Source organism: Cotesia glomerata, linkage group LG6 (genome assembly GCF_020080835.1).
Source record: "Cotesia glomerata isolate CgM1 linkage group LG6, MPM_Cglom_v2.3, whole genome shotgun sequence".
In the NCBI taxonomy this organism is placed as follows: Eukaryota; Metazoa; Arthropoda; class Insecta; order Hymenoptera; family Braconidae; genus Cotesia; species Cotesia glomerata.
Genome location: NC_058163.1, coordinates 18,413,346 through 18,519,659, shown reverse-complemented (window position 1 = coordinate 18,519,659; position 106,314 = coordinate 18,413,346). Strand labels below are relative to the sequence as shown.

The 106,314-nt window shown below is 29.2% G+C and overlaps 3 protein-coding genes and 2 long non-coding RNA genes across 19 annotated transcripts; 3 read left to right on the top strand and 2 right to left on the bottom strand.

The window, feature by feature from the left end:
• The first annotated feature begins 10,759 nt into the window (after positions 1-10,759).
• Positions 10,760-14,161, top strand: LOC123266670 (motile sperm domain-containing protein 2-like). 5 transcript variants are annotated; one of them, XM_044731034.1, is made up of 9 exons: positions 10,760-10,778; positions 11,196-11,308; positions 11,599-11,748; positions 11,842-12,019; positions 12,098-12,540; positions 12,619-12,725; positions 12,794-12,994; positions 13,354-13,476; positions 13,545-14,161. In XM_044731034.1, exons 2-9 carry the CDS (start codon positions 11,245-11,247, stop codon positions 13,725-13,727), a joined length of 1,449 nt encoding a protein of 482 aa, XP_044586969.1. In that variant the 5' UTR covers positions 10,760-10,778; positions 11,196-11,244; the 3' UTR covers positions 13,728-14,161. The 5 variants fall into 5 exon arrangements, with proteins under 5 accessions (XP_044586969.1, XP_044586968.1, XP_044586967.1 ...); XM_044731033.1 differs by lacking the exon at positions 10,760-10,778 and adding an exon at positions 10,797-10,945; XM_044731032.1 differs by lacking the exon at positions 10,760-10,778 and adding an exon at positions 10,800-10,977.
• Positions 14,162-15,194: 1,033 nt separating this feature from the next.
• Positions 15,195-21,053, top strand: LOC123266668 (transcriptional repressor CTCF-like). Of its 9 annotated transcripts, XM_044731021.1 has the most exons (11): positions 15,196-15,642; positions 15,709-15,842; positions 15,976-16,046; positions 16,705-16,871; positions 16,967-17,701; positions 17,817-18,104; positions 18,504-19,055; positions 19,177-19,340; positions 19,431-19,634; positions 19,774-20,067; positions 20,114-21,053. In XM_044731021.1, exons 4-10 carry the CDS (start codon positions 16,742-16,744, stop codon positions 19,840-19,842), a joined length of 2,142 nt encoding a protein of 713 aa, XP_044586956.1. In that variant the 5' UTR covers positions 15,196-15,642; positions 15,709-15,842; positions 15,976-16,046; positions 16,705-16,741; the 3' UTR covers positions 19,843-20,067; positions 20,114-21,053. The 9 variants fall into 9 exon arrangements, with proteins under 9 accessions (XP_044586963.1, XP_044586956.1, XP_044586962.1 ...); XM_044731027.1 differs by lacking the exon at positions 15,976-16,046 and having other exon boundaries at positions 19,201-19,340; XM_044731020.1 differs by lacking the exon at positions 15,976-16,046.
• A 5,362-nt stretch (positions 21,054-26,415) lies between these two features.
• On the top strand, positions 26,416-104,401 carry LOC123266666. Of its 2 annotated transcripts, XM_044731013.1 has the most exons (21): positions 26,416-26,551; positions 26,928-26,956; positions 27,045-27,362; positions 42,151-42,891; positions 44,863-45,060; positions 65,021-65,257; positions 66,226-67,057; positions 68,069-68,158; positions 68,839-68,962; positions 69,063-69,279; positions 71,019-71,111; positions 71,201-71,557; positions 73,523-73,648; positions 99,334-99,989; positions 100,074-100,149; positions 100,952-101,125; positions 101,265-101,789; positions 101,861-102,074; positions 102,205-102,321; positions 102,397-102,603; positions 102,752-104,401. In XM_044731013.1, the coding sequence occupies exons 3-21, from the start codon at positions 27,291-27,293 to the stop codon at positions 102,994-102,996; spliced, it is 5,301 nt and encodes a 1,766-aa protein (XP_044586948.1). In that variant the 5' UTR covers positions 26,416-26,551; positions 26,928-26,956; positions 27,045-27,290; the 3' UTR covers positions 102,997-104,401. The 2 variants fall into 2 exon arrangements, with proteins under 2 accessions (XP_044586948.1, XP_044586949.1); XM_044731014.1 differs by lacking the exons at positions 26,416-26,551; positions 26,928-26,956; positions 27,045-27,362 and adding an exon at positions 40,661-41,073.
• Positions 42,692-44,815, bottom strand: LOC123266677. Its single transcript, XR_006509832.1, has 3 exons — positions 43,756-44,815; positions 42,869-43,630; positions 42,692-42,783 (listed from the first exon to the last, which is right to left on the bottom strand). It is a non-coding gene; the product is annotated as an uncharacterized LOC123266677 (long non-coding RNA).
• Positions 44,996-60,472, bottom strand: LOC123266674. 2 transcript variants are annotated; one of them, XR_006509829.1, is made up of 7 exons: positions 60,368-60,472; positions 48,220-49,385; positions 47,939-48,124; positions 47,385-47,850; positions 46,488-47,234; positions 46,390-46,408; positions 44,996-45,066 (listed from the first exon to the last, which is right to left on the bottom strand). It is a non-coding gene; the product is annotated as an uncharacterized LOC123266674 (long non-coding RNA). The 2 variants fall into 2 exon arrangements; XR_006509828.1 differs by having other exon boundaries at positions 47,939-49,385.
• Positions 104,402-106,314: the final 1,913 nt, after the last annotated feature.

The window sequence follows — 106,314 nt, the reverse complement described above, 5'->3', positions numbered from 1 at the left end:
CTTCGGGTTACGGGGGTATTTTTCTTGTAAGTATTTTGAATGGGAGAACTAGTGGGACAGAATAAGTTTAACGATGATTGGTTCCCTTCTCCCTTCGTACTGATTTCTACGTATTACACTTCTTATATATTAAGGAAATGTATAATTTATAAATATAAATGTTTTTAGACCTGAACTTTTGACTTAACATTGAAGATAAACATCAGAAGCTAGACGAGTAGACAAAAGACCCTAAATTGAATGTACTGGACTTTGACTCTCACTTACACTATTTATGACTCTAATATTTGAGACTTATTCAGTCAGGTATACTGAATGTTTAGGTCTATTATCATCTTGAAAACAATAATAGTCTCCGTGACAATACTAACGATAATTCAATACCTGGATTAAGGATATTTCATTTTCTTTAATTACATGAAAATTTTTCCTAAGTCTAAGTCTAGACTCTTCAAATCTAATATGCTTCAAAAATTTTACAAATTATATTGCAAATTACCAATGACTAATACATTTTTAATTGTCAGTAAATTACTTAGAAACTTCAATATTACTCTTCTTTGAGTTATTTTTAAAATCAACTATTTTATTCAAACACACAGTAGTTTTTAATTTTTTAAATAGTATATTTTCTTGTACGCTTACATAAGAAAGATTTGTATGTATTAGGTATAATGAATAAATTATAATTATGAATATTTTATTAATTTTTGCAGTTATTTACTATTACAGAAAATGTCAGTCAAACTAAACATCTGTTGGGCAGATCAGGCTCAACCAGCCTAAATTTTTCACCCTCAGGTAATTCTCTTTCTACTTCTGGAATAACCATTAACTACACATTTTCTTTTCACAGAATTTCATTGTTTATGAAAGAAAAAAAAAAAGTTTAATTTTGTGCTGCATACGAAAATAGTAAAATCCAGGTTTGAGACATTCAATCTGGAAAGCATATTACATTGGTATTGGCGTCGAGAATAAGTTTATCCAAAAAATATTTATCAAATTAAATAAAGAAGTCAACATAATGTACACAATGTTAAGATACTAAATATATCATGGATCATTGACTGATAAAAACGTCAACCACTAATTTACTTAATTTAATAATCGTTTAGAAACGTCGTATGCTTATGTCACGTAATTACTTTGTTTGTAGCGGTATATAATACAGTTTTGTACGGAGAGATAAAAAAAATATATATTGAATTTGTTTTTATTTAAAAAAGTTTATTATCAAACGTAGCAATTAATTGTGTTCTTTTAAATAAATAATCCAACTTAGAATAAATGTTAGACAAAAATAATGATCAGTGTATGGTAGTGTCCATCCATAAAATATATAATTATCAAAGTTAGATATTCAATCAATGTCATCTCGTATTACAATGATTATTTTAATGCTACGTTTTTAACAGTATAGGATTCAAATTATAATAATCACTGCTGATTTAAAATGTTGAAAAATAACTTATTATTTCTATTTATACTATAATATAGATATATTCCATGATATACCAGATGCATTGTTTGACGCTATAATTAACAAATTAAGAATAATAAACAAAACGGCTGAAGTGTTAAGTGTAAGATTGTATTTAAATCAAAGTAAAAATCATAATTAAAATACATTAATGTAACGCATAAATTATAATTAATTTAACTGTTACTTTTTATTGTTATGAATAAAAATTATCCTTAAAACAACAGATGTCTGATGATAATTTTTAAGTATAGATTTCGTTAGGAATCTAACTCTATTAGTCTTCATGGTGGAATTTTTACCTGATTTAGCTATCATATGTCATAATTAGTCGAGTAAGTTCCAAAAATACCATTAGTTAAAAAATTTTTGCATGTCTGTAATAAATGCATATCTGCAAAAGTTTTCAACCGATCTTGATGAAACTTGGTACACATATTCTTTGGATAATTACCTTGAACGAGTTTGAAGATGAGCAAAATCGGTCAATTAGTTTAGAAATGGCGGCCATTTAGAATTTCCAAAATAGTGAAAATCATGTTTTCGGTCACTTCATTGATGTATAACTTTTGATTTAAAGGAAATAGAGTATTTTCGAAAAATTCATGTAGTCTAGTCGAGAAGTTAATTTCTTGCGAAAAATAGAGCTCCTTCTCTTAAAAATATGGTTGATGGCTTAAACGATCCGGAATGGCAACTAGAAAAAGACGTTTTTTGGAGAAGAAAATTACAATTGTTATTAACAAAAAACTGTTAAAAAAATTAGCCGTCCAGCTTTTTGGAAAAATCTCAAAAAGTATAAGTGATAGCTCAAATATTAAAAAAGATTCTGAAAGAGCAGAAAATTTTAGTAAAAAAGTTCTCGACTCCCGAAATTATAGCTCCAATGTTTATAATTTTAATTAACCCTTCGTCACTCGCGTCTTTTTTAGTTTCTCGCTCGCACTATAGTGAGTCTCTATAGGTTGAGTAGTTGTTAGGCGGCGATCTGCTCATGGCGCGGGTGACGAAGGGTTATGCGGGTTGCAGTCAAATAGTCAGATTGACAACATTCCGAATTAATAAAATACTAGAACTTAGAAAGTAAATATAAAATATAATTTAAAATAAATAATTTGACAAATTTTAAAATTCCGAAAAATACAAACTTGAATAAAGAAAAAACTAAAGCTATATTAATAGAATCTTTCAGTCACAAAGTCTCAATAAATTAAAAAACATAACAACGAAAATTTTTACGCCAAAATAAATGAACAGACGAACACTCATTTAGCCGAAAAATGTGAATATATAGTTATTTGGATGAGTAATTTTCGACCGAATCATTATTCATATAGATGAGTATTCGGATGAATATACGTCGGAACGAACTTTTTTCGAAATTAAATTAATTTTAACTCTTGAGGAATATAAGATTTATGTTTACCTATATATTCGATAGCTCGGTGTTTTATAATTTACAAAATTGTTTTTCGGCTAGTATTCTATTTAAGTTAATGTATTTTATAAACTTTGAATGTAGCGGAATTCTTAATTTTCTAAAGTTTTGATAATTCGGAATGCTTTCGATCTGACTGGTTGACCGCAACCCGGTTATGCGTTGAAAATCGGCTTTTGCGCGGCAGTTTCAGCATGCGCGCGCCGCCACTCTAGTGAGCGTAGTTTATAATTAATTTTTTTAAGCTATTAAATATTAATTAAAAAATTTGAAAAAATTCTGGTGTCATCTAGACACTTCAAACAATATGATTCCAAGGTAATAAAAGTTGTATCACCATTTTTCAAAAAATTATTCAATTGTTAATTAACATTTTTTTTACGGGTTTGTATTGTCATAAAAGGCGGTATAAAAGTTTAAATAATTAATCTATAAATTTTTTGTGTCTTGGAGCCCTTTTTATAAACATACTCAACGATATGGCGTTATAAAAGTTTATAAAACATTTTTATTTCATTAATTATTAATTTTTAAAGTAACAAAAAAATTAAAAATTTAAATAATGTATGTTAAATAATTTTTTTTTCTTAAATCTAAGTGATTACTGATTTTATATTCTTTTTAGGCATCAAATGATTATTTTTCAAATTTTTTTATGCCATTTGTTTATAAAAAATTTATAAACAAATGAATTAATTAAATATTTTTGGAAAATTTTTTTTCACTACATTGTTAGCGTAAAAAAATTATGATTAAAAAAAAAAAAATTTTCTTAAAAACAATATCTTATTGTTGATAATCGTTTTTTTCATATTTTGATTGTTTAAATAAATGATTAAGGAATCGTTTTTTTTTTTTTAAATCATAATTTTGATTTCTAAATATAATGGCAAAAAAAATTTTTTTTTGTCAACAATTTATGCATTTATTTATTTAACAATTTTTTTTTTTAATTTAATTCTTTTCTAAAAGATAAAAAAATTACAAAAACAGTAACCTAGAACAAAATGGCAAAAAAAATTTTTTTCGATTTTTTAAAAAACATTCGGATTTTGAAGCACGACAAAGTCTAAGCACTGACTCGATTTGTCAACAAACAAATTGCTGTAACTTTGCAACTATTGCAGATACAGTTTTCGACCTTCAAGTCGTTTTTACACAGTATGAACTAAGCTTTCATATCAATTTTAAACCTAAAGTTTATCTCTTTTAGCTCTTTAATTACACGCATTTGTTTATGAAAATTTGCATTTTATATTTCTTACAATGCTTATATCTCATAAACAAATAATGTTAAAAATATAAAAAAAAATAGATTTGAATTGTTTAATTATCAAGTAACAAATAAGTTCTGAAGCATATTAGTCATAACATTATTTGTTTAATGCCTAAAAAGAATATAAAATCAGTAATCACTTAGATTTAAGAAAACAAAATTATTTAACATACATTATTTAAATTTTTAATGTTTTTGTTGCTTTAAAAATTAATAATTAATGAAATAAAAATGTTTTATAAACTTTTATAACGCCATATCGTTGAATATGTTTATAAAAAGGGCTCCAAGAAACAAAAAATTTATAGATTAATTATTTAAACTTTTATACCGCCTTTTATGACAACACAAACCCGTAAAAAAAATGTTAATTAACAATTGAATAATTTTTTGAAAAATGGTGATACAACTTTTATTACCTCGGAATCATATTGTTTGAAGTGTCTAGATGACACCAGAATTTTTTAAAATTTTTTAATTAATATTTAATAGCTTAAAAAAATTATTTATAAACTACGCTCACTAGAGTGGCGGCGCGCGCATGCCGAAACTGCCGCGCAAAAGCCGATTTTCAATGCTTAATTAAAATTATAAACATTGGAGCTATAATTTCGGGAGTCGAGAACTTTTTTACTAAAATGACCGGCATTTTTTTTTCATTATTATTGTTTACTTGTAAATAGAAAAAAAATAATTTTATAGATGCATTTGTCAAAAAAAATATTATCTAGTAACAAAGTTATTTATAATTAATAAATGTTTAGCTGCTTATTTTTCAACAGTGAAAAAATGTACCATCTTTTTAAATAAATAAATCATACATGCTGGCATGCAGTTTTTTTCAAGAGACAAAATAGTTTTTTAGTTTTTATTTATTATCAAAGATAAAATGCTATGTAACGTTTAAACATAATTTACTTTTTTGACTTTTCCTTATGACCTTACTCATATTTAAATACTTAGACTCGTTCACAAAATACGTTTACACTTATGGGGGAGAGGGTGTCGCTTGATGTATGGAGGGTAGAGGTATCTCTACTCTCCATAACTTGATGGGACAAGATGTGACAAGGGAGATCAGAGAGAGTTTAAAGAAACGTGATGTTTGCAGCTCATCAAATAACTTTGCAAATTTCTCTCTCATTTTTTTTTTAAATTTATTTTTTTCTAATGATAGAATGTTATCCGTTTCATATTTTTAAATATATAAATGTATTTATGTACATATTTTGATAATAACGGCTCAATAACTTGTTTTATTTATATTTTGTTAATGAATTTCATAGAAATCGAACTATTGCATTGGTCCTCATGACGGACCTTTTGAAAAATTTTGCTATTTTCAGACTTAGCTAGACAAGCTGATTTAGAAAATACGTACACTAATTCTAAACGAGTGATCGGCCAACTGGTGCTTTTTTAGCTACTAGAAGTATATTTCAAACATACCATGATTATCTTTAGCATGTCGAATGAATAATTGCTCATTTACAAAATTTCATGACTGTCATTGGATTGGAAAACTTTTTTAAACTTCTTTGTAGGATATAGCATTCAGGAGTAGATCGACCCAAGTCGAAATTTTTTTTCGCTTAAAACCCATTTTAACCTGGGATAGTCTAATTCAGGGTGAAACAGAATGAAATAGGTTTTAAGAAATAAGGAACTGCATTGATACTAAACCCCGTTTCACTCAGGTAACGTCTACTTAAGTCTGTTTTCAGACGAGTTAGGTTGAAGAAGGTTCTTAATAAAACTCTGTTTCACTCTTTTAGCGCCTAGCTGGGATTGCACGATGTATACGATTTTTTGTTTCTCAGACGAAAAAGTGTCAGGCAGGGTTTTATTAAAACCTATTTCAACCTAGTTCAACCTTAATAGCCTAAACTGGTTATATTCATAGTAAAAAAAAGAAAAAATTATCATTTAACTGTTGGTTACTTCATGTTATTATTTGCATGACTGTTAAGGTAATGATAACTATTAGTAATGTTAATTTATAATTATACAAGAATAATGATATCGAAATGAAGACAGAAGAAACGACGAAGAAAACACAAATTTCCGTTGAAAAAAACTCAGCTTTACTGGGATTCGAAATCGAGACCTCACGATTACGAAGCAAGACTGGATCCCCTCTGCTACTCGAAGACTAGTCATACAGTAGAAATATTTGTTTCCATTTAAGCTACAACTGACAAAATTAAAATTAACTCATGTGATTAAATATTATTATTATTTCTTATGTCATGGTAAATATTACTGTGATTATTATTATTAATTTTACAACGTTGCTTACAAAGTGCTTAAAAAATTTCATCGCGAAAATTGCCTAAATTTTTAACTTCCCGCTAAGAAAATTGAAAATTTTCAAAAGTTGGGAAGTTATTGGTTTTAGCCCGTTTTTCGAAAATCAAGTTTTCAACGGATGTTGACGTTTTGAGGTCCTAGGAAGCTTCCCCGATTGTTTCCGCGATGGTGTCCGTTTGTCTGTATGTACCCTAGTAGAAATAATCGAGTTTTCACTGGATATAAACCAGTAACTGGCCAGTGATATCGAGTAAAAACTTGAAATCGCGCCACCTACAACTAAGTCATAAACATTAGTTACACCGACAGTGTATCTTTACTAGTGTGTGTATGTTTGTTTATTTTTTTTGTTAACCTGTACGCATCATTATTGTAATTATTATTATTAAAAAACAGTATAAATCAATCAAAATTAGTGTTTATTAACGTGTAAATAATTTCCAGTATATATTTCAAAATGGATACAGTGAAAAAAAATGACACAATATATAAATTGCGACTGTGGGCATTAAAAACAAATCTCCAATTCAAAATAATTATTTTCTTATTCTATTGTTAGATTTATTATTAGTCTATCAGACTAATGATGTTATCTATTTTATAATGTACACATAAATGAAACTTTTTTATATCATATCGTTTATTAAACATTATTTTGAATTTATTTGACAATTTTAATAACGCCTAATAACCTCAGAATTCGAAACTGACAGTTTCACTAAAGCCGCCATAATGTTTCGTTAGATCTCTAGTAAAACTGGCCAGTTACTAGACAGAAACTGGATATTACATTGGCCAGTTACTGGTTTAAGTCTAGTAAAACTGGCCAGTTACTGGCTAAAAACTTGATTTCATTTCTACTAGGGTATGTATGTAAGTATGCATGTAAGTATGTATGTGTGTGTATGTGTGTATCGCGATTGGCGTCATTCAAAAGGGCTTGACCAAACTTAGATTTTAAATATAATTGGGACCGATTCGAACCGGTAGATCTTGAGAAATTTAAAAAAAACTACAAAAAAAATTTTTTTCAAATGTGTTTTTTTTTTTTAATAACTTTGAAACGGCTTCACCGATCGATTTCAAAAACTATTCAGCTCTTAACATTAAAAAACCACGTCAATCGCCGCCAACCCGGTCAAAATCGGTTAATTCGTTCGTGAGTTATCGTTGTCGAAAGAAAACCGAAAAAAATATTTTTTCGGAATTACTTCGAAATTTTTCGTTTAATCAATTTAAACTTAAAGATCCTTTATGGGGCTTCAAAAGCTGCGACACAAAAATTATATTTTTGAGCTCTTCGAGTTCAAAATGTGAAAAACTGTGCTATTTGTTCATTCTTTAAATTTTTAATTTGGCAAACTATTCTTTTTAGCAATTAGGTCAAATTTTTAAGTAGGAAAACTTGATCTTTCGTATATTTTTAAATTATTCTTGCACAAACCATAATTTTTTATTTAAAGCACGAAAAGTATATACACATGAATAGTTAAGTAGTTAAAATATCTGAAAATTATTTCGAAAAAATTCTGGAAGAAATTATTTTTGAAATTTTTACAAGGTATAATTTTGTAATATATCGTTCGATTTTGATTTTTAAAACGGTATTCAAAGTAGTTTTTAGAGTAGTAATGAAAAAAAAATCTGTATATACGGGTTTATGTTGAAAGGTTAAAGAAGCCCGGTAATTATTTTCGAAAAATATCAAAAAAAATTTTTTATAAATTTTCAGCCAGCTGTAACTTTTGGACGCGTCGATCGATTTTAATTTTCCAAATGGTTTTCAATACAGTTTTTAAAGCGAAAAAAGTGGATGTCCGGGCAAATATCGTCTGGTTAAGAAATTTAAATGTTATGTCGAAAAAATACTGAGAAAAAAAATTTTGTGAATTTTTAAACAAATATAATTTTTGAACGCGTCGTTCGATTTTAATTTTTAAAAAAGCATTTGACGCAGTTTATTAAGCATACAAAATTTATAAATGGTTTTATTGTGATTTTTTCGCACGTTTTACTGTAATAAATTTTCAAAATAATGATAATAATTTTTATTACTCTTATTTATTTTGAAAAATGTATAAAGTTTTAAACTCTGTTTCACCCTAGGAAGCCTACGCGATAAAATTCTCATTAAACCCCAGCTCACTCTTCTACGACCTGAATTTAGACGAATAAGGTTTAAACAGAGTTTTAAAATTTGAACTAAACCCCAACTCAATACTCCTCACCCTGATGCAAGACGATTTAGGTTGAAACAGAATCTTAAAATTTAAACTAAACCCCAACTCACTATTCCTCACCCTGATATAAGACGAGTTAGGTTGAAAAAGGTTCTTAAATTAGAGCGGCATATGTCTACATCAAAGGAATCAGGCTCTACTAGGTTGAACTGGGGTTTTAAAATTTCGACTCGGGGATTCACCACGAATGTAAGATTTTTTAGCAATCGATTTACTCTCTTCCCTTATATTTTAAGTTTCTGAATTTTTCCAATAAGAATTCAATATGGCTCTATTTTTATAATTAGAAAAAAAAAAATCGCCAGACAAAATCGTTTTTCATTTTCAATAAATCATGTACTTGAATAAATATACAGTTAGCTGTATCTTCCATCTTCATCTTTTAGTTAAACTTTAAGTTAAAGTTTAAGTTAAATAGTTAAAATACTTATTTATTTAAAATAGTACAATTAAAATATTGAAAATATTTATATTTATGTTGAAATGCAAAGTATAAAAAAATTTTATTTATATAGATGATAAGAAATGATGTGATTATGATGTATATGTAAAGTTTTGTATTTAAGTCCTATTCTATACTTCTAGGCTCTAAGAGCTGAAATAATTAAAAAAAAAAAAAAAAAAATCCTGTACTCAAATTAATTTATAAATCTAGAGTTCAAAGTTACATTTGATTAGCATTCAAACATAAGACTTAAATACACAAACACTTACTATGTAAAAAAACTTGTGGTAAAGCACTCTGAGATTTGACAAATTAATAATAATCGATCGGACGGATCTTTTTGTGGGGATTAAACACTTGTTTTACTCTGTAATACAAAATCAAAAATGATTGTTATGTAATTCATTACCATACATACCAATGATATTAAAGTTAGCAGTCACTTGAAAATTTTTTAATTTTATTTAACAAACAAATTTGTTTCAAAAAATTCCATTTTTAATTTTTTTAAATTTCTACATGTCAATTTTTTTGCCATAATTTATTTGTTACAAAAATTCTATAGTATATTACACATATAGGGTAGTAAAATAAGAAATGTCTCAGATCACATGTAATTGTTGTCCGAGGCGAAGCCGAGGTCAATAAATATGTGAACTGAGGCTTTCTTATTTACTGCCCGTGGTGTGTATACTATTTTTCTCCTCGACGGAGGCGGAAAGCGGCATTTTCGTTTAGCGCAGCGGGAGGAAAATTGACGCTTTCCGCCCGGAGGTGAGAAAAATTAATTTTCATTACATACCAAAAGTTCATAACAATTGTTATTGTTCGACTGCAGATTAAGAGAATCCTTTTGTTTATAATAGTCCTCGAAGCATTTTCGGCAAACCATGGATGACAATTTTTTTTTTCATCTATCTCAATTTCATAGCACCACTGAAGTTTATTTCTCAAATTTAATGAATGTTTTTTATATAAAAGAAGATATCTTCTTTAATTTAAAAATAATGAGCCGGTGTTAACAGCTTCTTATTATTTTTTGTCTCTGTAATATTAAACTACTTCATTTATCTTATTTTTCGGGGTTGTATAGGTGGTGATGTTAATGCCTGATGAGTCACTAGAAATTTTAAAAAAGTATAAAAAGTACAAAAAACGACTTGAATAGTCGGTGAAATAAGTTGCAAACCACCAGTGACATGTGTGACATGCGTGCGTTCCAAACGCGGGAATTAAAACTAGCCGATAAGCTAGAAAATAAATTTAAAAAATGTAAACTTATCTACAGTTGTCACTGAGGTTTTTTCTGTTTATTCCCATCCAGGACTTGCGTTATAAGTTATAATATGTATATTATATGTAGTACATATTAATGAATCTTTTATCCATAAAATATCTTAACAATAACGTATACTACTAAGTAAAAATTAAATTATTTGTTTTCTTCAATTACTAAAAATTTTTATCACATGACAATTTTTAACGATATCAAGTGCTGAAAAAAAAAAAAATAAATAAATAAATAAACAAACCAACAAAAACAGTCAACAACTGGTCAACAAAAGTAGTTGATGCCAGAGTGACATGTATGTGAATGGAGAGTTTGGTTGTGTGTGTGTATGCAATAAAGAATTAATAATTATTTGTCAATAGAAAATAATATATTGACAAGTGATTGCTAGCATACCACACATACCAAGCTAGTTATTGTTAATTGATACCACGTCAAACATACGCCGACAGAGAGGCGCTGGTAACTTTCAATATCATCTGGTATCTGTGCTGGTATGCTGGGTCTGGGTATCTTTGTGATACTTATTGCATATGTCAGTCTGTGCTCATTGATGTTATAAATTAAGTCACAATATACAGTACAGAGTCATTCATTTTACATCCATTATACTGTATCAATATCTTTTTTATTTTATTAATATATGTAATTATTATTTTTTAAGCCATTACATGTTAATCAAATTATATATTTATTTCGTTATCACTTGCAGTCCGAACGGTCAAAGTGTCATCATTGGTGTTTTGTAATAATAAATAAATATGGAATTACAACAACAGATTAGTGAATTGAGAGAAAAATTATTGAAAAAATTGGAAGATGAAGGTAAATTATTTTATTATTATTTTTATGTTGCTGTATTGATCGAAAATAAAAACCTAATTTGAGATGAGAAAATGAATATTTATTGAGATTTTTATTAAAATTTATAATTTTTTGTCTTCTGGATAACTGAGAACAAAGGTCGACATGTACAAGTTCATGAATCAATTATTAACATTGGAGATATTTTTAAAACGATCGTTAATATTTTTTCTCATTTCAATGTCCAATGTTATGATCCAATTACGTCATTAATATCTTTTTATTTTTGTTATTTTATCCATTATTTTCAGGCAATAATTTTCATCCTGATGATATTGTGAGAGTTAAAACACGAGATGACTGGTTGAGAAGGTTTATAGAACACAGCGAATTTAAGGTTGATGATGCTCTTAATATGTTGTGGAATAGCTGTGAATGGAGACAAAAAGTTGGAGCTAATGGTTATTTTTTATTTATTTATTTTTATTTTAATCTTAATCTTGCTGACATTTTCACTGTCATCAGTCAATATATATTATTAAAAATGTTTACAGATATCAACGAGGAAAATGTCAGACGTGAATATTTAGAAGATGGAGTTTTCTTCGGCTATGGGAAAGATAAAGACGGCAAGACATTGTTTGTTATTCGTTCGAAATTACACGTAAGAGGTGCTAGAGACTTTGAAGAATTACAGCGATGTGTTATCTACTGGCTAGAAAGACTTGAAAGGTTAATTTTTATTTTATGTGGCATATTTATATTTATTACCTATTTAATTGATTTGCTAAATGGTTTTTACTTATTTAGAGAAGGGAATGGTGACCAAATAACATTATTCTTTGATATGACTGATACGGGCTTATCTAACACAGATTTAGAGTTTATAAAATACATAATTAATCTTCTCAAGCATTACTATCCAAATTTTCTGAACAATATCATTCTACTGGACTTGCCATGGGTACTGAATGCAGCTTTGAAAATAATAAAATCATGGCTTCCACCTCCAGCAATACCAAAAATAAAACAAGTTAATAAAACTGGGCTCAAGGACCTAATTGATTCCAATGTGGCTTTAAAAAGTTGGGGTGGAACTAATGAGTATGTCTTTAAGTTTATACCAGAAGTTCGTACTAATTCACTAATTGTCAATGGTAAACTGGACAACAAAAAAGTTCACTTTGCTGAAAATTCTCCATTGACTGAAATGCCATCCAGTGGATTTGGTGATCAATCTCCAGAAGAATCTAGTATGCTTCTAAGTTTAATTTAATTAAACGTTTTAGCGTTTATTCAATTATTATTAATAATAAATTAAAATTTTTCAGTGCTTGCTATCAGTCCAGATGTTATTTCATTCAATAAAGAAGGGCCTGAAATAATTGGTACAATTGTTTTAAAAAATACAACTACTGAAAAATTCCTTTCGTACAAGGTTCATTTTTTTTATTCAATAATTTCTTCTGTCTAATTATTCTTTATCAATATTATTTTATTTTTTAGATAAAAACAACAGCACCTGAGAAATTTCGAGTACGTAGAAGTACTGGTGTATTAGCACCGGGAATGCAGGCTACCGTAACAGTATCGTTACAACCTGGCTTCAATTTACGTGCTTTATTACACCAAGATAAATTTCTAGTAATGTGTCTTCCTCTCAAAGATTCTAAGATGAGTTCTGAGGACTTAACTGAATTTTGGAAGGTAAATTCTATTTTTTTTTTCTCGTCATTAATTATAGATATGTGAAAGTAAGGCCATGTTGTCTTCGGACTAGAGAAAATGTTCAAATTGGTCAATCATCAAACTTTCTTTTTTATATTCTATTAAACACTAGATTGATGAAAAAAATTAAAGATTATTGATCCAGTTGAGTGAAGTCTAATCCAGTTTTATCGAAGTTACATTAAATTTTTATCATGTAAATATTGTGATTTTTTTTAATGAAAATTAAAGTAAATTACGAAACAATGTTCAAATTTGATGGCCTAAAAAATTCGTTAAGCATATACAATAATTAGCCATAAGTAATTTAAGTAATTAAATAAAAATTTTATGTTTAGACTAATGGAAAATCAGCTGAACAGCATAAAGTTTTTTGTCGTGATGGAATGAATGAATCAGCATCAGCTTTATCTTCAAGCCTAACTAATACGGATAGAACAACTGATTCATTACATGCAAAAGTAAGTATTTAAAATGATTTAATTCAAATATTCAACGTTGATTGTATTATCTTTTATTTTTTTTATAGATTGCGCATTTAGAAGAATGCCACGGCAAATTACATAAAGAGCTACGTAACGTTAAACACGTAATGATAATATCAATAATATGGACTGTGGTAGCTGCGGTAGCAATTGTTTATATTTTACGTTCAGATATTGAACAAGTACTAGGTAACGATCAGAGTTGTCACACTCATTCACATATTTAATACGAGGCCTGTGGCTGCTAGTCTTATCAATGTTTGAAAAACAATTACTACAATTACTAAAAAAAAGATCTTACGTTTCCGATTGGTTATAAACAAATTATTCGTGCCACGATTTATTTGTTATAAATTTTTTTAATATTTAAATTTGAATGCCTTGTATATATTAATTTTTTTTATCAAAGCATTTACAACCATTCCTTTTGTACTGAGTAATTATTTTTTTTACTTCCTCTTCATTATTTAATTTATAAAACAGATCCATTAAAATATTAAAATTTTTAATAGTTATAAATAAACGCATTATGAAGGGGAAATATTTTTATAAGCTTTTTTTATCAATATTTATACATAATTATTGTAATAAGGAGTAATAAATTCCGTGTGATAACGCGCAAACAACATTTACCCAATTATTAAAACTATAAATTTACAAACAAAAATAATAGCACACGAATATATTGAATTGTTGAAAAAAAAAAAAATTAACTATACGTAATTATATTTTATAATCTATTGAAAAAATAATTTATATCGCTCGATTGTGGCGAGCACTAAAAAAAAAAGCAAACTTTGTAATTTGTATAAAAAAGCCTGTTAGAAAATTATATAAAATCAATGAGTTATGAAACTGTTGTATTATTATTTATTTACATAAAATAACTGCAATTCTTGTAATATATGCTTATAAAATAAAAATCTTTTTATTCCTTGCTGTAAGGCTTTTGATGATTTTTTTAAAACTATTTTAACTAATAATTATAAATAAATATGTATAAAATAGAATTCAGAAAAAATGTAATTTTTTTTTGTTTTCAGAGTACTCGTTGATTTTTTCATTTATTACCAATTTTTTATATTTGAAATTTAATGGGTTATTTTTTAGAAAAGTTTGATTAATTTTAGAAGTATGTTTTGTATTCAAGTTTCACTGAGTAAATTATTTGTACCAACTTGATTGAAAATAGTATACAGATAATTTACAAATTTTGTTATAAATAAATTCAATACCATATAAATTATTAAAAAAATTTTCCAAACTTATTCAAAAATTTTTTATTGAATAAAAAAAATAGTTAATCTATTTTCAATTTTATAAAATTAAAAATTTTTTTTGCTTTAAAAATCCAAATTATAAAAATCGTTGAAAAAAAATACTTTTCCCAAATGAAACAGGCGAAAGTACCTTTTCTATGAAATAAATATAATATTTTTCATATAGTAGGTAGTTATACGAATATATGAAAATGAGTAAGTACATAATATATAATATATAACACAATAATATCTAATAAATAAAAATTAAATTTCACTTCGACAATGATCGTTAAAACCCGTGGGCAACGAATATGACCGAAGAGGACCGATGAAGTGGGAGCAATAATCGGCCAATAAACACTGAGAACTCCCCTCTCACTGAGTGGAAAGCCACCCGGCAGTTTCCCGCCCTTTTAATGTAGTAGCGTCCTTTCTCGCCCGTCTGCTGGCGTTAGTAGTCGCTCGTCCGAGAGTCCTCTGTATTTAGCGCGCGCGTTATTATACAAAAAATAATATTCGAGTGTACGAAATTCATAATCGATAATATCAGTTAATTGAATCCATATTGGTGAAATATAAAGGAAGAATAACAGCAAGAATATATAGAGCAAGGTGGTAGATAAAGGTAAATATGTCGTCATGGCGTACAATTGCACTGGGTTTACCGTCAAATAAGAAGTAACATCGTTTAGTGTTCACACATTTACCCCCACCTTTATATCCATCATCCAGACGGTATCTCCATCTTTGTTTCCGAGACTCGTTGGCAGTCGGCCGCCGTCGGTATCTTTTTAGTGTAAGGTGTAAGCATTGATATTGATGACGCTAGTGAGAACTGTATAGTGTGTATAGTATGTGTACTGTATACCCAGAGAAAGAGGTAGGTTGGTTTGTCGAGTAGTAGTATTGGTTTGTAATGATAATCCCCATTTTTGTGTCTGTGTAGGTGAAGCCGGCGCATAAACGAGTGCGCATACTTTAAAACGGCAACTTCGATCTGCCATATTGGGTTCTTTCTCAAACTATTGCTTTCACGTTCGGTCTTGTCTCTTACACAACGCCCTCACACGTATGTTCGAGGTAAGCGGATAGTATATTATTTTATCCACAAGATTTCGACCTGTGCTCTGGGTTTTGTGGCGCCGCACGTTTTTTCTTTTTTACACCACACTATCTCATGAATAGCTTAATGAGTTATTAATTATTACTGCAGTATAATATATTTACGGATACAACGAGGAGTTAGGTGGCCAAAGTACAGTTGTGAATATTTATAACAATCTGGTGAGTGATTAAATATTATATTACCGGAGCACTTGAATGTAAACGAGGGAGCGCGTACCCTTTGGTCTTATTGCGTCTACCGTCCATATTGATGTCAGCGCCGACAGTGATAATTTTATGAAATTTTTGTCCGTTAATGCCCCCTGTATCTTGGAATCGAAATCATCCTGTTGACTTTGGTGTTTCACAAAAGCTCCGCCAGCATCACCTAGATCTGAATCAGCGCGGTTCCTTAGTAATTAAGAATACCAATAATTGGTCATGGGTGTACGGATGTCCTGATTGATTAGAGTCAATGCTTCGGATAGATGCTGATGGTGATCATCATGCCTGGGCGCATACCACGGGAACGCGCCGTCAAGACCTTCTTTAGACCCACTCGTACTTGTACTCCTCACACGTACTCACTTACACGCAGCTATGGCGTCCTTGCTTATTGATAACTATTTCATGCTACTAAACACTGCTTACTATTTGTTAGATAACGAATAATTTTATGATCTCGTTTTTAATGTTCATTTGTTTCTATTAGCTCTATTGATTGACTGATTTTTTATTTTTTTAATTATTACCATTATCATTGTTATTATTATTATTTTTGTTACTAGACTATATTTATTTATATGTATACATATATTAATAATTACTTTTATTCCAGATATCGTGATTGTTGAAAGCTGATTAATGGTTTCAAAATGACGACCAACGTGACCACAATTAAACTCGAAGATGGACAAGAGTCTGTTACAGAAATACAGACTTACTTGGAGACTTTTAATAAAGAAATAGAAGGTGGACAAGGAGAACAGTTACAACATGTTCAACGTTAGTTTATTTTAATTTAAATAAAATTTTTTAATTTATTCTAATAACTAATACGGCCGTTTTTTAAAATTAATCATATATTTTTGTTACAATAGTTCAACAAGTTGAAGGATTATCCGCAGGCGATGACGGTGGTACTTATTTCGTTGACCAAACTGGGCAATATTACTACCAGGCCAGTAGTGATGAAACGCCCGTAATGACGCAGGTTCAAATTCAAGAAGTCGAAGAAATAGATCAGAATGATGCCGAAGGACAAGAGGAACAATATCACGAAGTTGAAGAATTGGAGAGCCTTGAAACTGAGGATAATGATGGTCAAGTTAATAGCGGGGGCGAGAACGTCGTCTTGAATTCAAATGATGCGTATCAAACAGTTACTATAGTACCCTCGGACACTAATCCGGGTGAAGTTAGTTATGTGTTGATTGTTCAACAACCGGAGAATGAAGACAAAGAACGTGGCGAGGGAGCTGAAGGGGAAGAAGGAGAGCAAGATCTCAGGGTATTTGATTTTGAGGATAACGATGATAATGACGGAGGTACTGAGTATGAGGCTGACGATGATAAAACTAAAATAATGAAGTACTTGCCGAAGAAATCTCAAACTGTAACGCAGGCTCATATGTGTAACTACTGTAATTACACGAGTCCAAAGCGTTATTTACTATCGAGGCATATGAAGTCACACTCAGAAGAACGTCCTCATAAGTGTAGTGTTTGTGAGAGGGGATTCAAGACACTTGCGTCATTACAGAATCACGTCAATACACACACTGGTACGAAACCACATCATTGTAAATTTTGCGAGAGTGCATTTACAACGTCAGGTATGTATTACACGCTATGCTTCCTTCTATACTTTGTTATCAGCTAAATTATTGCTGACTTTATGTATTAATTATATTTATATTCATAATTATAATCATTATATTTATGCTCTAGGTGAGTTGGTGAGGCACGTACGATATCGCCATACCCACGAGAAACCGCATAAATGTCACGAGTGTGATTATGCATCTGTTGAATTGTCGAAATTGAAGCGGCACATCAGGTGTCATACCGGCGAGCGTCCCTATCAGTGTCCACACTGTACATACGCAAGTCCCGATACATTCAAACTTAAACGTCATTTACGTATACACACTGGCGAAAAGCCTTACGAATGTGATATATGTCAAGCACGATTTACTCAATCGAACAGCTTAAAAGCTCACAAGCTTGTTCATAATGGTTTGTATTTTTTTTTTTTTTTTTTTTTTTTTGATTAACTATAAGAAAATTAAATTAGAAAATAATAATGTGTTGCGATTAATTGCAATTATTTCAATTTTTTGCATGACTTATTTTGATAAAAAAAAATAATATCTAGAGAATACTTGTCAATTTGAGGCAAAAGATTGTTAAATAAATAATAATATTTAGTAATACATCCAAAAGTTTGAAGAAAAAATAATAATCATATGGTTCTATACATTCTTTGAAATTGACGAAAATTTTGAGTGAAGAAAATTTCTATAATTGTGCTATATAATTTCAATAATCAAAAATAATTTTTCACAATGATATTGTTAGTTGATATGTATATTTTTTGTATTTAAAATAATTAACAATAATTATAAATATTTACAGTTGGAGATAAACCAGTTTTTCAATGTGAATTGTGTCCAACGACATGTGGCCGTAAAACAGATCTACGAATTCACGTGCAAAAGCTCCACACATCAGATAAGCCGCTTAAATGTAAAAGATGTGGAAAAACATTCCCAGACAGATATAGTTATAAACTTCACAGCAAGACACATGAAGGTGAAAAATGTTACAAATGTGATCTTTGTCCGTATGCGTCTATTTCAGCTCGTCATCTGGAGAGCCATATGTTGATCCACACCGATCAAAAACCGTATCGATGTGATCACTGCTTCCAATCGTTCAGACAGAAGCAATTATTGAAACGGCACTGCAATCTCTATCATAATCCTTCATATGTACCACCACCCCCGCAGGAAAAAACCCACCAATGTCCAGAATGCGAGCGAGCATTCAGGCATAAGGGAAATCTCATTCGACACATGGCTATTCATGATCCCGATTCATCAGTGCAAGAGAAACAACAAGCCTTGAAAATGGGCAGACAGAAAAAAATTCAAATTATTGACGGTCAGAGAGTTGAAGTTTTGACTGGTGAGTATTATTATAATTATTAGTAGAATAAGTCAGTTTTAATATAACAAAGCTCTGGATGTTTACGATATGATTCAATTCATTGACTAATCTCTGTGCATTGTTACGTGATGGAAAACAGGTGATTTAACGTCTAAAATTAAAGGTTACGATGACGACGAAGAAGAAGAGGAAGAGGAGGAAGAAGAAGAAGAAGAAGAAATGATGGCTGTCGAAGGTGCTGATGGACAACAGTACGTTGTTCTGGAAGTAATTCAATTGGCTGATAATCAAGGAACTGAGCAGGTATTTTATAATTTTTGTTCTATATTCATGAATGATGATAAAAAAATTTTTTACCGGTAAACATTCATTAATTTTAAAATATCTTTTTAGATGGCTGTTGTAGCGAATGAAGATGGTGATTTAATGATGCAAGATCCTCTGAGTTCAGAAGCGGGCATGGTTTCAGTTTCTGGTGATAACGAAGGCGAAGAAATTGTTGAAGAATCAATACCTTTACGAAAAATGCCCAATTCAAAGCAACAAAATGATTCAAAACTTCGTAAGGAGATGGAAAATTGCTTCGGTTTTGATGAGGTTTGTTGATTTTTATATTTTGCTTTCCAAGATAACTTTAATTTTTTATTTTAGTGACATATTTTAAAGTTATTTAGTTTTACAATGAGTAGTTGGTTAGAAAAATAATTAATACAGAAATTTTTTAATTTATTTACAGGAAGAGGAGGAAGAAGAAGAAGAAGTTGACGGAGATAGTGAAATGCGGCTGCTCGAAACAATTTCGTAATAATCGTCGGCCATACAATGTAATGGCGTAATGTACCTATTTAGTAGTTAAATGTATTTCTTTCGTTTCTTTCCTTATTTTTTTATCCTCAACTTGAACTCACACAACAGAGTGGGGGATTGAGTGATTGGAAAATACCAACACAAGTTAAATACGTGTACCCAATGCATACACAAGTATATGTTAAGAGAAATATATATAAATATATATATATATATATATATATATATATATATATATATATATATATATATATATATATATATGTGTGTGTTAAGTATATATTTACTTATGTGCACGTACGGTAAATACACGATATAAGAGACTGTGGATATAATGCAGTGTATACTAGGTACATTTAATTATTTATAATTCACCTTAATCAATTATTTTATTAGTTTTAATCTAAAAAAGGCATAAAAAATGCAACTCGTTTATAAAAATTGTACAGTTTAAATTACTAAAAACGAAAGTTGTTGTAGTGTAATTTTTTTTATATTAAGTTTTAATTTATCTGGTCGACTATATGTAATTGAAATGATGATAATGATGATGATGATGGCCGTTAAATTATATACACGAATTCATCGAAGTAATTAATGAAGAGTAATGAGTAATTTCGAACATGACAGTCAATTGTAAGAGAAGAAAAATTGTAATACGATATCATAACTGGCGTTATGAGGCTGCCATGTATATAAATGTTCCTCAAATATTGTCTAATTGACATTTATTGATGTAGGAAATTAAATTAATTAGGTGAATTTGATTTAATAAGATTATAAATTTAAAGGATAAAATAATATCAATTGATTATGAGGGAATTAATTTAGTGATGTTTTTCTTTTTTCTTAAAAATTATAAAAACTCCCTCAATGTATGTAACAAAGATAGTTTTTAATTTATATATAAATACTACATGGTAAAATTAAAAAAAAAATAATAATAAATTTATGTACGTGAACAGGGTTCGCGAAGAGTGAATTTTTTTTCAATCAGTAACTTTAAATTAGCACTTTAAACTTGTTTATGGCAATTAAATATAAATCTAACTGTAATTTATAAATAATATGATAGGTAATTTAATTATTATTATACACACTTGATTAAACAAAATTTAGTTCTTTTATAAGTCTCAACATCACAAGGGTTTTTGTTTAAAATTATTTTATTAGATCGAGTAAGAATTTATAATAAAGTTCTTAAATATACTTCAATGTTATTAAAATTATTACATATTTTCACTCTTCTCTCACATAATTCTACGTTTAAAACAAAAAAAAAAAAAAGTATAAATGTATAAATATATATCTTATATAAATATATAAATATACCTATAAATACACGTAAACTGTAGTTAAATATTTAAACAAAGAATAAGATTTTTAATTGTGTTTTATTATGAAATTTTAATTTACACATTTCTTCACTACGCAATCTGTTTAATCGATTAATATTATTTATAACTGTATTTATAATATTAATTTAAAGTGTTGAACTACTGACTAATAAAAAATTATTAATCAATAAGTTGAACAAAAAAAAAATTTAATAAAAATTCAAAACAAAATTAATGGAGCTTTTTTTACACTCAATTGTATATTTACTATAATATTATTAAAATAACTATCGAGTATAAAGAAAAAGGAAGAAATAACAAAGTTAAAAATGTAATGTAATAAATCTAAATCACGTTCTTAAAAATTTCAAAGAAATAAAAAATTACAGAATTGGAAAATTAAAATGTAAATTTTGAATCAGTAATTATTAAAGCCAAAATAATGCAATTAACAGTTATAATTATTTAATGTTTGATTAATAGAGTAAGAATGAAAATTTGACGTGAAAGACAAACATTGTCTGTTTCCCATGAGCTTACTTTTAAAGTTGATTAGTGTCATGATAGAACAAGAAAGTGAATGATAGAAGGAGAGAAAAGAGGTAAAGGGAGGCCAGTAAGCCGCACCCAGGTGGAGGTTCCGTTGTGGTCGTCAACCCCGTTCAACACGGATAGATATTTATAGAAGACCATCACGACATGAAGATTAAATTTGGGAGTGTTCTGCGATCAAATAACGTAATTGATTGCTTACTTGCTTGCTTCGAGTAAAGAAGAAATTTTTTATTAAAAAATAAATAACTTTTTTATTATTATTTTAAATGATATGATAGTGTTAAATATTGCCAAGGTATGGTTGATATAATAGCTGATGGTAAAGTATGTAAGTACTGTCGAGCAAACAATTGTCTTTTACTGTCCTGGTGTTGTTTGTTTTTAGTGGAATATGTACTGTGGATTACAAGTAAGGGGTCTCTTCTCGGCGCCTTGGCGGTTCATCTACTACAGGGACAAATGGACGTGACACAGTGTGGCCCACGCGAGAGAGCAGCTTGCATTGGCCTCCCACGGATCTTCTTCTTGTCTTCTTGAACGGGAACGAGGGAGAGTTTAAACTTGAGCTAAGGCGAGTAGAAAACGGTTTAGTTGTTCAAGAATAAAGGAAGAAATATAAACGAATAATAACAACAGGAACAATAACTACTATAATGATAATAATAATCCTCATGGAAAAATCTAAACCATATATAAATATTTTTAAATTATGCAAGAAATACATTTATAAAAATTTCTTATATAATTTAAAATATATTTTTTATTTATTTCAATTTATATTTTTTTAATGAAACAATAATCACAAAGAGTATAGTTACCTTTATTTAACTTTGAAGAGAAGAATAAGAACAATATCATCATCAGTGTCTTTCTTCTTCTTCCTCTTCTTTCTATTATTATTTTTACTCTTAGTTCTTCTTGTAGTCCTATTTCACTACTCTCTTCTTTCATTCTTCTATATATGTACTAAACTCTCATCTCTGATGTGCTTGTGAAAGGCCCCTCGGGCTTTCCCGAGGTAATAAAATGCACCAATGATAACGTCTATTATGCAGTTTATACATTCTGGTTCGCGATCTCGGGGTCAAAGTCGATGGACAGATATAGCCACAGGCATGTCAAGTGTCCCCGTTGTTGTGGTTGTTGTTATTGTTATTGTTGTTGAATAGGAAATATTAATTTAAAAAATTTTTTTTCGTCATTGTACCGATACACCTCTATAACAACAATATTAATAGACAAAATGAGTTATTTTACAATTCAAACGTTTCTCACGCCTATTTACTCTACGACACTAGGTCATATGAAACTTTATTATTATTATCATCATTATTATTACTTTTAAAATATTTAATACTAGATGAAATAGCTTATGCACAATTTAACTCCCTTTTATAATTTTTCACAGATGTTAAAATAATATTTAAACTTGGAGCATGACGATCTTTATAATTTTACAACACATTTTTATTTTAATGCGAATGAATAAAATTATTTATGGATATGTTACAACTTACAACCACTATTATATAATACCGTAAGTATTTTTGAATTTTATTTATTTATAAATTACAAATTGAATCATGTTTATGTCTATGTCTCAATAATGTAGCGTAGGAATTTAATTAATTATTTATTTATGGTAAAAATAAAAATTAATTTTGTACATTTTTTATTCACAGACAGAGTTTAAGATTTAACAGATTAGAATTTAAAAATATTAATAAGTATCAGTGTAATTAAAAAAGCATAATTAACACGGGAGTATAGAATGAAATGATTAATGGACTGGGAATGAATAAAAAGTGAAATGGAGTCCCAATAACCAAGTAAGTTATTGAGATCCGTGGTCTTAACTTGGAAAAGTGATCGTCATGGAGTAGACTATTGTTGGACGATACGTCGATTAACCCGGATAACCCTGCGGTGAATAAGGGACTGCTCGGTATATCTATACCAATATATAACAGCGAGGGGATATCGTGATAACGATAAATATATATTTATATATATAATATAATATTTTATAGAGAGCTGTGTAGACCAACCGTTATTGGCCGACAGACAGACACACCGTTCGTTGTTGTGGTACTCACCAGACATTGCCCAAGAACAATGATTCACGATTCGCGTTATACGCGACGCCCTACGATTTCCGTGTTATGTCTTTTATTCGTTACTTTCTTGCGTGTATACTATGTACATTTATGTTTATATTTATATTTATATAATATAGTATGCATGTGTAAGTGCGAATGTGGCTAACATATCCCCCCAAGAAACTTTAAGTATATGTATAATAATGATCGCTATGCCCTGCTGGGTTTGCGACCACTTGCGACACCCTCTTTCTTCAACATCCGATACGCCGACAGCAAATCATTCCTCTGCGTCAACATTACTGCACTTTTAATTTATTCACATATTTTATCTATTATCTAACCCAGTAATCATTATTTTCACTCAATTCATTTACATCAACTTTGATATTTTGTACATACGTGAATTTTTTTTTTTTTTTTTATTTGTTCTTGATATCAAGTCTAACGGGTTTTATTGACGGCTAGTTTTATTTATTTAATTAAATCATTATAGTTAATTAATTATTCATTCATAAACATACTTGTTGCAATTAACAGACGGTAGTAGGTGTATTTTGTATATTGTATATTAATATTAACAATAAGTATAATAGACAATGGAAGAATTATTTGTTGAAAATTTGTTGGTTTAGAAATATGCAAGTTCATTTTACATAAATTTTTTTTTTAATTTTATTTCACACCAAAGTTATATTATAAACAAAAAATTTTTAGAATTTTTTTATTCCAAAGAAACTGAATTTTATAAAAATAAACGAAAAACTTTGTAATTAAAATTACTCTGTAATTAAGAGGGTTCAAAAAGAATGAAATAACAAAAATTAATTATTTTATTCGGCCTTGTAAAAAACTATTCATTGATTCGAGGGAAATGATACGGTGTCAAAAATTGAAACATCCAACACATAATTATATAATGATAAAGAATTTCAATCTTTGAAGAAAATCGTTGCAATAAAATTTGTTTACAAAAATTTGAAATCTAAATTTTGAATAAAATTTTGAGCTTATGAAAAGATTGTACAAGACTTTTATTGTTGTTGTAAGAAATTTAATTCTCAATACAAACTATTATTATCAAATTATTTATTATAATTTATTTAAAAATTTTATTTTATTATAATTATGAAATTTTTACACTCGCAATATTTTTTTATTATCAAGCAATATTTAAAAGTGAAAATATAGTTGATTATAAAGGGTTCGTGTTACAAAATTTTACAAAACACCCCCTTTGCATTAGAACTGCGAGATTATTATAAATGAAATGAAAGTAAACAAAAATTAACAAGTTTTTGTTAATAAATAATTTAGTTCTATAAAAAAAAAAGAGGGTAATTCAATTTATACTAACTTCAACATCATTGCGTAAAAAGAAGAAATGAAATCTAAAAATTTTTTAACGTTATCGCTAAGAATAATTATAACAGCTAAAATATATTTTTCATTGTAAGGTAAAAGCCCCAATATATGATCATGTACCAGTATATGATCACTCCATGTATTTGTATACCTATATTTGTGAATATAGATATACAAATACATGGAGTGATCATATACTGGTGCATGATCATATATTGGGGCTTTTACCTTACTAAAGTAAATTAAAAAATATTCCATATCTTCTGAATCACCATTCCAAATTTAAATAATACATTAATTACTCCAGTAATTTTCAATTCAAGGGAAAGAAGAAAACACCAGATGTTCGAATTTTTCAATATCTTCAGCCAAATCTTCTTATTCCCTAGAATAAAACGAAACCAAAAAAAAAAAATAAAATTCATAGTATTTATTTACACCGTGCAATTAAAATGATTCTGTCAAATTTGTGGCCTTCTGACACGGCGCACCCTTACCAATTTATATTGTTTGACGTGGTAACAAAATTAGTGCCGTAATATCTTAATACCGCTACGTAATAATTACCGTATAATACAACAGTATAGCACATATAATAATAGTAAAAATTATTACACTAGTGGTAGTTAGTTATATATTATTATTACAATACGTGTTGGACCGCGTGCTCCAATTTAAAATGTATCTCATCAACGTTATACATATATTATATGAATATGATTATTAATTTATCCGCTACTTTTTTAATGTATCGTGCACCGTGCACTATGTACACTATTTGTATCCACACGTTATTGTGTTTATGAATTGTGAATAAATCACAAAAAAAAGAAAAAAGAAAAAAGAGAAAAAAAAACACTCACACCATGGGATAGTTTAACTGTTTAAATTTGCAAATCGGCGGTACGGGTATACTATTTGCGATTAACGCGTTTCATTTCATTGTTTGCCCGACTACGCGTAATTAAGTCAACTGAGATAGAAGATAGATATCATAAACATATATACTAGGATGATAATAAATATGCTTATATTTATGCTTCAGTTGACTACTACTGACTATGGAGAAAAAGACACTCAATACAAAATACAAGTTAGCTATCAAAGTGGGAACGAGAGTAAAAGAGAGAGAAATACCGCGCGTGTAACGCGTGTTTCTATACCATACGTACTGTGTACTGTCTACCCAGCGTTGAGCTCCTCTCTACCTACGTCAGTTATATCCTGGCAGCGACAGACGTCGGCCACGCGATCTCCTAAACAATTTCAACACCAATCACTTTTTCTTTTTTTAAACAGTGACTATTTTTTTAAACGTGTAATTTGCTTGTGAATTCGTTGTTTGCGGCGGGTACTTATCATTGTTAATTGTTTTTCTCGTACTAATCGACAGCTAACCTAAAAGAAGAAATATTAACATTAACAAAAATAATAATACAGTCAACGCTCTCTGTATTTGACTCGCCCGTACAGGACCATTCTCTGTATTTGACTCGTCCTTATCCATAAGAGCTGTGTAAAATCGTCAAATACAGAGGAAGAATGTGGTCAAATACAGAGAGGTCCAATACAGAGAGCGTCGACTGTAGTAACAATAATAATTAAATAAAATGAAAGAGATACTTGGTTGTTATTCAAAGAAGTTGAAAAATTTTAATTGTTAAACCGCGTGTAAGGCGGTACTTATTTCCTTAATTTCGCAAATGTAAATGTATAATTATTTTTAGGCATTTACGTATACACACACTACTTACAAGTTTGTATTATGCAAAATTTAATGACATAATTATTTTTTGTGTGTAAAAGAAATAACTAATTACTAATTAATTAACCCTCTTTTTTAGTTTATTTATGCTGTTGGTTGTTGGTTGTTTATTTTATTTCTAAACTGATTATACGTGATTTGTATTTACTGCTGGACATCATTGAGTTGAAGAGTTTATAAATGATTGAATTATAAAAAAGGACGTGAACGGCGGTTTTTCATGGAAATGATGCAACAAGTACGGCATCACAATCGACTGATCGTCGTGTGGAATCGAGGATCTGGTGTTTTTAAATTTAAACTGGGAGTACTTTTTTAAATCAACATGGCTTACGTTTTGTGGAGAGTGTTCACTAAAAAATACGCCAAAGTCAGGCTGGGCATTGCAAGTTTACCGGTAAGTTTTTTGGATACATTTATATCAAAATAATTGTTATTGATTTTTATTTTTAGAAGTCACAAGTCAGATTTCTGGTTGAGATTTTATTTATCATTATCATTTAAATCTAGACATTGTGTGGTTGTTTGAAAAGAGTGATCGTGATGGTGATGGATCATTGGATTCACTCGATAGAATAGTCGAGTCTGGTATAATATGTAATATGGTTATGTGCTGGGCTTTCAGCAGAATATTCTTCTTTCAAATTTAAAATCCAGACTTCGGAGTCTGTATGCGCTCATCCCGCGTGACCGTGAACCCTTGTATCGCCAATTCAAAGTACACGCAACATAAGAGAGTCTACTCGAGTCTCTTGCTGCGTCATCAACCTTTTCAGTATGCACTAGCTAAGAAATTCTTTCACCTTAAAAAAGTTCTGTATAAGATCTTTTAAACCAAATGATAAATGGATAATTGTGGTGCTGAAATCAGCTGACATTTGACCATTTTTTAGGTAAATAGTACTAGAAAAAATCTTTATAAAAAAATTATAATAACAGTTTTTTATAATTTCTGTTTATGAAACTTTTTTTTATAATAATTTATTTGTCAGTTATTTTTTAAATTTGAATTTTTATTGGTTATTGTATTAAGCAATGGAAAAAATGAATATTTTATGAACATTTACATCATCAGTAAAATTAATATTTTACTGATAATGTAAATCTAATAATTGCAATGCATACTGCTATAATGGTCATTTTTCAATTTTTATATTTAACTAAAGTGTTGAACTCAACTCAATATTAAAATTTATTTCTAATTATTTAAAAACATTTTGAATGTTGCTCCCATATTTCATCTCCAAAAAAGACCGTGAAAGTAAAGAACAAACCGAGGCTTGACACTTTACTTAATAATCTAACTATTCTCAGAATAATTTTCTAAAAATTTTCATTTATTCAAAAGCAATTCTTGTCCAAGTTTCCATTTATGTGTTGTACAAGTAAAACAAGGATGGTTTTATTAGTCTCATAAGTAAGAGAAAGAAAACAAATTGAGCCGCTCTTAAGGTAATTACCTCGAAGTCGTTCAATTAAAAAGTTTCGTTTCTATGTCTACATGAAATGTATCAATAACTTAAGATTGCAATATTCAAGATGATTTTTGATTTTATACTGTTCTTGATTTACAAAGGTATTCCTTATATAGATTCACACATATTGTAAAATTTGGATTTTTTATTAGTTATTATAATTAATTCTAATTTACGCGTAGAAAAAATTTCATTAAAAAAAATTAATCTGTTCTCGTAAAATAAAAAATATTGAACGTTCAAATTCTCAATTTTATTTCACTGGATACTTTCATCGGATTATTTTCGAAATTAATCATTTTCATTTTTTAAAACCTTAAAATATATTTTAAGTTTGACGGATTTACATAATTTTTATCATGTTTGTCGATAAAAGTTCTCTAGTTACTCCTTACAGAAGAAAGAAAATAAGAACTATTGAAGTTTTATATACTCAGCACTTTAATGCAAAAGTCGAAAAATTATAACTTCAAATAATAAATTTGAAAAATTCTGTAAAACTTTAAACTATAATTTTTATATTCGAAACTAATTTTTCCATTTCTGAATTCGCAACGGTACGTTACTATTTGAAATAACTTTATAACAACTCCTGTTTTCTATTTTCATCCACCGAAAGTAAAGATTCCACAACTTTCCGAATAAATAATTGATTTACCCTTCTAAAATCGTAACTTTGTTTCATTACATAACTTTGATTCCATCAATATATTTAATTTTCTTTAATATAAACGTATTAATTCTATTGAAGACTAACGAACAAACCATTATAAGAATATTTTACTTCACAATATCAATCAAAATAGTGATTACAGCAATATTAAAGGTAACATTCTCGTGAAATAGAAATGATCTTATAAAAATGATAAATTTATTGAGATTTACACTACCGATACCTGATAGTATGAAGTATTTAGAATCTTACAAATGTTACTAAGGAGTTATTTATGACTAAGTAATTCGTCACTATCGAATGAGTAATTTTTTACTCAAGAGAAAGGAGGAATCATTAGATTTTGAAGTTGATAGTTCTCTTATTCATGCATAGTAGTTATTCTAAAAGTTTTTTTAAAATAATTAATATTCATAAATTTTATACATTAGGTACTTGAGAGTCTTTGTTTAAAGTCATTGTTTTATCACAGGCGTTTTTTACCTTAATCGCAACAATATAATTGACTATTGTAGCATAAAATTTTCACGGGATAGTCTAGAATGCGGGATCGCTTTCTTTATATTTTGTCTTGAAGCCTTGAATTAAATAAAACGTTTTATTAAAAAGAGTTAAGTATCGTCTATGTGAAATTTATTCTAGTCTTCGTCCGGCGGATAGAGTCTAAAAAACATTAATGGCAATTAAACGAATTTCTCGTCAGAGGAATGACTATTGTTACAAATGTGTACATATATAAAATTTAAATTACTCTAGAATAACAAAATGTACTTACATATAAGACTTGGTAGTAGACATCAAAGTTTGCACGAGTCACAAACTTTCGCGGGTTTCCACCCGTATCAAATCGTCTTCCCTATAAAACAATTCTTAAGTGTATGTATTATAAGCGCTAGCACCATTTACTGTTCTATTACTTACATGGTGTGTATATGAGATGTATGTATAGGTGAATAAAATTTTCTGATTAGTATTCTACACAACATTGTAGGTATAATGTATTACATGTACAAAGACACAAATAACATTAAAGTAATATGTTGTATATTAAATATATACTCTTACTGTATTATACAGTGGATAAAAATTTCTTGTGGCGTGCTGTGCTCATGTGAAAATAAACCGATGCAATCTCATCGATTAATTTATACACTTATATCGATAGTTATCTATACCGATCTTACCTCCCAATGTGCTCGATTTGTCATCTTACCATTCACCACTCTTACTTACATTATATTTATTAAAACAATTAACAGTACCGTTAATTTACTTATTTATTATATTATACTTTATATTTATAATTATTTTTGTTTTAACGTGTAATTTAATATTTATGTAGAAAGTCATTTAAATAGATAATTACTTTAATTTACATAAATAAAAGTTTGCTATTACTTGCTAGTGTTAGTAATAAAAATGAAACTTTTTTTCATTAATTATCGGCAGTGATTGAAGCAAATCGTATTATTTTTATTACGCCAAGTTATATTTTAAATGTGAAAATTAAATCATCAAATTAATTTTTGAAAGCTTATTACTTTTAATGATTTGTGATATAATTTTTTTTTAATTTCCAGACTTGAATTTATTGATAGTATAAGAAATTAATAAATGTTAAAAAGAAAATTTTTTACATTTAAATGACTTTTTATAAACTTATTTCCTTTAATACAAAGTTTTGAAAAAAATATTTAAAAGTTACCATCAAAGAAAGGGTGTTCAAGTTAAAAAAATTTAATTTAAGGTAAAAGACCCCATTAGTGGCACCTTTAACCCCTATTAGTGGCACTTTTTCTTTCAATGAAAAAATGTTCTACTTGAAATATAAATTAAAAATTTTTTTGATCTAAAGGTCTTAAAGATTAGAAATAATATATTCATTATTGAAATTAATGATTTCATTAATTGAATAAGTACCAAAATCAAAGAAAGTGTCAGTAATGAAGTCCCCGCCACTAATGGGGTCTTTTACCCTATAATTTTTTTATTCTCTCCTAAAATTTAAATGGAAAATTCCACAAAAATGCAAAATTCAATATTACTATCCAAATCAAAAATCACATACATTCTTATATAACACATTATATTACTTTTTGAAGCTATATCACAGTTGATACAGTAATATTTTTTATTCATAGCCATAAAAACTTTCAACAGTAGATTCTTTTATTACTTTCTTTCAGTTGATAATTCAATTAAGACATTACCTGTTGTGTAAAATACAGTCGACACTCTCTGTATTGGACCTCTCTGTATTTGACCGCTCTCTGTATTTGACCACATTCTTCCTCTGTATTTGACGATTTTATACAGCTCTTATGGACAAGGACGAGTCAAATACAGAGAATGGTCCTGTACGGGCGAGTCAAATACAGAGAGCGTTGACTGTACATTCATATCTTCTAATTTCATTTATCATTGTATTGTCAATATAATAGCGATTCAAGTATTTTTTATTGATAAAAAGTATTTAAGGTCATATGATTAAGTACTAAAATTTATTTTTGAAATGTATTCTTAGCCTCCAGGCGAATTTTTAACTGCTGTCATTAGGCCACTTAAAAAATGACTTTTTGTTCATTATTTTTTAAAAATTGTTAAGATTTTTCAAGTTTACGGAAAAAAATGAACTATAATAGATAAATAATTTATTTTTTTCTGTGTATCAAAGTTTATCCTCAATTTTAAACAAAAAATCAGAAAAACATGGATTTTTATCTATATTGCTCATAGAAAGAAAAAACAAAAATTCACCAGAAACCTCTCAACAGAAGTGAAGAAATGTCAAAAAATCAAGTAAGGTAAAAGCCCCAATATATGATCATGTACCAGGATATGATCACTCCATGTATTTGTATACCTATATTTGTGAATATAGATATACAAATATATGGAGTGATCATATACTGGTACGTGATCATCTATTGGGGCTTTTACCTTAGCTATAAAAAAAAAAATTTCTTCAAACCATATAGTTCTGTATGTAACACCTCACAAATAAAAAATTTACATTATTCAACACCAATCGCTTATAAAAATCAATTAAGTAACTTGTTTTAAAAATTAGAATTTAAAATTCAGACTATTATGTCACCGGATTGATTTTAATTTAACCTAATAGCTTTTAAAATAAATAAAAAAACTATCTCTATCAGTAACCACTGCACTCTGCATTAATTAATTGATAATAATGTACAAATTAGCATAATTAATTGTAATTAGATTAATTATATCAGTATTCAAAGTATCAGTATAATATAACGGTTAATCGAATTTATGCAACACGAAATAAGTGATTATTAAATTCTCACGTACGTCGGCGGTTGTCATTTAAAATATTTCCTTACTATTGACATTAAACTTTTCAACTATTTAGTATTGGTGCTGGTGGTTAATAGAATTTAATAAATTTTTATCTAAAGGTCATAGTCATGACTTTTTATTTAAGCCCGTAAATTATATTTTAAATCCCAAGATGATATACTGAACCGCATTTTTATTTATCTTCCTTCGGGGAATTAACATAAAATTTGAATAAGATTTTATCTTGATGGATAATAAAGCTTAATTAACAACTAATTGCTGGCACTAACGAATAAAATCTTCTTTTTTTTTTTTTTTTTTATTTCATGTAATTATTTAATCTTTAATAATATTCATACATGTGATTTATTGCGCAATAAAAGGAAAGAAAATTCATTCATTCAATAAATATTTATTTTGAAACAACACGAGCCACAGTTTACTGAAGTATAACGATTTATACTTTTTATTCAAAAATGTCCACTATTATTTTAATAATTTCACTATTACAGTTTAGTTTTACTTGAGTTCTTGTCTTGTATTTAAAAAATAAAATGTTAAATAGAGTCAGAGAACAAATTAAAGATAAGTATCGATCAAAGAAAAGAAATTTTTAAATTTAAAAATAATAAATATTACAGTTTACTGTCACTTTATTTATCAGTATTTGTAAATTTATTTTATCGGAAGGTGTTCTTTCAAAAGTTTTTTTATGTTTACTATTACATATCATTATCTATTTAATGTGTCTTTTCAATTTTGATTTACACTAAATTCAAATAAATCGTTTTAAACCGGAAGAGAAATTTTCTATTGAAAAACGTCTTGTATTTGTATTTAGTAAACGCCTTTTTTTTTTCTTTTCTATAACATTCATTCATACTTATTTATTTATTGGATTTATATGCCAAGGCTTATAGCCGGATGGCAAATTGTACAATGTCTAGTATAATTAATGAATTATAACAAAAAGTGTAAATAAGTAATAAAAGAAAAATAGTATAACAAGATGCGATACAATAACTTGTATGAGTGACATAGCAGTAATTAAAACAAGCCAAACTGGAAATATTCAATAGATTTACAAACTGTTAGATACTTCAAGATTGAGAAAAAATTCGAACACTTTATTTTTGAAACTCTCAAGAGAATGGGAGTTGATAGTATCGCTCGGTAATTCTTGCCATGTTTTGTGTAATTCAATTTGACGAATTATTTTTTTTTAATTTATTTATTTTAGTTTAATACTAAGGCTCATGCCGAATATCAATTTTATATTACCTTAATTATAATTTACTTAAGGTTATTTAGGTGTAGTTAAAATATAATAGAAAAAAAAAAGTGGAATGAAATTAATACTTAAGATTAGTTATTTGAGACTGAAGATAATAATGAAATTAATATCAAAGAGAAATAAAAAAATTAATAATAATAATAATAATTGCAACGTTGAAAATCTTAAACTGGTTATTGTTTGTTTATTTACCGTATGAAAAATCGTCTTCTTCTTGATCAATTGTATAATGAGATAAAATTAGTTAATATATATTAACTATATATTAACTATAGTGAATAAATTATGAGAAATCACAGTGATATAAAAACTGCATATACAATGTCATTATAACTGAAAATTGCATTGTTCATAAAGTTTAAAATAGTTCAATAGACTATAAATAATTGAATAAAGATTAAAAAATGTATTACTAAATAAAAAATTTAAACAATACAGCAGGAAAAAATGTTGGGTATTTTTAAAAATTGTCAGAAACATTTGTTGGAAGCTATTTACTTATTCTTCAAATAATATTATAAGTCCGCTGACACATGAATTTTTTTTCCTTTTAATTAAAATTCTTGTCAAACAAAGTTGTTTATTACACGGTAATAAATAATAAGCAGTATTAAAAGATAATTATTACCCGGTAATAAATAAAAAGCAATAAGTAATAATTGATAATTGATTTTTATGTTAGTTCTGAAGAAAATTTATGGGGACAGATTGATAATTTGAATTTAATGAATTTTTTTAATGATTAATAAAAAAGTAATTTCACTTTTTTGAGATCATGTAATAAAATAAAATAATTTTCGATGTAAATAATCAATTGGTGGTTTAAAATTTTTAATTAATTGATAATTAAATAAAATTATAAAAATGTCGCTTATATAGTAAATATATATATTGATATTTTTATTTACTTAATTTTCTTGTTAAAAGTGTATTGCGTAGTGTTAAAACGATTTTAATTGTTCAACTTCGTTAATTATTTCAACAGAGTTTTTGGTGGCAAAGTACGGAGAAACTAAGGATACACGGAAAAAAAAATTTCGTTCTGGTAACGTAACTGTAGAGTTACCACAACTATACATAGTTTACTGTTCGTTGTAGAGTTACAGTAACAAAATGATATTTAGTTCTGATAACTCAATGTTGTTGAGCTCTCAGAGCTCTACGGGATTGTTCTCAGAGCCAAACGGTATAGTTGAGAGCTCTCTACGTTGCGCAGTAGTAGAGTGCGCTGACATATTTCATAACCTTCTAAAATGCCAAACATAATTATTTTGTTACTAATCTATATTATTGAAAATATATGAGGACAATTAAGTTCCCAATTTATTTATTTAAGGAAATAGGTTTTTTTTTTTTTTCAAATTGAATTTCGTTAGAACAGTTTTGTATTTATGGTTTTTCAAAGTTTATTTGCAGTGACTATTAACAGCCGAGACCAGTGATTGCAGTTTCAATCGGCTTAGCGAAACGAATGGAAATTTTGAAAAAACGTTTTTAGAGATAATAGATAATTTAATAAACTATTTCACCACAAAGCATTTTTTTCAAAAATTTCATTCGTTTCGTGAAACCAATCGAAACTGCAATTGCTCTGCTGTTGGAAGTGCGACAGAGATAGTTCCGTTGAGCTCCGTGAGAGCAAAGCGAGAAAAAGATGGTCTCGCCTGTTAATTTAATTTATTAGTTGAATATATTGTGATAAGTGATAAGTTATCGGAATACATTAAAAAGACCCAATTTAACACAAAATAAAATTTGTTTTCGTTTATTTATCTTTTCTCGTGCATATACGGTAATGATTTTATGTCCAATATTTATTAATATAATTAAGAAAATAAGATAATTTTGTGACGACCATATTTTTATTTTACAAATAATTTTTATTTGTAAAATAAGTTCTATTATTATTTTATTTCTATTATAATAATATTCTTATTTGTCATATACAATTATTGTTGGCAATATAAATTCATTCTGCTGCATGTATTTATTAAATTATCAATGCTAAATCGTAAAAAAAAATTATTAAGCAGACTTCCAAAAATTTGTTATAGTCTCAGAACGATCCTGTAGAGTTGTGAGAGGTAAAAACGTTTAGCTTTCAGAGCTCAACGATGTAGAGTTGCAGGAGCCAAACGGTATTGTTACTATAAGAATACGTTAACCTACTGGAACTTTTTACAACTAACTACTATAGAGTTCCTATAGTAAAATTTTTTTCTCCGTGTAGGTAGAGTTGTTTTGTTATTTTTTGACGAATCATGATAATTTAAGTTCCCACGAAAGCCAATGACTGGTAAAAGGTATTTATAGTGAATTTGAAAGTATAAAGGGATTGATCAGTTATTACTCCTCAAAAGTAAAAACAGTTTTCTATTTTTTATTCGCCGACTCATTTAAGTAATTAGGAGAAAAAGTTTTTGGACACACACAAATGGTATTTTTACATAGCGAAATAAGTGGCTTATTTATGTAATTAACATTTTTTTGCGATCGTTCGATTGTATTTTTGTTAAATACGCTTTACTTTTTAAAGTTTTATGCGTGCCGCCGAATAAGGGACACCGGGTTTCGATTCTTAGGAACCAAAGTATCGTTAATTTTTTAATCAATACAGAGAAGCTAGTAGTATATCATTACGCTGACAGAAAAAATCCTATTAGGGGATTGTTTCGTGATTCAACAGATTACTTTCGCCTCGCATTTTTTTTTTTTACAATTAACAAATTATCTCATACATAAAAACGTGCTTTAATATAAATTTTACAATTTTTTGTATGAATAAATTTATAAAAAACGCCTTAGGTTCGATAAGAATTTTAATTACCTACAAACTCAAAATGAAAAACTAGTCAATTTGAAATTTATGATAAAATTTGTGAAACTTAAAAATGGTTCAAGAATTCTTTTATAATAATTTATTTATTACAGATTTTCTTAAATAAATTAATTACTTGATTTTTATTTATATTATTGATTTTCACTAAAAACAAAGTCTATTTTTTCTTTTATATCTTGATAAAATTTACGCGATTATAAAATTTTTTTGGCTTCTCGATTACACATTTCGCTCAATGTAATAAAAGAAGAAAGCAAAAGATTACATAAATCAGTATTTTTCGAGGGGATTTCAATTGTCCTACTTAAAAAAAAATTCAATACAAATTCTCTGTTCGATTGAAGAAAAGTAAAAGTACCAAATAGCTAGTGACTTCTCCTCTCTGCTAGAGTAAAGGTTTTTATCGAAAAAGTATTCTATACTTGAGGAATTGTTTAATTTCAATCGATTTTTAATTCTTGTGAAATCATTTAAACACAGTTGCTGGAAGATTTGAATTCCTTTTAAGGTTATCAATTCTAATGACAACAAATCGTAATTTTTTTAAAACTATTACATATTTTACACTAATTTTTTTAATCAAAATTATTATCGAAAATTTTATTAAAACGTTTATATGAAATTATCTATAATTTTTATCAATAAGCCCTAAAATAACTCCAAGACAATTAAGATTCTAAACTTTCAATTGAGCAATTTTAAATTATACTAGTATACGTTGCGCGCGCAAGCGCGCGTGTGAATGTTGGTATGGAATTTATCTATATTTTCATGCTTATGATATATTTGACCAATCACGTTACGAATATTTTGCTTACATGATATATTTTAATATTTTTCATCATCTAAATTATAAGAGTGGACTAGAATTTAATTTGCGCCTCATATTTATTGTCATGATATATTTATGTGTCGATTATGTATATTATATTCACTTTCAACCAATCAGAATGAGAGTATTTATTTTCGACCAATCACAACAAGAATAAATTGGTTTCACATACATTTCATCTCAATTTTATTATAGGAATTTCATCTCAATTTTATTATGAGATTATGGGATTTGTCATTTCAAACTTTATTTGACTGTTTGTTGATAATGAATTTAAGTACAATTTTGTTAATTTTTTCCTAATTTTAGTTAAAATTTTTTTTTTTAACATTGTTAATAAAATTACAATTATTTTTTATTCGTCGGTTTTATTATCTTTTTGTTCCAGAAAAATAATCACTTAAACTATTAAATTCATTTCCATCAATAAATAACTTACTATTTTGACTTGTTTGAAATAAAACTTTTTCTTTAAAACCGTAAATTTAAAAAAGCATGAATCAACAAACGTAAAATATGTAAATTTAAACATTTATATACGTATTATCTTTATAATTTTCTTTTTTATTTATATGTCACACATGATTTAGTACTAATTATTATTTACCCACAATGTATATATATATATATATATATATATATATATATATATATATATATATATACGTATATGCATGTAAGAGAGCGTGAGACTCCGTTTCCCTCTATATTAATATTATTATGTGTACCAAAAAATATAATTCATGCCATATCCCATCGTAGTTACAATTACACTTTAACAACATTAAATTATAATAATATTTAAATTAAACAAAAATCCAATAAATAAAAAATAATTGACGAAACATAAAAGACTCTGCATAAGAGATGGATAATTACAATTATAATTATAATATTATTAAAGTATTGAAATAAAAGAATTAAAAAAAAAACACTAAGAAGATAAAATGCATATAATTTTTCGAATCTTTTTCGGTAATTTTTATCGTGTACAAACGACGTCGGCGGTCGAGTTGATACGTATCTTTATTTATTGCGTTATTAAACTCGACGCTCACACGAGTGAGATAACTGTATATATAAGAGGAGAAGCTCATATACAACACACACAGAACATAGAGGAACAGCAAAGGTATATATGAGAGCGCGGGATATAACTACTCTCGAGGATCGTGAAGGCAATAAATTGAAACGCTTCGCTCCTTAGTTGGCTCCTGCATTCGCCAAACAGTAAGACTATAAGACTATTTTTACTTTTACGTTTATACTCCTCCGCAAATCGCACGCGTACATTTTATTACATATAAGACATGCCTATGTTAACGTTATCATTTTTACTTATTTTACATTTATTATTTATTACCGTACTATACTGGTGTCATTATTTTTATTATTTTGTTATGTTAACTTTTTTTTTTTTTTTTATGCACTTGACACCCTTTTTTAATAAATATTATTAACCATTTAATCATACATTATCAATTATCTGTTAATCATATACTAGCAATCCGTAATCACTGTGTGACTGCTGAGAGCTTAAAATTATAATTTAAGAAACTTTTTAATATAAATAATTTTAGTCACCAACGAAATAAATTTTTTAAATTTATTATATCACTATCATAAGATTCATTACCAATAATTTGTTAAACAATGTCATGGAAGCAACTTGTAGCTAACAATTCCACAATATAAAATTGACCATTGGTACTGTATTACAAGGCATATTTAAACTTAATTACGTGTCTTAGACATTACTCAAAATTAAATTACATATTATTACTACAAACAGTCTGCAAAATTGCTTCAGCTAACGCCACAGAACTAGCAGATAACAATTAAAAATTCCAAAAATTATCTACACAGTTAATTTGTTTATGTAATTAATTATCAACTTCCATCTAACTCTCCATCGGTCAATAAATTATACTCTATTAAAAAAATTAACTTCTCATAAGAGGAAAAATCTTAAACCAAGAATACCGTTTTGTAGAAAATGATTTTCTTGAGTCGACAAAAAAAAAATTTCTTAAGCCAAGAAATTATTTTTAGAATAAGTAAATTTTTTTTTGGTTCAAAAATATTTTCTCTTGACTCGAGAGAGTCATTTTCTTTATTTTTATTTAAGCATAAAATTATCCTAAACAATTTTTTTTTATTGAATTTTTAATTACTAAAATTTCACACCTAATCACATTTACGCATACAAAATAAAATGATTGAAAAATATACTAATTTTATGTAGTGCGTAATTCGAATCTAATTAGATCTACTCCGGAAACTTGAAATATTAAATTAACTATTGCTTGCAAACATATAAAACTATAAAAATTTTTAAATTCAGCTTAAGATCTTTTCTATGATACTAACTTAAACTATAAAATTTAATCCTATGGATTTTTTGAAGACAAAATTTTCCTCATCCTTTCAGTTATATATATTTATACCGGAATCAAATGCACGTTTATATTACAATCTATGCAAATAATGCAGATAATAGCAATAGTAATAGTAATATTTAAATACTGGTGATTTGTGTTAATTAATAGTTGAATTACGTGACTAGGTTATTATCTAACCAGTAGATAATTTTTCAATGTCATTTGAGTTGTAATTTGTGTGTCCCTCCTTTCCGCTGCGATTACACTTACTAAGTGTTTAGTAGTAGTATTATAAATGTATATGTATGCGGAAAAAGTTTAAGGACAAATTATCTCCATAGGAAATTAAATCACCAGAGGTAGAGGTAGAGGTAGAGGCAGAGGCAGAGGCAGAGGCAAAGAGTGGTTATTCAAGACCAGAGATGCCGCCACAAGACTCACTATGCGGTATTTTATAATTCATTTCAAGTACACCAGACATCCGGTATTACTGGGATTCCCAGATCAATCTAAAAATATATTTTTTAAAATTACCTCCAAGAAATTGACTTTATGCGTTAAGCTTTGGTTCAATATTACGTGATAAAGTAATAATAAAGATAATTAAGTTATAAGTGAATATAGTAACAGTAGTCATGGCTCGTGGAGCAATTGAGACCGGTGTGCTTGAGGGTGCTTGTCAAGGGGTTGAAGTTTAAGAATTCGCGCATGCTCGACTCCCAATAGATCTAGTTCATGACCTGGAGCTTGAGTCGCAAGCACAGCCGTGATACCTCACTTTCTTTGACGCAACACGCCCTATAATAAACTTGCGGTTAGTTCATTATAATGCCTTTAATTAAGAACGTGTAATCGTGTCGGGTGTAGTCTCAAGTATGTTGTACCTACAAGTTGTATGATCTGAAAAAAATAAATAAATAAATAGATAAATAAGTAAAAAGTCAAAAGTTGAATGTAAAAATCATGATAAAATAATAATGTGGATTGAATAAGTGAAGATGGATTGTGAATGGACAGTATCCCCAGAGACTTGTCTTGTAGAGACAAAGTCATTGACTTGTCCTGTTCGTTTAAATCCTCCTCAAGTATCTACTCTAAAGAGGATGAGTAAATGGAGTCGTGAGAGCACTTTGTAGGATCAATTTTCTACTCGTGATTTTCTCAGACACTCGTTTAAACATCGCTGAGAGTGTACCGAGAATATAAATACATATATGTAATAAATATACATGTATTGAGAAGAGTTTGGTAAAAATATTAAACAACGAGATGAGTCACTTTGACTGGAAGCTGCTACGTCGTAAGAAGGTACACTCACACTTATATATATATATATATATACATGAATGCACATATATGTATATTCTTCACTTATCCAGTAAATGAGCTCATAGGAAAGCTCTTTTTTGCTTCTGTTTACACTCGATTGAGGATGTAAAATAGTCTTGCAGCAAGTTATAGCGGTTGAGTATATGTTGCGAGGGTGGAGGGTAAAGCATGTGGAGTCGATAAATCCATCGTTATAAAAGGTGAAATAGGTGCCTTATGTGGACGCGCATGTCACGTTGGCTATATATTCTTCATACACTGACAACTTTTATTTATACTTGAATATCTATGTTAAGTTTATGTCAAAAGATCCCGGATAGATTCGGTTTTTATTTATCAATTTAATCCGTGATTTTAATAAAAATTATTAACTATGTACACGTATGTATAAATACCGTTTGTGTTTACAAATGAAAGTTAGCTTTTAACATTGAAGGGGTCGAAGTGATGGTTTTAAATAACAATGAAAAAATTTTAGATAGATGGCTAGAGGGATTTGTGGCAAACAACTTTCCCTCTTTGGTTATAGTAAATTACGAGATAAAAGTATTATAAAAGCGGCCAGTTAACTTTACTCTACTATATTACTGTACGTTTAGTTTTATAAGTTAAGAGTAACTATAGATAGATATATATATATATATATATATATATATATATGCTATATATATATATATATATATATATATATATATATATATGTACATTTGTTGATGTTATAAGACGAATGATGTCGAGCTGTATTATATCTAGTTTTAACGATTCCGTCTTATATCTACTTATTTATTATTTTTAATTTAAATCTTCTTTAGCTAGTTAAAAATAAAACAGAGACGGGTTTAATCGCTTATCGTCGCTATACAACGATACAACTTTAACTAAACTCAGTACCGCTCGCTCCCACGCCTTTTACTCGGGACTTTTCTCTTTGCATTTACTTTATAAACTATTAATTTAACTATTTACGTATATGTATTCATATATATATATGTACATATAAATATATTTATATATGAACTAAACAGTATGTGCTTATAGAGACAATTATTGTTTCAGGTAATACCGGCAGAACGTGTTCAAACACCCAATAAAGAACTAGAGACCTGGAGTCTAGCACCTGAGATCAATACTGTAGAAATCGGTAATAAAGATTTGAAAGATATTAATCATGATAGTAATCCAACAGCAGCAACAACAACAACAACCATAATAACAATTACAACAACGAAGACAGATGACGTTAATGAATTGACATCGGAACCTGTTAAAATAAATCGAGATAATGAGAATCGTAAAAGCCGAGCTAAAAAAGTTAAAAATTACCTGAGGAAGTGCAAAGGAGCACTGTCATCTCGTGATGATGATACTCGTAGAAATAGTAGTGGAAAACGTCCAACAGCTTCTGGTTGTGGTACTACTGGGAGTACTGGTAGAAGTAGAACCACCAGACGGTCCGCGTCATCTTCCTGGTACTTGGAAGAGTCGACGGTGTCTAATAACGCTGGAATTCCAACCAGAGAGACTGAAGAAGAATGTTTTAATGATCTTCTACCAACTAGAGCGACTTCACTGACTAGAAACTATGAATCTAAGGCTACGCCACCTGCTTCAACGCAACGTAAATTTGGCTCTGAAAGTCTTCTTGATTCTACAAGTATAACAGGAGATCGATTTGTTGATGAATCAGACCTGCAATTAGAAAGTAATGTTGATATTTTAACAGATTTAAATAATTTAGAAGATGAAAGTGAAATTAATGAAGAAAAAGCAATACCTGGATACTCATTATCAACTGGAGTAAGTTTGCATATTCGTTGTTTTTATTATATTTTTAATTATGTGCTAATTGCTCTTTAAAGAGGTCTTGCCAGTTTTTGCACAAGTATGCTGACAGACATTTCATATTATATATATAATATATAATTTATGATTCATGTATTCTGTGCTATTGAGCAAATCGATACTTAACATTAATATTTTTTATTTTAGAATTAATTAAACACAAAAGACAATAAGTCATGCTGTAATTGTTAAAAGTAATTTAATACAATTTATACTGTGTGTCACGGCATGTATTAACATTGTTATAACAATGAAACATAGTAAAATAAAATAAAACAAGGAGTTTATTAAATTAATCATGAACATAGTTATGATTATGGTTATGGTTATGACAACTGCAGTAAATCTTTTAAAATACAAACATGCAACAAATAACTTTAAGCAATAAAAATGTGTAAATTCTTAATTTTAGTATCCGCAAAATAGCACAGAATTAACTTGAATTCTATCTATTAAAAACTTTCTATAAGCTTTGACTGTCTAATTTTCCAATAGCAACAATATCTACATAAATAAATAAATAAGTTTCCCAAGTCTTTCACTCAATCAATCGTAATCGGCATTAACTCTTTCTTAACTATTTTTATCGTTATTATTTAGATTTTTAACGTAACAAAATAACTATATCACCGTTAAATTTATCTTCACGGTGTCCGTCATCACCATCAACCTTTTCGCTCGCTTTCGCTTTACCCTGCTGGCAATATCTCATTTATTATTATATTATATTATATTATTTTATCTATACATATTCATCCCATAAACATATGGCAATATATACGTATAAATATTATTATAAATATATCTACATATACGTACGAATGTAAACCATCAAGTATATCTGCATCTTGGCTGTTTCAATTTTCAAAGCAGTCTCGTCATTGCAGAATATAAATTAAGAGCGAGAAAGATATATTATTCCTTCCATCAACGATGAGTCTTTCTCGCAACAGGGTGCCCATCATCGAGCTTTGAAAAACGACTTATCAAAAAATAAAAACATTTTATTTTCTTTATTTTTTTTTCACCTCTTCATCTTTCTTGTTCAGCATCATAGTTTATTTTTCTTTTATTTTTTTTGTTGCTTTTCTTCTTGATATTTTTTGTGCATCATCTTTGCGGTAAATGTTCTTTTATGTTGTACCGCTTAAACGTCGTCATCGTTTAAACGAGGAGCGAAAGAAAAATTACAAAATTGCTTAAAAGGCTTGAGATTTTACGAGAGTATTACCTCTTGGCTTGAATTGGCCCTCAGCGGGGAATAAATCACGCGGAATTAACGCTTTTGAATGTTTAACTTGATGCCTGAATAAATAAATCACCTCCTCGTATCCAACCACCAATGCACGTGCAGTCCGACTTAAATACTGATATTGTATTATTCATGTGTACTTTTTTATCTCTTTTATTATTACTTAAACGCACATGTCACTGCAGTTTATCATGTGTCCTGTGGTTTTTTGAATTAGAGACACATAAACGGTGTTACCACACACCTATTTAGTCTGTCTATTCATTAGAGACATATATACTCTCTATATTAGTTTAGTGTGTCCCCTGTGTGCAAAATATATCTATAAACTGCACATCCTGCTCTTGAACAACACATGTCTTTTGTATTATTTGTAACGTGCTACGTGTAAACTCTCCAAATATTGACGTGGGGAGTACAATGTCCCCTGCTGTTTAGTTTAAACCCACGCGTGCAAGCAAATCATCAGAGGAAGTTCCCACGTGTCATGACAATCTACCCGCAGGCTGCTTCTTTGCTTCTTCCGGCCCCTAGTACTTGATGAATCTTCATAGACATCATATATAATATTAAATTTACTTAGCTATTATTACATTATATCTCTATATACACATATATAACATCACATCATACCTAATATATTCTTATCATTATTATTATTAAATTTATCTTAGGGACGTGGTGATGTTGCATCACTTGTACGAAGTCTGCTAGGTCCTATCTATGGTGAAAATGTCCTGGATCTATTGACTCGACAGGCACGTGACATCCTTGTTTGCGCTTATCATGGCAATCTTGACAATTTTGTCGAGTCTTATCTGTCTCCTGCCTCACAATTACTCGCCCAAGTCAAGAGTACTGTCTCCAATATGGTAAGTCTATTAAAATAATAATGAACAACGAAAATAATTTAATAAACCGGGATGGTGAATGATCTGGATTATCTAAAAATCTCAGAAAATTTTCATCTCAGTCAGGATAATTATTTAAGGATACTTTATGATTGGTTATAATAGTTTAAACTGTTAAAGTTTATCAATCGATTCGAAAAGTTGACTTTTCGACTTTTTAGTCGACTTCAAAAAGTTTTTTGTGAGTAGGTGTAGCAAATTCAATAATGAAAATAACAATACATCAAATAAAAAATATTTAAAAACAATTTCAATCTAGTGATTTTTTACTGACATCGAAACTTCATTCAATACTAATAAAATAAAATCGTTAAATATTTTCAATCAGTAGCTCTTGGAGCTCAAAAATATAATTTATGTTATTTTGAGTTCTCCGAGTTCAAAGAGTTACACAGTAAAAAATATTGTGTTAAATATGGTCTACACAAACTTAGTGTTAAAATTCAACACACTGTATTTTTTTAACACAAAGTTTGTATGGACCGTATTTAACACAGAAATTGTGTTGATTTTACACAATATTTTTTACTGTGTCGCTGTTCTATGCTTTTGAGCTCTTCGAGCTCAAAACTCTGATAGGAGTTTAATAAAACACTATTCTTTAAATTTTCAAACTGCAATTACTTTTGAATGAATAAACCGATTTTCATGCGGTTAGTAGCATTTAACATAGTTTCTTGAATCCTATGATTTACTTTTAAACAGCAATTGATCAGACCGAAAATTTCGAAGTAATTTGAAAAAATCACTTTTTTTCGAGTTTTTTCGTCAACGATAACTCACGAACCAATCAACCGATTTCGACCAGCCCGGCGGCGATTGACGTGGTTAAAAAGTTATGAGAGGTTTACATACATCCACACACACGCTCGCACATACAGACAGACAGACATACGGACATTATCACGGGAATAGTCAGGGAAACTTCCTAAGACCTCAAAACGTCGACATCTGATGGAAATTCGATTTTTGAAAAACGGGGTAAAATCAATAACTTCCCGATTTTTAAAAATTTTCTTAGCGGGAAGTTAAAATATGCTACTACATGATAATTTACCGCTGAAGTTGAAAGAGTTGTTCAAGTCGAAAAGTCGATTTGATCAACTTCTTGCTAACAATAAAAGGTTAACCTTAAATTAAAGTCAAAATTGATTTTACTATATCTCTAGCAGTTACTTGATGATTAATTTACAAAATCTCAAAAATGAAATTGACAAAAAAATAATTTTTGTCAGTCACTGGTTTCACTAAAATAATCTAATTAAAAAATAAACAGGAATAGATAGCTACCAACATTCCGGTCGTCACGCTGAAAAAGGAGTGGATCAGCTTAATTAAAAATATTTTATTACGCGATTATATACAAGATTGATTATTAATTTTTTTACCTGAATAATTTTTCTGAGCTCAGGATGCATGAAAGCTTTCCCAAGCGCAAGACACGCATACTCGTGGGTGCTGTGTTCGATGCATGATCTCTGTATCTGAGTCTGACTTTCCTTTGCTTGTTCGATCAACCACTAATTCAATAATTCAATGATCGCAGGGTCGATTATTATACGGGTGTTTAATCACGTCCAGAGTATACTTCGGAGCTGGTATTATTGCCTCGACATAATAAGCACGTTGTCCAACTACTCCATCATCCAGCAGAAACGCACATTTTGCAATTTTTTACTCAACTTTTTATATTCTTTTTGTTTTGCCATCATCATTACTCTTCGTCTCTATCTTTCATGTTGCATGTGTATAATAACATGTGCAAATGAACAATAAGTGAAGACAAGAAAAGACAACACTATATATGTACGTATATATTAAAAAAGTGTCTTTGAGAATGTACTGGAGATCGAGTTACACTTTCTTCCGGGCGTACCATACAAGATTGGGTGAAAGTTTTCGTGAATTGATACGATTATCGAATCGATGAAACTCAATGACGAGTTAAATTTAAACTTATAACTCAATACATCTATACATAGCATCGTTGCAAGTATATATAAGTATTATATCCGAGCATATACTTACAACTCACATCCTTCCTTCGTATCCACCCTCCAACTGCTATGCACCGGATAGGATTTTGTTAATACTTTTATTTTCTTCTTTAAACCCGTACTGATATAAAAGTTTACCTAAAGATAAGAATGAAATGTTTCGTTAGTTCTTTATTTTTATTTTTAAAACCCAGACTTTTAATTGCACCAGGGTTGATTTAGCATTTAGCAATGGTCCCTTAGCGTAGAGAAACCACCAAGGTAGATAAGAAAAAGGCGGAGTTTTACCTCCAGGTGGCAGAATGGCACGAAGAGCGTCCGAGGATAAACACATCGGCTCACAACTTTTATTTCTTTTTCCCGGCATTGTTTAACGACCAAGTGCATTTTAATTGCGGAATGGAATCGTCGTCAATTCATCGTTCGTATTTGCACAGTGCATATATTAATACTCAGTTTAAATGTCTTTTTTTTATTATCGTTGCTGATATATAAGCACCAGTACCAGTCTCAGTACCAACGCAAGAATAACTTTGCCAGCTTTGACACTTCCGTCAGTATTATGGGAGCAAGGACAAGGGAGTGGAACGTTCGATGGTTAAATGGGTTAACCACGATACGATGTCCTTCTAACTTCCAGCCAACCGCGTCCGCATCGTCGATACTGAGAGCGAATTTATCATCAGCTGACGTTCTCTTAAAGTTCGAAGCTCCTATCTAGTATCGTGTTACAAACTCTACACTCTAACCTAACCTGTAAAATATACATTTACCCACATACACACTTGGTACAATATCGCTGTTATATGTTATGTGTAAATATAATATAATATAATACGTACCAACAAAGATGAGGAAGAGAAGAAAAGAGTGTGCAGACGAGTAAGAGTTCGTTGGCATTTCCTCTTCATGCGAAAGATTTACCGGTTCTCCCGTGTGGTTCCCGCGCGACAAGACGCTAGCGCCAACCACACCGATGTTAAGTCGGCAGGAATAAGAAGTAACACCATCAAAACACACTGGCATGTCTACACATAATACTTGTTAGACTTATTTGTATGTAAGTTCATATACATGAAGAAGAAGAAAAGAAGAATCTTCATTTTACTTATATTGTACTTACCTATATTGACTTGGTTGTGTTCTGTGTTGTATGTATTTTGTATTATATTGAGAGTTCAGTTAAGTGAAGTACAAGTACAAGCGTATAGAGTAAAGAGTAAAGAGAGGGGATACTGAAAAAGATTCGAGAGTGGGGAGAAGACTAACGCGAACGGGTTTGGCTTTGGCATGGCGAGTGTTAAAACCACCGTCACGGGGCCATTGCCGTCTCTGTCGCGGTAGTCGCCGGTTGTCATTTCGTGTTCTTTGTCAACAGTCACCTTCTTCACGTTTATTTATTATTTATTAAAGACCCAGTGATATAATACGAGTTACTCGACGATTACAAAAAGAAGAAATAATAAGAAAAACAGTATAAGATTGAGAAGAGGCAGAAGAAGAAAAAGAAGAAAGGAAAAAAACTACGAATAGTAAGTTTTAAGTGAGTTAGATTTAATTAAAGTGCGTGGGTGTAGGATTGATTCTTTCGCGTGTCCGCGAGTTAGGGAGACAACATGATATGTACGATGATATTAGTTGTTGGGGTGAACGAATCGTCGTAGGTCAGTTACCGCTCGGTTGGCTAGCGTCTCGTCGTCGTCTTCACCGTCGTCGTCGTCGTCGTCGTCGTATCGTGAATGGTGTTCAGTTGTGGTGTCCCGTTTTCCCCCCGCTGCTATGGACCAGTGTGTGCTCGAGTTGACCTTCGATCACTCTAGCAATTTTTTATTCAGCTATCCGTATACAGTGCACTGGACACTTTTTCTGCTTAGTAAAGTAATATATACAATATATTTAGTATCTTTATTACTATACATTTTATCAGTATCTTGTTGATATTATAACCTTTTTATTTTTTAGTTGTATCAGTATCGTTTCGTAGAATTTTTATTGAGTCTGTGGTTGCATTAAAAGTAGATGATAAGAAGAAATACTTGATATATATTAGAGATTTAACAACGAAGACTACTAACGAAAACTACACTACTGATACTTACGAGTTTATGAAGAAATATAAAAGGACTGAAGAATACTTAGGATAAACTTGAGATCAGAGACTGAAGACGGTTTTCGTTTTTGTTTCTTCCTATTTTTATGTTTCACTTGAGAACCTGAGAAGATCGTGAGTTGGTGAGTTTATTCGCTTAAACTTGAGTAGTCTTTCTTAGAGTAGAGTCACACCGTGAGCTGTAAAGTTTATCGTGTGGTGTTTAAGTGTTGGGTTTATTTTTTAAGTCCATGGGTTTCGATTCACTGGTATGGAGAATAGTTGAGTTAAGAGAATTATATATATATATATATATATATATATATATATATATATATATATATATATATATATATATATATATATATATATATATATATACATTACGAAGAATGGTAATGGTGGAGAGTATAGTGAAGATGTATGTAAAGAAGAGTAAGAGAAGAAAGACTTTAAATAAAGAAAGAAACTAAGACCACCCACAGACCCAACAATCTTTTAAAATTCATCATTCGTCCTGTACTCTTGAGAGTTAAAGTAAAAACATTTACAACTCTGTCTGAAAGGATGCGATCAACTTGTAAAAAATCTTTTTTTTTTCTTTTTCTTAAAGTTAAATATTGTTAAGTGCGAATCTTTTACTGACTACATAGTGCGTATTTTTTTATTTAAATAAAATTATAAATTATTATTTACTATTTTTTAGATAAAAGTTGAACCATTTTACGCTAAGGTAATATTAACCGGCTCAGGCATAAGTTTTACAATAGGTATATAAAATTACATAACAAAACCGAGTATTTTTACCTTTGCGAGCTTATTCTCGTTTGTCTTCTGCTCTATATAATATGCTGATAGCATGAAAGACTTGCTTGTACTTAATGATTGTGTCGATCAAAGCCGGCGCCAGTTATGGCACCAATTCACTTCATTTTTTTTTTTATACATTTATTCATCATTTCTTTCCTCACTTCGCACAAGTAATCATTTATTTTATTTATTATACTTGCAAATAGTAATTCATTGCATTGATATGATCTTTGAATATTTGAATATGTGAATTCGAAAATTCGCGAGCTTAAATTTTGTAGGCTCAAATGCAGATGGCAGTAGAAATAGTATTCTCGCATCTTATAATATAAAATTGATAATTGAAGTGAAGTTAGTTTAGTATCGAAATTCTCGATACTAACCGAAAAAATGGACCCTGATTTCTTATTGGTTTAGGATTAGAGCGCGCGCGTACGCGCACAATTTTAATTCCTAGTATTATTTAATTGGTAATTTGAATGTATAGCAAGTTTTAAAGATCTTATCTCGTATAATTTAATACAACGTGTTATTCATTCGAATAATGAGTGTAATAAGTTGGATTTATGTACACCAACTGTAGATTATATTGTTATGGTGGTTAATAACTACTCCCAGCGAAGATCAGTACTGATAATCGTAGATTACGGAAGTAGGGTAGAACCTGTCATGTCGAAGGAGGGTCTTCTAAGATATACTTGCTGTGCCAAGATCATTTATAAAAAAGTTGAACTAAAGGTAAGAAAATTAAACGTGAAGTAAAGTGTGTGCCAGAGTTTTTAAGAAAAATTAAAATGTAAAAAACTAGAAAAGAGAAGAAAAGACAAAACAATATCATAAGACGAATTTATGTACTTATTATACGGGTACAAATGTACACACTTGGACATTGTATGCATCTATATATTTATATTGTGTTGTGTCTTGTGCATTCCAGAACACAACCCACACATTTGTTGGTATGCTCCTTATCCTTTTTTAATTCCCTTCTCCCTCATATATCCCCTACAAGTATGTATTGTATGTATACCGATGTATACATATAGCTTATACTTTAGTCAGGTTTATGTTCGAGAAGTCAATGGCGCGAATCTCGTAATCGCAAGGCATAACGCCTTTGCGTGGGCGATTCATTCCATTGGGTTTCTACACCCTTTTAAAATAAGTTCACTTTTAATTTATCCCGCCCGTATAACCTGTTGCGTTATGAATTAAAGTAACTATTTATTATTTATTAATATTTAATATTTTATCCACGCTAGATTAAGAAGAAAAACTCTGCTATTACATAGAAGCCTTTTTTATGTTAATCACTCTATAACACATAGTTTATGCTAGTACTTTTTTTCTTACTCCCTAATGCTGGATAATTATATTCAAATATTTTTCAATAATTTAGCTGTTAATTAGTTTTTCAAAAAATATTCAAGTTTCTTTAAGGAAGTCCTTTCGCTCCAGTTGAGTCACAACAACTGTAGTAGTCAATATTCGATAAATTAAAATAAAGAACCCATAAGAATTCCTAAAATTAAAAAATAAATAGTATATGAGGCATTAATCGTTGAAATTTTGAAAATTAAAAAAAAATAGTTAAATACCAAAATTAATTTGTCTCTTGTAAATCAGCTGTTAGTAACCTGTCTGTGATTTGGCAACGCCATATTTCGATTGTTTACATTTTCATTTGCACAATATAACCTTAACCATGTTTAAGTTTTCGCAGTCAATGTAAATAAATAAATTAATTAAAAATGTTTAATCACAAAACCATAACATTCTAATGTCTCATGGCAGGAGTGCTAGTATTTTTTAAGTATTGTTTTATTTTTCAATTATGAAAAATGAAAATTTGTAAACAATAAATTAACTAATAAGTATGTATGAAAAACATAAGTGCGTTAAAGTTTAGTTTGAATTTATTGAATGGTCTAAAGCTCGCGCACTACGCAACCCCGACTAGAATTTTAGTGAGGCATGCCGAAAAATCAGTTCGGGGCGAAGTTGGCTTTCCGAACTAAGGCTAGCCCAATTCGGATCTTATTTGTTTTAAATTAGGCAAGCCGAACATTGGTATGCCAAAAGAATTCCACATTCGATGTAATCTCGTAATAGTTTGGCACTGCCTAAGTTCGGCATATCATGGATTGCCTAATTGGTACGAAATAACGGTAACCAAAGGTTTACCGAAGTTTGGTTCACCAAGCTCAGGCTCACTTAGGCAAACCTGTGGCAATATCTAAGTTCGGCATGTCATGGATTGCCTAATTAATATGAAATAACGGTAACCAAAGGCTTACCGAAGTTTGGTTCACCAAACTCGGGCTCACTTCGAAAAATCTGTGGCAATGCCTAAGTTCGGCATTTCATGGGTTGCCAAACTGTTATGAAATAACGGTAACCAAAGGTTTACCGAAACTTGGCATACCACGATCGAGCTTCTTTAGGCAAAACTGTGGAAGTGCCTAAGTTCGGTATGTCATGGGTTGCCAAATTGTTATGAAATAACGGTAACCAAAGGTTTACCGAAACGCTTACCCGACTAGAATTTTAGTGAGGTATGCCGAAAAATCAGTTCGGGGCGAAGTTGGCTTTCCGAACTTAGGCTAGCCCAATTCGGATCTTATTTGTTTTAAATTAGGCAAGCCGAACATTGGTATGCCAAAAGAATTCCACATTCGATGTAATCTCGTAATAGTTTGGCACTGCCTAAGTTCGGGATATCATGGATTGCCTAATTAGTACGAAATAACGGTAACCAAAGGCTTACCGAAGTTTAGTTCACCAAGCTCGGGCTTACTTAGGCAAACCTGTGGAAATGCCTAAGTTCGGTATATCATGGATTGCCAAACTGTTATGAAATAACAGTAACCAAAGGCTTACCGAAGTTTGGTTCACCAAGTTCGGACTCACTTCGGAAAACCTATGGCAATGCCTAAGTTCGGCATTTCATGGGTTGCCAAACTGTTATGAAATAACGGTAACCAAAGGTTTACCGAAACTTGGCATACCACGATCGAGCTTCTTTAGGCAAAACAGTGGAAATGCCTAAGTTCGGTATGTCATGGATTGCCAAACTGTTATGAAATAACGGCAACCTGTATTCTGAAGCTTGGTCTATCAAAATGAAACTTGACTAGGTAAGTCTGTGGCAAGTCCTCACTTAGGTATAATATCGGAATTCCTAACTCGACCGTTGCAACGGTAACCGAATGTTTGCCGAAGTGTCGGGCTTATAAGTATCTTGAGGCAAGAGGTCGCTCATCATCGGCGTAGCGTCGCGATATGGTATAGGGCTCTCGTGCGTCGGGTACAGTGTTCGAGTCTCGCGTTCGACATGTAAAATTTTTAATAATTAATAATTATTAATTATAATTATTCTTAAGGCGAGTGTGAGGTGAATTTGAGTGTTGTGTGTGACTTATGTATCTAACTCCATCATTTCCTCCCCCCTTGACCCATAAAATCGACCAATCAAAAAAAACTTCTTCATAGTAAGAAAAACCCTAAAAAGCGAAAAAAATGACCGAAAATATAAAAAAAATAATACTAAATAAAAAAAAAAAAAAATTTTTTTTATTTACTTAATATTTAAAAAATTTTGTCCTAAAGTCGATATTTATATTTAAAATTTAAAAAGTAAATTAAAAAAAATAAGCATTCATTATTATTAATTTTTGCTTTATAATAAAAATAGCTAAAAACAAGAAAAGGATTCAATTTGGATTCTTCCGTGCGAATTTAGTTTCTGAATTGCTGCCTAGTTAGGTAGCCAAATTCGGACCGAATGAGGCTTGGATAGTCACCAGCAAGTGTGGTTTCCAAACCACTGCCTAAGTCGGAAGCCAAGTTAGGCCCAATCTCGCGACTGCGTTACTTCCGGGACGTGGGCCAACTTTGGCTTCCTGGTTCGGCGCGAACTTGGAATTCGGCATGCCTAATTCGAAACGAACCACCGCCGAACTTAAATTTCTGGTCGGGACGTTGCCAAATGTTCTGACGCCATTTAAATGTAGATTACTTAAAAATTTTCTGTGATTTTATAATTTTAATTTCTCTATAAATTCCACGGCAACCTATATATTTTATTGCAAAAAATGGAACTTGAATATTTCGAAAACCTTATTTTGAGTTTTTTTTACCCCATCTAATCGGTGGTTAATGCCATAATTCGAGAAAGTTGTTAAGGTCTGACTTTCTTGTAAGACTCGGGAAAAATACTAACATTTTTAGAAATTTTTTTTTTTTAAATTTGCACGATGCAGAATAAATTAAACTTCACTAGTAGATAAATAAGGACTTCAATTATTAGATGAAAATGAATTTTATGCATAATCTAATATTTTTTATTTAACATTGATGGCGAAAGGATCTCCTTAATGCGAAAATAACAAAAGTTTGTCTTTTTGCTAACTCTTTTCCAATGTTGACCGTACAAAAAATGTCATTTTTAATTGTAATTATCTCATGTTTGGTTTATTGAATATTAACAGTTAATAATTTATTTACCAAATGTTAATAAATACTTATTAATTTTTAACGAACATTTGTTGAGACTCTTGAAAAAAAAACTGAGTATAAAAATTCAATTTTGACACTTTGTGTAACTCTATGACTCCAATAGATAGGAAAATTCTATCAGGTAGATTAATAGTTTCTATAAAAAGAAATAGAGGAAATAACTTTGATAATAAAATAATATTATTAATTAATGTCATATGACAATAATTTACAGACTCTTTTTTTTGTGGTGAAAACTATTTTAATTTCAAAAATTTATGGCATAATTTGTTTATAAACGAGGTTTTCCCATCACACCATGAAAAAAACACATTCACTTAAAAAAAAAATTACTCATTGTTAATAAATATTCGTCTACTATTAATGAATGTACTTTACCTCTAAAAAATATTTATTAAAAGTTAAAAGACATTTAGTTTTATTTAATAAATTTATAAATTGTTTCCAAATAAATGAATTTATTAACAGTTGAGAAATTTTTCTATCTAGAAGAGATTTTTTAAATTATTGCTTTGGACAGACTATTTCGGGAATTTTCTTGAATCAATTAACTTATTGTCCAATGATATAATTATTAATTTTAAAACTTCTAAAAATACTGTAATAAATTCTAAAAATCTTTTCTAAATATTCCTTAAGATTCTCTAATCGATAGTTTGCGTATAATATTTCGTTCAACTAAAAAAAAAAAAAAAATAACCAATGGTTATTCTTACTTTCCATCAAATTTTTTATATTAAATTGTTAATTTAATAATCTTCCGCTTCCGTTCTTTGTTTAAACTCTATCGGGTCGTGGGTCAGTCATGACGGGGGAATTACTAGATTACGGTATGAGGTCAGTTAACTGGGAAATAATTTCTAAGAATCTTAACAAGTAAAAGCAATCGATGAGCCATTAATTAACTTTCAATTTCTAATTGCGTCAACACTTGTTTAAAGTTTGAATTTATAAATTTTCTCAAACTATCAGCTTACTTCAATATCATATATTTAGCAACCAAATAGCCAGAGCAGAAACCCACAACCTCATACCAAACCATACCATACCTTTCAGGTACTTTTCATTACTTTAATGATTGAGTGAAGGATCTTGTTTGTTATATATATATATATATATATATATATATATATATATATATATATATATATATATATATATATATATATATATATATAATCGTGTCTTTGGGTATATTTTGCAACTGGCAATTATCCGAATACCGGCGCGAGCATGTCTGTAAATGGGCAGCTGCATCGAAAGTTACATTGTATTACATTATATTTCGTTTCTTTCTTTAATTTCTTCTTTCATTTTTTTCAGCTCCTTATTTTTTAATTATTAATAAAAAAACTTCTCACGGCACTATCTCTGTAATGTTAGAAATGTCGAGTATGCATGTAGTTGATGTCTGTATGGGTTTATTTTTGCATACTGAGTATGAGGGGCACGCCGGTGTTATGGGCATGTGCCGTGACGCGCGACGAGCCGGAAAGCGATAGTAGAATTAAACTCAACTGGATTGCCGTTGATCGCTAATGTAATGTAATATATATATATAATATAATATAATATAATAATAATAAAACTAAATAAATTTATAAAATAATAAATAAAACTATGTTAATATGAGAAGATAAATTTTTATAATAATTATTATTATTATCATTATCATTATATAGTTCTGCATTCAGGCAGCGGTAATTGAGAAGAGTAATGAGTGAATAGTAGAAGGAAAGAAAATAGTGTGAGAAGAAATAAAAGTATTAACATCTATTCAGTTAAATAGAGCATCATAGCAACCGAGATTATTTAAATGAATTGTTTGATCACGTATAACATCAGATTCTTCGGATAATTGAGACGTATATAATGTTTTAACTAATTACCCTTGGTTAAACTGTTATCTCTCTGCGCAAAGTCATTCAATTAATCAATCAACTTTTTTTGTTCTTCTATTTAATTTATTTAATTACATGGAAATTTTTAAATTGTGCAACTGATTAATATGAATGGAAATTTTTTTAATGATTAACACTTTTTTTTTAATATGTTATTAATTAAAATCGTACGCGTGTATTTGTCTGTAAAAGTAACGGAATCACTAAAATAGCAAAAAAAAATTTAGAACAATTGATATCAATAGCATCCCATGCTTAATACAAATATTTGGTTAAAAATTTTATGTTTACCTTACAATGATCAGCTGTTGATTAAAGAAATTAATTTTTAATCAATATGTGACAAATTTAGGATAGAAAACAAAGTTTTTCAAAGCCAACATTTTATTTTTTCGAATTGAGAATTTATTTGTCTGATTGAAGCTGTTAATATTTGGCATATAAAATGATGAATTAATTGACGTCCGATAAGCGTTAATAAATATAAATTAATAGAAGCGAAAAAACTATTAATTGAGATTTAACTTCTAAGATAGAGAATAAAAGATAAATATAATAGATTATTGAAGGATACGAAATTCTAAAACATTTGTTTCTTTCAAAAATAATCTAAAAAAATGACATGAAAGTGGTTAAAATTTAATGAAGCAATCTTTGTAAACCAGCCACAGAGCTATATAATAGGGTGATTTTTTTTTTCAACTATTTTTTTTTTTTTTCAGTTCCATCGTGAAATTTTGTTGCAAATACCCAAAAAAAAAAAATACCCTGAAAGTTTGGGCCCTTAATATTAATATTAAGACCTCGACCCAGGCGTTTAAAGATTTCCCCTTAAAAAAACACAGAAATTTTGATTTTTTTATGTTTAAATTTCTATAGCTCAGTGGCATTTCACAGCATTGCTTCGACCGTAGACGGGTTTTTTTTTCAGAATTGAATGCTCTACAAAAGTGTCCATTGCGGCCAAGCCGTAACTCGAACCGGCGAGGTAGTAGGCCTCTAAACTTGATTTTTCCATGAAATTCGCGTTTTTTCGCATTTATCTCGTGAATGACAAGAGCTACAGAAAAAATGTGAATGACAAACTTGTAGAACATTCAATTTCCTACAAAAAAGTTCCTGAGCACCAAGTCGCTAAAATCGAAATTTTCAGAGATATTTAATGATATTTTTAAAAGATATTTTTTATAATTTGACGCAATTTTCGATAAACATTTGAAATTACTAAAAATTCATAATTAAATATCTCTGAAAATTTTGATTTTAGCGACTTGGTGCTCAGGACCTTTTCTGTAGGAAATTGAATGTTCTACAAGTTTGTCATTCACATTTTTTCTGTAGCTCTTGTCATTCACGAGATAAATGCGAAAAAACGCGAATTTCCTGGAAAAATCAAATTTAGAGGCCTGTACTCTACCTCGCCGGTTCGAGTTACGGCTTGGTCGCAATGGACACTTTTGTAGAGCATTCAATTCTGAAAAAAAAACCCGTCCACGGTCGAAGCAATGCTGTGAAATGCCACTGAGCTATAGAAATTTAAACATAAAAAAATCAAAATTTCTGTGTTTTTTTAAGGGGAAATCTTTAAACGCCTGGGTCGAGGTCTTAATATTAATATTAAGGGCCTAAACTTTCAGCGTATTTTTTTTTTGGGTATTTGCAACAAAATTTCACGATGGAACTGAAAAAAAAAAAATAGTTGAAAAAAAAAGCACCCTACTATACACGGAAGGATTAAAACCCGACTGGTTCGTGTTCTGCACCAGACTCAGTCGCGTGCGGGTTACTTTGCACGGATTCTGGTGCATCACCCGACTGAGTCTTGTGCAGAACACGACTCACTCTGGTGCGCACACGACTCAGTCGGGTGATGCACCAGAATCCGTGCAAAGTAACCCGCACGCGACTGAGTCTGGTGCAGAACACGAACCAGTCGGGTTTTAATTTTTCCGTGTATAATCAATAAAATATTTATTTTAAATGAAGAATCTACGAATTAAAAAAGGGATATCAAGTTCTTCAAAGAAAAAAAAATATTTTAGTTGAAGGAAATTTGTGTTTGACGAAAAATTTATAAACTAAGTGAAAAAATTCTAGACATGAAACAACCGTTTTTCTTAAATTAATTTTTTTGGCTCAACTTTACTTCTTTTGGATAAAGTTAATTTTTAAATTACGGTTTAAAAAACTCTAATTATTGAAAATTGATGAACTTCCTACTGCTTTTGATCAGTATATTTTTACATTTTGAAAAGTTACTTAAAATTTTTTAGCTCGTATTGCTGTAAAATCTATTTTTTTAGTTTTTCAAAACAATAATTTTTTACTGTTAGTTTTATTAGCAAATAATCTTATGAAATAGAATAACATGTGATGTATATATACAAGTATAACATATAAAGTTTCGTTATGACCTTTAGAGCTTTCTACAGAAGTTTGCTATGTATTAAATTACAACAATCATAATGATAATGATGATAATAAATATGAAATAATTTCCATTTAATTATCGGACTACACACTAATGATTTAAATCTTTTTTGTAAAATATTTTATCGTGATAATTAAATGTTTTCATAATCTTTTACACTATATAAATTCGTGGATAATTTTTCTTCGACACGAATAATAATCGGGTTCTTATAATATCATACTTTCTCTCCATATTTTCAAACACATCAAAAGTGTCGAATTGACGTCTTAAATACGTTATTATTTTGAAGTAATGCGCGATAATACGATCCCTTCGATAAATAATATGTTAATAAAACAAAAAAAAAAACAAAAACCAAGACATCAAACATCAATATTATATATACATCGATCATATCTTCTTTTGAATAATCAAATTTGCACCTTTCCGTCTCTTAATTTCTTCATTGACAACCGGATTTCATTTTCCAACAACTTTTTATTTAATCTTACCCGTTTTAGTTCATTAACTTTCTTAAAATTATACATCGATTAAAATATTTCAATAAAAAATAACTCAATAATTATTTTACTTCATATACAATTAACTTTATATATTTTAATGGTGAACAACTGGATTATGAACACGCAAATGTGCGTGCAAATTTTTGGTAACTCATCATCATCGTAATTCGAACGAAACGTCAATCCTTTAACTCTTTTGGTCACGTTACAAATTTTATTAATTGTATCCCTAAATAAATCAATCGTCTAAAAATTTCAGAATTTTCTTCTTAAATTATGTATGCTATATATTTTAAATTATAAATTATAACTTATAGCCAATTAAAAAAAAAAAAGAATGATGTAACGCAACACTGTCATTGCCCTTTGAAGTTTCCTAATTGAAAAAACTTATTTATTCAGTTAATGTGCGAAAAAAAGTGTAATTACCTTGATAATTGTATAACAATTACGTTTAAACATTAATGAGATTTACCCTTTCATAGAGAAGCGAATCCTAACGGTGTTAATTTAGCGGGAAATCCTTAGCGGGATGTCGACGTCGGGTGTGGTCACGATCATCAGCGCAAAAACGATTTTAAATTTAATACGTTTTCGAAGTTAAATATTAATAATTGCAATAATTCAAAGTTGGTACGTAAATTATTTAAATGTTCGATCTCGTTATTGGGCTCTGGCATGCCATTTACTGCGTAGGTATAATTTTCATGGAATCTTGTGTAAAAAAAATGACTTCATTACCTCAGGGTAGTTATACTGATCCAAGACCGGTTAGTTTACTTGGTCATACTGAAGACGATCCACAGCACAAGTCGTTTCTTTTTCTTGTTTTTCAGCGTTATCTTCCGTCGTCATGTATTCCTTCTCTTTAACGCTTCTTTATATATTTTTTCCATTCATTTCTACTTCATCTTTTATTATTATTATCATTATTTGATATGCGTTAGTGTGTTACGTAGATCGCATATGTGATGTACGATTCTGATGGTTTGTTGAGAGAATATAAACTTACTTACATAGGTGGTTGTAGATATTATATGGTTCGTCTTTTCTCAATCCTCATGTCGGTTTAAACATCGTAATAACAAGTCGCACGCAACCATGAGCTATAACCCATAACAGTGTCTGCTGGAAGTATGAATTGAAATAAATAAAGTCTCTATACAAGTAAAATATGTACAATAATGTAACAAGTAAGAAGAAATAAGAAAGAAGAAAGAAGGAAGTGAAATTTCATGAAAATTTACTTACACTCGTATAAGATCGGTACTTTTGAGACACGCACGTGGGTCTTGTTTAAAATGTTATAAGTAAATTTAATGTACGTATGTATAAATAAATGTAAATATATGTTATGTATACATTTATATAAAGTTAATATAATAGTGAAAGAGGAAGGCTAATGAGATGGTGACAAGAGGAGCTGGAAGTTGGAACGCGTGGCTTCTTCTGGTACTCGTGACTGCCTGCGGTTACTTGCAGATATTTTATTTCACTTATTTACCGTGTTTGGTCTGTGGCTCGTTTGGTATTTTGTATATATAATATATACACGTGTGTGCTCTTTCGACTTGGGGCATTGTGTGTGATAATACCCATACCCATATCCAAGTGCAGTATGTGCCCCATAGGGGGAATATTGAGAATCTATACACTCTACACTCTGCTGTAACGTAAGGATAGTTAAGGAGATCCAGGAGGCCAAGGTGCAGGAATGGCCCGATCGAACCCGGAAGAACCATTTTAAATTTTCTCTACTCGGACAAGCTATTCTTGCACGCCATACATTGTTTCCACTTTGTTTTCAAATATTTTCCTTTAAATTTCACTATCTTCATTTAAAAAATTAACTCTTAGATCAAAAAAGTTATCATTTTTGGATGAGTAAAGAATTCTTCATTTAAAAATTTTACTCTACAGAAGCACGTTGTTGTTTTGAAACACGGCACGTATTCGAAGAATAAAAAAATCAACTTGATTGAAGAAAAATCCTGAAACAAAAAAATCATTTTCAAGAAATTTAATGTTATAAAATTTTTTGGCTTATAAAATTTTCTGTTTAATTAATGGTCAAATTTTTCATAATGATCATTTTGCTTCATAATTTATTTTCTTGAATCAAGTTCATTTTTCTATCAGTGAATATATTTCTTTTAAAAATTTCTTCTTCTTTTATTAAATTAGTCGGTCGCATTGGTTCTCAATAATATCGACTTCTTTAAAAATATTTTGCCAAAAGTTTAATGGAGATTTTGTTTTCTTGAACTGATAAAATTTTGAAACAAGAAATTATTACTTAGAACAAAAATTTTAATTTCTTAAAATTATTTATAAATTAAGAGAAAAAATTCTTGAAGTAAGGGGGCGTCCATAAATTACGTGAGGCATTTTTGAGAATTTTTTAACCCCCCTTCCCCCCTTGATAAGATTTCGTAAGATTTTCCTCCTCCCTCCCCCCTCCCCTAATCTCACGCGAGATTATTCAAAATTTATGTTTTGGCTGTAAACGGGTTGGATTATTGAGAAAAAAAGTGCCATTCGGCTACACCCGACATGGATAGGTAGATTTCTTGTTTGAATATTGAAAAAAACAAATTATTAAAAGGCCGTAATGTCCTAAAATTGATTTTTTATTATATTTTTGCAAATAACGATATGAGACTGATTACAGCAAATAGATATTTAAAGACATCTACCTAAAAAATAGGATTTTTTACATATAAAAGTCATTTGATGATTAAAGCTAAAATTTAATTTATTATTTATTTTTTTTGAATTTTCTCAACTACGAAATAAATTGAAAAAAGTATTAAAAGTCGACGAACAATAGTTTAAATTGAAGATAATTAAACATATTATGACAAAATTGTATTAAAATTACGACATGAGACCGGCTACCACCGATAGATTTCTAAAGAAATCTATACCTAAAAAATTAGTGAATCCTATCGATCAATAATCAAATTAAACAATCGAGCGCTACTTTGCTGCTCTGCAGGGTTCAGACGAATACGACAAAAACTATTGTGTCAAATTTGGCCATATTTTATTATAGAAATACTTTTTCACGCAATTTTACACTGTTTTCTGCTAGAGAAAAAATTACGTGATATTTGTTAAGATCCCCCCCTTCCCCCTAAGTGACATTTGGTAAGATTTAGCATGATCCCCCCCCCCCCCCCCCCCTCCTTAGAACACCTCACGTAATTAATGGACGCCCCCTAAGACAATCAGCTTTCTTGAAAATAATTTCCTTAGTCATTTCTCTTTAATCAAGTTAGTTTTTTTATCAATGGATCCGTAGATACCTTTTTTACATATTTTTAAATAATAAAAGTAACTATCACTAACAAAAATAATGATGATAATAAAAACAACTACTCTGTCTCTTATTTCATAAAGACTATTGCAATTCAAATTATCCTTACTAAGTTTTTTTTAAATTTCATTTCAAACTTTGTCTGACTCATGAAATTTTTGTTCGACATTATATCTTCTCCATAACAATCTTAGTTATAGATAAAAAAAAATGTACCGTAAATATTTTATAATAATGAAAAAAAAAAAAAAAATTCTCTATCAACAAATTGAGATAAAATATTTACATTATTGAATAATTTTACTGAGAGATAAGATTTACTTTTTTGCAAACTGGATTCCAGCGAAAGATTACATTAGATACAAAAAAATGTTATATTTTTTTATCGTACACCATAGTTTAACTTGTAATCTATTAGACTTGCGGAATTGACTAACAAAAAACGTTTACACGTGCACCCAATTATATATTTAATGGATAGAAGATAAATTGAATTTTTTAAGCTTTCAAAGTGTCACATTACATTTTGTGATTCATTCTCTCTATTGTTGAACTTTGTCACGTTTACATGGGTATCCCCCTCTTATTCTTCTGTCTTCTGTGATGTAATGGCTTAACGACATCAAATTTTCATTACGAATAATTTGTTTTGCTTTTAATTTTAATTTGCTAATAAGTTTTTAATTTGAATAATTTAAGTTTTGTCTTCTTCATTCATTTATATGTAAAGCTTATTAACACTCTAATTTATTGTAAAAGAAGTCTAATTCATTGATAACTTTTGTTACACTTTAATTTTAATAAAAATCAATTCAAATTTAAAGAAACCAATAAACTAACGAAAACTTAGATTCTGTTTGATTTTTTAATTTTTAAAACTCTATTTTTAATGTTTCAGTATGAAATTTTAAATATAAGACAAAAAATTCATTTAATTATTATAAAGTCGATAAGATGATTATTAATTTATGAAATCTTCACGGAAAAAATATTGACGAAATCGTTTTACACTTTAAAATAAGATTAGGCCGTAAACACAAAATAAAATAATATAAGAAGAAAAAAATAAATATTAAGTATTAAGTACTTATTTATTTTAATTTTTAATTTTACTTCTTTTTGATGAAATTTAAAAAGTACTCTCAATACAGTACATTATACCTTGTAATTTGTGAACGCGGAATATTTGCAAACAAAAGAATAACTTACTGTGGCCTGGATTCGCTAAAAATTGTTAAATATAATACCTACGTATTCTAAAATTCTCTTCACGTACTTATCAAGAAATTCAATTTACTTCCTCAAAAACTTGGTTACATTGATGAATAGATACGATAAAAAAAAAAAAAAAAAAAAAAAAATTGTTGGTTTATTAATAATATTCAACAATTTTTTTTTTTTTTTTTTTTTTTTAATTTGTTTAAAGTCGCATAAACTACTAAGGTCATGAGCGACTACGGTAGGGGGTAAACTTTTGAGATTGAAACTCGTTTTATTTTTTGGGCTGAGCAGAATAATACACTTAAATATTGAAAATATTCATTGGTGTACGCCGGACTCGAACCCGGTCCAATGCTTTGGTAAGCAAGGGCCGGATCTGATAGGGCTACTGCGCGCCTATTCAACAATTATTTTGGCTTCACGCTCGTAAAATAAGTTGTTATTTAATAAACTAGTTCAAGTTAGTTAATTACAGTGTTCAACCATTGAAACAAAAAAAAAAGTATAAATATTAATTAGATACTGAGAAGATGAAAAATTTTCTTGATTTATTACATAACTAAACACTTGAATTATAATTGGCAGTACCGACTAAATGTAACTTATTTATTCATAAGTCTAAACTTACAATATAGTTCAAAGTTCAAAAAATGTGGGACAATTTTTTTAATAAATAAATATATAAACGTAGCGTAGAATATTCCAAGTAATTTTCTATTTTTTTTTTTTTTTATTTTTTTCGTTTAAAATAAATTATTCACAGAAGTTTATTTAAATAGGTACCGTGTCCGGAATACGTATTACAAATATAAAATTCTCAGTAAAAAATAAGCATTCACGTACAATAGAATACAAAAAAAAAAAAAAAAAACTACAAAAGTATTTTATGACAAAATTTTAATTATCTGTTATTTGATAAATTATTCATTCAATAATTGTAATAAAAAATGCAGTACAATAATTCTTGAAGATATTTAAAGTGAAGTTTAATTACAAGTAATTATAATTAAAATTAAAAACGATTGGTTAAAAAAAATGGTAAACGGAATGCGCATAAGGTGTACATGAGAGTTATTAATATCGTAAAAGAAGCAATAAAATAAAGAATGTAATCATTAATTGGTTTCAGGATGACAAATCTTTGGTACCTGATGGTTGGCCGTTAACTCTGGCTGGTACCGGGCTGGTGTTACAGCTTGGAGAACTCGAAGCTTCCACTCTGAGACACGGGGAATGTTATCTCTGCGTGCGAAGCAGTCGTCCAAGTGGTGGGGACACCGGGAACAGCAGCAGTGTCGTCGTCGTCAACAACGAGACTACTAAGAATAACGAGGGCCAGCTGGAAAGGATCATCGATATCGTCGAGGTTCATATCACGTTTCATTTATTTCACAGAATCAACCATTAACACATTATGTATACACGTCATATGTATATATTATACCTATAATATATTAAACATATCACATCTCAATTTAAATCATTACAACACTGCGTAATAAATTTAAATTCAATAAATTCAATTAATTAATTTAATAAATCAGTTCTGGGTATTATATTAAGGGTCAGTTCATTTATTTTTTATTATTTTCAATTCGTTCAATGCATCGTTTGTTAAAAACGGATTTACTTATTTTTAACAAATCAACATTTTTTGTTTATTAATTTTACTGACAGATTCAATTCTACATTTTTTTTTTAAATAATAATAATAAATATGACATAATTTAGATATTTTTATTTATTTAACGATTTTAAGTGCCTTATAAGAATACATCTTTAATATACTGGCAATAGGTCGATTAGAAGTATGAACGAATAAAAAATTGAGTAATTAAATAAAAAATTAAACTAAGGTCAGGTCATTGAATTAATTTAGATTTATAATTTATAAATCTCTTTTTATCAATGTATCTTTTATTTATGTCAATTTCAAGTGTAAACGTTTTTTTAAACTGTTTTATTTTATTAGACTTTAATTTTTTCTACTTAGAGTAAATCAAAGGATTTTTTTTTAAAGATTTTAAAAGTAATTTCATTATATATGGAATAGTCTTTATAAAAATTATTTTTATTTTTCAAAAAAATTGATCATTTGTTGAACTATTGTTCTTACTTTTATGCCATAAAGTAATTGTTTTCCGAAAAATTATAATAACATTAAGAATCATGGATAACCATTAGAAAATTGCTAATTATAATATAAAGAAATAATAAAAATATGTATATATTATAGTGAGATGCTATAACATAGCATGATATTTTTATTTATTAAAATTAAAGTAGTTAAAAAATAAAAACTGAATATATATAATAAACATTTATTAATTACAGATTGCATTAATTTGGAGATCGTCGATGCGCTCCCCGGGAATCCTCGGTTGGGAGCGCGAAGACGACTATATGGACTGGCGAGAAGTTAAGGAGCATAATCACAGTCATAACCACCATCAACCAACTGGTTCACCATCAACACGTCATAGACGTAAATCCAAAGAAGAATTATCTTTGAGAAAAGAATTTAAAGATTCTTCTTCAACTTCAGTATCTGCTTCTTCAGCCTCTGGATCTGTTTCTGCGTCAGCACCACAACATCATCATCCTCATTATAATAATTACCATAATTCTAATGTGTTTTCGCCTTTACGAGTTCCTACGGAACATCCTGCTGAAGAACAAGAACGAGAAGAAGAAGAACTCCTCCCAAAGCTCCCGGCAATGAGGCTAGATCAACGACACACTAATCGGCATAAAGAAGAAGCTAAGATTGCAATAGACCATTTAATACGACCCAGTTGTCTCGAGTCAATAATTAATAACCGGCATCAACAATTATCGGTAGATGATAATTGTTCACGTGAAATAATAAATAATAATGAAGAAGAATTAGGCAATCTTATAAGCACATTGTTGGTAACTGTTGAACGAAAAATCGAACGAGTTAATCTTGACGATCTTGTGTTTCCTTGTCCTGCGTGTCGAAATATTGACACGGATGATCCGCTACTGGGCTGTAAGTGTGCTGGCACTGAGGAATGTACCAACGAGCACGGTGATAATGAAACGTGTCATTGTGGTGACACTGTTGATAATTGTCACAGCTTTGAAGTTGCCGGAATAAAGCACATTGACAGTGATGATGAGGAAGAAGTGCGGATGGGCTTTGGTGAGTATAATTCTGTACTTCTCTTGCTAAAAAGTATTTTAAATCATCCAATTCACGTTTTACTTTGCATGAGAATAATATACCGTCACGAAAGGTAGAGGTACAAGTGACAATGAAACGGAAGTTAACAGAGTATCATGCGTTTCCGGTTTCTAGTCATACCTCTATACAATTAACTATTTTTAAATGCTTTTTTACCTACTCCAGTACACCAGTTATTTAGCGAACTGAGTTATTAATTTAAAAAGTTTAATGATTAAATTTTTATCATTTCATTCCACTTCCATGCTGTTATAATTTTTATTTCTGGACTATCTGTACTATCTGTGATATCAAAGAGAGTCAAGTAATAAAATGAATGAGAGGTATCGATTGAAGAGTCGCGTGTGCTTGTTGCTCTGATGTAAATGCACATAGTCTTTCTGTTTAAATTGTCGGTGGGAACGCCCCGGCAATTACGCGAATATCATTTTCTTAAAAAGAGAAGGAAAGAAAGAGAAAGACCGGGTGCTGCTGGTAGGTACACCGGCGTAGCGATTGCCATTCAACGGGTGGTCCTCCCATTCTCTCTTTTTCTTTACTCACTTATAAGTAAATCTTTAACTCTATCGTATATGTACATATACTTATATATATATATATATATATATATATATATATTTACAACATAACATCTTATAAAACTTGTGTACTGTCAAGGTAAAGGTTTTGCATTTTGCTATAAGAATATTTATACTTGCTTGTATCTATAGATATTTTAAAAAAATATGCGTATTAATGTTGATGTATTTACCAACACAGTTAGATACAGCTGGTTTCCACTTGTCAGTTTCCAGTTTCCATTTGAGAGTTTAATCACTTCCGCCCTTCAGGCTACACTTTACCCTCATTCTCCACAACTTATATATTTTACATTATCATTCAGATTGTTCAGATACCTCAAGATTACTTTTCATTTTTTAATTTTCAAAATTATTATTATTTTTATTAATATTACTATTATTATTGTAGGTGCGAAAAGACGTACTGAAGCTGAAGTATCAACTCCAAGGAGTATTCATGATTTACCAGAACGTGTTCTCAACTGTCTACGGTTACCAGGTGATTTAAACATCTTCATATCTTCATTTCACGCTTTAACGCTTTATATTTGATAGCTAAGTTGAGTGTCAATTGATTGATGTTTTCTACCATACCGAGTAATTTAAAACCTAAAATAAAAAATATTATTATTAAAAAAAAATATATATATATATATATGAAGATATTTTCGCACGTGCGAGCAAAATGCGCGCAGCTTCTTTTCTCATTATACTGCACATGTATAATATCTTTAGGCACGTGAAGGTTTTACCTACTTACCGCAATCATGATCTTGCTCGCGTGGACGGACGCACCTTTAATGCATCGAAAAACGACAACGATGATGATGATGATAAAAAATTTATAAGAAGTATAATAAGAAATAAAAATAAAGAAGAAGAAAAAGAAGAAGAGAGTATCCAAGTAAAGGCAGCGTGTCAATAAAGTTGAATTCAGGATATGACCCGGATCCCATAGACATCACTGGCAAAGTGCAGTCACTATACGCTGTATACTTTACCGATTATTTTTTTAACGTTAATCGATAATGCACTCACTGTTATGCTACTATATACTGTGTTTGCTATTACTATTATTTTTATACATATAATATGAGAGAAAGACAATCCTTTTATATATACACATACTTATAATACTTTAAGTATCTTTATTACGGTGTTTCTTGTATTTATTTACAGGATATGCGGACGATGTTACTGGGAGACTTGTACTTGAGTTTGAAAATGTCTGTGCCAATGGTAAAGAGAAGATATGTCCTAGGGAAATAGCCTCTTATTTACTCTATCTTTCACGACTTCATAGGTAAATTTCATTTTTATAAATTTATTAAAGGTGTGTCTATGAAAAAATTGAAGAAAAAAATGAAAAATAAATATTAATAAATTTTATTTAAAATTATCAGCTCCGATCGTACCAAGAATGGATGGACGCTAGTGATTCGCGGTGGCAATCATGACGACTTTGATATCCTAGATCGTGCGCTAGTGTTGATACAGGGTAGAGTAAATGTTCGACAAGCTCTTCTATTGCAAAACCAGTGCCTCGACTCTTCAATAGCAGCTACAGCAACAACAACAACAGCAGTAACCGACTCCCAATTTCCACGTAGTCGTGTTAAGGTAATAAAACGTTTCCAATTGATAAAGAGCTAAAGTACAAAAGACCGTATAGTATTATAAATCGATGTTAATAATGAGTCATTATTATTGCAAACGAAAACATACGAAGGATAATTGGCCTTTCTATTGTGAATTTCTGTAGCTATTCAATGAGCTCTGTATTTCCATTTATTTACCCTCGCTATAAAACTACACAACTACTGATTCAAACTATTACTAATGCCTGTCCCTACTCTGTACTCTTTATATTTTGCACGCCTCATAGCGCGAAGCGCGTGAGGTTGTGCTTTATACTCGATTCGTCAAGGTCAAGCAATTTTATAATCTTTAAATGCCTCTATCACAACCATATTACACTTATACAATGATATAAGTAGATGTATACCGAAAAAACACTTTTATTAAACCATCTTTTACTTTCTAAAATCATTTCATGTTGCTATTTTGAAAAAAAAAAACGTTTTGAAAAAAAATTTACGTGGACGTCCGGATGTCACCCCATTTTGGATGTACCAACGATTACTCCCGAACAAATTGATATTTCAAGACCGGACCTTTTTTATTAGTTTAAGAATTCGATGAACATATCAGTGGCCTAGTTTACGTATTTTTTTTTTCAATTGAATTTTTATTAAAATTCACTACGATACAACCGTACAAAGCCAAATGAACTTTTCTTATTTGTCACGTGAAAACTATGGCGCCACTTGATCAAGCTAGATTTTTTTAGACTGCGTGCGCATATGACAAGAAAAAAGGGCGCCGATATTTAAAAAAAAATAAAAAATACTCTGTAAGAAATTACTTAAGGAATTACGAGCACCAAGGCAACTTTTGATAAAAAGCTTGATTTTTTTTTAATATAAAGTTTAAATATGTCTAAACGGATTCCGAAAATTTGAAGGAGATTGCCCGATTATTTAAATAAATAATTAACTTTGAAGTTGAGCAGTTTAACATTGGTCTTATGGGGTAACCTCCAAACATTGATACACTTCTGTATTTTTCTCGTAAAACTCTCGGTGAATATTTTTAAAAAACTTGTGGATGAAAGTAAATATATTAGTGATAAATTTAATTCAAAAAAATTTACACTTGCCCGACTAATTAAAGTGTATTAATTAAAAGAAAGATAAATGCCGCCATTAGCCAATGTTAAATGTATATCTATATATTGAGAAAAATCATATGGCTACTGCTCTCCCCTTACTGCGCTAGAGTCGATACCTATCCCTATACCCACCCCGCCTAGCGCTCGTACTTCCTTAATTATAATTTTTTTAACTTCCCGCTACGAAAATCGAAGATTTTCAAAAATCGGGAAGTTATTGTTTTCACCCCGTTTTGCAAAAACCGAGTTTTCATCAGATCTCGACGTTTGAAGGTCACAGGAAGCTTCCCTGACTATCCCCGCGAGGTTGTCACAGTGTCTGTGTGTGTGTGTGTGTGTGTGTGTGTGTGTGTGTGTGTGTGTGTGTGTGTGTGTGTGTGTGTGTGTGTGTGTGTGTGTGTGTGTGTGTGTGTGTGTGTGTGTGTGTGTGTGTGTGTGTGTGTGTGTGTGTGTGTGTGTGTGTGTGTGTGTGTGTGTGTGTAATAATAATAATAATAATAATAATAATAATAATAATAATAATAATAATATCTCTGTTCACATGGATTACAATACGAATTTACGATGCGTGTAGTACTCGATAAATTGATAATATAATTGATTATATATCCTTTTACATGTTATCTAGATAACGAGCGTTGATGATGCAATTATTAACCGACGTATTCCTTCACGAAAAGACCTGGATTACCACCAACAAGATTGGATTGATTTTTATAAGGTAGCATCAAAAAAGTTGATTGAATTAATATTATTTCTATCTTATTTTATTTTTTTTCTATAATTCAATACTTTGTTTTATCATTTTAGGAATACGACAGCGTGATGTCAGATTGGCAAGCTTACGGACGTCAGTTAGTATTAGAAATGTCAGAGTTAAAAGACTCCGCAAACGTCAGTAGCTCGTTAACACCCCTGAGTCGTTTGTTAAGTGAAGAGACAACTCGGCGAACCTCCAGAAATGCCGCAGAGTGCTTGGCAGTGCTAGAAAAACGTGCAAAAAATGTTTCACACTTGGACTATGTGACACACGCGGTCCAACGTGCCAAACGTCTTATGGAAGAAGTTGGAAACGCAGCAACACGCCTGGAAAATAGTTTTGAGTCTCGTCGTACAACGATAAGAAACTTTGCCGTGTTACGGAGCATCGAGGAGCAAGCTCAAGAGGTAAAGATCGGTTAGATTTAGAATACAATCCTTCTTTTAGATATACATTGTGGATACAGAAAAGGCTTATGGTCCATCGTGTGAGAAAGCCCTGGTTCTCTTTGTCCGCAATTGCAATCTCCATGAGAGAACGTCTCTCTCTCTAAGAGAGTATGCACACATGCAACAGCAGCAGCAACAACATCAGTAGCAGCAACATCAACAGTAGTAAGAGTAATATAGCAACAATATGTATGTATAAGTATAAGAAAGAAAGAAAGAAAGAAAGAAAGAAGGCGAGTGGACTCTGTTGGAAAGCATCGAGTCAGCGTGCTTATATACCTAGCTGTACCTTGATACTATTGTTGTACCCGAACGTTAATGCAAATAAGCTTGAAGCAGCAATGGCTGGAGTATCTTTTCTCTGCATATGCCGGCATCATGACGCCTTATAGGTACCAGTAGCAGTAACTACGAGAGAGACCTTTTGCTGTTTAGTTGCCGTTAACATCTCAGCTCCATGACTAGCTCTTGTCCTCTTATATGTTGACTAGCAAATGTAAGCGGAAAATATGTACACACGACAAAGTAAACGAGACAACAACGACTTGAAAGTGAACAGCAGTAGGAACAACGGCAGACTAAAAGCCGTCACGTATGAATGCCCACATTGTCTATTAATTGGATGATAGAATATACACGATATAGATTTAAGATTGTGTATCAAAAACGTCAGATAAAAAATGTCCATTTTATAATTTGTAACGGGTGATTAATGTGTACCTCGTGTATTGCAATAATTAAACGAGCTATTTTTCATCCTAAACTCATATATTAGGATCATTGAATAGAGTTAAAAATGTTAAGTATATATTATAAAAAAAGGCTTAGTCCCATTGTCGTGGTGCGATAAGACGCCTGGAATCACGAGTCTGTGTATATTATATTCATTGTTGACTGCAGATTGTTATGCAGTCTACTCTAAGAGACAACGAGTATAAAGAGATTGGCTGCTGCTGTTGGAGGTGGTCGCGCAATTCCTAAACCGATATTGCATATAAATAAGCCGGTCACAGGACAGCTCTTGCGAAAGTATTTAATATATATATATATATATATATATATATATATATATATATATATATATATATATATATATATATATATATATATATATTTAGAAAGAAAGAAAGAGAGAGAGAGAAATTTTTTTTTTGTTAATATATATTTATATTCATATCTACAGAAAATTCTAGGTGTACAATAGCTAAGTAAGGGGTGATTTTATTTTTTATTATATTATATTAATACATTCCTATTTCACATACTTGTACGATTAACAAGTTAAGTGCTTATATACAAACGAGTATCGGTACTAATGGCTAAAGTGAGACCGAAGAATCCGGGTTTGAATTATGTATGACATTAGCCGATCATTTTTTATCCCGATGATAAGGTTATATTTTTTAGTTTAATAAATCATTAATTATGAGGACGGTAGAACAGGTCCTCGACACTGCCGGCCCAGTAACCCGAATAACCCTCTCGTTTAATTTAATTTTTGAGCAAGAGTTTGGAATAACCCTGCGGGCTTACGCGGCCTCGTATAGTAATGTCCCTACACATCAAGAACAAGATGAAGATAAAGAAGAAAAATAAAAATAATAAATTTAAAAAGATGAAGACGATGCTTTTTTTCGGGGCCGTGATCCAATTGGTAAGCGAAAACGAGAAAACGAGAGCGTGGGCTTACTTAAGTGTATTATAGATGAGAGTATGTATTGAGCTTCCCTTCCTGATGAATGATATCCATCCCAAACCTAGAATGAAGAAAAATTCAATTCAATCTTATGCTAAATTATTATCATCTTTTTTTTTTTATCACTGAAACGCTTCACTTTAAATCTTTTTTTTCACTTATTTTTACTTTTTATTACTTATTATTAATTTTTTTGTTTTATTTACTTTCATCTTGTTATATTTAAGGTACTTTCGTGGCTTTGCAAGAAGGGAGAGGACATTCTTACAAAGCACGCAAGACACGCGGCCACAACCCTCACAACCGCACGATCACATGAACGGGACTTTGAAAAATTTTACTTTGCATCCATGGTAAGTTTTTAATTTATTTTTATAATTTAAGAGTATTAAGTAGAAGATTTATTTATGCTTTGATTAATACATAAATTTCCAGTTAAGTGTATTTACCAAAAATATTTTTTTTTAGTTTTTAAAAAATATTTTATTATTTTATATTTTACATTTTATCAGTGCTTCCAATATTTATTTTATTTTATTTATTTATTCACTCGCATTCTATATAAATTAAGTAATTTTATTTAATTTATTATTTTGGTTAAAAAAATATAAATGATTTCTATTTATTTTAGAAGAAAAATTTTCTGAAAAAATCTAATCAGAATATAACAAATCTTTGCGTATGTCTCTCCCAAGAATAAACAAAAAAAAATTTTTTTTGTATAATGGATAACAGCTCATTGTTGCATGGCCACGATCCATCACCCTATACTTGAATAGGACTAATGTAAATTAAGAATAAGTTTATATATCATAAGGCGACTGAAAAAATGTAAAATTTTAGACATACTGTTTAACCATCAATATAAATGAATGCGAGAAATAGTGATCTTTATTGATATCTATCGTTAAAAAGCAATAATCAATATTACTATTACTATTAATTTATAATTACTAATTTTTTTAATTTTTAGGAAATATTTTTAAAAAATGAGTAGCAAAAATTTCTATCATTAAATTATAACGACGAGAACAGAAGCTTGAAGTTTATAAAAAAAAAACGAATTTCAGTTTCATAAAATGAAAAACATAATGTAATGTTGAATTCGAATTTTTTTTACATAAATAATTAAAATTTTTTAAAAATAAGTAACATTTGAAGCAATTAAAAATATTTTTAAATCTCTAAATATTTTATTATTCTAAAAGAGTTAATAATTTTTAACATTCAAAAATTTTTTAACTACAAGAATTTCTAAACTAAAATTACATAACAAAAATACAAAAAAGTTTATTTACCCAGTTAGCACAGGTTGACCATCAACTAGGTTGATGTTCAATAGTTTACGTCAACTTTATGTTAACTTCGCGTCAACCGCTGCATTTGCAACAGTTTCCCAGAACTTGACTTTAACTTACACATCAAGTTAGCGTAAATCTATTGCCGGAATTTTCCGAAAGGTTCGCTCAAAGTTAACGCAAAGTTGCAGAAAGTTAACGTTAACTTCACGTCAACTGTTATAAGTATAACTGTTGCTCTACTGTTAGCGTAAACTTTACGTCAAATTCCGGCCGCAGGTTTACGTGAACTTCGTTTCGCTTGTGCTAATAGGGTAAACAAATTTTAGAATTTACCGCGAAATCTACATGACCAACAATTCCTATAACTGTACTCTGTATTACCGACTAAAATCCTTGCGTAATCTCCCCTGATAGCCACCTTACTTATAACTTACTGTTAATCTACTTCCGCAATTTGAAGCAAACTTGACGGAAAGAGTTGGCAAAGCGAGCGATTACCTATTAGTTACCTATAACTTACTCTGCAAATAGACGTCAAAACTTGCTGTACAAGTATTTCCGTCAAATTGTCGTAAAGTTGAAAGGAAATTTAACTACAAGTTTGATTGTTAACTTGTATTCAAGTTGCGGCCGTAGTTTCCGTCAATTTACTTACAACTGTTGTTGAGTGAAGAATCACCGCCAACTTGATGTATAAATTAACCGTAACTGCTGGAAGTCAACACTTACTGAGAAAGCGCTGGCTATCAGGGTCCTTGATGTCATTCCCATTAATTTTAAAATTTAACAAACTGCCTTGTAATATTTCCTAATAATTATAATTTAAATAATGAAACGAGCAAAGAGCGTGTGAAAAATTCGAGTATACTGCTTCGAAAAAAAAAAATAAATAAATAAGGGGAAATGTAAATAAAATGATAATAATAGTAATAATAAAATAAAATGAAAGCTTGTAAAACTGCAAGTTTAAATTGTACGTCTGAAAGTTCTTTGAAGTTGTAAATTGAAATGGGTTTGAGTAGCATATACATAATAGTAATTGTTTGAGGATTTACTCTGATGTAGGGTGTACAGTTGAGAGAAAGGTTTAAAAGACTGGAGGTAAGTTTGGTAATTGCTATATAACTCTCCAACTAGGTACTTACTTATACCAGTTATATATGTAAATAATCGATCGTACCGGGTCATTTCTACTCTTTTATTGCTCCACATATGTTCCAATTGCACTTTTTTTTTATTTATGACTCGCATATGTTATATTTATGTTTTCTATATTATACAATATACATGGATATTATTAATATGAACACTGAATAATAAAACAATTTGATTTAAGAAAACTATACTCTTTAAAATTTCTCTTCTGTTTAAAAAAATATTTTGCTCTCTCAATTCAAGAAATTAACTCTTGGATGAATAATATCAAATTTTACTTTGAAGAATTTCACTCAAATAAAGCATTTGAATATTTTTAAACGAGATACATATATATTTGTCTTTATAGTTTCGTTCTCTTCGATTAAGACAAGTTATAAAATCTGTTCAAGATAAACAGAATGTGTACATATCTATTACTTTCTCTTAATTAAAAAAAAAAGGTCTTAAATAATTTTTGTAATTTGTTAAAGCAAAAATTTCGCTATCTTAAATAGCTCCATCATTTGAAAATTTAGTAACTGACATTTCTTAAATTTTTTAAAACTTGTTTCAATATAAGAAAAAAGTGTACACCCCTAACTTATACAAATTTTTTTTTGTATAACTGTGTGAAAAGTAACTGTGTTTGAAAATGGAACAGTCTTTATGAAAGAAGAAATCACTACTTGAAGAAGAAATAAACAACTTAAGGGCGGTGTCTGGAAAAGTCAAGGAATTTGAATCTTAAAAAATTTTTTAGTCAATTTATCAGTATTATTATTATTATTATTATTATTATTATTATTATTATTTAAAATATTTGAAGACATATGCGTAAGCAATTAAACCAACTTGTTGAGGAAATTAAAGTTATTAAAAATCAATTCTTTTTCTTAACATGTTATTCTTTCCATGCTCGTTAACTGTCCTGTAAATGATAGATGATATTATTTAACTTCTCTAATTTCTATTTTTTAAAGTTTGTATAATAATTAAAAAGCATTATAGAAATAATTACTATACAAGGTGAACATCCATATCGACATTGTTTATTGTAAATTACACTGTAAAAAGTTTGCAAGTGGATGATTTTTAATTGATTCAATTCCTCCGGAGTGAAATTTACAGCGAAAAGGATTTAATTTATCTTATTTAAAAAAACTCCGTGGAGTCAATTGTTTTTTTTTTTTTTTTTTTTTTTGATTGAATAAAAATAAAAAATATTTTCTATTTATTTAAAAAATACTTATTGAAAGATTTAAAAAATCAATGTAATATTTTTCCCTATTTTCATTACAAATAATTTTTAACTTATTGACGAAATCATTATAGTTTTTGAAAATTGTTATCGATTGAATTTGATTCTATGAAGATACTTTCAATTCACAATAGTTAGCGACCAGGGAAACAAAGATCTTAATCGAAGAATCGTGAACCAAAAAAATTAATTTTTGAAACCAGATACTCGATTTTTTTTTTCAAATAATTTCTTTTTATTGAAAAATTAATATCTCGTAAAAGGGGCGCGTAGATATTTTTTAGTTTTTCAAACTCATCGCAGTTCTTAACGGATCATTTTATTATTTATTGTGCAATGATAAAAAAATAAGATAGCGATAGATGGCAACGAAAACCTTCGCGTGTCCTGAGACGTTTAAGCTGACAGAACGACCGGCCGGATTACGTTTGTTCTGGTGACCCGATTACGTCCGTTAGCACGTTCAACGTGTCGTGGGTGTGTCGGTACATGCCACGGGAGCTAAAATGTTTAGTTATTGTTATTGTTTTATGTATCTCATCGACTAAATAACGTTATTTAATCCATTAATTAAAAAATTATAATTTCTAATTTATAATACATATATATATATATATATATATATATATATATATATATATATAATGATACATCAAATCCATATTAAGTAATAATTGGATTTGCTATTTGTCCTGTACCTGTAATTCAATCCTCAATTACGTCTTGTAGTAAAAAGTAAAATAACTTTTGATAACGATAAATTATAAATTATTTATTTATTTATTAGATTTAATACTTTTATAGACATTTGAAAGTTAAGAATAAATAGGTTATATAATTATAATTTCAATAATCATTATGAAACAATTTTAATTACAAAGTATAAATAGTTTTATTTTTAAGGCTATGAAAAAGCGTTTGAAATGAGCGCATTGGGTTATCGATTTAACATGTTACCGTGTCAGATAAAATAAGTCCGAAATAACTCTTTTTTTCTCTTCCTTTACACTTTTAATATATGACCAATATAAATGCTAAATAATTTTTATTTTTATTTTATTGAAAACATAGTTATTATTATGATAACGATCTATACGAAAAAAAATGATTCATATAACGGAATTGGTGATTTATATTCATAAGTTTTGATGTTGAAAAAAAAAAATATGGAATTCTTTTTCCAAGTCAATAAAAAAAGCTTAAATTATTTACAAATGCCACAGTAGTGATTTGATTTTGTTTTTAATTATTCTCGTTTGAAAAAAAATTTTTATGTACTTGAAATCAGTTTTAGTTTGATTTTTTTTTTTTTTTAAATAAGTATTTATCCAAAGTAAACTTGTAAATCTCTTAAATTAAAATAATACTTTATTTGATAACTTAAGGTATCAGTTGTCAGTTTTATTTGAAAATTTTTCTGAATCAAAAACAATGTTTATAAATTGACATACTATCCTACTTAAATAAATTATTTCGGTTGCATTTATGTCGCATACAAAACTAAAAATTGAACCTAAAAATGCTGTAGTATACTTTGAAGAAATTGTAGAGACATTGAGACTAATTAAAAATAAAAACAGTGTTACATTAAAGTCGAACAGTACGTTTTGAGTTTCTAATTCGACGTAACTTATTACAAAGTTTACATTTCGCAATCGAATTTTTGTTATAAAATTTATTATCTTCTTAATCAGAAAAATAATTTTAAAAACTGCAAATAATTTTCAAATTATACCCACGAATTTTAAAATTTTATAAATGTGCATTGATTAAAATTCGAATTAATCTTTATCTATTTATTTATAAATTCAAAAAAATGATAAATGATGGCGACTTTTGATAACATTATTGTAAACAACAAAAAAATTCCATATTTTTTCCATACTGTTTGATAAAATTATAAGAATAAAGTTTTAAGTAACCTTCAAGTATATTTTAAAATGTTTATTCATAAATATTTTATCACTTTAAAATAAAAAAAAATTGAAATTTTTTGTTTGTTAACAAGTTCAAAGTCATAATAAGGATCTTGAAAATCGGTTTTTTTTAATTCATTAAATTTTAATAATACTCGAGAGGACACTTGACTCGGAAGCGTAGAAACTAAGTGTGTTAAAAACTAAGAACCTCCAATACATAAAACAGCAAAGAGCATTTTACTGTAAAGTATTGGACCTTCTAAAAGTAATTAACTCTTTAAGTACGATCTTGACTAATCTAAAGTGTGATAACAATTAACTGGTTTTTCCACTTAACTTTCAAAACATTATTTGTCCGTGTTATGTAAATGAATTTCCGCAAAAATTCAAAGAAATTTTTGTTATGTTTCTTATTATTATTTTTATTATTGTAAATATAAATATCGCTATTTAATGTAAAATCAGTCTTTAAAGAATAAAAAGGAGTCACAACAAATTGTTATTCGTAAAACGAACTCTAAACGGAGGTAGAACATAAGTAAAATATAAGTGTACGGTGAAGAACGTCTAGTCATCATTAAACCGCGTTCTCTCACGCATGTATCGCTTTACAAGTCCTGCGTACAAATTAGTGGAAAGGTTAACTGTATCCCTCGTTCGATTATAAATAATGTTTTTGTCATACGTTGTTACTCAGCGTGTCAAATGCTTTAAATTTCTGTTGATGCTCAGATTGATGTTTAAATTTATTGCGAATATTTTATTAACTTGTTACATACCCTCGCATTCTAACGAATTAACTTATTCTTTATTCTTATTCCATGTACTAGCTGCCTTAATTCTACCTATTACATAAAGCTTATTTATTTTTCCCACGTTATGTTTTTATACTATGAAATAAATTACTCGATATATATAACTGGAAGTATCAAATGGAAGTAAAGGAATTAAAAAAATTTATACAAGTATGTCGAGTCTCGTACATAGTTGTAATTTGTATTAATGTATTAAGGTATCAAGTTGACGATATTGTATACATTTAATACTCATACTCTGGAGATAAAATCCAGCCTTCGGGTTTACAAGTAATAAATGAAAAGGAGTGCCTTTCGAAATAATCTGTGCATGCGTTTACTTATTTTTCACACCTACCGATCTTGCTAAATTGACATGCGATGCCACGTGACTGTGTACAAGCTTCAGACTCTTTAATAATTTTATATTTAAAATTTATTTTAAGTAAATAAATACATACTTTTATTTTTAGTTTATAAGACGTGTCAGACAGATTTTTAATTTAAATGATTCACTTTATTAATTTATTTCATGCTAAACCGTTTATGGTAAATAATTTACTTTTTTATGAGAAGTTGGAACTGAGTTGATTTTAATTAAAAAAAACTTGGCTCTATATTTTTTTTTTTTTTTAGTTTATTTTTTATATTTTTACACTCTGTTTGTAGAGAAAAAAAGTTCAACAAAATTATTATTTTACTGAGTAAACAAAAATCTCTGATTAGTGATAACTTGATGTTGGCTCAACATTTTTGTTAAAAATTCTATGGAATCAAATTTTTAAGTATATGGATTATTATAATGCAAGATTATTAATTAATTATTCGATTTTTTAAAAGAATTATTTGAAGAATTTTATAAATTATTTAAACTAATATAAATTTTGAATACTACTCATTTTTTTTTAGTTAAAGTGAAGATAGTTAAAAAAAAAAAGGCCATTCGGCAGCCGAAATGGAAGTAGATTTCATGATGAATAATAAAAATACTACTAGGGTTGCATACGAAAAAAAAAAAAATAAATTTCTGTTCGATTAAACAACAATGACGTCAAAACGAATGCAAAAGTAAAATTTCATTAAATCTATTTGAGAAAGCAGGTGATTTTTGGCCTAGACTGATAATGAGGTACACAAATTAAAGCTTATTTAATAAGCTTTCAGATGCCATTCATAGAATTTTGATAAGATATCGCGTTCAATTGTAATTGCACGAAAATACGGTAAAAGTGAAAATTTTTGCGATTTTTGAAAATTTTTGAATTGCTATTATTCCTAAACTATTTAATTTGGAGAAATAAATAAGTACACAAATTGAAGCTTATTAAATAAGCTTTCAAATGCAATTTACAGAAATCCTATGGGATGTCACGTTCCATTGTTATTGCACGGAAATAAGGTAAAAGTGAAAATTTTTTGCGATTTTTGAAAATTTTTGAATTGCTTTCATTTCTAAACTAATCGACAGATTTGGCTCATCTTAGAACTTAACCTCGGAAATCGTCCTAAGAATAAGTATGTTACGTTTCATTGAGATCCGTACAGAATTACGAGTTAGAGAAGAGACAATGCCGATTATATCGTATATATATATATATATATATATACATATATATATATATATATATATATATATAAATACATACATATATAAACTTTTGAACCATATGCATTTTCTAAATCCGCTTGACGAGCTGAGTCGAAATATAGCAAAATTTTTCAAAAGTTCCGTCATGAGGACCAATGCAATAGTTAGATTTCTATGAAATCTACTAAAAAATACATAAGGGTCCAAGCCAGGATTCGAACCTAGATTTTTCAACTAGCCGGTCTCAACAGCTGGTCCCTGCAATTGCAGCTTTGTATTTCTCTCCTAAACAAAGAAAAATTTTGAAAAAAACGCTCTGCTACGTAATAAATTTTTTAATGATCTATTTCGCAGTAGAGCGTTTTTTTCAAAATTCTTATTTGTTTAAAAGAAAAACATAAAACTGCAATAGCTTTATAATCATGAGTGCAATAAGAATAGTACCATTTCTCGCAGTGAGTGTGACGCGAGAAAAATAGGGGACCGGCTGTTTGCAAAACTCATATAACATGAAGATGAATTTAGTACGTAAATTAATATGAGTTGTGAATAAAAATATTATTTTGCAAAAAGATTATACAGATCATAATGGCAATCAAATAAAAATAAAAAATAATTTTTATTCCCCTAAAATTAAAACGTTCATTCAAAAATGTTATTAAAGTTTTTAATATTTACACGACTGTTAAAACTTGAAATAAGTTGCGATTTTTGTAGTTTAAATCATAGAAAACTGTTGTGTGGGAGGTACTGGGTTCGATCTTACCGTAAACCTTAATTATCTAATGATTAATTGTCAAATGTTTCTAATCATAATGATTTTTTACATTAAACTTCATTATTGCTAGTCCATTATAATATAGACTTTATAACTCATTTTTTTAATAACAAAGATTAATTTATTAAAAACTCATGTTCATTTTGAAATTTAAAAGATTTCATACTAAGGAAAGTTTATAAAATAAATTTATATCAACATTATTTTCTAATTTTCAATAAAATAATTCCAGTGTTAAAAATTTTAAAATTAAAAAGCAATTTTTTTTATTAAAAATAACCAAAACATTTTAGTTAATTTTAAATATCGGTGAGTTGAATACATCATAGCAAAAAAAAATAGTAACTTTCTTCAGTTTGTATTATAATTTATATCAATAGTTGATAGTAACGTTGCCATTATCATTAATAACAATAACAGTAGTAGATAATTTTTATTTTCTACCGACAAATAGAAACTTTTATTTCAAATAGTTTTTTTTATCAAATATGTATTATTTTGACGTGATAGTTGAAATTAAAGTTTAAACTATATTTTTTTCTTATAGAAAATAAAAAAAAATTTTATAGAAGCTTTTCGAGCGAAATTAGTCAAATACAAAAACTAAAATAACTTAAATTAACACGGTTAACTTACTAACGAACTAAGTGTTATAAATTAATAAGACCAGTATTTGCATAATTAATTTAATAGTCGATACATAAATCATGTATTTCGATAAATCAGTTTAAAATAATTTAACACATGAAAAAATCATACCGTAGAAAATTATTGCGGTTTTTAGTTTCGGTGATCAAATTCGTTATTTTTATCAGCTAACCAAGGACCATTTTACGGTAAAAATATTAACAATAAAAAATGATTCATTCCAGACTTAAAAGCGATGCATTTCTTTATTTAGAATTCACTAAATGTCTCTATAAAGCGAAAAATCAAAAAGTATTATCAATAAAAAAACTAAATTAAGTATCGATAAACTTTTTCTAAACTCAAATGCAGTAATAAAATTTTTAAATTATTACAAATATTTTAATTTTTTATTTGCCAATAAAGCAACAGACGAAAATAGTACAGCTTTTATCAGCAGGAACAATCTAATTCCATAAAAAAAGAAATAAAAGCTATATAAACTGTTAATATTCATTTCTCTAAATTGATTTTCTATAAATAAAACGTTTTATGAGTGTAATGTCAGTGAACTTTCGTGCGCGGTTAACATTCCAATTCCAGTCTACTAGCCTGGGGTAAAAGGACAAACTTGAGTTATATATACCATTTTTTTTAACTCTTTAACAAACAACTTGTGCAGCTATGCATTGCACGCTCGATTGCTACTTTTTCTCCAATCTAGGAAATCTACCGGAGAGATTTATACACCTTATACATTTAAATTCTTTTACGATTATTAAACAAAAGGTTTTCTCTAGTATAAGTATTATATTCTTCAAAACGTATATAAAATATAATTAAACTTTACGATCAATCTTTATACGTTAATTACAAACTCTTATCATCAATAACTTAATCACATCAATAAATATCATAAACTTAATATATCATACTTATACACTTGCTAATAGTAAGTTACACTTGTACACTTGTACACTTGTACTCTTGTTAATAGTAATCTACTGACCCACTTGCTTCATTTTGCATTAAATCCTTTTTTAAGCTAAGCGCAATGTTTGTATAGAAAAAAACTTTTAAGATTAAGATAAAAGGATAAATGAAATTGGTAAAATAAAAAAGAGAAATGTAAGTATGCATATCGTAAAAATATTGAAAGCAGGAAAACTATTAACATTCTTATTATTTATAGTGGTTAATGGTTCATTTATTAATTACCGTCAGAAAAAAAAATTTAATAATGCTGGTTATAAAAAGTTTATTTCCAATAAAACGTAATTTCCGGAATTAATAATAATTATTATTGTTTACTAAATAAAATTAACTAATTGATAGAAATTACAAGCGCTAACTTGTTATGTGCATGCATTAGAACGTTTACTTGATGCGAACTACTACCAGGTCTCCAGATTATTGCGTGAACTTTAATTAATTAAATTCAAGATTATGAGTGTTTCAAATCAGATGTAGACTTTTGGATTGAAAATATTTTTTGTCCTTGATTATTTATTATCTCTAGAATCAATTAACAAAATTTTTATTTGTAAACAATTACAACAATTTATCTTCTTAATATTTGACTAGGTAAAACAATTTATTAATATTTTTACTATAAAATTTTCTCAGACGATTTATTCTAGTATTTTTATCTTCAGTAGTCTACCGACCAATTATTTATCAAGAATGGAAACGATTTATGCTAAAAGTTTGATTTCAACTCTAAAGAACTTTTAGAGTTTTTATTATCAGATTTATTCGTAAAATGATAAAAACTTTATAAAAACTACACTCCAAGTCTTAAAGCGTCTTTTAAAGATCTCACAAATTGATTTATATAATTTATCAGTTTACACACAGAGCAAAATATTTTCAAAACAATATTTCTCAATTAAGTTAATTTTTTTTTATCAGAATCATGTTTTTATTCTAAGAATTTATTGACGTGAAAAATTATGCTGTAAAAGATAAATCTTTTTATTAGAATAAATCTGCAACTAATTAAAAAAAATTATTTTAAACGATTCTTGAAAGAATTACTACTTTTTAATAATGGGTTTTCTTCTTGGTGTAATTATCACATAGCTTTAACACAGAACATAACAATTATTCAATCATAGTTAATTTTACTTACAGAATTTTATTATAAAAACATCTCGACATGACAATAATCAATTACTACAGCTTAATCATCTGTCAAACATTAATTGAAAGATTTTTACATTTTATAGAAGTAGTTAGTGATGTTAATTAAATATTTAATTTTAATTTTATATCAAAAAATAATTAGCAATATAATAATTTTGATTATTTTGCCATTTAGTATATCATAGTTGCTAAAATTGCGCAAAATTATTTTTTAAATAATATAGTTGGTTAAAAATTTCATTTTTTTTTTTTTTTTTAATTTGTTTAAAGTCGCATAAACTTCTAAGGTCATGAGCGACTACGGTAGGGGGTAAACTTTTGAGATTGGAACTCGTTTTATTTTTTGGGCTGAGCAGAATAATACACTTAAATATTTAAAATATTCATTGGTGTACGCCGGACTCGAACCCGGTCCAATGATTTGGTAAGCAAGGGCCGGATCCGATAGGGCTACTGCGCGCCTAAATTTCATTGTAATCATAATTTGGTATGTTTTTTTTATCTATGTGTAAATGTGAGTTATTTTAAGTGTATTGCTGATTCATAAATAATATGAAATAGTTCTTATAAATATAAATTGACTCAAGTTTGAAATAAAAATCAAAAGTTTATAATTTAAAAATATTTTTTAAATTAATTATCTACTATTTATAAAATTTATCAAATAAAAAATATTTAATATAAAATATAACTACTTTTAAAAGTTTAAGAGAAAAATGTATTATAAAAACTCGAAAAAAATAATTGAATTGCTATTATAGATTCTTGACAAGAATTTTAGCCAGATTTGAATTTCCTTAAGCTTAAATTAAATTTATCGAAGAAAGTAACAAATTTCCTTTGAAATCAATGACAATTTTCGACATTTTTTCATAAATAAAACTTTTTAAATCTACGCAACTACTACGTTTTCGTTAAAAAAAGAAATGAAGAAGAAAATATGATTCTTTATCGAAGTAAACTCTTTTTTTTCGCGCGTCCATCCAGCAAATCGATGATGTAATTAGCAATTTGTCTAACTCCTTATTTTTTAGAGGGTGATTTTTTAACATTTTGATGTAGCCATAATCGAATTATAAATTATTTGAATGATTCAAACCTAAATATTATATCTCTATTAGATAATAATAATATTCTGGTTTTTTAAAGTGATAATAAATTTTGAACTAATTGTTTTTTTCGTACAAATAGAAGATTCTCTAAAATGGAGTTAGACAATTTGCTAATTAGAACGTCGAAATACATAATTAAAATTTGTAAACCAATAAATTGATTATTAAATTAAATCTTATTGGATTCTTCACCGATTTCTTCCCTAAAACAAACAAACAAAATTATTAGGTATTCAATATTTATAATAAAAAAAAAAAATAATAAAATGTACGTACAATTTTAAAATCAGTTATCAGTACATAAAAAATTATGTAACAAAAGCTATTAAAAACAAAGCATAATTTATTATTTAAAAAAAATCTATAAACCAGTAGAGAAAGGGTTAGAGGGAAAATTACCCAAGTTATTATATTAAGTGCTAATACTATTGTACATACATACATGCATGGAAATATGTCCATATATAATATATTACATTACATAGAGTATACGGTGGAATCGGATTGAACGAATCGACTTAACTTACAAGTTAGTAAAGCGGGGAACGTAAAACGCACACGGCATTGGAGCGTCGGTACGATCTCAGCAGTAGGCCAACAGCGTTCGTGCCGAACTCTTCCATTCCATACTATTCGTATCTATACGTCGGTTATTTTCTACAATTTTATCAAATTAAACTATAATTATATTTAATAATAACATACATATTTTCATTAAAATTATTTACACCATTTAATTATTCAAATTGATTATTATTATATTTACAAGGTGTCACTTTGAAATAAGTTATCAAAATTTTAAAAGTGCTGGTTAAAAATTGTTGTTATACCTGATAAAGTTCTAAAGAATTTTTTAGTAAAAAAGAATTGAGTAATAATTTAAAAAAATGAATTAGAAGTTAGAAGCTAGCAGTGAAGATGATCAAACACGATGACCTGTAACTGATGACTTTCCAAAGGGAGAAGATTACTTTCACTTTCCAGAGTACTAGTGATCTGTAAGAATTGAAAAAATTGATAATAATAGCAATAATAAGAATAATTGCGAGTGGATAAAAATCAAAATTCCTGAATAATGTCAATACAACAATAACAGACTTGAAAAAATGTAATAAATAAATGAAGAAATTACATGTGCTTACCATTCTGAATGTTGATAACAGAGGAAGAGAGTGATAATAACGGCAGTTGCCGTTTACTTTCGTTTCATCGTAAATCTGAAGTAACCAGTGATAATGACGTTATCAGTAGCATTACTGTTGGTGACAATCGTCCCAACAATAACAGCTCAGCATCAGAGAAAAATCCTATGGAAGTGCCGATTACGAGTTTTGCCGAAATTCCATCGGCATACACATACAAAGTCAGCGAGGAAGCGGAAAAAAGACGATCACGTGCGACAAAAACAAATTCGCTGAACAAGCAAAAGAGTAAAAATAAATTATCGCGATCATCTTCAATTGGACTGCCGGTGGAGGCAGACATTAAAGGCACTTCGATATTTGTAAAATTGTTTCCGGATAAATTGAAGAAAGTTCTGACATCACATTTGAGTTATGACGAGTCTTACGACGTTGTGGACAGTATTGTTCCGCTAAAGTATGAAGTTAAGTTGGACAGTCACGGGGATTGTGATTTGGTATTTAGTGATGAAAAGTATTGTAAAAATAAAAATAGTCATAGTAATAGAAAATGGTTAGGTAATGTTGATGCCAATGGTTATAATGTTAATACTGAAGACGATAACGAGTGTGTCCTTCTTGGTCTTCGACCCCTAGAGGTTGATGCACTGAGTCTTGTCACGGTGACCCCAACCCAGTCGACGCCCCCAGCATCGGCATTTCCTCTACCGCGTAGGATCTGTGAAAAATCCACGAGAAGGGACCGCGAACGCGCGAGAATTCTTAAGAGACGCAGGATCAATCTTAGATCTACCTCCGAGCCTGTAAGTTTTTTTTTTTTTAATGAATGCTTGGAATTATCGGTAATTAATTACGAGAGTGAGTTATTTCAGTGAAGAGGATAGTTAAGGTGTGATTGTTTGATTTCATTTTAGGAAAAAAATGAAAAACATTGAAGATTCTAATGAGAGAACCGGGTAGACCAGGGTTACAGATTTTTTAATGAAGAAATTTTGAACTTAGGATTAAGAAATGACTTTTTGATGAAATTTTAACCAAAAGTTTTTTTTTATCGAAAGATAAATATATTAATAATTCACTACCAAAATTTCAGATCAATTGACCGCACCGTTTTTAAGTAATTAATTTTCGAAATTGCATCTTTTACACGTAGAAGTATAGAGAGATAGTAAAGTTAGTATGAAATCTTTGGCCCACTCGAGTGGTGCGGAAAAATTTAGAAAGGATCGAGTTGAAAATTTCTAAAATTTTACTTTATTATTATTTTGAAATTAATGTTCAGGTTTTTTTTTTTTTTTTGTAATTCAGAAATAATAAAAAGAAGAGTTTAATTCCAGCTTAGAAATATAAAAATTCATTTTAAACATAGGGGTAGAAATAAAAAATTGATTATTTATTTGTGAATTACTCAGAAATAAAAAGTAGACAATTATTTTTCATTCAATATTTGAAAATCGAGGTGATTATTTAGTTCGTAATAAATTATTATTAAAATCAGTATTTGAAATTAAAAATCAATCTGAATACCAATTAATTATTTTAATGTATCATTTGTTACCCTGGTCACGATTGATATGTCGAGTTCCAAGATTCCATTCCCGAGTGTTGTAAAATAAGAGCAATTTTTAATGGATTTAGTTTCATTTAAAATGATGTCAATAAGAAAACACAAAAGCTTACGTAAACGTTAAAGCACTTTTAAGGTATTCGACCTGGATTCTCAGCCCATGTATACATTGCATAAATATTTAATACGCGCACGTAAACATATACACTCAGTTTATCTATATATGTTTTAGTTGGAGAGTATTTTTTTAAATGAGAAACAATTAGTTAAGAATAGCTTATAAAAATAGAAGACAAGAGTTGACTTTAATATCCATTCTTGGCGCATTAGCTCCTAAGCACGCGATATAATATGACGAATTCTTTTTGTTCCTTTTTAAATAACACTGCGCCATTTTTAAATTTTGTGCTGTCATGTATTTAAATCCCTACCTATAAACCACAGATTATTCACTTAAAAATACTTTATTATTAAAAATAATAACTAAAAAAAAGAAAATAATTAATTATTTAAAAATATACTGGTGTTTTCCCAACAATTTATTTCTACTCCGATAAAAAATGTCTGTTTATACAAATAAAAATAAAAAATACCTTGAATTGCATTTGAACTCACAACTTTGAGTTCACTGCTAACTCGCATGCGTACAAAATATTTAAAGAAGCAAATTCTTAATATAAAAAAAGGATAAAAATAAACATGAAATTTCTTAACACGCCGTCAGTATATTTTCAATGAAAACAGAATAAAATAATGAATCAAATAAATTTATCGCTGGTACATATTTAATAATATGATTCTGATGAATAAAAGTAATTGCAAATTGCTCATCAGTCCGTATAAGAAAATTTTTTTTAACTTTAACACGAGCATGACTTGTAACCAGTTGCATAACGAAAATTATATGCTCTGGTTGTAGATACGTTATTTTAGAATTCTTTATCTATTATTATATATGTACATGTTAAGCGAAAATTCTCCAAGTTATTCAAGTTTGAAGTATAAAGTAATAAATCCTTCGTAAAATTAACACATACATTTCATTTGTGTTAAACTCTTTTTTTACACACAATCTTTGTTATTTTAACACGGTCCGTTGATGTTGAAAAAGTAAATCAAATTTATGTTAAAATTTTCTAAAACCGGTTTGTTCATTTTAAGACATTAATTATATTAATCAATTCCTATTAAGCAATTACTTTAAATGATTCAATTACGTGAAATAAATAATTCATTTTCAAAAAAGAAGCCGTTAATGTAAACATTTCACTAACAGCTACTCCTTATTAATGAAATAAATTTAATACTTATTTAAAAAATTTAAAAACTAAATAATTTAAATATCTAATTGATAATTTTTTTCACTAATCATGACATTTGTTTATCAATTCAATATTTTAATAATTTTCCTGTTTTTCAAATTTCATTCAATTCAGAAAAATAATTTAAAGTTTTACGTAAAATTATTTGGAACCAAATCAATACCGTAGGTAACTTCTGTAAATTTAATACAAAGTTTCTGATATTTGATTGCGCACCAAGCTTCTGTGCGAAAAGAACACAAAATAATGTCATTAATTTACTCCCGACTGGATGCAGTATAAAGAATAATTTAATTGGAGGTCTCGAAAAACTTTTTATTGTATCCCACATTTCTCTAAATCTAAACAAAATTGGTTGAGTGACCTTTCAAAATATTCAAAATTCCATACTGGTAGTTGTGGTGGCTATAATTTTAATTAAAATATTTTCTCTCTGACAATCTAATTATTTCTAATAGTAAACAGTGAACAACTTGGCGCTAATATAAAATGTTTTTATTTCTTCTTCTCTGTTTTGATGTTAGTAGTATGGGAAATGACGTACATAGATGGTACATCGGTAACCGAGCGTAATTTGAAATGTACTAGCCAATATTACTTAATGATGCTGAAAAAAGCTTTTTTAACACTTTCTTCACCAAAATAAACAAAAAAATTATAAAAACGGTTGACCCTGAAGGCCATCCCTGCAACTTCCCGCTAATTCCATACTTAGGCGCTTAAAATTGCACCAATGACGTTTTTGAGCTCTTCGAGCTCAAAATATACAATTTATGGGTTATTTTGAGCTCTCCAAGCTCAAAGAGATTGCTTTCCTATGCTTTTGAGCTCTTTGAGCTCAAAAGTCTGATAGGGATTTGATGACACTATTTTTTGAATTTTTAAACCGCAATAACTTTTGAATGAATAAACCGATTTTCACGCGGTTGGCAGCATTCAACGCAGTTTTTCAAGCCTCACAAAGAATCTCAAATTTTGAATTGATCGCGCTAGGAATTTTGGAGTTATTCCGAAATAACACTTTTTTCGGTTTTCTTTCATTCACGATATCTCTCGAACGAATCAACCGATTTTGACCGGACTGGTGGCGATCGACGTGGTTTTTTGAGGTTAAGAGCTGATTAGTTTTTGGAATTGAACCATCAAGCCGTTTAAAAGTTATTCCAAAAAAACCACATTTGAAAAAATTTTTTTTTTCAGTTTTTTGAAGATTTCTCAAAATCTATTGATCTGAATCGGTCCAAATAGTTTTCAAAATCTAAGTTTGGTCAAGCCCTTTCGAATGGCACCAACCGCGATGAAGTCGGTCAAGCCGTTCAAAAGTTATAAGCGGTTCACATACTTTCACACACACACACACACACACACACACACACACACACACACACACACACACACACACACACACACACACACACACACACACACACACACACACACACACACACACACACACACACATACATACATACATACATACATACATACATACATACAGACACCGTGACAACCTCGCGGGGATAGTCAGGGAAGCTTCCTGTGACCTTCAAACGTCGAGATCTGATGAAAACTCGGTTTTTGCAAAACGGGGTGAAAACAATAACTTCCCGATTTTTGAAAATCTTCGATTTTCGTAGCGGGAAGTTAAAAACTATTTTACATCTTTTAAATATTTAAAATTAAATATTAATTTTAGTACATCATTTTTCTAAAAAAAGAAATTTTTTTTTAAGCATGGTAATATTAAACTTTTCAAGTTACAAAATCTTGAATCTTTAAGATAAAAATTGTAATTTTAACTCAAACTTTTTGCACAAAAACAAAAAATTTTCTGTTATGTATAGTAATTTTTTCTATCTGTGTACATCGTGCAGACAATAAGCGTAGTACTGTTGATGCCAAGAGTTATGCTCATATTTTTTCGCATTACAAACATTAGTATGAATACATATATTCTTATATATAATATTCTTGTTATTTGTAGGTATATATGTAAATATATTGTACATAAAGATCTTAACAGCATAGCGCACGACTGGCGTTTAGCTATTTCAAGGTAACGGCGTTGGCGCCTCGAGTTCACGCCCTCGTGCGTTTATGCGAGCATAAGAATAAAAGGATAAAGCAATACAGCAATGCAAATAAATAAAAAAAGCAAATCAGCAACACAAGGTACTGATACAAAAGGCTTAAGAGTGAAACGAGAAAATCCAGACAAGAACAGATGCCATGCATTATATTACTCGCAATGCTCATACAAATTGTTCGGACCCAAACTGCTGCACAGTTCGTATTATAACAACTCTAGAGCACTGGAGTGAATGCCGTAAATTTCTTTTTACATAAACTATATCCAGCTATTCGCAACCATTTGGTCTAATGTCTACTGTCTACTACTCTCTTAGCTTGTTTTATTTGCGAATCTGACAATTTGTTGATTGCAGTGCTTCTTTTCTTTCTTTCTTACCCTGCTGAAAGTTGCCTTTTTTTATTATTTGTTTTAAAGATTTCAAATGTACGCTGAGAAAAAAATTATAGTCTTTGAAGTAAAAAAATTTCAACAGAATAAAATGAAAATTATGGGTTGAATGTTGAAGATATGACAAAATGATAAGATATCTTTTTTGAAGAATATTAAATTTTCTGTAACATATGTTTTTGTTTATTTTTTGTATCGCTCATATTTTCGCCAAAAATTACATCACAAGTCAAAATTTATATCCATTAACTTTAACCCCTGACAAGCACACTGGGTAAAAAGTATCCACCCCAAAATTTTATTTCATTATAATTCTTTGTGTACATTTAAACTTCGACAGTATTTTTATCTATTTTAATTGGTACGAATTAATTTAATATTATATCTATTTTATAGAAAATTTTTTGAGCTTTGATTTAAAAAAAAAAAAATTCTCTAACTTTATTAAGGTATTACCCTCGCCAGAGTCGTTTTCTTAGAATTTTTTTTAAACTTTGGCAGGTTAATATTTATATAATTCTGCATCGATTGACGCAATTTGAGAATTTTTGACCGTCTAGTTTCCGAGATATTTAATTTCAAAGTTTGAGTTTTGAACGCTCTTATACATTACGGTATACGGGATATCGAAAAGTTTACCTACAAAAATTTTTATATCTCAGAAACTTTTCTTAGGATCTTTTTAAAAAACTAGAGTAACGTTAACTAACAACTAAGCAATTTAAAAAAAAAATTCATTGATAATTACCACACAGTTTCAGAGATATTTATTAATAAGTAATGAAAAATTTACCAGACTTTAGCCGAGGAGGGGATACGTTAATAAAGCTGTGGCAACAGAGCAAGTTTTGTGAGCCGCGAAAGAAGTATGAGGCGCGCATGCGCTGACAAATTTGAAAAGTTTAATTTACGTTAGGTGTAATATTATAGTTATTAATTTTATTTATTTAAAAAAAATAATGATTATTTTATGAAAATAAGTATTTTTCTATATTTATAAAAATTCAAAAAATTATCAATTTTAATATAATAATATTTATTAATCTTTCATAAGTTATAAAAATAATAGTCAGATGAAAAAATAAAAAAAATACTAAAATTTAAAATTAGTTAATACATCAACATAAAAAAATTAGTTACTGATTTTTCTGAAAAAACAAAACATTATTGTCAATTATTTTTTTCTATTTGTTATTTGCACAGTTATTTTCATATTTGCTAGAAATTTCTGTCGTTTTTCAAGGACTTTTTTTATGAATCGTCCTTTATAAGTCAATTTTTCAGACATTGTAATTATATTTCTGAATAAATGTATGTAAATAAATAAATAAACGCATGTGTCAAAACAGAGGTTAGTCTACAGTTAGTCCAAAACACTACAGTATAACCACTATAAAATGTCTCAACGCTCACGCAGTGTTGCCAGACTTTTCAAACGATCAGTTTCTCGTTCGTGATTGGCTGAAATAAGTACATAAACAGCAAAAAGTTTTAGGCTTGTCAATATTGACTATCCAGTATGTGTACCATACACTCTAGCATAAACTTTTGACGACGGAAGTCGCGAGGGTAATACCTTAAGGACCAAGATATTTGAAAATAAAATATGTTGGTTACTTTTCACCCTCAATGCCTAAAGAGGTATACGGTTTAGATGTGTGCTTGTCAGGGGTTAATATATAAATTAATTAAGTTTTTTTTATCTTAACCAATAAGTGATAACTATTTAATTGCATTTCAAACTGAAATGAAATTTTTTTATAGCGTATAGAAATTACTCTGATTTGGACGATAGCCAAACTTTGAGCTCAACTTTGAATTATAATATTTAAACACAGACAAAATATTAATGAATAAATTAAAGTAAATTTTAAAGAAGAAATATAAAAAAAAAATAAAGAAAAGTAATATCGTCGTACCGTGAGATTTTTGAATCTAGGCCTACAGTAGAGGACAATCCTCAAAACTGTGATAATGATAATTATGATCATGATAATGATGAGAAATGACAATAATGAAGATGACTTAAGAAATATATAAACGAAAGCATAAGTGTAAGTGTATGTAGTAAGAGTACGTACAACTTTCTTGACTCACATTCCGTTCTGGTCAGCAACCTGGCTCACGGCGACTGCCTCTATATCTTTCTACTCCTCCACCTTTTACATTAGCTCGTAAAGGCCTTACGGGCCCTCTGTACCACTCGAGAGTTTTACACGCAAGAGTGTGTCCAACCACATTACCAAGATAAAGAGTTGAGTTGATGTTGAGAGTAATATGTAAGGCCCCTCGATGAAAGTAAGAACCTGGAACTTGTTGAAATAAATAAGCGATGCCTGTATGAGAAAGCCATGTGGCGGAAGATCAATGACGATTCGAGGATTTCACCATGTAATGACCTATCCAATCGTCCATAACCATCCCCTATATTTATCTTTTATCATTATTCTTCATCATTTTATTTTTTTACTGCTGGATATATTTTAATTCTGCACAATTAACTGGAAAATTCTGAATTATTAGTTGACTTTTACTTGATCAGTAACAAAGAAAATAACAATGAAACAAATTTTAATTTTAGCTCATTAATTTTAATTTTAAATTAAATATTAAAATAATTTAAAACAAAATTAGTATTTATTAGATAAATTTTCTAAGGCATTGTACTAATTTAAATCAAGTACTAAAAAGTTTAATAGTATAGATAATAATTAGTAATTAATTCTAAAAAAAATTAATTAATTTGATCCAAGAGAAAAGCTCTCGAACGAAAAAAAACTTGAGAGGTGTCAAGGGACACCCGGATGGAATGAAGTTCCTTTCGATTAATTAGTGAAGAAATTGTCATAAAATTTTATTTTATTTAGAAAGAAGAAACGAAAATAACCCTGATAGCTATCCAATCGTAAAAGTTAACGTTAAAATGCAATCCAACTTATACACAATCTAGTGCCGGAAATTCACTTTAACTTTTCTCAATATCTTGTAGTACAAGTCTTAATATGAACTTTTAGTGAAGTTGAACAAAACACTTATTGATATGGCAGATTATCAGAATTTGTTTCTTTTTTACATCGGTAGGTAATTTATCGGTAAAAAAACGAAGCACAGTAAAAATTTTTTACTACCCCGCACGGAAAAAGTATATATTCTGAAATATATTCCAGAATATATCCGAGAATATATTCCGAATATAACCCGTTTTGCCCAAGGAATATATTCCGGAATATATGGGCATGCACTCACTTGTATTCCGTTTTACTCCAAATTTTTCTCTGGTCTATAGTCTGGTTTGTCGTCAGATCTATGGTCTGATCCATCGTATATATACTGAATATATTATATACTTTTGAAATATATTCCTTGGGCAAAACGGGCTATATCCGGAATATATTTAGAATATATACTAAAATTAAAATATATACTTTTTCCGTGGGGGACGTACATAACAAAAAAAACAATATTTTATAGTTCGACCGGGGAGTCGAACCCGGGTAGATTTGTTACGAGGCAAGTTCTCTAATTTTATTCTTTTGAAAACATCCAAAAATTTTATTCTTTTGAAAACATCCCTGAACTATAGCGAACATAACAAAAAGAAAATTTTTGAAATCGGTCCACCCGTTTTTGAGCTTTAGCGAGACTAACGCACAGCAATTTATTTTTATATTTTTTTATTATTTGATGATGATTAATGATAATGATTTTTTTGCTGAACTGTCGATTTTTCAAAAAAAAATTTTTTATTGAATCATCTCTGAACTGTAGCGAACAAAACAAAAAAACAATTTTGAAAATCGGTCCAGCCGTTTTTAAGTTTTAGTGAGATGAACACACAGCAATTCATTTGTTTTTGTTTTTTTAGCTGAACTTTCGGGTTTTTCAAAAATTCTTATTTCTCTAAACCATCTCTGAACTATAGCGAACAAAAGGAAAAAAAAATTTTGAAAATCGGTCCAGCCGTTTTTGAGTTTTAGCGAGACTAACGCACAGCAATTTATTTATATATATATATATATATAATATATAGATAAAATGTAAAATTGTATTTGCAGTTATGAATATAACGTGTGTGAGTTAATTAAATTTAAAAGTTTTTTGTTTTTAGCTATGACATTAAAGTAAGCAGTCACTTGACTATTTTTTAATTTTTTTTAACAAATAAATTTGTTCCAAAAAATTATTTATAAAAAATTGCATTATTAATTTTTGTAAACTTCTACATGTCAATTCATTTTTCTAATTATTTTTTACCATAATTTACTTGTTAAAAAAAATTCTTAAAATTATCAAATGTCAGCTAGATTAATTTTCATTTTTAGCTTTAAAAATGTTAAAAAATGTTTTAATAATTTATTAATAAAAATAAATATCTGAAATTATATGATGTTTAATTTTCTTAAATATAAAAATACTCTGAAACCTTTTATGAAATTATTTACAAAGCATTAAAATTTTTATTTATCGTCCTATTATTTTTCATTAATTTTTTATAAGAAGTGATTGACAATTAACTTGCAAAAAACTTTTTTAAATCATGGTTTTCTAATCAACTTGAAGGTCCAAATAAATATAACTTGAAGCAACATTGATTTTTCTATAAATTTTACAGTTAAAGTTACAGTAATTTTTCATTAAAAAATCTTCCGACGTTAAGTTACTATACAATTTCAACACAAATTGTATATAAACTTTACTGTACAAGTCTTGGAGTAAAGTTAACGTTAACTTTGACTAAACTTCCTATACTTACTACAAGTATTTTTATAGTAAGTGTGGCTATCAGGGAACTGGCTTGCTTTCTATAAGAGAGAGAGAGAGACAGACAGACAGAGAAACATGCGCACGCCGCACGGCTTATAATAGCTTACTATAGCAAAAAGTGTCGTGACAACTTTTCGTATGAATTTTTTCCGTCTAGCCCCCTTTCGCAACGCGCGATAAGGAACTTCGTTCCAAAAACATTATTTTCGCGAGTTTCATTATTGTGAATCAAGCAGAAAAATTTTGAACTAAACAATTTTTCTTGATTTAAGAATTTTTTGTCTTGGGTCAAAAGTTTTTCTCTTGAATTAACTTCATTTTTTTTAATACAATATTCCAAAAATAGCTTTTCTTATCTCCGTACGTTACTCTCAATTTCTCAAAGTCTTCATCCCTTTACAGACAATTTGAATATTAACAAACGGTTTCTGTTATACTTAAGTTGCAAAGAATGTATAAAAATTTAATCATTTAAAAAAAAAATTGAATGTAGCATTAGCTTACAACATATTTAAAATCATAAGGAACATTGAAATATAAAAAAAATTAGGAAAACGGTTGACCCTAAAGGCCATCCCTGCAACTTCCCGCTAATTCCGTTAATACCTGGCCGCTTTTTGAGCTCTTCGAGCTCAAAAGTACAATCTGTGTGTTGTTTTAAGCTCTCCGAGCTCAAAAAGATACCTATTTCTATGCTTTTGAGCTCTTTGAGCTCAAAAGTCTGATAGAAGTTTCATGGAACACTATTTTTTGAATGTTCATACCGCAATAACTTTTGAATGAATGAACCGATTTTTACGCGGTTGGCGGCATTCTACGTAGTTTTTTAAGCCTTATAAATAATTTCTAAGTTTCAATTGGTCAAACAAGAAATTTCGGAGTAACTCTGAAAAAACACTTTTTTCGGTTTTCTTTCGTTCACGATATCTCTCGAACGAATCAACCGATTTTGACCAGCTTGGTGGCAATCGACGTGGTTTTATGATGTTAAGAGCTGATTAGTTTTTGGAATTGATCGGTAGAGCTGTTTGAAAGTTATTCCAAAAAATGTCGAAGTTATGTTGAAAAAATCCTTATTTCCAAATATTTCGTCGAGGATATCTCTCGAACTAATCAACCGATTTCCACGTTTTCGGCGGCAATCGACGCGGTTTTTAACTTCTGAAATTATTCTATATCATCAAAAACGATCTGAGAAGAAATGACGAAGTTATGTGAAAAACACTTTTTTCGGTTTTCGCTTTTCTTTCGTTCACGCTATCTCTCGAACGAATCAACCGATTTTGATCGGGTTGACGCCGATCGGCGTGGTTTTTCAAGCTTAAGGGCGGATTAGTTTTGAAGTTGATCGATAGAGCCGTTTAAAAGATATTCCAAAAAAACTACTTTCAAAAATGATTTTTTTCTTATTTTTTTTAAGATTTTTCAAGATTTCTTAAAATCTATCGGTCCGAATCGGTTCAAATTCTCAGGAAATCTAAGTTCAGCGTAGCCCTTTCGAATGGCACCAACCGCGATGAAATCGGTTCAACCGTTCAAAAGTTATAAGCGAGTCACATAGTCACACACACACACACACACACACACACACACACACACACACACACACACACACACACACACACACACACACACACACACACACACACACACACACACACACACACACACACACACACACACACACACACACACACACACACACACACACATACATACAGACATAGTGACAACATCGCGGGGGTAGTCAGGGAAGCTTCCTGTGACCTTCAAACGTCGAGATCTGATGAAAACTCGATTTTTGCCAAACGGGGTAAAAACAATAACTTCCCGATTTTTGAAAATCTGAGATTTTTAGCGGGAAGTTAAAAATTTAATAAAATAATAAAAAACATTTAAAATATTTTCTTGAAAATTTGTAACTTAAATTTTAAGTTCACTCTGTTGAAATACTTTATGTCTTGTAATATAAATTGAAATCTACCTATCCATGTTTGGTAAAGCCGACGTGATGTTTTTTATTATTTTTATTGTCTGCAGAACAATGATGCACTTCATTTATTGTTTGCTGGTATAATTACTACATATGTGTATTTTCATTACAGAGACATCTGGACAAGGGTAGCGACCTAGCAGAGGCAGCGGGTACCAGTGGACTTGGTGATTTAGCGCATTCGCTAAGAGAACACTTGAGGGACTTTGGTACCAGGTTGGAAGATCGCCGAGAGTACTTGGAAGATACTTCAAGATGTTGTTTGCTCCAAGACCGGGCTCAGGAGTGGGCACACGAGGCGAGAATCGCAGCGAAACACTCTGGATTACGTGGGTTCCACACGCATCCGATGCCAGTGGAGCATCTTGATGAGATGATGAGTCTGGCTGAGAAACTTGGAAATGAGACTCTTATTGAACAATGTAAGAGCATAAGAAACAAGTGTCTTGAGTTGGCGGAACTGAGAAGTGGTTCTGCGCCCCAGAGTCCATCGCTCAGACGATCTTTTGCAGCAGCTTCCGAGTCCGCGGCTGAATATAACTCTTGGGATGATGACAGCAATCCTGGAAGTTGTACCACGGATAACAGTCCAGCTACCGGTGAATCACGTCCCCAGCTGGACAATATTGCTGAGACCGGTGAAAACACACAACAGGATCTTGATACGCCGCCGAGAAGTCCTGCTGGTCGGAGACTCAATAAACCCCCGGTTAATTCTCATCTTCAGAGGTCACCGAGTATCGCTCCCGCTGGAATGAAGGCTAAAAAGTACTTATTCTTATTTTTTATATTATTTTTTTAATTCAAGAATTTTTGTTGGAGATTGTTTTATTTATTTTTGTTTTGTTGCAGGACTATTTTGCTTATCATGCGAGAGATGATACAAACTGAGAGAGATTATGTTAAGTCTTTAGAATACATTATTGAGGTAATTTTATTTTAATATTTATTATTTTTTTCTATATTTAATTACTCGCTAAAAAAAATCGACAAAAAATTAGATTCATGTAAAAAATTTATTTTTAAAACTTAAAATCACAAAAATTGAAGCCGTAGAAAATTCTTCACTTTCTATATATGTAGCAGAATAACTATTTTTTTAATGTTTTAATGTATCCGTTTTTTTAGTAATAATATTATTTGTAAAATTAGATAATCTTTGTGTGAAATTTTTTAACTCAGAAATTGATTGTTTTTGCACCTATCGACTGTATATATATTATAATTATTGAATAATGTGAAAAAACCAGTTTCTCGAAAAAAACGCGTTGAGTAAAATGAAAATTGAATTTTTCTTTGTTGACATAATCTCCAACCTATGAAAAACCTCAATTTAACTAATTTTCTAAAAATATTTTTCAATTATTTCGACCCTAAATCAGTTTTTATTCCAAAAATAAATATTCTAAGTATAAAATATTTTCACAAATAAAATAGTTTCAAGAAAATTTGTGCAAAAATTATAATTTCAAGTAAAAATTAATTACTTTATTTCTATTATATTGATATTTATAGTTTAGTAAATACTTTGGTAAAGTAAAAATAAATAAACGATATACTATCTTCCATTGTTCATTTTACAAGTATAAATTTATAATTAAAAACAAATATTTAACTTGACAACTTAGTAATGCATCCTGTTTACATTTATTTAAAAAAATAAAATAAGAGAAAAATTATAAAGATAATATACTTTGATTTGAAATTTATTTGTATAATATTTGTTTAAGAATTATGTTCCTGAACTTGTGAGAGAAGATATTCCTCAAGCGATGAGAGGTCAGAGAAATGTTATCTTTGGTAATGTTGAAAAAATATACGAATTTCACAGTCAGCATTTCCTTCGTGAATTGGAACAATGTGAGCACAGTCCTATGATGGTTGGCCAATGCTTTTTAAGACACGTGAGTTTTTTTTTCTTCATATTTAGTAGACATTTATTTCTATTTAAGCCGTAGATAAATAATCAGTAAACTTTTAATACTTTTTGTTAAAAAGAAAAAAAAATTCTACCACTAAACGTGACTTTTATTTTTATAACAGGAAAACAAGTTTTATCTTTATGCCTTGTATAACAAAAATAAACCAAACTCAGACTCGTTAATGGCAGAGTACGGTACGAGATTTTTCAAAGCAAAACAACTCGAACTCGGTGATAAAATGGATTTAGCAAGTTACTTATTAAAACCTGTGCAACGTATGGGAAAGTATGCGCTTCTTCTTCAGCAGCTAGTGAAAGCGGGTACTGATTTGTCCGAACAACTCTCTGGAAAAAATGAAAAAGATAATCAAGAACAGGATATCAATGGCGTAAAACCTATTGTTGAGGGTGAAGCTGATCTAAGAGCTGCTGAACAGATGGTTCGATTTCAATTACGTCATGGTAATGACCTTCTGGCAATGGATTCACTCCGTGATTGCGATGTTAATGTTAAAGAACAGGGTCGGCTTTTGCGGCAAAATGAATTTTTAGTCTGGCAGGGCAAAGGAAAAAAATGTTTACGCCAAGTTTTTCTGTTTGAAGATTTAATTCTGTTTAGTAAAGCTCGAAGATTTCCTGATCGCAAAGTAAATATTTGAATTATTATACCTAATAAAATTTATTTATCTATAGTTATCAAAATAATATTTTATTTTAGAATCTAGATATTTATATCTACAAGCACAGCATTAAAACCACGGATATAGGCTTGACGGCTGTTATTGCTGATTCACCAACTAAATTTGAAATTTGGTTTAGAAAAAGAAAACCCGGAGACACTTATACTTTACAATGCGCCAGTGAGGATATTAAGAAAACATGGACTGAAGAGCTGAGCAACCTTCTTTGGAAGCAGGCGCTTCGTAACAGAGGTAAATAATATAATCAATAAATTATTTTATTAATTTAAAGTTTACATTAATTTTATAAAATTGTTACAATTGTTATCTTTGATTATTTCAAATTAACAATCAATGGATTGATTTTTTTTTATTTGTATAGAAGTGCGCCTTGCAGAAATGTCAAGTATGGGAATTGGAAATAAACCTTGTCTAGACATTCGACCCAGCGCGGATCAAATAAACGACAGATCAATCAGCGTGGCTCAGCTGTCAAAAAGTAAATATTGCATGAAATTTATAAACTTGCTGAACCTGTAGATATTAATTTTGTTTATTTATATTTTTTCTAAAGCTCCGAGGTTTAGAAATTCAATAGCAGTATCAATATCCGATGACTCTAGCCGCTGTAGTCGTAGACCCAATAGTGTAATATCAGTGAGCTCGTCTTCAAGTAGTGGAGGAAGCAGCGGAGGTCCACAGACTGCTTTGCATCTAGGCTTAGATGCTAGTCCACGACTTCATCATCGTAGTACTACTCTTAATAGCCAGTGTAGTGTTGGTAAGTCACTTGATGTTGATTTAATTGTAGTGAAAAAAATAAATTTTAATAAATTGGTAAAAACAATGTCGATCGTGTAAAAATAAAATAATTTACATTGTAAATATTTAAAGCAACATAAATAATTTTAAACAATAAATATTTACAGAAAGCGGAATAATTGCGGATATTTCAATAGTATCTGACGACGGAGTAGATAGCAGTGAAAGAAGCCACTGGAAATCAACGTTAGAAAGTCCAACTTCATCTCATCCACCAAACAACACTTCAACGCCTCTTCAGTCACCAACGAGTTCTCATGCAGCACCAGTGCCAGCTTCTACTTCATCAACTTCTTCCACAGACGTTAATAATACGTCACCGTATGATGCGGATATGTCAATAAATCTGTAAACTAGTTGAATATTATTAATTTAAAATAGTGGCAAAAAGTATAGTTGTATTTCTATTACTGTAGATTTAAAACAAATGACAACAAACTATAACACTGGCCCCTAAGTGCAAAAGCCAAATATTTTAATTATTTTATTTTATTTAATGTTTTATTATTTTTTTTTAATTGGTTATTTTTAAGGCACGTGTGAATTGTTTTAGAATGGCTTGAATGTTAATTTATATACACGTATTATATATTAACTGTAATATTTAAGCCAATCTTAAGACACACACACACACTCGGTAAACAATGACTCACTAGAATTGCAATTGATGGTTTTTTAAAACTAATCGAGTAATTGATTTGTAACAATATTTGCATATTTAGTTACAAGCGAGTCGACTGTGTGAGTCATAAAATTTATTTTTTTTTTATTTTTTCATATTTTTATTAACAATGTCCGCTGCCAAGATATCATAATTGATATCTTTTGGACAGTGGTCGGCACGATAATTTTATTTGATTTAGGCAACGAGTACCAAAAGATAAAAAAAAACAAAATCAATTACTAAATTATGAAACTATTAAATTGTTTATATTAATTTCGTACTATTTTTATTTGCTTTTATCTTAATGTTATAGATGAATATTTTTATTTGTTTTATTTACGAGAGCACAAATCATAGATTGGTACGGAATGACGAAATATTCGATAATCTTTTTATGAAGAAAAAATTACTGACTAAATATTGCTACTAAATTTTATATATTTTTTGTCGTCATTTATCATAACAGTTATTAAATTAATATTTAATCGGTAATATTTTTTTTTACTTTTAACAAAAGATTATGAATATTTTATCATTTTATAAATAGTACCTATTTATATATTTGTAATTTTTTAATAATAACAATCCAGTCATAACTATTCTCTTTAGATATTTATTAATATATTTTTTAAGTATGTATGAAACCACTGTTAAAGTCCCATTTTATATCAAAGTACTTAAAGAAAAAAAAAAGATAAAAAAAAATTATAATAATAACCACAACAAAACATTTAACAATAATTCATTAATTGTATATACTTATTATTACATTGAATATGGTTATTTCAGTATTGTATTTGCATCAAACACCGATGTATTTTATTACTTAATATCAAATATATTATATTGGGTGCCTTTTTTAGCAAAATAACTCATTTTAAATTTAATAATTTATTTTTTTATCCCATTATTTATGTAAATGTCTCAATAATGTTTTTTCATTGTTAACGTTGCATCCGCTGTTGATTTTTAATGACAATCTATCAATATTCATACGTACTATTGATAATAAATTTTAAATATTAATTTGAGACATTTATTCAGCCCAAGAAATTTAATTTATCGCTAAAGACTAAATTTCATACAATTAAGTCTAAAAAAAATGAAAAATTTTTTATACTGTAATTAAAAATTCATCTCATATTTGCAGTACTTCTTTAATTAACAAATTACTTATCTAATATATTTTTATTTTATATAAAAAAAAAACTATGTATAAAAATTTTTTATTGTATTATTTTTTTTTAATTATTTCCGTGATCATTACTCCATTCATCTTATTATTTTGTTTATTTAAATAAATAATTTTTAATGTTAAAAAAATAACTTTAATGAGTTTATTAATAATTTTATTATGTTAGATTTACTTTTAGAAAATAATTACATTTTCACCCGGCTAGAAAATAATAAGTAATTATATTTTTTTTTCAACGTAACCAACGTTTATCTCCTTGAGACGGGGAACACTTTATATATTAGTACAGAGAAAATTTTAATGAAGTGGACAATTAGGTTTGAACTTTCGTCAATAAAAAAACTTGCCAGTTTTTATTCACTTGAAACACTTAATTTTTAAATTGAAAGTTTAAATTTAATATTTTTTCTTACTATCGCAAATAATCAACACGCTGTGAAATATGATGAAAATATGATTTTTATTTATAGTAACTTGGTATTAATTGGTAATAGTCAATTTGCTAATTATTAAATAAATTTTTTTTTTTCAATTCAAATACTTTCATTGACAAGGAAACAATAGATTGTTAAATAATATTGTGTAATTTTAATTGATGGTTAACAGTTCTATGAACTCTTTATCAATATAGAAATTTGTATTTGCATTTAAAAATTTAAACTTTAGTAACTGAAACTTTTGTTGTTTGTATTATTTATTAACTTGCTGGGTACAAGTCAGTATGATGAGAAAAAAAAATACTATCTTGAGTACTTATCAAAATTTGTTTTACATATTTCCACTCATACATACTATTTAAAGTGTATTTTTAATTTCGTCAAAAGTTTTATTAAACCAAAGTTTTTACCCAAGTTAAAATTGCACAAGCCCCTTTGGTTTGAAACTCGTAACTAAGTTTGTAAACTGCAATTGTATGTTCAACTTCTAGCATTGCCTGAAAATTATAGTCTTCGGAAGATTCAGTGTCGGGATCCCAAAAATACGTTTCGTTATTTGATTGTCAATTATTTCTCCACTACTGCGAAATTTATTTAAATATAATTTGCCTTGAAAATTTGAAAACAGTCAACGCTCTCTGTATTTGACTCGCCCGTACAGGACCATTCTCTGTATTTCTCGGACGCATTTCTCTGTCAAATACAGAGGAAGAATGTGGTCAAATACAGAGAGCGGTCAAATACAAAGAGGTCCAATACAGAGAGCGTTGACTGAATTAATACGCCGTAAAAAATATTTCTTCTTCCTTTTTTCACCTATTACAATAAAACCGAGTGACTACAAAAGTACATAAACTGCTTTAGTTGACATCAGTATTCATCTCGAGAAAAATTTTTTCTTATGAACACGTATCTACAAAATATACAAAGATTTGAAGGAATGAAATTTGTAATGTATATATCTGCTCAGATCAATGGTGATATTCGTACATCCCATAGTTCATATTCAAGAAGCAGTGTAAATTTTTAGTTGATCTCCGTACAGCTAAGTAGATTCATCAATTTCGATCTTATTTGTATGTTTATCTCTACAGTGGTGAATTAGATGTAGATTTCCGAAAATTCAAAAAATGTACTCGATGTTAAAATTTTGATCTTGAAGTTTTTAAAATCCTTTAATAATTTGGCAAATTATTCAGAAAGAAAAATGATATCAATAAATTATAACTTGTAAAGTCCGTGTATATATAAACTGAACATTTAAAAGTATAATTAGATTATTTTTATATAAAACTCTAGTAGATCACAAAAAGTTTTTAGTCAGTTGTTAATTTTTGCTCTTCATATAAATATTAAAATATAAAAAAAAAAAAA

Coding starts and splice junctions, on each gene's coding strand:
- LOC123266670 (XM_044731034.1), top strand. CDS start 11,245: ATGGAATTACAACAACAGATTAGTGAATTGAGAGAAAAATTATTGAAA. Junction 11,749..11,841: donor ACAAAAAGTTGGAGCTAATG/GTTATTTTTTAT, acceptor AAATGTTTACAG/ATATCAACGAGGAAAATGTC. Junction 13,477..13,544: donor CTGATTCATTACATGCAAAA/GTAAGTATTTAA, acceptor TTTTTTTTATAG/ATTGCGCATTTAGAAGAATG.
- LOC123266668 (XM_044731023.1), top strand. CDS start 16,742: ATGACGACCAACGTGACCACAATTAAACTCGAAGATGGACAAGAGTCT. Junction 18,105..18,503: donor TCACAAGCTTGTTCATAATG/GTTTGTATTTTT, acceptor AAATATTTACAG/TTGGAGATAAACCAGTTTTT. Junction 19,341..19,430: donor ATAATCAAGGAACTGAGCAG/GTATTTTATAAT, acceptor ATATCTTTTTAG/ATGGCTGTTGTAGCGAATGA.
- LOC123266666 (XM_044731013.1), top strand. CDS start 27,291: ATGGCTTACGTTTTGTGGAGAGTGTTCACTAAAAAATACGCCAAAGTC. Junction 73,649..99,333: donor AATTTTACTTTGCATCCATG/GTAAGTTTTTAA, acceptor TTTTCATTACAG/AGACATCTGGACAAGGGTAG. Junction 101,790..101,860: donor GAAGATTTCCTGATCGCAAA/GTAAATATTTGA, acceptor ATTTTATTTTAG/AATCTAGATATTTATATCTA.